General features: G+C 39.9%; 7 protein-coding genes across 8 annotated transcripts; 3 read left to right on the top strand and 4 right to left on the bottom strand.

The window, feature by feature from the left end:
* Positions 1 to 5,587: 5,587 nt before the first annotated feature.
* LOC124285359 lies at positions 5,588 to 16,424 on the top strand. Of its 2 annotated transcripts, none has more exons than XM_046721572.1 (6): positions 5,588 to 6,028; positions 7,154 to 7,223; positions 9,126 to 9,189; positions 14,760 to 14,876; positions 15,821 to 15,847; positions 16,035 to 16,424. In XM_046721572.1, exons 1-6 carry the CDS (start codon positions 5,920 to 5,922, stop codon positions 16,104 to 16,106), a joined length of 459 nt encoding a protein of 152 aa, XP_046577528.1. In that variant the 5' UTR covers positions 5,588 to 5,919; the 3' UTR covers positions 16,107 to 16,424. The 2 variants fall into 2 exon arrangements, with proteins under 2 accessions (XP_046577528.1, XP_046577527.1); XM_046721571.1 differs by having other exon boundaries at positions 5,591 to 6,028; positions 14,760 to 14,881; positions 15,823 to 15,847.
* A 2,578-nt stretch (positions 16,425 to 19,002) lies between these two features.
* On the bottom strand, positions 19,003 to 27,622 carry LOC124285439 (angiopoietin-1-like). The gene is made up of 2 exons (XM_046721663.1): positions 27,463 to 27,622; positions 19,003 to 19,655 (listed from the first exon to the last, which is right to left on the bottom strand). The coding sequence occupies exons 1-2, from the start codon at positions 27,620 to 27,622 to the stop codon at positions 19,003 to 19,005; spliced, it is 813 nt and encodes a 270-aa protein (XP_046577619.1).
* A 4,429-nt stretch (positions 27,623 to 32,051) lies between these two features.
* Positions 32,052 to 37,033, top strand: LOC124285357 (BPTI/Kunitz domain-containing protein-like). Its single transcript, XM_046721569.1, has 5 exons — positions 32,052 to 32,182; positions 32,988 to 33,062; positions 33,666 to 33,808; positions 35,596 to 35,713; positions 36,004 to 37,033. The coding sequence occupies exons 2-5, from the start codon at positions 32,996 to 32,998 to the stop codon at positions 36,186 to 36,188; spliced, it is 513 nt and encodes a 170-aa protein (XP_046577525.1). The 5' UTR covers positions 32,052 to 32,182; positions 32,988 to 32,995; the 3' UTR covers positions 36,189 to 37,033.
* Positions 37,034 to 40,105: 3,072 nt separating this feature from the next.
* On the top strand, positions 40,106 to 41,253 carry LOC124285355 (aldo-keto reductase family 1 member B1-like). The gene has a single exon (XM_046721566.1). It carries the CDS (start codon positions 40,240 to 40,242, stop codon positions 41,197 to 41,199), a length of 960 nt encoding a protein of 319 aa, XP_046577522.1. The 5' UTR covers positions 40,106 to 40,239; the 3' UTR covers positions 41,200 to 41,253.
* A 6,449-nt stretch (positions 41,254 to 47,702) lies between these two features.
* Positions 47,703 to 55,445, bottom strand: LOC124285438 (carboxypeptidase inhibitor SmCI-like). The gene is made up of 6 exons (XM_046721662.1): positions 55,317 to 55,445; positions 54,602 to 54,760; positions 53,947 to 54,120; positions 52,113 to 52,272; positions 48,466 to 48,624; positions 47,703 to 47,980 (listed from the first exon to the last, which is right to left on the bottom strand). Exons 1-6 carry the CDS (start codon positions 55,320 to 55,322, stop codon positions 47,796 to 47,798), a joined length of 843 nt encoding a protein of 280 aa, XP_046577618.1. The 5' UTR covers positions 55,323 to 55,445; the 3' UTR covers positions 47,703 to 47,795.
* Positions 55,446 to 57,675: 2,230 nt separating this feature from the next.
* LOC124285360 (BPTI/Kunitz domain-containing protein-like) lies at positions 57,676 to 66,373 on the bottom strand. The gene is made up of 3 exons (XM_046721573.1): positions 66,198 to 66,373; positions 59,335 to 59,493; positions 57,676 to 57,956 (listed from the first exon to the last, which is right to left on the bottom strand). Exons 1-3 carry the CDS (start codon positions 66,223 to 66,225, stop codon positions 57,772 to 57,774), a joined length of 372 nt encoding a protein of 123 aa, XP_046577529.1. The 5' UTR covers positions 66,226 to 66,373; the 3' UTR covers positions 57,676 to 57,771.
* A 1,599-nt stretch (positions 66,374 to 67,972) lies between these two features.
* LOC124285436 (BPTI/Kunitz domain-containing protein-like) lies at positions 67,973 to 69,475 on the bottom strand. The gene is made up of 2 exons (XM_046721661.1): positions 69,184 to 69,475; positions 67,973 to 68,142 (listed from the first exon to the last, which is right to left on the bottom strand). The coding sequence occupies exons 1-2, from the start codon at positions 69,473 to 69,475 to the stop codon at positions 67,973 to 67,975; spliced, it is 462 nt and encodes a 153-aa protein (XP_046577617.1).
* Between the last annotated feature and the right edge of the window lie 53,695 nt (positions 69,476 to 123,170).

Below are 123,170 nucleotides of genomic sequence, written 5' to 3'. Positions count from 1 at the left end.
TATCAGTACTGATTGGTACAGTCTGTCGTGCTGTTTCGGATGCCTGCATGAAGGAATTCTGTACATGCTGTCGCACAACATGGCGGTCTTGTCGTCTTGTGGTCACCCTTGGTCTGCCAGTAAGGGGGCGATCATTTGTGGTGTTGGTGGCCCGGAAACGTTGCTGCAGCCTGTAGATGGTCCGAACGTTGACCTGGAAGTGATTGGCAACGGCTTGTGCAGTGTGGCCAGCTTCAAGTCTTCCTAGCGCCTGGTTCCTTTGAACTGTCGTGAGTCGCGGCATCCTGCTGACGTTGTAATGTGAATGTTTCAACCAGGTTTGGGGGTGCATTTTATAGGGCTGGTCCTTGTGAACAGCACGTGAAGCTTGAGTTGCATGAAAAACATGGAGAACACCGTACCATCTCCGAGATCAGGTTGCGTTTTTGAGACCATTTCCTGGGTTCCATTCTGAGTTTGGGAAGAAATGTCTTTGCTCAGGTAAAGTTGGAGATGTTGACAGTTGTCAACAATATACAATCAAAATATTAAATGAGTTTACAGTTAACCGTTTCTGCGAAGGAATTCCAAACTGACGTTTCTTTTGCTGCTTAGTATATGTACAGCCTGACACAAGGTGACGTTCATCTTTGGGAAATTATAGACACACATTTAGGATGCAAAATCAGATAAGATGTACTGTTTGGTGTCTAACCATTCAGAATAAGTAAACGTTACTCAAAGAATCTTCTGCGATGAAACGAAAACAATGGAACCTTATTAAAAAGGAAGGTACCATTGAAATCGCCCGGATTAACAATTTTCCAGATTAAAGGTGGACCTTAATCCATGAACTGTTGGTCCAACATTCGGTGTATGTCAAGACGATGTATTACATGGCATGATTCACACCGTGGCTTTGTATCTGGCTTGTCTGGACGCCCGAGGAGGTCACACAAGATACTGGCGCCATTACCGAGCTGTCTTGGAAGCATTCAGAAGCTTGGTTAAGCGACTTTCGTTGTTTTTTAAAAGGAAAAGTGACATTAATATCTTCAGATGAGTGTGAATGTTGATTTTTTCATTCGTCGCAAATGCTATGAAATTGTCTTATGGCGTATACACTGTTCAATAAATGAAACGCATAAGCCATTTTTAGAAGAATGTAATGCGTCAGTTTAAGGGCAATCATTTCATGTAATTTCAATGGTAAAAAGGTGAAAATTCACAGAGAAAGAGTTCGCCAACACAACAGCAGCCTTTTTGTTTCTGTTTACTTGAGTCCACAAGATGGCGTCAAAGTCCGTAGCCACTATTGGCAGCAATTACTGCTCGGCACCGTTTCGGCACAGACTGGATAAGTCGACGAAGTAATTATTCCCCACTCTTCCTGGCCAGTTGTAGAAGTGTCTGAGGCGTGTTTTGACTAGTTCAACCCATATGTGTTCTATCGGGTTTAGATCTGTCGGTCGGGAAGGGCATGACAAGACACTGACGTTAGAATTGGCAAGGTACCGTCCGTGACGCATGCTGTATGTGAAGTAGCGTTTTGCTGTCAAATTCCCCTGAACCACCACTAAATCAGATATGTGTGTGCTGGATATGGCACCCCACACCATGACACTGCTTACGCCGAATCTGTCGACCTGTCGAATGCATTTAGGGGCAAAACGTTCATTTCTCCGACGGCAAAAACGCTGTCTTTCATCTCGCCGGTGAAGAAGAAATCGTTATTCATCACTGAACCAGACTCGCCTCGAGTTCCGGACTCAACGACACCACCGCAAGCGATTGCGCCGATGGAGGTCTCTCAAAACAGGGGCGCCAACTGGTCTTCTTGGTCGAATCCCCACTTCACGCAATCGATTCCTGACAGTTTGGCCGGAAATTCTTTTGAAACCAGGGATGCGTTGTGCAGTCTCCTCGGCTGTGGCAAGACGATGACGCAAGTGAGCAGCCCGTATATACATAGCGGTCCTGGGCTTGGGTGGTAACTCTTGGATGGACGCTTATCGTGCGATCTTGGGCGGAATTGGTCTGCAGGAAACGATCCCAAAGGCGAGATATGGTGCTCTGATGAACGTTGAAATGTCGGGCAACTGCAGACTGCGACTCCCCAGCTTCAAGGCGGCCTATCGCGATGTTTCGATTGGCGGCACTCAGTCGTGGCATGGTGGTTTCCTCTTTTCCAGGCAAACGCGAATGGCAAAATCAAACACAACATGTGCCTTTTTAGAGTGATCGATACCGCTTACTTGCACGTGCAATTTGCTTTGCATGTTTTCTTGGTGACGTTTTAGCGAATATTTCTTCAAACGCTTCTAAAACAAGGGGAAAAGTTAAAATTGCCGCGTTTTAGGCGTCGAAACTGTTTACAATCACACAAAGATGACGTTTTGGAAAGAAATAGTATATTTGTATTGTTTTTGCCTCAGCTACATGAGTCCAAAATTCTTTTGTATTGGATAATTTTGGACTGCGATTTTTGTGTATGTTTTATTATTTTTGAATAGCTGAACCGGATGGCCCAGTCGTCGAACGCGCCGCGATTCACAATGCGGATCCGTACGGCAGAGACTTGTGATTATGGGTTCGAATCCCGCTGAGGCCTGATTTTGTTTCTAGGTTCGTCGGCAACAAATGGTAAAGGTCTGTGATCTGCATTACTTCGGGTTTTTCCTCCCACATTAAACTTACACACCATGTTAAAACTGGAATGATATGAGAAGGAGTTAAACCCAGCTCATTCAGCAACATAGAAATTGGTAGCTGAATGTCAATAATCTTAATCAGATCTGTGGATTATGTTTTGCTGTGTTGTACCTGCGTTATTGTGCTCCTTGAATTGTGAAAGGGACAAGTCCTGTGGGACGAACTGTAATCACCGAGGACAGAAGAAAACCGCCCCGCAGTTAATTCGCTTTGACGGCGTGTCAGTAAACCACACCGCCTGTTTTCTCAGGACACAATGTATACAACTTGGACTTGGTACCTACCGTCTGACAACAGTAAACAATGACAGACATATTGAAGGACGTATGAGTGACACAGTTAGAAGTGAGGTCCAGGTGCGCTTATTGTTGTCTTATGTTACAGTGCAAACGTATTGGACAATCTGTGGCTGAAATACACGATATTCGTGTTGAGAGTGAGTGATTGAGTGAGTGAGTGAGTATGCAATATTCCAGCATTATCAATGCGGGGGACATCAGAAATGGGCTTCACACATTGTACCCATGTGTGGAATCGCCACCCGGGTCTTCAGCGTGACGTGCAGATGCTTTATAATTACCCATTAGGCTACCCCACTGCTCCTATTGAGGGGAATCTAAAATCACAATGTAAAGACGCACCAAACGAAACCAGCTATTTGACCTTTTTAACATGTACACTTTATTAGGAAAATAGAAAATTGTGTTTTCACCGAAATACACATCTTAAACCTGCCCAAGGGAATCCTAGTAGATAAACCGTTGGTGCCGAAGACCCGGGTTCGATTCCACAATGTGTTCAGTTCCGTTCAGTTTATTACGGTTTTATAGGCCGTTGACCCATAAATACCTAAACAGCCCAAACTTGCTTTGGTGTACAGCTGGACGAATGGACGACTAGCATTTAGCAATCTTCATTCAATGTGTGAAGCTCCCTTGTGTCCCTCCCTATATTGTAGCTCGAATATTGACTTGCTTTATGTTGACCTACTCTCAAGTCTCAGGTGGAAGACGTGTTGTCACACTCCATGGTTTGCCACATAATATGTCCTCGATCAAGGCCAAGCGTGCACGAGTCCATGCCCTCCACAGACTCGTAATGGAGCTTTGTATATTTCATTGTTCCCTTGCATGATCACACATTTTAACACATTTCAACAACATCAGTGAATGCTCTGAGGTTCGACGGGAAGATCCTGAAATATACCCAATGTCTAGAATATGTCGCCAGTCTGAATTACCACTGTTTCAGTCTAATAATGAAGAAAGTCATTTTGTTAACTTTTATGAGTATCATATGGGAACTGTGTTTTCATATAACATTTTCGGACTAAATATCAGTCTATACTATACGGTGTCAGGCTACAAACACTTCTTGTGTCAGTTGTGTCAGTACGCTGCTCACCCTGGGAAAGGACATGCTTATCCTTTTCCAAAAACACCGTATGTCATCACTAAATGTAAGGTCCCTATACAAATGTATATATTTTGAACCGCTATCTTGCCTTTTGCGATGGTTGCAGTCAGTTTCGGAAGATAATAGAGACTGGTTACTTGCTGGCATTGACGTCTTGTCTTTACACGTAATTAAGAGCATAGACTGTCCCTGCATATTACTTCAAGTTATCTAAGTAATACTAGGAATTGGTTCCTCTGTAAAGTTTCGGATAGAAATTGCACAATTATTGAAAAGCTAAGTACATATATTTAAGGCTTTAATGACATGGCCTCGTAGCATTATTCTATCATTATTCATGTATGGGTGTACTGTGTGCCACTGTGAGTGGTTTTGGTTTTGGTGAATAAAATGAAAAAATAGGACTTAATCTAAGTGGTGTGAGAAGATGTATTTAATTAGAAAAAAAGACACAAGAGCATCTATTTAACTTGCAAACTGACACCGAACCCTCGTACACTAATCCTGAAGTACATTGACAGTAGTCTGTTATTTAATGTTGAATTATAATGAAGAATAGACTTGAAAATGTGTAAATAACTTTAAAGAGTGTTCGTTCAAGTTTTCCTTGTAATTTGGGTGAGCCGTGCTATTCATTCAGCCATAACATTGCATAACAAGTACCGCCAAGGCTACGCTCATTTAACCTCTTAATATTGAAATTGGATGTTACAGCAAACCCCCCACACCCATAAATAAAAGATTATGCCCCTTTTGTGATTCTGTAGAGTCTGAAGCCCATTTTCTTTTAAATTGTGCATTTTGCCATGATCTTACATGTAACTTTATAGATGAATTTAGTTTTAGCCCAGATGATAGTGATCATTTGAAATTTATTATGGTAATGAATACTACTGAAATCAAGGTTCTAAAACTTTTAGCTGATGCTATTAACGATATGTTCCGTAGAAGGCAGTTACATTCTTAATATATTTGGCCTATGTACTATTTTATGTATGTCATGAACACAACCGTCCAGATTGTATATTGTACATTTTTTAGTTAATTTGTTTTGGTAGTGTCTCATAAGCCAATGTTATGGCTGGGTGATATGTTTTATCTTGGCATTTGAAATGTTGTTTTACCTGTAACATATCATGTTACACTATAATAAAATATTTCTGTCGTTCTGTCTTTAACCGAGAAACGTCGCGATTTTGGCGTTCCCGGTCATGAACCTCCCCAATCGCACATTAATCAAAAAAACTGTATTCAGTACTTGTTAGTGCTACAAACGATGTTGCAGTCTCCATTGAAAATGTGGCGGGTTTTGAGGAGCTATACCGGTAGGGTGTCAGCTTACAAAATATATTGCGTTTCTTTTATTGAGAAGGGGAATCTAAGGAAAGAAGGCACACATTTCATTGTTTTAATACGAACATGGATACCTGTCGTCAGTATGACTTTAGGGACTATATCGTACTGAACTACATGTACTAGTACACAATCAGCTCTACGAGCTCTACACCCGAAAGACTCGTCCAAAGGTCATAATAAGCGACCTCGGGTTAGAATAAGATTACGCAACCACATCTAAAGTTTCCTAATTCGGATGAAGTGAACTTGTTGGAATTTCACGACATTTGAGTCTACTCGGTATATCGATTTATAGGCCAAGTTTCACTGAATGAGCTTAACCTGTCAAGAGTTACCTCCCCTTAACCACAAGGTGGCAGTTTTCGTTTACAAACAAAGTTGAGCCATGTGACAAGGAGTTGGGTTACAGGATATATATAAGTTCAAGTCGCCTGCTTCTCCCCTGACTCCACCGACATGACGAAGTGTGTGTTGTATCTGTTTGCTTGTGTGGCGGTGGCTACAGCCCATGTATGCATGATAAGTCCCCCACAGAGAGGGTCCATGCTCGGCATCAACAAGATGGGTGAGTTACATGAAGCATTTATGTGACAGTGTCTTTCTCACTGGCCATGCAGGTGATACTATTTAGCACTACTGTTGATATATTACAACAATCATTATATTATTTATACAAACTCTTACGGAAACTCCTATGTACGTGTGAGTGTGTTCCATTTTGATTAATTTATCAATAATATTGCAACACTGACTGACTGACTGAGTTTGGTTTTACGCCGCTTTTAGCAATATTCCAGCAACATCACGGCGGGGGACACCAGAAATGGGCTTCACACATTGTACCCATGTGGGGATTCGAACCCGGGTCTTCGGCGTGACGAGCGAACGCTTTGACCACTAGGCTACCCCACCGCCCCAATATTGCAACAAGAAAGACAACTTTGTGACACATCGTAATCCATGCGTGAAATGGAATATTTCACGATAACAGTTCTTCAGGCTATTTCATAAGTTGTTCAAATAATGGAGATAGTATTTTTAATTCAAGTGGGAACTGAATGAAAATGAGGTATATAGTGCCATGGATCTCTCACATTTTCTGCTTCATCTGAAGTTAGAACAATGACATGCCGAACATGTTCCGTTTTCCTCATCAACATTTGACAAGCACATATAATATCTGCGGAAGTCGAAGTTTACTATACCTTAATACTGGAGTAATCACCACAGCACTTTTACAATATTTCCAGTAGCACATCTGAATGTCATTATCGTGTGTAATCCATTTTTTCATGGGAAAATGTATTTCAATCGAACACACATTTCAAGAAAGCATTGAACCTCAAAATAGAAAATAAGATTCACTTCTGTATGGGTTTTCAATATATGCTAACTAAGTATTATGGAGATTACACGCCCATTGACTAGTCTAGGTATTATACTTGCATTGATGTATTTATTATTCACCTATATGTAGATAGATATGACATGTCTTTGAATCTCTGACTCACAATGTCACTAGTCTTGTTACATATTTGTTTTCTTTAGTCTAAAAAAATGATAGATGAACTTTAATCTTTCTGACATTTTGTTCATATACGCGTCTACGGAAACAGTATTAATTTAGACTGCGGACTTGACTTAAGTGATATCTTCCAGCCTTGCCTTGCATGTATTGTCTGTGTTGCAGGAGCTGTTGACTGCATGTTGGTTGCTGGACCGTGCGGGAAACGGGCAGTGGGTCCTGCAGTGGCTCTCACGTAAGGGACATCTTGTATATATCACCTTTTTCACTCATTATTATGATGATAATATATGAGAACATTTTGAAGTTCTTGCCAGTGGTACAAAATGTTAGGACTGAAAAAAAGAAGAAGTCAATGTACGTCTATATATTTTTGTCTTATGTTCTTAATTAATTTATTATAATATTTGTATGCATTTTGGAAATTCATAAAAAGTACACAGTCTGTTTTTAGTGAATTTAAAAGATGACTACAAATTATAGACATTTTATAGATTGCCTATGTAAATCATATTTCACACACATGCCCATTAGTGTGACCTAGTGTATATATGCTGTCTGTCTCACCAAATTGTTGAATTCTACAACAAATGAATAAAAACAAAATATTTTAAAAATATTAAAACCGATTGAAGATATAGCAATTATATCAGGGTATTACCATGCTCAAAGATCAATATCCACATAAAGTAAGGATATTACTTTTTTAAAGAATGGTGGACATCATGCAAACAGTTGTCAGGTGTGCTATCCTGGGTGACCAATGAAGTTTAGCATACATCAATGTGAAAAACCTGAAACAGTCACGTGACCAGTTGAGAAACTATCACCAGTTATAATGTTATATATATTTCTTGCAAATTACCAGCAGACTGTTAAATGACACAGAACAGGTGTCTTTGTCAGCAGAAGATGAAAGGTGCGGTGAAATTGGGTTTAACGTCGTGCATGAGAATATTTCGCACATGACGATGTGCATGCGTGTGTTTGTATAGCTGCTTGTACTAGCCCAGACTTAAGTTGGTTTTATAGCGCTAGCCCACTGAGATACCATGACGCAGTGAAGCATGAATACCCCACTCAGACACATTATACTGACTCCGAGCCGACCAGTCCTTGTTGTACCCATTAATGCCAAGCACCAGGCAGGGACCAACAAGAACCATATTTTAACGTCTTTTGGTATGACGCGGTCGGGGATGGAACCCGCAACCTTCCGCTCTCTGGGCGGACGCTCTAACCAGTACACCACAGAGGCGGTAAGGAAGATGAAAGGCATATCATTAGGTCAATAGACATCACATTGTTACATGACATGATTAAATATCGAGGTAAAAAACACAGGGGGCAGATCTAAAATTTGATGCCGAACACCAGTCATCATGGGTACCATGAAGCCATTTCTGGTATCCCCGCATCAGAAAATCCGACTCAGTCAGTCAGTCCAGCTTACAGCTGCTGCTGAGATACTTTATTACAATCAGACAAGAACTAACAGGGATATTTTCAAATAACTTCATCTGATGGGCACCAACCTTTCTTCTTATTGTCCCATCGTGTATGTTGAAGAAATTGGTGTCTTCCCATCCTGCCAACACATTAAAACAACATGATACGGTCCAGTGATCAGGAAGTAAGGTTAATGCTGCGAAACTTTAATTTGCCATTCATCAATGTTCATTATCGCCAATATCATCATGTCATTTAATTTAAGTGAAACTGCATTAATAACTCATTCTCCAAACCCAGCAAATTACCCTTCAGTGACTTGTAAATGGGTTGTTCCATTATTTTATAGGTCAAAAATCATTTCCCATTCTGCCTACGGTCATTTTAGGCAAACTGGGATGTAGGCAAATTCGGATTGTAGGCAGAATGGGTTGTAACCAAACATTCTGCCAAGGTGGACAGCTGCTGAGAGGGAGTATGGTAGAGGGAGTAGTGACTGACCATTTCACGTACATGTAATTAGATTGTTGGCACGAAACATTAACTGCTCTGAATCAGTAATAAGCATCTTGATTACTTTATACCAGAACAAGGTAAATATTATATTCCTGACAAATGTTTTTATTCCAGTGTTCAAGTTGGGATTTTCTGATATTTTGTTTTCTGATAAGGTCCAACTTACTTTCAGTGGAGGCCAAAACTTCACAGTGACCTTTCAAAAGAACCTTGACCACTGGGTTAAAGCAACACCAGTAAGTACTAATGACAGGTGCCCTTTCACCTTGACCACTGGGTTAAAGCAACACCAGTAAGTATTAATGACAGGTGCCCTTCCACCTTGACCACTGGGTTAAAGCAACACCAGTAAGTACTAATGACAGGTGCCCTTTCACCTTGACCACTGGGTTAAAGCAACACCAGTAAGTATTAATGACAGGTGCCCTTCCACCTTGACCACTGGGTTAAAGCAACACCAGTAAGTATTAATGACAGGTGCCCTTCCACCTTGACCACTGGGTTAAAAGCAACACCAGTAAGTATTAATGACAGGTGCCCTTCCACCTTGATCACTGGGTTAAAGCAACACCAGTAAGTACTAATGACAGGTGCCCTTCCACCTTGACCACTGGGTTAAAGCAACACCAGTAAGTACTAATGACAGGTGCCCTTCCACCTTGACCACTGGGTTAAAGCAACACCAGTAAGTACTACTGACAGGTGCCCTTCCACCTTGACCACTGGGTTAAAGCAACACCAGTAAGTACTAATGACAGGTGCCCTTTCACCTTGACCACTGGGTTAAAGCAACACCAGTAAGCATTAATGACAGGTGCCCTTCTACCTTGACCACTGGGTTAAAGCAACACCAGTAAGTATTAATGACAGGTGCCCTTCCACCTTGACCACTGGGTTAAAGCAACACCAGTTAGTATTAATGACAGGTGCCCTTCCACCTGGACCACTGGGTTAAAGCAACACCAGTAAGTATTAATGACAGGTGCCCTTCCACCTTGACCACTGGGTTAAAGCAACACCAGTTAGTACTAATGACAGGTGCCCTTTCACCTTGACCACTGGGTTAAAGCAACACCAGTAAGTATTAATGACAGGTGCCCTTCCACCTTGACCACTGGGTTAAAGCAACACCAGTAAGTATTAATGACAGGTGCCCTTCCACCTTGACCACTGGGTTAAAGCAACACCAGTAAGTATTAATGACAGGTGCCCTTCCACCTGGACCACTGGGTTAAAGCAACACCAGTAAGTATTAATGACAGGTGCCCTTCCACCTGGACCACTGGGTTAAAGCAACACCAGTAATTATTAATGACAGGTGCCCTTCCACCTTGACCACTGGGTTAAAGCAACACCAGTAAGTACTACTGACAGGTGCCCTTCCACCTTGACCACTGGGTTAAAGCAAGACCAGTAAGTATTAATGACAGGTGCCCTTCCATCTTGACCACTGGGTTAAAGCAACACCAGTAAGTACTAATGACAGGTGCCCTTCCACCCTGACCACTGGGTTAAAGCAACACCAGTAAGTATTAATGACAGGTGCCCTTCCACCTTGACCACTGGGTTAAAGCAACACCAGTAAGTATTAATGACAGGTGCCCTTCCACCTTGACCACTTGGTTAAAGCAACACCAGTAAGTACTAATGACAGGTGCCCTTCCACCTTGACCACTGGGTTAAAGCAACACCAGTTAGTATTAATGACAGGTGCCCTTCCACCTTGACCACTTGGTTAAAGCAACAGCAGTAAGTACTACTGACAGGTGCCCTTCCACCTTGACCACTGGGTTAAAGCAAGACCAGTAAGTATTAATGACAGGTGCCCTTCCATCTTGACCACTGGGTTAAAGCAACACCAGTAAGTACTAATGACAGGTGCCCTTCCACCCTGACCACTGGGTTAAAGCAACACCAGTAAGTATTAATGACAGGTGCCCTTCCACCTTGACCACTGGGTTAAAGCAACACCAGTAAGTATTAATGACAGGTGCCCTTCCACCTTGACCACTTGGTTAAAGCAACACCAGTAAGTACTAATGACAGGTGCCCTTCCACCTTGACCACTGGGTTAAAGCAACACCAGTTAGTATTAATGACAGGTGCCCTTCCACCTTGACCACTGGGTTAAAGCAACACCAGTAAGTACTAATGACAGGTGCCCTTCCACCTGGACCACTGGGTTAAAGCAACACCAGTAAGTACTAATGACAGGTGCCCTTCCACCTTGACCACTGGGTTAAAGCAACACCAGTAAGTATTAATGACAGGTGCCCTTCCACCTCAAACTGTGTGGGCCTTGTCTTCTTCACATTCATGTATTTTGGAGAAACTCTTCCCTATACATTTATTGTATAGTATATTGATGTATTGTTGTATGGTATACAGGTGTGTGGTTGTATGGTATACAGATGTGTGGTTGTATGGTATACAGGTGTGTGGTTGTATGGTATACAGATGTGTGGTTGTATGGTATACAGATGTGTGGTTGTATGGTATACAGATGTGTGGTTGTATGGTATACAGATGTGTGGTTTCATGGTATACAGTTGTGTGGTTGTATGGTATACAGATGTGTGGTTGTATGGTATACAGATGTGTGGTTGTATGGTATACAGATGTGTGGTTGTATGGTATACAGGTGTGTGGTTGTATGGTATACAGGTGTGTGGTTGTATGTATACAGATTGTATGGTATACAGTATACAGATGTGTGGTTGTATGGTATACAGATGTGTGGTTGTATGGTATACAGATGTGTGGTTGTATGGTATACAGATGTGTGGTTGTATGGTATACAGGTGTGTGGTTGTATGGTATACAGATGTGTGGTTGTATGGTATACAGATGTGTGGTTGTATGGTATACAGATGTGTGGTTGTATGGTATACAGATGTGTGGTTGTATGGTATACAGATGTGTGGTTGTATGGTATACAGATGTGTGGTTGTATGGTATACAGATGTGTAGTTGTAGTATACATGTGTGGTTGTATGGTATACAGATGTGTGTGGTTGTATGTGGTATACAGATGTGTGGTTGTATGGTATACAGATGTGTGGTTGTATGGTATACAGATGTGTGGTTGTATAGTATACAGATGTGTGGTTGTATGGTATACAGATGTGTGGTTGTATGGTATACAGGTGTGTGGTTGTATAATATACAGATGTGTGGTTGTATGGTATACAGATGTGTGGTTGTATAGTATACAGATGTGTGGTTGTATAGTATACAGATGTGTGGTTGTATGGTATACAGATGTGTGGTTGTATGGTATACAGATGTGTGTGTGGTATGTATGGTGGTATAATATTGTATGTAGTATACAGGTGTGTGGTTGTATGGTATACAGGTGTGTGTTGATGTATAGTATACAGTATGTGTGGTTGTATAGTATACAGATGTAGTTGTACATGTGTGTGGTTGTATGGTATACAGATGTGTGGTTATTATAGTGTATGGTTGTATAGTATACAGATGTGTGGTGTGTATAGTATACAGGTGTGTGGTTGTATGGTATACAGGTATTAGGTGTATAATATACAGATGTGGTTGTATGGTATACAGATGTGTGGTTGTGGTATACAGATGTGTGGTTGTATGGTATACAGATGTGTGGTAGTATGGTATACAGATGTGTGGTTGTATGTATACAGATGTGTGGTTGTATAGTATACAGTGTGTGTGGTTGTATGGTATACAGTATGTGTGTTGTATGGTTTACAGATGTGTGGTTGTATACAGATGTGTGGTTGTATAGTATATACATGGTCTAGATGTGTGGTTGTATGTAGTATACAGATGTGTGGTTGTATGGTATACAGTATACAGGTGTGTGGTTGTATGTATACATGGAGTATACAGATGTGTGGTTGTATGGTATACAATTGTGTGGTTGTATAGTATACAGATGTGTGTGGTTGTATAGTATACAGTTGTGTGGTTGTATGATCTAGATGTGTGGTTGTATGATATATACAGTGTGTGTGGTTGTATGGTATACAGATGTGTGGTTGTATGGTATACAGTGTGGTTGTATGGTATATACAGATGTGTATACAGATTGTATGGTATACAGATGTGTGGTTGTATGGTATACAGATATGGTATACAGATGTGTGGTTGTATGGTATACAGGTGTGTGGTTGTATAATTGTATGGTATACAGATGTGTGGGTGTGTGGTTGTATGGTATACAGATGTGTGTGGTTTTATGGTATACAGATGTGTGGTTGTATGGTCTACAGATGTGTGGTTGTATGGTATACAGATGTGTGGTTGTATAGTATACAGATGTGTGGTTGTATAGTATACAGGTGTGTGGTTGTATGGTATACAGATGTGTGTGTGGATTGTTGTATGGTATACAGTTGTGTGGTTGTATAGTATACAGATTTGTGGTTGTATAGTATACAGTTGTGTGGTTGTATGGTCTACAGATGTGTGGTTGTATGATATACAGGTGTGTGGTTGTATGGTATACAGATGTGTGGTTGTATGGTATACAGATGTGTGGTTGTATGGTATACAGATGTGTGGTTGTATAGTATACAGATGTGTGGTTGTATAGTATACGGATGTGTGGTTGTATGGTATAGAGATGTGTGGTTGTATGGTATATTGATGTATTGTATAGTAAACTGATGTGGGGTTATGTAGTTTATAGATGTATGGTTGTATGGTATGGTTGTATAGCATATTGATGTATGGTTTTGGTTTGGTTTATTGTTTAACACCACACTCAGCAATATTCAAGCGATATGGCGTCAGTCGGCAAATAATCAAGTCTAGACCAGACAATCCAGTAAACAACAGCCTGAGCATCAACCTACGAAATTGGGATATACGCTGACGTATGGCTGTCTAGCATATTGATGTATAGGTTTATGGTATATTGATGTGTGGTTGTATATCATGTTAATGTATGGCTGTATAGTAAATTGATGTATAGGTATAGGGTAAATTGGTATATTGTTGTATATCATGTTAATGTATGGCTATATAGCATATTGATGTATAGGTATAGGGTATATTGGTATATGGTTGTATATCATGTTAATGTATGGCATATTGATGTATAGGTATAGGGTACATTGATATGTGGTTGAATATCATGTTAATGTATGGCTGTATAGCATATTGATGTATAAGTGTAGGTAGTGGTTATAAAGATATTGGTTCGTATATCCGTTAAGATAGGCATTGATTAGGTGTACATGGATATATTGCACAATGTGTTAATGTTAATGTATGGTGTATTGATGTATTGATGGATAGGTATTGGTATATTGCTGTATTGCTGTATAGGTGATGTAAAACTAAAACTCAGTCAGTCAGTTAATGTATGGCTGTATAGCATATTGGTGTATAGGTATAGGGTATATTGGTATGTGGTTGTATATCATGTTAATGTATGGCTGTATAGCATATTGATGTATAGGTATAGGATATATTGGTATATGGTTGTATATCATGTTAATGTATGGCTGTATAGCATATTGGTGTATAGGTATAGGGTATATTGGTATGTGGTTGAATATCATATTAATGGATGGCTGTATGGCATAAGTATATGGTATATGATTATATGGTTGTATATCATGTTAATGTATGGCTGTATAGCATATTGGTGGGGGCAGTGATGGCCAACATACGCACATCTTTTGTGCAAATTGTGTGAGAAGAAAGCATGTTTACCTAAATTGCGAACACCTGGTGTCGTCACTGATCCATTCTGTTAGTGTCCGTCACTGGTTCTCCCACCGGTATCTATTCCTGCAATAATGATGTTGTGATGTTCCAGGGCTACTTCTCCATCATGTGGGGCCTGGAGACAATGCCCCTAAAGGAGCTAGTGAGGATACCGGACATGGGCCAGCCCTCACTCTCACTTTTCTCTGTGAACGTCACCATACCAACTGACAAGTATGTACACCCTAGTCAACCCTGGCCAAGGTCCACTGTAGACCAGCAAGTACACCAGTGTCTGGGATTATACCGTCTCAAGTAGAATATTGTCAGTACTGAACTCTGTATATGATTCAGAAATGTTTCTATGATGACAAAGCGATAGTGATGTTTGACTGGAATCCTATGTATTCCTCAAACATATGTAACTGGCACTGTGTGAAATGCACACTAGGTTGTAACAGCACCATCTGTGTCTTTGATGTCTGTGCATAACCAAGTGTATGGTGGGTAGGTATAGTTTTATTTGCAATATATATGATTAGCAGAGTTTTATTTGCAATATATATGATTAGCAGAGGTTTTTTTTGGATTTCAAAACTATTATATCAGGAATAAGTAAAATATTTTGCGACCGTAATCCATATTTTTTTTATCCGAATTGTGAATTTTACGATACAGAACTTTATCATAAAAAGTTTTTGACCCATTGCTGTTCACTAGTCTAAGCTATAAGAACAGCGGAGGAATATCGCATGGAAGTGAATCGACCCACCAATTAAGGTCGGGGTTAGAATATTGATCTTCAGTAACCCATGCTTGTCGTAAGAGGCGACTAACGGGATCGGGTTGACACATGTCATCGGTTCCCAATTGCGCAGATCAATGCTCATGCTGTTAGTCACTGGATTGTCTGGTCCAAACTCGATTATTTACAGACCGCCGCCATAAAGCTGGAATATTGCTGAGTGTGGCGTAAAACTAAACTCACTCACTCACTTTACAAATGCTCGGGAGACCACCATATACTCATTATATATCGTACTGTATTCGTTAAATACAGATGAATGATCTCTGAAGAAACAAAAACTGTAGGTTACAAGCCTCTATATTGTGTACGGGAGTGTTGTTACCGTCCTCTAAATATCCTCTGATTACTTTCATTTCACACATTTCAGGCCCGGTAAAGGATATATTCTTCAGGTAAGTATCATCCTTGTGTCAAGTGTTATTTCACGTATTTACCGTTGTATATATGTTAACACATATAGCCCCCAGGGGGGTGAAAAACCCAAACCCAGCATCGGTTAACCACACCTTGTCACCAACTGTGTATATATGTACATACTCATCACGTAGATACAGTGATAACTATATACCTGTATTTCAGACGCAGTACATGACGAACAACCCGAAGGCCCCTCCAACATTCTACCAGTGTGGCGATATCATTGTCATGTAGACCCGGATTCTCCTTGTTCAGCATTTGCCCAAGGAATGATCAGGCACTACTTCGTTGCTTGATATGAGATACATTCTCCACATCTGTGTTATATATTGTTACGTTATATGTAGATATTGAAAATCTAAAAATGTCGAAAGCACTCGATCATGATACACTTACCGAACATTCTTGATGGTTTCAAATGGATACTACCTCGTTACAAACGCACAATAAGTCTTTTCATTCATGTATGTATATATAGTATATCAACATGTTTTCTACAATTGTTTTTATAAATCTATAATGAATCTTTAAATAATATATATATTTCTAAAATTGTGAGTTGTTATCATTCGGGCCGTAAGTTTGGTTGCAGTTAAGGTCGTACTCTGTAATATTACTCAGTACTGGTGAATGACGCAGGTGTGTAGATAGTCTAGTTTGGACCAGACAATCCAGTGACAAACATCACACAACACCCATCTACGATCATCTGAGATGCGATGAAAAGGCAGCAAGCTTAACGCACAACTCTTTGTATCGTTCCTTAAATATTTGCCAGAAATATGACGACGGTATAAATAGATACTTCTAGACTGACAAACTGGTCTAGAGTACGTTGTTCGTGTAATGTCAATCCGTTTTCTTTCCGAGGGGACCTCAAAATGCCACCCTTCTCTGAATCTGTTTTACGCCGCTTTTCAATATTCCAGCAACATCACGGCGGGGACACCAGAAAGGAGCTCATTGTGCCCAAAACGGGTCTCGGCGTGACGAGCCAACCTTTAACCATTAGGCTAAACGTCGTTTAAATAAATGTGTAGGCGATATTGAGTCAGTTTATTCAAAGTGTTTGTAACGTTTGCTTTTATACAATATGTTGCGTACACGAAGTCTGATTATGATATCCATATCCAGTACATTCTGCACAACGCCTTGAACTCCTAGATATAAGACATTTTCCCGTTTAAAAACTTTAAACCAGAAAAATTCTTAAAATCTTTACGTCCGCTTCGACGGGGTTTGAAGACAAGTCCGAAGGGGCTGTCTAATGCATTCCTGAAATATTGAACGGATATTCAGGTGAGTGTTTGAAGAGTATTCATTATATGAGTGAGTGACCGAGCTTATAGTTTTACAATATCACGGTTGGGGATTCCAGAAACGGGCTTCGCACCTTGTGCATGTCTCGGGAGTAGAACTTGAGCTTTAGACGCCTTCAGTGCGACCGCTTTACCGTTTGGCCATTTAACCACCCCGATTTGTGTGACGACAGTCAGGAGGGGACCATTTTTCACCAGTGTATTACATTTCCGCAGTACCTCACAGATGATTGTATGCAATTTATTGACACTAGATGTTCACAAGGTTATTGGTGCGTCATTGAGTTCAACTTCTATTGAAGTCGTTTTCATTTTCTGCTGTCCTTCTTCGATCAGTATATGTGCTCGGGTCATGTTTTACCTGATGTGAACAACTACAGCATGTTTGCACACTTCAAATACAGATTTCTGAAGAGACGCCGCCGTATAAATCATTAACATCTATTTTCTTTAGGGGAATAGTTTTGCGCTTCACGCCTAGAAAATTGTCTCCGTATATTTATTGATGCCATTGATTTTCCCACTGAGTCAGTACATAGATTTTTGCACATTTAAAGGAAATTCCTTTTTGATACTTGCATCAAACAGTTTTCAGGCCAGGTATAGTTAAGCAGTGTAAGAAACTAGATAATGTTTTGTGAGAAGATCGATGAGATTGGTGGTGAATATTGAAAAAATATTAATATCCCATCTATTTCAGAAGGTACATAAAATACACTTTGTATAAACACTAATTTCATTAAACCACATCTTAGGTCTCGCTTCCGCTAAAGTTCTGAGGACACCCCGACATGGGTCAGACCGATCTTTCAGCCGCCAAATCAGATATTCAGGAAACCAGATCAGAAAATGGTAGTCAGAATGTTTTTTCATGCAATCAGAAAAAGTTAAAACGGCGTAGAAATCAAAATATTTTCCTAAGTGGACTGGGAGTCGCCAGTTTGAAACTAGTGACGTATAGCTTGAGAGAGCTGCTTTCTAATTAGCTAATATCGGAATCTTTTTAGCCATTTCATTGCTTGATCAAAGTGTGAAAACGGTTGTTCTTACGTGAGCCGTAACTGGATGTACTCGGATCTTGTTTAGCGGTATAGCGAGAACTAGGATCTGTTTATAATGCGACAGGCCGAAACCCGAGGCGGCCATGCGACATATAAATAACTTTGGGGATATTCCTGGGGAAAAAGATATGTTTGATAGATCGCGTATTTTTAGGCTGGGGCTTCAGTAGAGGACCAATATGCAGAGCTGGAGACCGTTCCACACAATGGTGAGGCACTGCCTATGTCAACGTTTTAAAGGAGAACTGGAGGTGAATGGTTTCTAAGTTCCATGTTGCATAAATCCATGCAACCTTCTTCATTCAATGCCGTCATTTCGTGTAAACATTAGGGATTATTATAGCAGAGGATGTCTCTGATTATATAAAAAAAAGTGGAACACGACAAGTGAAAGTTAAGATGCCGCCATCTTTGAATTCAGGATGGCAGGTGCCATTGCCTTGGTCTGGCAGCTGTAAATTTGATGGGCTTTGAGGGAGAAGACATTGAACAATTTTCGATCTCATTAAAAGATTTATTTCGATACTACATTTATTCTGCCTGCGTTGAGATCAGCTGCGGATACTATTAACAGGCCTTGTCACCTATAGGAATGACAAAGGATAGTGGATTTTGAGGCCCCCAAAGTCAACCCAGGCTGGACACATATATTTCTTTGATGGTATTCCCTTCGCTATTCAGCTTTCGGGTGTTGCTGTTAGCAGTTTGTAAGGCACAGCTATTAAGAATCTCGTATGTATTCGTCTGAAATCAGACCGTCAGCCACATTTGCATTCTGTAGGGTACCTTGTCCCCAAGGTCATGTGTCCAGAACACCTCTGACGAAACATTTGTTCGTTTCTCGTCCAGTGGACGAAGCAGACGACCATTGGGATTACACTCTGCGCATGCGTCAAACCAAAATCCGCTTCCGTATTTGACGGCACAACTTCCGGCATCATTGTCGTTATCCCTGTCGTATGTGCTGAATGCAGAACCTTTTAGCGGAGTTAAACAGTCTCCTATTGGTCTCATTCTGTTGCCACGTGACTCCGAAAAGTACATACGATAACCATCTGCCTCGTCTGAAAGGTAAAAGTTGTAGTAGTACTGTTGCTTGAAAGAATTATCACCAAATTTCATTTCAATCTTCAGTGTAAAGGTCCGAGGTTTACAAATGTGGTACAACTTCTCCAGTCCCAGCCAGTGATCTTTGTCGGTCAACCCGAAACCGTCACGATATTCTGCCCAACTCCGGTTGAAGTCGACAGTGGCAATTGGTGTTTCCATACGGTACTGGATAAATGTTCTTCCATTAAATCCCATGATACATCTCACCGGAAACGGCGTAGATGTAGACGTTGGCTGGATGCTGTAGTAGCCGTCGGGATAGCCGAAACCAGAATAATATCCTTCACTGCAATCTGAAACAACAACAACAACAATAACAACAACGACAACAACACAAACACAGGAGGAGGGAAGAAGTACGTATGTTACAATATGTCCTGGTATTTATGACGGCACGATCAAGTCAAACATGATTAATATACTTTAGAATTTAAAATATATGAAAAATTGATGAATGCAATTAAATACTTTGGGGAAGCATTATCTATTGAAATAATTCCTATAATGTCTTTACATTTCAATGGTTCAATGTCTCAGAACAAAGGAGTGGTGGGGGCATATGGTTCCGGGGTCAGAAGAAATGGGCAGTTGATATATTTGATAACCGATAGGGCGGTGGGTTAGCCTAGTGGTTAAGTCTTTGCTCGTCAGTTCGATCACTCAACATGAAAAAAACGTGAGGTACAATGTAAGAAGCCCATTTCTGGTGTCCCCCACCGTGATATTGCTAGAATATTGCTAAAAGCGGCGTAAAACCATACACACTGACTGATAACGAGGCCACGGAACTACGGACACATTACGTCAACATTACGTGCAAGACACCTACACTTGTTCCACAAAGGATTCGTCCTGTTCTTTACCCATAACTAACGATTGTCATAGCGAACGTGGTTTTCTGCTTCCTTTGTTTAAAAGACCACTGTAAGATTGTATCTATATCCTGGGGTCTGTACCAAGCAATCTAGTGATTCATATCCCGCGCATTGATCCACGCAACTGGGATATGATGAGGGGCGGTGGGGTAGCCTAGTGGTTAAAGCGTTGGCTCGTCACGCCGAAGGCCCGGGTTCGATTCCCCACATGGGCACAATGTGTTAAGCCCATTTCTGGTGTCCCCCGCCGTGATATTGCTGGAATATTGCTAAAAGCGGCGTAAAACTAAACTCAGTCAGTCAGTCAGTCAGTGGATATGATGACAAGCATATCAACCAAGTCCGAGAGTCTGACCATCCGATCCTGTTAGTCACCTCTTGCAAGCATAGGTTCCTGAAAATCAGTTCAGGGTTAGTCATTGCGAATGTCCCTTTAAGGAACGATTCCCATTAACGTATGAAAACACTTCGCGAGAATTCGGCCTTTGTGTCTTCTGGATGTCGGACTGTTTTTTTAAAGACACATTCTGTATTTCGTATTTTGAAAATATAACATTAATGTATATTTTCTTAGCATGGGGATTATTTCTAAAGCGTTCAACTTTCCTTCAGTTGATTAAGGATTCAAAAGTATGTAGAAAACTCATGGTATTTTACAAATGGTTGTTTTTCTTTGTGACTAGCATGAGTGAGTGAGTTTAGTTTTACGCCGTTTTAGCGTTATTCACGGCGGGGGACACCAGAAATGGGCTCACACATTGTGCACATGTGGGGAATCGAACCCGGGTATTAGGTATGACGAGAGAACGCTTTAACCACTAGGCTACCCTATGACTGGCATGACTCACACTGGTTGAGGAATCCCATTGGCCTCCATGAATTCAATGTTCCTGGCGCACAATCATACAGCACACACCCCAAGAGGCATCATAAGCTCAGGCAACAGTACGAACTACTAAGTACTAGTTACTTTGCAATGGGGGCGGTGGGGTAGCCCAGTGGTTAAAGCGTTGGCTCGTCACGCCGAAGACCCGGGTTCGAATCCCCACATGGGTACAAATTGTGAAGCCCATTTCTGGTGTCCCCCGCCGTGATGTTGCTAGAATATTGCTAAAAGCGGCGTAAAACCAAATTCAGTCAGTACTTTGCAATGGCAGTTAACGAAACAATACGAATGTTATACTTTTCCCCCATTACAAATGTGTGTAGAGATTGCATGAATAATACATTCTCTAGGTTACAATAATTTCCATTAAATATGTAAATGAATTCATGTATGATTTCGTTTTGATTGACAAGAATGGTTTCACCATCCTTATAGTATAACGCCCAAATCTAACAGCAGTCCACCCAAAGGGATACCTATACACGTGTATATCGTTATCTACAGCATCGCAGGGGCGGTGGGGTAGCCTAGTGGCAGTCGTCACGCCGAAAGGGATACATGGGCACAATGTGTTAAGCCCATTTCGTGTCCCCGCCGTGATATTGCTGGAATATTGCTAAAGCGGCGTAAAACTAAACTCAGTCAGTCGTAATCTACAGCATCGCCACGGGTTTGTAAACAATATGTTCCTCCGCCACCCGTGAATACACATGCGTATCTCTGTTAACAGGAACGATATTTTATGGACAGACAAGTTCTTTATAGCAATGGATGCGACGGTTAGCTGTAGATGCTGACACCTTTATCAAGCAAGTCATCATACTTTCTTCTAAATGCCACCCAAAGAAGTTGCTCTGTAAAAGTCTACTTTAATTTTCTAATCACCACACATAGTGGCTCTAACTATTCCGAGGGGAACAATTGCATATCTTCGAATCAAGTGACGACTGGTTCCAGCGATTTCTTCGACCAATCAGCGCTAAAAGATGCTTCAATATATCGGGCAGTGGTACAGTTTGCAAAATGTTTAAACCCTATAGTATACGACACGAAGGTTATAAAAGGCCCTATTCAAGTATGTAGAGGGAACGTAGTGCATATATACATCTACAGTATACCTTCAATACAATATCAATGCTCTGATAAATACATCGTTATCGGAGTTTGATCGGCCACCTTGACAACATCAATGTAGAGATACGAACATTTCTTTAGAATATATAATTATTATATCTGAGCCAATACTAAGTTCAATAACCGATTTACAGAACGTCAGTACACAAAGGAGTAACACTTGGTCGATATACCCAGTTTATGTGACTGAGAGTTCATGGAACCTTAAACAGAGTTGAGTCTCTAAGGCACGCATGGGGGTCATACTATGGCCTGGAGCCAAGGGGGGAAACAGTTCCGTACATTTTAAGTAGGGCGAGGCGATTGTTTGTCATGTGTTGTAGGCTGATGTTATATATGAGTGTAGCAAAATGTTCAAGTTAAAAACGTCTTGGAATCTTGATACTTTTGAATAAGTTCCTTCCTTAGCACCCGTCATCCGCCAATGTGCATGAAATAAACAGGTTTGTTCGTTACTTGCATGGGCGCAACTAGGTTATTTTCAAGAGTAAGCAAAACCAATTGTCCAAAGGCGTGAAGAGCCCGAACATGCTGTTAGATTTTATTTGTAACAAATAGTGGAAATGTATTTATCATTTTTAAATTAAATATATTCGTATTTCACGGACACATTTTCGACTTTCATTCAAGAAACATGTGATGAAAATTGACGTTTGAACATTAACACGAAATTATTAATTGTATGTTTTTTCACATGTTATATATTTTTTTTCATTTTTAAAACGAGACGACCTATCATTATAATGACAATATTTGTGAGAGCGCGGTTTGCTTACTTTGTAAAACACTCACTATGAAGGGCTACCTGCTAGCCTGAATGAAATAACAATAAGTATACATGGAGTTATATATACTTATTTCCTTATCTCATTACTTCATTACTGATATCTCAAAGCAAGATGATCTTAAAATACAGCAAATGTTGTATTTGTATTTTTTAATTCAACTTTGAAATGAACACTGAAGACACCAGAAGCTTCATCAGCTATCAAAGAGAAACACTTGACCCATGTCATCGCATCCTAATTGCGTAGATCGCTGCCCATGCTGTTGATCACTGGATTGTCTGGTCCAGACGTGATTATTTTCAGACAGCCCACATATAGCCGGACCATTGCTATGGGCGGCGGTAACCCGCCAACCAACCAACCTTATGCACGATACCAATGTATGAGACGGGCTTGATTTCTAGTCGTGTGAAAAGTGAGCACATGCATAACATATTACACCATCTTTTGATGGAGGGTGTCTGAGCCATTGGTGTCCCCGGAATACCTTTGGAGTAAGAGTCAGTTAGACGCCTAAAATATGTCTTTGTGGAAATTGAAAATTGCTATCAAATGATATTGCCGCATTGCTCCGAATAATTTTCGAGTGATCTTCCGAAGTCTGTAGCACATGTATGGCACAGCAGTCTATAAATACCTATGTGGGTTCCTTTACAAGATTCCTTTCCTTCATAAACTTTAATAGTATCTGCCATTGTAGGCTCTGAAGCTGATTCTATGGGTGAGTCTGTTATGTTGGAATCGCTCGGCATGGTGGTTTTGGTTTTTAACACTTTCTCCCTTGCCCAAAGAATCGATTGTTCTATAATGCACCACTTAATTCGCTTTGCTGCTAATTTTAGTGCTGGTCATTGCTCGATAATAGGAGCTCAGCAATCGATCAAAAATCTATTGTAATCGTAAACCCCACCAATAAACTCATCTAGGCAATTAACGCAACACTATCATAAAACTGTACAAACGAAACAAAAATAAGAAACACGCTCTCTGAAGTTTGATTTGATGTTTCATATTTTATGAATATCGATAAGAACACAGGGGCTTGTAACTCTAAAAACTGCCATCAAGTTATACACAGCTATCACAAACGGGGTCTTTGGTATAGTACTAAGACCCCGTCTGTGACAGTAAATAACTTGATTGACCGACCATTCGATCAATCGCACCAGCACTACTCATTTTAGGATAATTAATTCAGAATATCATGTTAAAAAGACTTAAGTTACTTCCAGAGCACTCATCGGTTTGTCATATATCTGCAATGGAATGTCACGATGATTTAAACCAGCCTTTCTGACGATCTGTATTTAGAACTATTTACAACGTGCGCCGCGCCAACAAAGGGACACCACTCTTGAAACATCATAAAGCATTTACCAAATCCTTTAAAGCCGAAATATTCCAATTTTCAAATTAAACCAAAAAAATTATGTTCGACCGTGGAGAGCTTAAATTAGTAATATACTGCATAGATGGTAAAGTGGCTTTATTTTAACATATTATTGTGCCCTTTTTACGAGTAAACACAACTTTTGCTCTTTTTGAGATGTGAGCAAATGCTTTTCATGTTACAATGGTAGTTTCACCCCTGGCTTGACGCCGCGTGGTCAACACGTGATGACGGCAAGTCAGACAATCAAGATATGAAAAAAGCTCAAAAGGGGAAAGTGTTTGTTGTGAGCGTGGTATAAAGCTTTTTAGAATCAAGACAATCTTTGAAAGCTTCTTGATTTTAGTTATTTATGACAGAAGTGAACACATGTTGATTTAATTTAGTTCTTTAAATGGTGGTCTGATGTATACCATGCTACGAACACCAGTTGTAATTAGTTATTTCACTGATTCTTTGTCAGTGTTTCTCCTTCCTGCTGTCAAACACAGGTTTCCAGCAACTTTAACAGTATTTTAGATACATTTTTCGAAATCATAGAAATATTTGAGGAGACAGGTCCGTTACCATATTTCGATGGCATCGTACCTATAGACCATGGATCATAAGTAGGGTATTTCTAACGGATCATAGCACAACTCAGCGCAGGAAGCCGTACCGACACACGCGGATGAATAACATATTCCGGGATAAAGTAAACTTTTCATGTTCTGAAGTAACTTCAACATGATGGTCTATTTAATGTTATTAATGATTAAATTTATACGCTGTTAAAGAGAGAAGAATAGTGGCAAGACTGTTACACTTACCTGTCATCAAACGTTCGCACTTCGTACCCACGTAACCATTGACGCACTGGCAGGTAGAGTCGGGTTGTAGAATACCGCCATTTTCACATTCTTGAGCCTAAAATATAGATAATACACAGCAAATGACCGAGCTTACCAATGAAAAGATATTACACCTACAAGTAATTAAAGTAATATTCAATAGATGTTGACCCATCACAAGTGGAATGCGGTTTGCTGTTCAAGACGATGTTCTTTTATGTTTATGCATTATGGGCATCCATATATAATGTATACATTCATTTTTCTCTCTGTTGCGCAGCCTTATTTGCGCTACAGTTTGCCTGTGCACGACGGGAAGCCCCTGCGCCGCAGGGAGCTTGAACATTGAGATGGGCAAAATATCCACGCGATCACTGGGATATATTTCCAGTTTTTAACCACTTCAGCGGGATTCTGGACATTTATCGAAACGTCGCCAACCATTGAAATTCAGGTTTTGTTCATACATTTAGCTCCTTACGATTGAATGCATCATTTTCTAAATGTATGCATGAAAAAATGAAAAACGTATCGCAACACCTATATTTAGTAGTTCGCATTTCGCCATTTATGTTCATATCATACATATGTTTGTTTGTATGATTATTTTGTCCCTTCGCACGTACCATACATTGATTATAGATGTGCACGTGTGGCGATCAAAGGCGAGCATCACGTGCAATACATGTACTCGTTATTAAGCAGGTATTAAGTTTCAGTAAACTGTTTTCACTGCTCGATAATCAATTGATTTCTTTGCTTGTGGGGTCTCCTCGGGTGACAACTGCTCAAAGATTGCAAGTCTTTGGTATGCGGAATTTTGGCATCTCACTGTTCGAAGAGATGATGGTTGTCATCCATCGACTATCAGCCTATTGGTCAGATTATATACCTCAAAATCTTGAAAATCATCGCATTTGTTACCGTCATACGACCATAGTTGTCAGCTCTACGAAATGAGTCAGTTTGTTGCCATGAATACTTCTCTGAATAAACTGCAGTTTTTCATTCTTTTTGTGTTAATATTTGCCATTTAATTATTACTTGAGGGTCAATTTATCCAGATAGTAAGTCAAACTGAGGTTGGTTATGTTCTTTGCTATAGTAAATGGTAACATACTGATACTATGAAAACAGGTGGGGTGTTGCAATACGTTTTTCCAACTGTATATATTAAATGAAGTTAATTTACAATATTTTTAGTAGTTTATTCTATGAAATTAGTTTTGCAATCAAATATATTTCTAAAGTTTTCAAGGGGCCGTGGGGTAGCTCAGTGGTTAAAGCGTTTCCTCTTCACGCCGAAGGCCCGTGTTCAATTCCCCACATGGTTACAATGTATGAAGCCCATTTCTGGTGTCTGCCGTCGTGATATTGCTGGAATATTGCTAAAAGCGGCGTAAAACCCAAATCACTCACTCTAAAGTTTGCAAAGGTTTGCAATCAACTTTTGCATAATGCGGGTAATATATAGGTTTGTTTTCGATGTAATTTTGATTCACTATTTAACATTTATAACATTAAGTGTTCGCGCAAACATATAGCGTAGAACCTGTCGCAAACAAAGGCGTAGTTCACCGGAAATTGCACCAGACACAATTTTTGTCATTGATTTGGATATTTGGAAATGTGTATCGCAAATGTCATGTTTAAAATATTTTGGAAACTTTACCATGGGCTTGACTGAATTATTTGTTGTTCAACGCGACACTTAGCAATATTCAAGGTACATGGAGGCGGTCTGTAAACAATCGAGTCTGGGCCAGGAATCTACACGATAAATTTCTGTTTCTAAAAATACTTTAAATTCATAATATACTAACGGAAAAAGTAACTGTACATGACATAAAATTGCATAAAATACAAGTTAATTGAAAAGTTTTAAACATATCATATCGATAAACGAATCATCCATGATTATGTTTACATTAAGTTTTAATCGAGTGCATGCGATGGTAGCGTAGCGATCGGCAAAGCAGTCGGCCGGCGTGCACCGAAGTGTCCGGCCTCGTCATATTACTGTGAAGCATTTCGAGTCGGGGGTCATCTCAAAAATAATATTTTTTAAATCATTAATCCTCGCAAAGACACGAGGGCCTGTGATTGTCAGTGGCATTCTTACAGGTCAGATGAGATTATTGGGCCTCGCGTGAAGCCGTCCATTCAAGGACAGAGACGTAACTTTACGCTTCAGTACGATAATGCCCGTCCACATGTCGCCCGTGCTGTGACACATTTCCTGAGACAGCAGAACATCCCAACAGTCCCCTGGCCAGCTGTTTCTCCGGACCTCTCTCCCATGGATCACGCTTGGGGTGAAATGGAGCGACCTTCACGTCAAGCCTAGGATCAGCCATTGGTGTTAGCTGAATTGGGACACACGTTGGTTCAGACATGAAACAACATCCCCAAAGCTTTCTTCAATCGCTTTATGTGTGTCGTCTATGCGTCGTCGTTGTCAAACTTGCATCAACGCCATTGGTGGACACACTCGATTACTGAATTTGTGAACTGACTTTTGACACCACATCTCATCAAGGGCGTGTCACGACGCCTAGTGTCAAATCATACAGATTTCGATATCATTCTGTCAACACTTAAAACACCACAAATCATGTTATTATATTTTTGCATTTAGAATGGCATGGCATCAACTACTTTATGCCAGTAGTATAGGTATCATGTTTGGCTGTTTGCCGAGTTTGGGCTGTAAGTGATGGTCATACTTGCTTAAAAACTTTAATAAACATATCTGTAGAACCAACCCCTTGATGTTCCCAAACACAGCCCTGAACTGTACAACAACTATTTAACATCTTAACACCAAGAATGTCTTCCTACTTTATCTAAAGTTTACAGTGAGTGAATTCAGTTTTACACGCTTTTAGCAATATTCCAGCAATATCACGGCGGGAGACACCAGAAATGGGCTTCATACATTGTAACCATGTGGGGAATCGAACCCGGGCCTTCAGCGTCACGAGTGCATGCTTTAACCACTCGGCTACCCTACGGCCCCTTGAAAACTTAAGAAATATATTTGATTGCAAAACTAATTTCATAGAATAAACTACTAAGAAATATTGTAAATTACTTCATTTAATATATACAGTTGGAAAAATGTATCGCAACACTCCACGTATTGGAAATATAGATTCTGCAATTGAGATGCTACATAGTAATACAGGAAATGTGAAAGACTAAATCTAAATTACAGGACTGCATCCAGAACATTCCATTTTCTGTAAAAGTGTTTCATATTGTCGTCATTTTTATCAATAAATTTCTCAATATCATAAACGTCCTTTCATTGGCTTTTGTCCGAAAATATGGCGCTTTGCCAGAAATATCATGTGGTTAATTAAATGGTTACCACTACAACAGTTGTTAAAATATGCCAAGAACATTTTGATGGTTGGACAATCAAGGTATACATGGTAAATATCCTCACTTACTGAACAACATAATGCACATAGGTCATTATCTATCAATTTCATTTTTAGTAGTTCTCGTTTAGTGTAAATGACTCTATGAAAAACTTCTTATATTGAATATCTAAGAGTTTCCTGTCTCCAGTGGATTGTGACAGGGATTTGGCTTTCCATCTGTCGGAACCATCAATAATATTTATCCCTTTGTACGGATATTGTGGAGCTTTGGAGTCCAGTACAATACAGAAAAATGGACACAGCGTCAGACGCAAAGAGTCTGATGCAGACCCTATAAACGATACCGGGGGCTATTCTGACCGGGAAAACTATGTAAGGCAACATAAACATTGACAGTACACATATGTGTAGTGCATAAGTCAGGAAGTACACCCGTACCTTTACGTAGTACATCATTTCCGTACTGGGTTCCATCTTTGAGCAATCCCCTTGATCAGAATCTGTGTTGAGATGGCAAATCCTCAAAGTGGAACCGTGTTGAAACGACTTGCAGGAATCGTCCTCAGAACATCTTCTTCCGCAGTCCAACTTACTTACATCACGAATTACGAATAATATGAACTGACTCTTCATGATCTGTCCAGGACACGAGTCCAGAAGAAGGTAATTGTCTGTGTGTATCATATACACTGGTGCCAGGAGAATAACTAGGATATAGCACGAAATATACATCGCTTGTAGTTATCCACGTTTCACCTGTAGAATAAACCTTATGCTTATCAACCAGAGAGGTCTACAGCGCGCGCTGTCTTGTGTACAGGCAATTTCAGTTTAACTAAATGTTTCTGCGCCGTGTGCATTTGTGTCGTCGGTAGTAAGTCTTCCAGTTTCCTTCAATTCTACAGTAATTATCTTGCACCGTATACGTCTTCGACAAATTCGAGATCCAGCTACATTAACGAGTGCAACAGCTGATTTCCAAGAGGAACTTGCAATGATTCGATGGCGAACCGTTATAAGTATCTAACAAGTTCTTTGATGCCAGATACGAGTATTTGTTGCCTTGAAAGCACAGGATGTTTCTTTTTGTCAGATCCGGCCGGTGGAAATTACATACACACATTGATGTTGATGCTATTAAGCTGTCACCTAGCATATACTGAGAATTTTCGCTATTGATTGGTAATCCACAAGAATCGATTCGGGGATGGGGTGGTGGGAGGCATTTTGCATGGAGACTTGTAAATATTTTCAACCTATGTGATAGCGAACTGTCCAATCGCATTAACCAACCAGGGCTGGGCTTGTGTCTGTAGGATAGTGTCTGTCTAGTGACATAATGAGTGAGTGAGTGAGTTTAGTGTTACGCCGCACTCAGCAATATTCCAGCTATATGGCGGTGGTCTGTAAACAATCGAGTCTGGACCAGACAATCTAGTGATCAGCAATATGAGCATCGATCTACGCAATTGGGATACGATGACATGTGTCAACCAAGTCAGCGGGCCTGACCACCCGATCCCGTTAGTCGCCCCTTAGTGGGCTTACGACAAGCATAGGTTACTGACGATCAGTTCTAACCCGGATCTTCACGGGTGCCATGATAGGGCTGAAATATGTTCAAGGTATATGACACGCATTGTGACTGACCAAGTCTGACCACCTGGCCACCGGTTCTGTTTGTCTATCGACAAGCGAATCCTAAGGACCTATTATCATCCAGGTCTCTGGCTAGATTAAATAAATGTACTTAACCCTACTTAAATGCTATACATTTTGCTTGAATAACATATTTCAGAAACGAAGGAAAGTTTACATAATGTTGGTTTCAGCAGATATAGTGAGGATAACGCGTATATCCACACTGTTTAGAAACCGGAGCAATTATAGCTACCTGATTCCCAGCTTTCATCGACCTGATGTAGCTACTCTACTCCAAAACGTCGTGTTCCTCATGTTTCAGAAGTTGACATCCATAAACGTCCCCCATTATGGGCATGACTTCTAAATAACAGTCAAAGAGTTACGAACAGTTGGCACTATAACTAACAATCAGCTAAAGGATAAATGAGCGAATAAAAAATTTATACGCCGCCTTTTAAGAGTCCAAATTAGATATTTTCTTGCAAATAAAACCCGACGGTTAAAACAATCTATCCCTTTCAACAAGACCCTCTTGCTTGATAACAGCATATTATAGGGCTTGGGCGAGTAGGAAAACATGGAATTGAGTACCCGTATGTACTTACCCGAATCGGAATCGTGTACCCGGAATTGTAAGGAATACATTCGGGTCAACTTTCTGGATATTCAATCACGATTTTACAGAGATTATTATAGAAAACTTGAAAAGGTGGTAATAAGACATTAAAACTGACTTCAAGCTATTTAATTTACGCCTGTTTAACCAATATAGAGGGTAACACCATTACTTACATTCCTCGTTATAACAACGAACGTTTTGTTCCTGCTGCTACTGTAACTTAACTACTCACAACTCATGTACAGATAAATTAGTCATTAAAACTATGCTCCATTAATTGGACAATACCAATGATGTAAAAAACCCGTGAAGGTCCGGGTTAGAATATTAACCCATGCTTGTCGTAAGAGGCGACTAACGGGATCGGGTGGTCATGCTCGCTGACTTGGTTGACACGTCATCGGTTCCCAATTGCGCACATCGATGCTCATGCTGTTGATCACTGGGTTGTCTGGTCCAGACTCGATTATTTATATTGAGTGCCACGTAAAACTAAACTCACTCAGTCACTCAATGATGTAAATGTGTGTTACGTCAAAAATGAAAAAGACAAACTATTCTCTGCCCTTGTCATTACAGAACTCTTTCCCTTTCCGGGTACCCGATTCCTAGAAATAGGTACCCGACCCGGATTCGAGTACCCGTCCCAGCCTTACATCATAAGGATCTAAATAGAGCTATATAGGTCTATGAGCTGTTTCTCGGTTTATATAGGTCTCAGGGGCGTTTCAATGGTCATTTAACAGACTTTCAGCACATAAGGGGGGTGCGCACCCCCCCACCCCCCTCTGGATCCGCCTATGCGGTCTTCTAAAGAAACGTCGCGTCATAAGGAGACCTAAGACTACCTATGACGATGTGCAGCGCTGTATACAGGAGACAGGGGCTGACGAGTGTTGACATAATTAAGCGACTTCGGATGCGGAAGTGTGTCGGTGTCACGTTGTGCTGGTGGATGCGAAAATGATTGATGCCAACTTTCATTCAAGTGAATAACAACAGCCTGATGGTATGGTGTTTACGTTGCAACTGACGCATGCAGGAGACAACTCACTTGAAGAATGACATGTCAGACATGGACAGCTGACGTCACATCTCTTCAACCAATCAGAATTCAGAAAACGTTTACTTGTCGTGACACTCTGTGTATAGTTTCCCAAGTTATTACCTATCTGGTGTATATAAAGACGCTGACAGCGACTTGATTCTCATAACAAGACCTTTCTGCCGAATCTCGCACGGTGTCGACATATTACAACGACCAGGTATGATTTAAATATAATATTTCAATTATTTAAGTACACATGTATAATGAATTAGACCCATCTGTACGTTATGATAAATCTCATTTCAGTTTTGCGGTTTACGTTGTCCATATTTGTTTTGAGTAACCCGCCTCCTGCCCACCCTGAATTTCATTCCGATGTGAATTAAAATATGGTTTTCTATCTCAATTGTTCTCGGTACTGCGAATATTAATGCCCCGATATGATGAAACAATACCCTTACTCTTGCACTCTCATACCCCCTCGCTAGCTCAGCTTGATCATCATTGAACTATATTTATTTCAAATAAAATTCCGAGGGAACATAAATTTAAACATTATTAGCATTATCATAAAACAAGTAACAAGACTTGTGAAAACGTGATATATTGTCTTTGGTTCGCCGGCCCGTCCGGTTTCCTTCTTGAAGATGATAAACACATAAAGACACACAGGTCGCCTTATACAATTATACCTTTAACTATATTTTAGTTAGATTCAACTAACTTATTCAAAGTCACAAACTAGTAAATTCTTCAATCTCATCTATATTTCTAAAATAATATATCTGACCGATTTTCGTACAGAAGAATTTTTTATTATAAGCTCAAAGAATGCAAGAGTAAGTGCAAGTACATATTTACCTGAGGGTGTTACTGACAAACGTTCCCCTAGCACGCTAAGCCACACTTACCTCACAGTCGGAGACACCTGTACCGTTGTGACTGACAGGTGACACATGGTCTAAGGCGTTGTGTCAGATGAAACGAAAGGTCATAAACTATCCCAACGTTTGTTGTTGCAGATAACAATATGGACATCAAAACAGTCCTGTGTGCCATTGCTGTTCTCGCCGCAGTTGAAGCGAGTTCGTTTATAGGTACGTACATTGACCATTTCAATTTCGTTTCCAAAGACCATTCTTTTCTCAAAGCGGTTGCATTTCATTGTGGCTTACAATTTTTTAATTCCTAAACTTTCAACAAAGTTTGCGGTCGATTAAATAACAATCATTCCTAGCGCTAATGCCAAGTGGACATTGTTACAATTTTCCGGGTAAACGAAAGTACACAAATACGCCCCATTCTGACCAAATGAACAGTTGGCCCTGAACCGGTATACGGATGCAGTACGACAGGAAAAATCATAAATTTGTAATGCATGAGACTGACCTGCCTTTCTCATACTGACACTTTTCGGCATACCTATTTCAAACTATTGGTTAATTGGTATTTACTTTTGGCATCTTATGATCCTGTGGACAGGTGCGCTTATGACTGATATTCATTCCATGAACATCTCCATCACTGTGCGATCAGTCTTATAAAGACATTAGTAACTCGATTTCACCGTAGTTGGAGACATATTGAACGACGATAATAATCGGTAATGTCAAGGATATAAAGTTTGGAATCACATCTTCATCTAAAGAATCCGTAGTCGAATCGTAGTGTTACTTCACAGAAATCACTCGTGTTTTCAGAACCGGTTCCAAGATGCTTGTTGTTTTGCCTCAATGGTATGGTCCCCGGAGAGTGTAAGTGTAACACGTGGCCCAGCCTTGGTGGCAGCCTGCTGGACAACCCCAGCGACAGGACACACCCCAAAGTCTCACCACGCTGCTTGGTAAGGAAGTAGCAAATGATTAATCAGTATTTTCCTATATACCCATCAAATGTTTAGACTCACTAGTGTAGATGTAGCCACTTACTTCAGTCAACTGTTCTAAACTAGATATGCAAAATATTCCATACTGTTTAAAAGTACTGTTTACACATGAATATATGTTATGTGTATATATATATATATATAGTGAGTGCTTTAAGTGAGTCTAAACTTTTGATGGGTAGTATTTTCAGCGGTGTCCTCCCATTTGTGAGAACTCCCAGTTGTGAGACACATTAATTAATGGTTCAGTGCACATAGGTGGTGTTTCCACATCCCTACAATGAAAGTGGGATCAGCCCAGCCCAGTACCCACAGGAGGCATAGTTCATTGAGTATTTTATTTATTCAGAAGAATATGTAATTATGATAACACATTTTTATTTTATACATATAAATATATACAGATTACATCAAATACAACTATTCTCTAAGTAACAATCTATTGTAATAATTAATATAAATCAATCACGAGAAGATTGAGTTAATTTCAGTATTTCCCTGTGAAACATGAAGGTTGTGTCTTGATGATATAATCGTGGACGGATTCAACTATTTTCTGGTTTACACAAGGAGTAAATTCTTTGTTTCCGTTCAAAAATATATAAGATCAATATAAATCTTGTTTTCGTTTTTTTGTAATTAGGTTTTAAAATTCTTTGAGACTGCATGACTCTTTGGAATTTGGTAGGGCATTCACTAAATGTATTGTGTCGGGTAGAAAGGGTTTGGCATAAGGGGCATTTCGACTGTAAATTTCAGAGTAATTTCAGAGTTATTTCTCAAACTATAGCTTGTAGTTTCGGAGACGGAGTAAATCTGAGTAGGTAAATTAATTTCTCTTTGATCACGAAGTTACCTACACAAAGTGTTTAATTATTAAAGACATTTACCTGAGTATGTTAATCAATTTATCCTATAAAGTTTCATTAAGTTACCTCCACAAGATTCAGTTACATAGCAAATCAGTAATTAGCTAGGGTGAATCCATTCTATCAGACAGGGGAGCATGGTGTGTTTTCGTTGTTAATTACCTACTCCACTGTCTCATAACTGGGAGTCTCACAACTGGGAGTTCTCACAAATGGGAGTAGACCTTTTCAGCAGAAATGATTGATTGTTGTGGCATGGCCACGGGCAAGGGCATTAGGCACGGCGATATATTGTCGTAATTTCAATAATGTTATCAATAATATTAGCTTTGTTTGTGATTATTGGTTTGTAAAACAGTGATCATTATTTTCTTATCATTTTTCTGAAACATCTGCGGGCTATTCTTCAACATTTGTTTTCTAGTTGAAAAAAAAAAATGAAATACAGTTCGCTCACTATTTTCAGATATGTTTATAATTGCATACAAAGATAACGCGTATGTTATATTGCATCTTCGGGTAAAGTTCTAAATTAATACTAAACAGTATACGTTCTTTAACGCTTGCTTGTGTATTACGCTGAACATTGTGTAAACAATGTGAGTAAATGAGTGTTTTTCGCGACACCTGTTTTAGAACTGGTCTTCAGAAACCCATGCTTTTCGTAAGAGGTGACTAACGGGTAGTGACGAGCCTGGGTGTAATATCTGATGCATGTTGCAGTATCCCAGCGGAGTAGATCGATGCTCATGATATCAGTCACTGGATTGTCTGGTCCAGACTCATTTTGTTACAGCTGAAAAATTGCAAGCACGGCGTTAAACAAGAAACAAACATAGAGGCAAACAAACATAATGTATGCATCAAATATTACAGTTCACGCGATGTGGAAAGAATTCCCGGTGCGTGGAGCGCTATGGAAGAACTGTGTGTGTTCCTGCATTCCACACATACGGTGGTGTCCGCCCTACACGCAGACCCGTCATGGTTGATGGTAGGTATACCAACGCTATTTACAGATGTGTTTCTTACGAGTGCGATATCAGCAAGGGTGGATAACAACATTTAGTTTTGTCACATTAAAAAGAGAGTTACTGCTCTTTTGAAAGTTTTGGGAAATATCCATCAGCACTCGCCTCTTTCCGCAACCCGCAATAAGATCCCTATTCGGCTTGTACGATAACACGATAACACGATGTTGGTCACGAAATAAATACATCGTTCAAATACCGAAGAGAGTTATCACCTAACCTCCAAATCATGTCTTTGATACGTCTGTTCCAGACAATTGCAGTCTTCCGATGGTGATCGGACGTTGTCGGGCTGCCTTCCGTCGCTACTTCTTCAACCCTGCCAGCGGCCAGTGTGAGCAGTTTCTATACGGCGGCTGTGGTGGCAACGCCAACAACTTCAAAACTCTGCAAGAGTGCCATCGCGTGTGTCGGCGTGTTCAACAGCCTGTATATTGAGAACAATTCCTGGTCAGTTAGCTCCATGCAGTTACAGTGCTGTTAATTCTATCATTAGGCTCAAGAATATGACATCAATACCTCAGGCTATATTAACATAGAAACCTGTAACAGGTAACCTCCCATCGGTGAAAGTAGGTGTAGACTTCTGTACCAAACACAACCGGATTTACACTGTTTACTTATTTAATTGATATTCTTCATTAATATGTACATCTGAATGGCACAGATAGAGGAATTAATCACACAAAAACATGCCTACATGTTTAGGCCAAGTGTTACATAAGTCTTCCAGTCGTTCAAGTTTGACTTGATGAGTTCATTGTATGTTGTTACACATTTCACTGGTACTCGTAAACATATAACACCATTAACGTTAGGTGTACATCTTTATCATAGCGATTTACCTTATTGATATTAGGTCTAATTAGGTAGACTGGAGCATAATATAATTTGGAACACCTTAAAAAGTTTTCAGCTAGTAAACACTGGTTGTCAAACAAGCAAGGATTGTACATGTGTAATACGGACGCTGTTGAGATATTTGGTAGACATATTGGACATGTCCTAAAGTCCATGTAAGAAATCCACCACCATCATTTACTGGTATTCCTTATTCCTCTTATCCCTCATCTGATTCCAATACAAATATTTTACAACACGAAAGTAAAAAAGGCTTCTACTATGTGTCGGGTCTTACAGAAAAATGCTCATTAGGGTTTGGGTCATTAACTGAGGAACTAAGGTATGCGTATTTGTGATATGTACGAATGTGTATATTTCTGGACGAAATTGGCTTTTTGAACGATTTACACAATATGTAATAAATGATTTTTATACTGCAACAAGTGTATTTTTTTTAAATGACGAGTTCGCCAGATTGCTGCCGCTTATCACCGCCTCCGTGTTCTACTCGGTAGACAGTCTGCCCGAAAAACAAAGTCGAGGGCTCGATCCAAAATGGAAGAGGCCACACCCAAAGACGTTAAAAACGTGTGATTACCCAGCCTGGCGCTATACCGGAGTTGAAGCCAGGGCTGGTCGGGCGCATAGTGGGGGACTATGTCTAGCTAAGATACATAGCGTTCACTGACATGAACGCTGTTTATGTCAGTGAATGCTATGTATCTTAGCTAGACTATGTCTAGACACGTTATAGTGAGGCGTGGTATCTCAGTGGCCTAGCACCCACAAACGTAGACACGCACGCATCCACATATTAATCTGGAAAGGAGTGAGAGGGATAAGGGCCTTTTACTTTCAAATAGCGGATGACTTACCCCTTCTGTTTTCACACTTATATACTTCTTGTCAAATACACAAGTATAGCTGAAGTAAGTGAAAAATACCAGAACAGTATGTTCCAGATGAACAGTCTTCCACGAGATATAAAACTGTTTAACTACAATCAGCAATCTGGATCGTTGTTGGTATATGGTTATACAATCGAAAACGTTGCACATGACGTATGTAAGGAAATGCGCTAATATTCTTAAACTGGGACACAACTGTCTTGCCTTCATTAGGCGAATGAATGAGTGATTTGTGTTTTACGCTGCGTGTAGCAATATCATGTAGCAAAACATATCTGTAGAACCAACCCCTTGATATTCCCAAGCACAGCCCTGAACTGTACAACAACTATTTAACATCTTAACACCAAGAATGTCTTCCTACTTTATCTAAAGTTTACAGTGAGTGCATTTAGTTTTACACGCTTTTAGCAATATTCCAGCAATATCACGGCGGGGGACACCAGAAATGGGCTTCACACATTGTACACCTGTGGGGAATCGAACGCGGGTCCACGGCGTGTCGAACACTTTAACCACTAGGCTACCTCACCGCCCCTACCTGCGTGAGACACAGAGCAGTCAAAGTAAACTTAGGCTCAGTATTATTCGTTACACTGCTATACTGAGTCTCAGTATAGCAGTGTAACGAATAATACTGAGCCTAAGTTTACTTAGACTGGACACAGAGTAAGCTGGCACAGTGGTGAAGCTGTATTGGTGAAGCTTATCATGAGGAAGACCATTATTCGAACATGGATACACCGATATTGGTTTTACTTGATGTGATCTAGCCTTGGCATCTAAATCATTAGTTCATTGTGGAGGCAAGGACAATACATGAATCTTACACGTTGGAGGTGAAATATTAAAGGAATTGTTTTTAGTAGTCCTCTCTTAACGTTTGCTTTATGCTGATTTAGGTAGAGTTCATACACACTATCCATTCATAATTTCCGGAGGGACACACAGAAACCGACGTCAGACTCAAGAATTGAACATGGCCTCGTTTGTTTTTTATATTGATTATGGATGATCTGTCCCCTTGAAACAATGCTGAAAGAACTTGGGGAAAACTCGGAACTTAAAAAAATTAACTCCCTATACATTCCTATGTATTTCGGAAATTACTCAAGTTAGGCTGTTATCGAAATACAACATTGTCTAAGATTGTCTCCCCTTACCTACAGTTTACATTATGCCGACGTCTGAATCAGTAATTTAATCTTTTAATCCTCTGATTTAAATAAACAAGGACACTTTATTCATTTTACTTGGTACTTGCCTTGCTGACACCGACAATAGTTCAGTAGTTTACGAATAATACTCTTCGAGTTGACAGAATTAATTAGGATAATATGTATATTTATATCAAAAACTTTAGTGATACAGAATATTTTAAAATGGCGACTGGATCTTCCATATTGTATGGTCATTCCAAAATCTCAAAAGGTATTATTTCCAGTAGTACGATGATCATTCAGTCTCTCACTAGGTTTTCAGCTACAACTGAACAGCTAAACAGTGGCTTAAAATAATATTAAATACCATTCACGAATGATCGGGTGATTCTAAACTGTACTTGTCAGAATATCTACTAAATATGCTAGTGGTATTGTATATGCAAATATGAATATAAACACTGAGCACATCTACACGTAGAGTATACGATATTTAGCCAGATAAAACTACATTGTGTAATTGACATTCATACAGACTCGCACCCACAACACACTTACATAAATGTTTACATAAATATGTATCTACTCACTAATAACACCAATTACGTAGATCAGTTCCCATGGTGTTGATCACTGGATTGTCTGGTTCCATTATTTACAAATAATCGTCACATAACTGGATGATTGCTGAGAATGGCGTTAAACAACAAATAAACAAACATACTCTAATAACATGCACAAATACATTGTATCCATAAATGCGGTCATATGGAATTCACAGAAAGCGTTCAAAATTTACGTAACACGCATAATTAACATAGATATGAACTTTTGCATGTACTCGTGAATATAATTTTAAAAGGAATGTTCGACAAAATGGAGATGTCAAGTGCCCTGATGATTATAAGTACATACACACGAAACAGAGCACCCTGTCTAACCATAGACCACAAAATAAATTATTTTTATTATATGGTCTCTGGCCTCACAGTCCCTGAACCATATAATATGCATATTATTTTCCGTTCCAGCCAGTACTTTCTATAATGCAAAACCCATGAATGAAGCATGCCTAGATATTCTTCTGGCTCTGATTTGGGCACATTTCCAATTTAAATACAGTTGTGTGTTTCTGTAGAAATCATGTATTTCCATGCATTAACCGTCTATCTACAAACATAAACATAAAGGTGGCTAAATGTATCCGAAGATACACGAAAATGCAACTAGCGGAATTTGCCGACTGGGTCCGAATGCTTGACGTGCGTGTATGTTTGTCGCAAACATTATACATGTATATGCGCTAACATAAAGCAAATCACTTGCATTTTGGCCACCCGGAGTTAGTTAAACACAGAACTAGGCACATTGGTTACAGGAGCCAGTCTACACTAAGTTGAAGGATTCCCCGACAGTCGTCTACGACAACCGTATTTCGATTTCCCACTTCCGGTTTGTTTTCACGTGTGTGTGTTTGTAAACAAATGCTTGCATGTGGATGTCGTTGTTGCGTGATTCCAAGCACTGTGTGATTATCTATCCCTGATACACTAGAAGTTAATCTGCGAAGACCATAAAATGGCGTCTATTATGAGCTATTTGTCTATGAATAATGGCCTACGTATGCCCGCTGTCGGGCTTGGAACCTATCTTATGAAAGGTGACGCATTGAAAAGGGCGGTCGATTACGCTCTGTTCCTGGGGTACAGACATATCGACACAGCGCTAAGCTATGGTAACGAAGTTGAAGTGGGCGAGGTCATTAAAGATAGGATTAGGGCTGGGAAAAATAAAAGGAAAGATTTGTTTATCACAACAAAAGTACCATGTGCTTATTTGGAAAGAGATGCAGCGATCAAAAGTGCCGAAATGTCGCTAGAAAGTCTCAAACAAACACATGTCGACTTGTTGTTAATTCACCAACCTTGGGGTAATGTCAACAGAGGGGTTGGAACGCTCAAACCTCTCAATTCGAAAGGAGAACGTGAGTTGAAGCATCACGACCTTCTGGAAACATGGTCTGCCTTTGAACAGATGCATGGTCAGAATTGGGCCAAAAGCATTGGAGTATCTAACTTCAACCCAGAACAGATTCAGAGGATATGGGACAAAGCTAAAATCAAGCCTGCAAATCTTCAACTCGAGGCACATGCTTACTGGCAGCAGAAGAAGCTTGTTGAGTTTTGTGGAGAGAAAAACATTATACTTACTGCATATTCACCACTAGGTGCACCATCTAAGCCTGATAAAAAGCCAGAAGATCTGGTGCTGCTTGAAGATCCACAAGTGAAACAATTATCGTTTGAGTACAAAAAGACTCCAGGACAGATATTGTTAAACTTCTTATTGCTTAAGGGTATGGGTGTTTTACCTAAGAGTCAAAATTTCGAGAGAATTAAAGACAATCTGGATATATTTGACTGGAAGTTGTCATCAAGTGATTTTGAGAAGCTGCTTAAGCTAGACAACACTGTAAAATATTTTACAAATGAATGGGCACACAGGCATCCTGAATTCGACAAGAGTGAACCTTTCTGATAATATTGAACGACATCCTTACTACATTTTTACTACTAGTAGTATATTGTGTCATTTGCTTTATTCATTATTGTTTGTTATTCAGGACTTTACCATTTGCCGTGATTTGGATAATGAATTTACATTAAGCTTGACCTTGTTCATCTGTGCTTAAAGCATATGGATGTTACTCTACATATGCAGGGTATTAATTTCAATCTGTCAATACATAATTCATGTCCAGTTCTGTGTGTTTTACATCATGTCCATGTTAGAGACTTTCAAAAGCAATAGTTACAAACCTTTCACAACAACCTAGTCTGATAATGTTGAATTGCTAGCAGAGGCGATAGTGTTACCTCGCAGTCTATCAGTAGTAAATTGTAATTGTGTAAAGTGTGGTTGCATAATATTCATGAATACTATAAGTCATGTAGTATTGTAATGACAAAACATGACCCATCATGTGATATACATGTATTAACTGGGAGAGAGCAAAAACGTTTTGTCACCTGGGCTGGATTGAAATTGAGAATTTCTTTCATAATCATATGCATTGCAAATTACATGAATTATGTATCCTCATGTGTATTGTAATGGGACTTAAGTATTATGCTGTGTACCGATACATGAGCATGTGTACGGAAAATTGAATCTGGACCATTACAAGAGCGAGATTTCAGAATATTAATTACATCTATTATCTGGAGTTATATAGGGCGACAAGCACATGAGCACATATTTGAAATCTCATGATATCTTACATATTTTGATATTCCGCTATAACATGGTGTAAACATGATATAGGTAGAGGAGACAAATAACACCAAATTATATCAAGGTTGCCTACTTCATTTAAGATGAAAAATCTGCAGGTGAAAATGGCGGTAAATGATATGAGTGACATGTGCTGCTAGATTTTACGAGCTTGAACACCAAAATACTGAAGGTCAGGGGTGAATAGGACCATTCAGCTCATGAAATCATGTACACCCCGCTAGCAGATGACTAGTGATTTATCATCGCGACTATATACCAGACTGCTTTTTTGTTATCAAATTCCTGTGTGTGACTTGATCAATATTCTGACCACCATAAAACCATCATGGAAACAGTAAAGATGTAGACAGGATCAGTTGTGACACGATATCAAACACGTAGTAGAGTTGCATTGGCTTTGCATCACAGCACCTGGCTGATCTGATAGCTCAATTTTTAAAACAATTTTGACCGAGTGCTTGCTGGTTTGCAGGTTTGAAAACAGTTAAAGTTAAGAGTTTGTTTCAGATTTAGCAGATCACAATGCATAGTGTTTATGCTGACACTTGTGTATTGCAGATCATTAAGATATTTCACATGATGAAGTGACATGATTCAAGTTTGATGACTGGACTGTGACTTGGTCCACCTTTAGCATGTTAACATTGTGAACAGAAATGAACGGATTTTAGATGAAGGTAACCCATACTCTTGTATGTGAAGAGGATGCAGGTTGTTGTACATTGTGCCATATTTGATACCTTGTTGATTTATGTTTTATATATTCAGATGACAGTAATATTTATATTTTACCTGTGTGAGCCTGAATTTTAAAATAAAACAGCAATTTATTCAGTTTATGTCTATTCATTTTTCTAACTCTAAGGTCTTGGCATAATCAGTTGGATGCAGTGAAAATTGTGATATTATCATTTCATTTTAAGGGACCGTTTATAATGTATGGGGGTTGGGGGTGATTTTTATGGAGAAGCATGTACAATGTGAATGACCCCCCCATAAAATTTATGTACAAAGTAAGTGACATGTACAAAGTAAGTGCATGTTAAGTACAAAATTGCTGACCCACCCTAGTACATGCGTACAAAATTGATGATGGGGTGCCTTAAAATGAAATGATGCTACTGATATATTATTAATAATATGTACATTTATGGTACATGTGCATGATTATTAGGAATAAGTGAGTATTGCTTAGTGTATGTTTTATGCATATTCTGCTCTGCACAGTATTCAAGGAGTCAAGGGTGGGCCACTTGTCTTAGACACTGACATTCTCTATGCAGACTTTCTTCCCTTGAGTATGGGTGACAAATAGGATTGTGGGTTCAAATTCCAGTTCATCCCAGGTTTGTTCAGGGTTTGTTGGTACCATGCCCATGCTGTTGGTAAACACCTGAGACATGCACCACCCCAGGCGTCCCTCCAACATGACAGTGACACTTTGTCATGGGGGGTGTGGCTGGGCAAGAGAATGTTTGTATATAATGGCGGCACTGCCAAGAGGACAATGACTCTTTGAGTTAATGTTGTTTCTTACCTGTCAGTATTTTCCTCGCTGTATCTTGGGGTTTTGGCTTCAAACCAGTGGTTGATAGCATGAGCAATACTCAATGACATTTGGGCCATGTTTCTGGCACATCATTGTACCCAAGATATACCACCTGGAACATGAATCCCATGGCTGACAGAATCATTAATACATAACAGTGACATGTAATTAGCCCAGTAACAGAACTGTATGATTGGCCCTGTTACTAGGGCTTGGACCGGTCCAAATTTTCTACCCGGGTACCCCACCCCGTATTACCCTACCCTACTGAGATACTGGTTATGTGTTAATTCCTGACATAAAATTTGCAAGAAATGGCAATATATTCTTCAGCTCGGAGGTTAAAATTTCAAGTTTTTTAATATCTTAACCATGTATTATATTAAAAAAAGTGACTGTAAATTATGTCTAAATCTTCAAAGACAATACAATCTTTTAATCAAGAAAGAATAACATAATAAAAATTGTTTCATCTATTAGTCACATGATCATAACGGGTCCGGGTATTGAGACGGGTACCTGGGTCCAACTCATTACCTACCCGTCCCAGCCCTACCTGTTACCCAGTGGTTGACAGCAGGAGCAATGGTCAATGGCATGAACAGTTACCCGTTACTAAGTTCCCGACATTGTGACAATAAAATCTGTATTTCAGTCAGCTCCAAGGCCAGGAACACAAGAATAAAAACAAATAAATTCTATCTATTTCAACCCACCATGCCAGCCAATTCTGAGATCGGACAAGACTGCTGAAACAAATATTGAAATCTTGTATTGTAAGGTAATGTCCAGTGCACACAGTACTGAGTGTGATGTGTCAGACTGTGAACACTGCAATTTAACACATCCTGGGACTTTGTTCCTTAGATGTTCAATCTTATAAGGCAGTACTTGAATCGAAGTGTTCACATCACATTCCGACTCGTATTTTCTCACATGACGCAAAGATTTAGTGACTGAAGCGGACATAAACTCATCAAAACTCTCTCGGCCGTCGGCGGAGATAATAAACGGATTTTGTTCAGGGGCAGATACAGCGCATCCCCGCACCCTCTCTGGATCCGCCTGTGTAGTTACTGGATCATGTATAACTCGGTCAAATGTTATCAGACAAACTTGTGTAGTGAAACCTTAGTATAGTAATTCTTCGTGAATGGTGTCGATTCAGCTGCCACTTCTTGGACCTAAGTGCGCACCATGGCCGTCACACTGCGATAAAGTGACATGTATGGCCTCTAGTGTCGACAGCTCCGTCACCAGTGCAGGATTTTAAAGTCTCCGTAACGATTCAGAATCGAGAGAAGGGCCCAGCAACTTATGATGGTCGTTAGAGGCGATGAAACTGATCGGGATTTTAGACATACATACAGGTTGATTCCAAACCGAAACACAGAGTTTAAGCTAGAAATCTGTTCGAGCAGGTTAGAATTGTGAATGATCGTACAGTTAGTTCATGATAGTTGATTTTTCCACCTTTTCATATCTACGCTGCATTTAGTAGTCGTTGTTTAATTAATAACAAATCAAATAAAATTCATTTGCGTGTCCGTTCCATATGTATAAAAAATCATATCTACATCGCGTCCCTCAACAGAGGTAGACAGGTTTCACTTTATACAGCGGAAACATTCGTCGACGTAGTAACGATCACATATCTGGATTTTATCCAACACTTTCCCACAAGTCAACATACGGTCAACAGGTACACCCCCATTCCCCGTAAACAACCGTAGATTGTGGATACTGATTGCAAAATACATTTCATAATTTGCAGCTGTCCGTCACTTACACATGCATAACAGATGCTGTTCACCCATTTACGCAAATAGACCTCGGTCTGGTTCTCGATGTATGCGGCGCTGGCGACTCACTGACCCAGGCAATGCCTGCACCATGGCCGCCCAGTGGTTTCTGGTAAATTGAAACACGTCTACCGGAGGTATAGCAAGATTTGATTGATATGGTCCGAAAGTCTGGAATCTGTAGTTTCCAATGTCTAAAACCAATGTCGCCATATTTGAAAGTGTCAGCCCTCCTGCCGTTTTTAACGTTTCCATGGTAACCTTGCTTTTTTAGATAGAACACTGCTATATATGAAGGGACAATTCTTCACTGTGAATAGACATTTAATCAGTCTTAAGCTTGCTTGTGTTGCTCGAAGCACTGGTCACAGTAATCTGATTTGTTGCTTTTTTTGCTTGAAATTCAATGTTTTACTTTGCATCTTTGTTAACTGCTGAGTAATTATAGGTATAGCGCCATGTATTTGGTATTAGAAGACACCTAACAGATTCGCCATTATGCAAATAATACATTTACGGATGTAACTCTTGTGATTTTGGTCGTTTTCAAGGTTGCCAAGCATTTTCAATTGTATCCCAAAACTGCATTACATCATGCCGTTTTGTAACCAGATATTGCTTTTCAATGAGGTTATTCCTGCATCGTAAATACATGTGGGTAAACATCTTCAGGTGCAAGATCAATGTCATATCCTTCAATTCTGGAGCAAATCTGGAAAAAGCAAATATTTTCTTATATGTTTTTGTTGTGACAACCAAATAGAGGACTCGCTGCTTTATAAACCCTAAATGTTGCCCAAAGTGTTTTACAGCATGATTTGTGGGGGTCTCTAAGGGATAACAAGGACTTTCAGTGACATTCTGTCTGGTAATAAATCAAGGATAACGTTAGAATTTCGCTTCGTGTATATATTTTTGTGATCGCTTTAATGACATACATGTCAGCTGTTTACAAACAAGGACTTGGAAATTTGTTTGAAGTCAAATGCCAAGTGTTTTAAGTCAAGTGTTTTGTACAGCAATTTCATTATCATTTTAGGTAATAATGTACACTTACAGACTGTACTTAATAATGATTTCAAAACAGATGACTATACAGTACTCTATATGATATATTATACATCTGGGGGCGGTGGGGTAGCCTAATGGTTAAAGGGTTGGCTCGTCACGCCGAAGACCCGGGTTCGAATCCCCACATGGGTACAATGTGTAAAGCCCATTTCCGGTGTCCCCCGCCGTGATGTTGCTGGAATATTGCTAAAAGCGGCGTAAAACCAAACTCAGCCAGTCAGTATTATACATCTTCCGTAAATATACATCAGTTATGTATAATTACTTTTAGGCGTGTTCTTTACAGATGTAATGATCCCTCATGACAAATGCGTTGGGGTACCCTAGTGGTAAAAGCGTTCCCACGCCTCTCATTATATTTGTGTCTCATATGATCGTACAATAAACAAAGTTCTGTTGACATTCATGTACAGTATACATATAAACGTCATGTATTTCGCTAAAGAGTGAGTGAGTGAGTTTGGTTTTACGCCACTTTTAGCAATATTCCAGCAATATCACGGCGGGATCACCAGAAATGGGCTTTACACAGTTTGCCCATGTGGTGAAGAGAACCGGGTCGTCAGCGTGACGAGCGACACTTTAACCACGAGCCTACCCCACCGTCCCCATTTGGCTAAAGAAAGGTATTTGATGCTTATCTCAAAGTATTTGTTTGTTGTTTAACGTTGAACTCAGCACTGTTCCATCTGCACTATGTGGTTTTGGCTCCATCCATGCTACGACCCAACATGTATAAAGGAAACGTGACAATTATGAAACACATTTGGAATAGTCCTGCACACAGCCATGTCCTTTTACATGTATATAAAACAAATGAAATCAGTAATATCATGACACTGTCTGTCCCCTATGACAGATATACGGACCTCAACTGCGATATGCAGTTTGCATCCCAAGTACGGAATTCTTAATACTGTTTGTTTGTTTGTTATTTAACGCCGACATTAGCAAGTTTCCAGCAACATGACGGCTGTCTGTATTCGAGTCTGGACCAGACAATACAATGATCGACATCATGAGCATCCATTATTGAAACTGGGATACGATGACCTGCTTCAACCACCCGATCCCGTTAGTCGCCCTGTGCACTAATAGATTCCGATTGGACTACACAGTAATACCTGTGATATTTATGTCGCGGGAGCAGTGAGTATTATCAGTGAGTATCATTGGAGTAACCTTCATCAAGAGCATATTTCTGTCATGTATCATAGTATCGGTTGCAAAGGCCAAATTATAAGTAAAGCACCAAGACAAAGAAATATTCGACATAATAAAGAACCGGTTGACTTTGGGTACTCAGCATAACACACTTGTAATTACTTCAAACAGGTTTTATTGGTTACAACGTACAATTCTTCCTGGACAGACGCCGGTGTTACGACTGTATATAGTGTAAGGATATGTAAGTTTTAATATGTCGATCTTCTCTGACACTGGAAACGACATTCGTAAAGTGTTTGAAAGTTGTTGGCGTTCCCCGGACAGCCTCCATAGATGAATCTCTGACATTTGTTTGTACGTTTGTTGTACCACCATCTGCGGATAGCGGCCGCACACTGACCCGGATCTTTGGGGAGGCTGCAGAGGTCGCCGCCTGGAGGGGAGAGAAACATGTATGCAACCTGTTGAAGAGCCACCAAGATTAACACCAGCACCACCCTCCTCATACAATAACTAACCCATACTTTTACAAACACACGCACGCACACACGTATCCAGGACTGACTGAGTTTGGTTTTACGCCGCTTTTAGCAATATTCCAGCACTATCACGGCGTTGGACAGCAGAAATGGGCTTTACACATTGTACCCATGTGGGGAATCGAACAAGCGTGAGCAAAGCAAACGCTTTAACCACTGGACTATCCCACCGCCCCACGTATCCAGGAATATCAAGGCGGGGACACCTGGCTCAACACGTTATACCCATGTGAGGAATCAATAACCCAAACTAACGAACAAACACAAAATTTCCACACACACGCGCACGCACACACACAGAGACATATCCAGGAATATTAAGGCTCAATACGGTATACCCACGTAAGGAATAGACATATATTACTACACATTACTCTACCTCCACATCTACGCCTGCAGTCCTCCAGAGTTTCGAATCTGTTGGCATTCCCCCCACACCCTCCGTACACGAACTTCTCACAGAGACACGTCTTGCTGTTGAAGTAGTACTGTGGGATGTACGCTCTGCATGGACCGGTGTCTTTGGGCAGCTGGCACACTGAAATCACGGTGTGTATATTAATTTCCAGCAGTGCATGAAGCACTAATCATCCTGTAATTAAAGACGGAGGCTGGTAAATTTTTTCCCAAAGATAAATATTCCACTTGTTACCGGGTGTAAAAATCTTGGAATGAACTATGTGTGCTGACTCTTTCGGTGTTGTCACAACCCCTAGTGTACAGTACACAACACTGTGCACTGAAAAAGAACCCACGAATTCGTTGGTAAATGACCAGATGGTGGCCACATAAATACGAGCAAACACCTAGTTTCGGGTACAGCAACGTGTAGTAAAACGTGGACAAAGTTATGTGGCTATGTGTCCCAGTCCACCCAGCTGTGAATGGATACCCTGTAGGGATGGGAAAGCTACATTAACTTGGTGCGCCTAGTGGCTGCATGAGTACTATAATCCCCAGGGAGTTGGGATTGCAAATACAATTGACATCCAGTGATAGAGGGAAACACAAAGCGCTTTGAGCAGCTGAGCTGGATATTGGCGCTATACAAATATTAGTATGAATGAATAGGTAACTAGGAAAGGTGTACTTACCATCATGATATTTAGCTGAGGTCAGACCAACCAATACCAACACCAAACCCAGCTGGCAGAAGGACAAGGGTGGCATTGTCGTTTGAGGCGAGGCACTGCACTGTCAAGAGTTGCGTCCCTTGGAAATGACGAGATGTGTGACTGGGGAATACGGATGTGTACAGATATACAAGAGCGTATCTATTCCAGTCAGTGGCAAGACATGAAAGTAGACACGTCAAAACCCTTTCCATAATCACAAGAACGTCCACTACAACTTCAACTATATCATAAGAAAACTGTCGAATAATGAGGGGTAAAAACGTGTACCCTGCCCGACCGGTGACCTCATCATTAACAAGCCAAGATACATTAGGATACAAGTTATGTATACATAATTGTATCGTACGTCATGTCGGCTTTTGACACGTCAATCATGTTATGGACATGATTACTTGAAAACTTAAGAAGTACTGAGGCTGAATGCTGAATACTGTAGAGTAACGAAAAGGAACGTGAATCAGTATGAGGCCGATGGCCACTTGCATGAGAGAAATAGAAATATTTTTCAAACCTACCGGCAAACGTCGGGCAACAGAATGCACATAGGTATAGGGAGGACATTTATATAGGGTCTGCTTTCATTGCGTGCCACATGCCACAATTATAAATGATATATAATTATTTTTTCCCATGACAGTGGACGCACTTCCGTGTTACATCTCAGCACGCTGGCGTGGAAGATAGGAGTGCACTTTATGAATAATGAATATCAATATTTGGACTGTGGCAACCCCACCCCACCCAAACAGATAAGAAAGATAAATATAGCAACAACAAAAAAAAGAAAGAAAAAGAAATGCCACATGCTTGCCTTAGGTGATGCCATTCGAGCAAAACAGTCCTGCATTTCAAGTTATGCCTTTGAAAGTGTTTGCCTGCATGTGTGTGTGTTCAGTAACCATTATGCATACAATGCCCACGAAACATGGTTTGCTGAAGGTTGTCCTAGATCACGCCATCAAAGCCAAGCCCAAACACTTCAGGAATCGTTTCATGTCATCCTGTAATTAGTGAGTAGTCAGGTGTCCTGTGATAAACGTGTAGAGGTGCGTCCTTCATATTTCTGGAAGCGTCAGACTTGGGTTCGAATCCCGATTCAGTCATCCAGTGACTCTTTGTCCGTGTAAATCCTCTTCTCCCCGTGGTGGTGGGTTCTCTCCCACAGTAGACAGAACTTCTTTAACATAACTGGCTTACTTTTCCAAAACAACCATAACACAGAGAAACACACTGAAAAATACTTTCTTTTTGTTCTTGTATCCGCCATCAGTGAGAATTTCTAAGAATAAACCGCGCGTGGGTCACCTGTCTCCAAAACATCATGTTTGTCTTTCAGGGTGTAACTGAAATATGGGCTAAAGGCAGTTGCTTACAAATTACTTCTTACAAAAAAGCATAATACATTTTGTAACTGTCCAAAATTGTTAAGGAAAATGCTTTGAAATTAGTTTATCAACAATTGGCTATCGCGCGAATCGATCGTTAGTAAAAATATATACTTTAATGTAAAAATTACATTTCTGTCACATAAGCTGCATAATGATCATTACATCTTTGGAGTAGGCCCCTTTGATACGATTGACAAGATTCATGAAACATTTGCTATCTGCATGCCTTTATAGACCTGATTTATGGAAACAGCGGCATAAAACAACACTTTATCACTCGCTTCAACACTGAAGTTGTTTATTTCGCGGTAAGGTCATTATAAACTTATATGTTATTGGAATTAGGGAGACTTTTTCTAACGCACGCACGCACGGGCACACACACACACATGCGATTTTGTTTTTAATGCATTAAGTGAATGAACGAGTGGCGTAGGCGAGTATGGGTTTATGACGTTTTAGCCGTGTTTGGCGGTATTCCAGCAATATCACGGCAGAGGACACCTGGCATGGAGTTGACACATTGTACCCATATGGTCAATAGAACCCGGTTTTGGGGCGTGAAGAGAGAACATTTCAACCACTCGGCTACTCCACCGACCCCATCCAAATTGTGACTCTTTAACTAGAAATATTACAAAGGCGATATTCATATCATGACACATAACCAGCCTGTTCCATAATAAGGGAAGGTAATTCTGATGCTTGTTGAAAATGTATGACCATTATACAGAATGGATATAACATAACTGTTTAAATGTGGCGGGTTAGACCGAGTGGAAATGCTTCACGTTGTTCATAGTCTTGATTATCCATATGGCTGTGTACCCTCAACTGGACTGAACAGAATCAAACCTGGTGTTACGATCATTCTTATATGCCTGGACGTCCGTGTATGAATGTCTATGAAATAAATTGAAGCTACAGCTGAACCGTTTGGGGAAGTCTTCGTCCCTAAAGTAAGCACTACGAAAACAAGGTTTCGGTAGCAAGGACATCTTTATACCGGTAGTGTGTGCTGTTGAACGCCGCAGACAGCAATTTTCCAGCAACATGGTGGAGGTCTGTAATCGAGTCTGGACAGGGGACTACAGTTACTGACATTTGGAATACGATGACATGCTTCAACAAACCGATCCCGTTAATCGCCCTGTGCGCTTAAATAAATTCCGATTGGACTACCTGTGATATTTATATCCCGGGAACAGTGTTTATTTTCAGTATTAGTATGTATCATTGCAGGAACCTTCACCCAGGGCATATTTATGTGTATGTTCATTGTATCGGTCGCAAAGGTATATTATAACAGGCAAATTATAAGTGAAGCACCAACACAAAGAAATATTTGACTTTGGGTTCTCAACATATCACAAAACACACTGGGAATTACACCAATTGAGTTTTATTGGTTACAACGTCCAAATCTTTCTGGACAGACGCTCTCGTTACAGCTGCACATTGTTTAAGGATATGTAAGCCTTAATATGCCCATCCTCTCCGACACTGGAAGCGACACTCGTAAAGTGTTTCAAAGTTGTTGGCGTTCCCCTCACAGCCTCCATAGCTGAATCTCTGACATCTGTTTGTACGTTTGTTGTGCCACCATCGGGATGTCATCGTCACAACGACCCGGATCTCTGGGGAGGCTGCAGAGGACACCGCCTGGACACGAAAGGAATATTCTGGAGCAAATCTGGAAAAAGCCAATATTTTCTTATATGTTTTTGTTATGTCAATCCAAATAGAGGACTCGCTGCTTTATAAACCCTAAATGTTGCCCAAAGTGTTTTACAGCATGATTTGTGGGGGTCTCTAAGGGTAACAAGGACTTTCAGTGACATTCTGTCTAGTAATAAATCAAGGATAACGTTAGAATTTCGCTTCGTGTATATATTTTTGTGATCGCTTTAATGACATACATGTCAGCTGTTTACAAACAAGGACTTGGAAATTTGTTTGAAGTCAAATGCCAAGTGTTTTAAGTCAAGTGTTTTGTACAGTAATTTCATTATCATTTTAGGTAATAATGTACACTTACAGACTGTACTTAATAATGATTTCAAAACAGATGACTATACAGTACTCTATATGATATATTATACATCTTCCGTAAAAATACATCAGTTATGTATAATTACTTTTTGGTGTGTTCTTTACAGATGTAATGATCCCTCATGACAAGTGCGTTGGGGTACCCTAGTGGTAAAAGCGTTCCTACGCCTCTCATTATTTTTGTGTCTCATATGATCGTACAATAAAAAAAAGTTCTTAAAAATGAATCACCTCTTATTCTGTTGACATTCATGTACAGTATACATATAAACGTCATGTATTTCGCTAAAGAGTGAGTGAGTGAGTGAGTTTGGTTCTACGCCACTTTTAGCAATGTTCCAGCAATATCACGGCGGGGTCACCAGAAATGGGCTTTACACAGTTTGTCCATGTGGTGAAGAGAACCGGGTCGTCAGCGTGACGAGCGAACGCTTTAACCACGAGCCTACCCCACCGTCCCCATTTGGCTAAAGAAAGGTATTTGATGCTTATCTCTTAGTGTTTGTTTGTTGTTTAACGTTGAACTCAGCACTGTTCCATCTGCACTATGTGGTTTTGGCGCCATCCATGCTACGACCCAATATGTATAAAGGAAACATGACAATTATGAAACGTATTTGGAATAGTCCTGCACACAGCCATGTCCTTTTACATGTATATAAAACAAATGAAATCAGTAATATCATGACATTGTCTGTCCCCTATGACAGATGTGCGGACCTCAACTGCGAAATGCAGTTTGCATCCCAAGTACAGAATTGTCCGACTGCCCGGTGGAATTCTTAATACTGTTTGTTGTTTAACGCCGTCATCAGCAATTTTCCAGCCACATGACGGCTGCATGTATTCGAGTCTGGACCAGACAGTTCAATGATCGACATCATGAGCATCCATTATTGAAACTGGGATACGATGACCTGCTTCAACCACCCGATCCCGTTAGTCGCCCTGTGCACTGTAATAGATTCCGATTGGACTACACAGTAATACCTGTGATATTCATGTCGCGGGAGCAGTGAGTATTATCAGTGTGTATCATTGGATTAACCTTCATCAAGAGCATATTTCTGTCATGCATCATCGTATCGGTTGCAAAGGCCAAATTATAAGTAAAGCACCAAGACAAAGAAATATTCGACTTAATAAAGAACCGGTTGACTTTGGGTACTCAGCATAACACACTTGTAATTACTTCAAACAGGTTTTATTGGTTACAACGTACAATTCTTCCTGGACAGACGCCGGTGTTACGACTGTATATAGTTTAAGGATATGTAAGTTTTAATATGTCGATCTTCTCCGACACTGGAAACGACATTCGTAAAGTGTTTGAAAGTTGTTGGCGTTCCCCTCACAGCCTCCATAGATGAATCTCTGACATTTGTTTGTACGTTTGTTGTACCACCATCTGGGGAAGTCACCGTCACGGATCTTACGGGAGGCTGCAGAGGTAGCCGCCTAGAGGGGAGAGAAACATGTATGCAACCTGTTGAAGAGCCACCAAGATTAACACCACCACCACCCTCCTCATACAATAACTAACCCATACTTTCACAAACACACACACACACGTATCCAGGACTGACTGAGTTTGGTTTTACGCCGCTTTTAGCAATATTACAGCACTATCACGGCGTTGGACAGCAGAAATGGGCTTCACACATTGTACCCATGTGGGGAATCGAGCAAGCGTGAGCAAAGCAAACGCTTTAACCACTGGGCTACCCCACCGCCCCACGTATCCAGGAATATCAAGGCGGGGACACCTGGCTCAACACGTTATACCCATGTGAGGAATCAATAACCCAAACTAACGAACTAACCCAAAATTTCCACACACACGCGCACGCACACACACAGAGACATATCCAGGAATATTAAGGCTCAACACGGTATACCCACGTAAGGAATAGACATATATTACTACACATTACTCTACCACCACATCTACGCCTGCAGTCCTCCAGAGTTTCGAATCTGTTGGCATTCCCCCCACACCCTCCGTACACGAACTTCTCACAGAGACACGTCCTGCTGTTGAAGTAGTACTTTTGGAAGTACGCTCTGCATGGACCGGGGTCTTTGGGCAGCTGGCACACTGAAATCACGGTGTGTATATTAATTTCCAACAGTGCATGAAGCACTAATCATCCTGTAATTAAAGACGGAGGCTGGTAAATTCTTTCCCAAAGATAAATATTCCACTTGTTACCGGGTGTAAAAATCTTGGAATGAACTATGTGTGCTGACTCTTTCGGTGTTGTCACAACCGCTAGTGTACAGTACACAACACTGTGCACTGAAAAAGAACCCACGGATTCGTTGGTAATTGACCAGATGGTGGCCACATAAATACGAGCAAACACCTAGTTTCGGTTTCGGCAACGTGTAGTAAAACGTGGACAAAGTTATGTGGCTATGTGTCCCAGTCCACCCAGCTGTGAATGGGTACCCTGTAGGGATGGGAAAGCTACATTAACTTGGTGTGCCTAGTGGCTGCATGAGTTCTATAATCCCCAGGGAGTTGGGATTGCAAATACAATTGACATCCAGTGATAGAGGGAAACACAAAGCGCTTTGAGCAGCTGAGCTGGATATTGGCGCTATACAAATATTAGTATAAATGAATAGGTAACTAGGAAAGGTGTACTTACCATCATGATATTTAGCTGAGGTCAGACCAACCAATACCAACACCAAACCCAGCTGGCAGAAGGACAAGGGTGGCATTGTCGTTTGAAGCGAGGCACTGCACTGTCAAGAGTTGCGTCCCTTGGAAATGACGAGATGTGTGACTGTTGAATACGGATGTGTACAGATATACAAGAGTGTATATATTCCAGTCAGTGGCATGACATACAAGTAGACACGTCAAAACCCTTTCCATAATCACAAGAAAGTCCACTACAAATTCAACTATATCATAAGAAAACTGTCGAATAATGAGGGGTGAAAACGTGTACCCTGCCCGACCGGTGACCTCATCATTAACAAGCCAAGATACATTAGGATACAAGTTATGTATACATAACTGTATCGTACGTCATGTTCTGGACATGATTACTTGAAAACTTAAGAAGTACTGAGGCTGAATGCTGAATACTGTAGAGTAACGAAACGAAACGTGAATCAGTATGAGGCCGATGGCCACTTGCATGAGAGAAACAGAAATATATTTCAAACCTACCGGCAAACGTCGGGCAACAGGATGCACATAGGTATAGTGAGGACATTTATATAGGGTCTGCTTTCATTGCGTGCCACATGCAACAATTATAAATGATATATTATTATTTTTTCCCATGACAGTGGACGCATTTCCGTGTTACATCTCAGCACGCTGGCGTGGAAGATAGGAGTGCACTTTATGAATAATGAATATCAATATTTGGACTGTGGCAAAAAAATGTCTCCAAAACATCCTGTTTGTCTTTCAGGGTGTAACTGAAATATGGGCTAAAGGCAGTTGCTTACAAATTACTTCTTACAAAATAGCATAATACATTTTGTAACTGTCCAAAATTGTTAAGGAAAATGCATTGAATTTAGTTTATCAACAATTGGCTATCGCGCGAATCGATCGTTAGTAAAAATATATACTTTAATGTAAAAAATTACATTTCTGTCACATAAGCTGCATAATGATCATTACATCTTTGGAGTAGGCCCCTTTGATACGATTGACAAGATTCATGAAAAATTTGCTATCTACATGCCGTTGTAGACCTGATTTATGGAAACAACGGCATAAAACAACACTGTATCTTTCGCCTCAACACTGAAGTTGTATATTTCGCGGTGAGGTCATTATAAACTTATGTGTTATTGGAATTGGGGAGACTTTTTCTAATGCACGCACGCACGGGCACACACACACATGTGATTTTGTTTTTAATGCATTAAGTGAATGAATGAGTGCGTAGGCGAGTATGGGTTTATGACGTTTTAGCCGTGTTTGGCGGTATTCCAGCAATATCACGGCAGAGGACACCTGGCATGGAGTGGGGCGGTGGGGTAGCCTAGTGGTTAAAGCGTTCGCTCGTCACGCCGAAGGCCCGGGTTCGATTCCCCACATGGGTACAACTTGTGAAGCCCATTTCTGGTGTCCCCCCGCCGTGATATTGCTGGAATATTGTTGACACATGGTCAATAGAACCCGGTTTTGGGGCGTGAAGAGAGAACATTTCAACCACTCGGCTACTCCACCGACCCCATCCAAATTATGACTCTTTAACTAGAAATATTACAAAGGCGATATTCATATCATGACACATAACCAGCCTGTTCCATAATAAGGGAAGGTAATTCTGATGCTTGTTTGAAAATGTATGACCATTATACAGAATGGATATAACATAACTGTTTAAATGTGGAGGGTTAGACCGAGTGGAAATGCTTCACGTTGTTCATAGTCTTGATTATCCATATGGCTGTGTACCCTCAACTTGACTGAACAGAATCAAACCTGGTTTTACGATAATGTTTATATGCCTGGACGTACGTGCATGAATGTCTATGAAATAAATTGAAGCTACAGCTGAACCGTTTGGGGAAGTCTTCGTCCCTAAAGTAAGCACTACGAAAACAAGGTTTCGGTAGCAAGGACATCTTTATACCGGTAGTGTGTGCTGTTGAACGCCGCAGACAGCAATTTTCCAGCAACATGGTGGAGGTCTGTAATCGAGTCTGGACAGGGGACTACAGTTACTGACATTTGGAATACGATGACATGCTTCAACAAACCGATCCCGTTAATCGCCCTGTGCGCTTAAATAAATTCCGATTGGACTACCTGTGATATTTATATCCCGGGAACAGTGTTTATTTTCAGTATTAGTATGTATCATTGCAGGAACCTTCACCCAGGGCATATTTATGTGTATGTTCATTGTATCGGTCGCAAAGGTATATTATAACAGGCAAATTATAAGTGAAGCACCAACACAAAGAAATATTTGACTCATTAAACAACCGGTTGACTTTGGGTTCTCAACATATCACAAAACACACTGGGAATTACACCAATTGAGTTTTATTGGTTACAACGTCCAAATCTTTCTGGACAGACGCTCTCGTTACAGCTGCACATTGTTTAAGGATATGTAAGCCTTAATATGCCCATCCTCTCCGACACTGGAAGCGACACTCGTAAAGTGTTTTAAAGTTGTTGGCGTTCCCCTCACAGCCTCCATAGCTGAATCTCTGACATCTGTTTGTACGTTTGTTGTACCACCATCTGGGGATGTCATCGTCACAAGGACCCGGATCTCTGGGGAGGCTGCAGAGGACACCGCCTGGACACGAAAGGGAGAGGAATATGTTGTATTAAAACGTGTTGAAGAGCTACCAAGATTAACGCCACCCACACCACCATGACGACGACCACCACCACAACAACAACCACCATGACGAGCACACCAACACTATGACGACCACACCACCACCATCACAACTACAACCACGCACGCGCACACAAAACAGCAACATAAAACACAAGAAAGCGCCAGGGAAACATAAATTTATAAATAATGATATTGTTCTATTGTTATATCGTACATCTAAACAGGGAGAATAGAAGACGCTGTAGATTATCCCCGATCTAAACAAAGAATATTATGAATAGAATAATGAGAAACACTGTAACCATAAAATGAATTATACTAAAGAGAGGTTTAGAAAGAAGTAACTTGTAAGTTGTCTTTCCTTGCATGTATTTTTCTATATTTTCAATATCATTATCATTTGTCTTCTTATATTAATTCATTTTTGTATTTCCATGGTGTAATCCCCTTTTAGATGTGCTGAAGTAGTAGACACTAAAGAATTCTATCATTCTCATTATGTCCAACTAATTATAATCAAGAGGGATGTGTATGTACCTCAACACAAACAGACCTATGGTTTCGGGAAACTTAAAACGTCTATCATTACGGACATAATGTGTTTGAGTAATTATACAATCACTGGAAGTACCTCTGTCATTTTAATACAATTTGCCGAAAATTAGTAATATAGTGAGTGAGTGCGTGCTAAACGCAATATTCCACGTTATAAACACGTTATCGAACCCAGGCTTTCGGCGTGACGAGCGAACGCTTTAAAGATGTGGTTACCCCCATTGCTATTTGTAAGTAACAACCTTTACGTATTTCACACAATACAATGTATCATATTACTTAAAGAATAACCAGCGAGGTACATATAGGACATATTTCCCGTAATCACTCGTACCGAGTTGGTTATTCTATTTATTACCCATAATGTAATTTAAAAAAAAGAACCACGAAATAAAAAACACCCGGTGACAGGACTTGTGACCTCTAATAGCTGATTCGTATTCATGTGCGTATTAAAGCTAACTTCTCTAGCGGTAATAACATAACTTCGCTATGATAATAGTACCTCATAAAATAAAATCACTTTAACATACAACAAAACTATCTTTTATGGAACAGTGTATTAAAATTAGTTAACATGATAACAATGATCTTTAAAATGCAATATCATTGAACTTAATAACAGTTAAAACGATATTTGATCAAGACAGTGCGCCGGAACATCGTTCAATCACGACTGACGTGTGTCTAGTGACGGGTGACGGTGTAGTGTTGAAACACACTTTGGCAAAAACCTGTCAATTTTTGGGAAAGTCAACGGTTTAAAGTACTCTACCTCCACATCTACGCCTGCAGTCCTCTAGAGTGTCGAAATTGTTGGCATTCCCCGGACACCCTCCGTACACGAACTTCTCACAGAGACACGTCCTGCTGTTGAAGTAGTACTTAAGGAAGTAACCATAACAATTTCCAGGGTCTTTGGGCAGAAGGCACACTGAAATAACAGTTGGGGTATAGTATGAATTACAAGCAGTGCTGAACACACTAATCAATCTGTAATTATAAACGGAGGCGGGTAAATCTTTTTTCAACGCAAAATATACTGTATATATATCTATCAGATTCAGGTTATATCATAAGCGTGTTTATAAATTAATGTAAAATAATGATGATACCACGTGTTTGCGGTAGGGCTGGGACGTGTAGGAAAAAATGGAATCGAGTATCCGCATGTACTTACCCGAATCGGAATCGAGTACCCGGAAATGTAAGGAATAAAGCGCTTCTGTCAACTTTCTGAATATTCAATCACGAGTTGACAGACATTTTTGAAGAAAACTTGAAATGATAGCAATAAGACACTGAAACTGAACTTAGGCTATATAATTTGCGTTTGTTTAAACAATATAGAGAGTAACACCATTACTTACATTCCTCCTTAAAACACAGATTGAACTTTTCGCTCCTGCTGTTACTGTAACTTGACTACTCACTGCTCATGCGCAGATATATTATAGTCGTTAATAATAACCTCTTAATCGGACAATACCAATGCTGCAAATGTTTGCTTCGTCAATCATGAAAAAAACAAGGTATTATCTGCCCTTGCCATTACAGAATTCTCTCCTTTTCCGGGTGCTTGATTCCAGCTGTACCCGACCCGGATTCGAGTACCCGAGTACCCGTCCCAGCCCTAGTTTGCGGTGAGCGTATCCTGACCAACCGATACAAACAGGTGGAAATGGAAGTAAAGTGTTCATCATATGGCACATCTCAACATAGGGAATCGATTTGTCACCTTGGTAACCGTCAATATCTGAACGTAGAGTCTAATTGTGAGAGTGGCCACGGACATGATAAACAGGATTTTGTTTAGTTGGTTATGGAGCCCAAAGTTTGAATTAGCTAAGAATACTGAAATTCATTAGAAACGCATCGCCCTATTACCATTGATCTTGCAAAAGGAATTTTGACCACAAACTCTGCTCTAAGTAATCTGACTATGACAGATGAACGTGATGCAAACGGAGAAGCACGTGCTTCCCTATGTGACCCACCATTTGCTGAAAATCAGCGTTTCACTGCAAATCACGAGAAAATGCATAAAGCGTGGCGGTTACATAACACATTCACAGATCATTCAACAATCACATCCTAATTTTGAACAGCATTCAATTGTTGACTTTATATAATGCCACGTTTATCAGTTGTTTGGAGAGAAAGAGCTGTCCCGTTACACGGTTACTCCGGGGTTGTCCATAGGTCAAGTGGCCAGAAGGTTTAATTGTCACATTTCAACAATAATCAGGTTATCACTGGCAGAAGACGTGATTTACCACGGCTATGACCACCATGAGCAACGGTCCCGGCCCAAGATCGTCACATCATCCATACACATTTCAGGAACAGGTTGAAACCAGCGTCCAGAACACCCCTACAAGTCTTTGACGAAGGGGTATCATCAGTCCGTAGACGGTAAACCGGCGATGACGTCATCGGGGACTGCGTGCGCGTAGACCCCATATTTGTCCGATACTCACTCAGAAACACCGACAGCAACGGGCACTGTTATGCAGAGTGCTCAAAGCCAAAAAATAGTCTGAAAAGGTGTGTTTTAATTTTTTTCTGGAATGAATCCTTTGATTTTGCAATTTCCAGTTCAGCTGGAAGTTCATTCTACAACACTGGGACTGTAAAACACATTTCCTCCATTTTAGTGGTGGTTCTGGGGACGGCAAGATCATTTAAAGCGCTGCTGGATCGAAGTTTTGTATGAAATGAGGCGTCTTAGATACTCGGGAGCAGTGGGATCATTCAGGACTGAATGTGTGAAAGAAAGCAGCTTATAGGTGACTCGTTGCTGTACAGGAAGACAATGTAACTCGCGCAGGATTGGTGTGATTCGACCCCCTACTAATACACACAGCATGAATCTTCTTCAGAAAAACAACATTTCTGTGGATCTAGCGCCTACTGAACATTAGTGGGACGAGATGGGGCGAAGACTTTCTGCTGGGGCTCAACCGAATAACGTCCATGATTTTGAACTCGCTTTGTAACAAATATACCGTCAGATACCATAGTCAAGCTTTCATGAGGAGGATGATCTTATCTGTGAAAAGATCAAGTGTATCTGTTTTCTCCGCAAATGGTGGCCTGTGATGCGTTTCTAATGTGTTTCAGTAATAGTATAAGTGATAATCTAGCATCAGGTACTGGGTGGAAAGGTCCGCTGACTTGGTTGATGCATGTCACCGTATCCCAGTTGCGAAAATCGATGCTTATGACGCCAGTTACTGGAATGTCCTGACTCAATTGCTTACAGACCACCGTTTGACCGCCGATGGAATGCGCTTTTGAACAACAATCAAAAGACAACTATAGATTTACAAAAAGTGATCTAGCCTCACTGGTTACTGTTAAGCCACCATGACACTTGCACAAATTTTGTCCCCGCACTGCCGCGCAATTCGTCGTGGCAATGCGTGTAATTTAAATGGTAAGCATGAACGCGTGAAACCGAATTTGCGCACTGTTCGCGTCCTGTTTACGCACAAGTTGCACACTTAGCACGCAATGCGTGACGGAAAATGGTGCGCATTGGCACGCATTGGTACGCGTTGACTTGTTTCAAGACATGGTGGAGATGTTAACCCCTCGTCTTGAGAAGAAGACCACATTCATGAGAGAACCGCTGCGACTCAAGCTGGCAACCATTCTTCGCTTCCTAGCCACTGGTAATTCCTATGCAAGTCTACAATACAGCTTCAGAGTTGAAGCTAAACAAACGGCAAGTTCTGAACAGAGGTTTGCAAATCCATCATTGAGGTTTACAAGGACGAAGTATTCAGATACCCCAAAACTGAAGAGGAGTGGAAGGAGGTTGCTGAAGGTTTTAGTTCCAGATGGAACTACCACAACTGCCTGGGGGCTGTGGACGGCAAGAACGTTGCTATGAAGAAGCCACCCAAAGCTGGATCATATTGCTAAAATTATAAGGGCTTCCACAGCATTGTGCTCATGGCCCATGTAGATGTTTGATACAAGTTCTTGTATGTTGATATTGGGGCAGAAGGTGGTGCTTCAGATGGAGGGACATGAAGAACTGTACTTTGCACAAAGCTGTCGAGGACAACCGAGCCGGACTGCCTGGACCAGCTCCACTCCCTAATGATGACAAGCCTGAGCCATATCATTTCGATGTCCATAATTGGGTCTCTGCAGTGACATTCAGCCAATGCTTCTGTTTCTTGTCGAACAGCTGGCGGCGCTGCTTAACAAATTCGGCCGGCTTCATAGTTCCCTCATCCATTCATTTGTAGTCCGGTATTTCTTATTGCTAACTCTGATCCCTGTTTCTGCTGTGTTTGGGACTCTTCTTGGGGCTCTACTTGGTGCAAAAACATCAGCACTCGAGTGGGAGGGGAAGAAATATCCCTCTCACTCTCTGTCTGTTTCTTGTCCGGTATCTTCTTCCAGTATTCTATCCACCATTTCTGCTCTTCCTCCGGTTGTCTACTTCTTCTTGGCTGGCATCTTGTTGACTGATCGCTGTCGAGTTGATGAATGTAGGGGCTGGCGAATGGCACGCTTTTATGTCGTCGCTGATTCGTACGCCAACAATGCGTGAAGTAGGCGTGCCCAATGCGTATCAATTTCGTGACTAGCGCAAGTATTCGTGTCGTGTGCAAACTATGTGGGAACTCGTCGTGCCATGACCACGTGAACAAGTCGGGACAATACAGTCCCGCCCGCCCGCTTCACGACAAGTGAGAAGGCATGAACTGTGCGCAATCTGTCGCGACCATGTCGCACACAATGCGTGATCGAAGCAGGCCAATGCGTGACACTGCGTGTCAATGCGCGCAGGGCTGGAAAAAACGACTAGTTCACGCGAGTGGCAGGAAGATTATGCGTACCAGAATTTTTGAACGTTTCAAAATTTTCTTTGCACAATAGTACGCAGCCCCGCACAGTTTATGCACACTTCACAACAGTTTACGCCGAATTTACTCATTGGCGCGCAAAATTGCGTACCAGTGCGGGGACAAAATTCGTGCAAGTGTCAGGGTGGCTTTAGTCATTACGATGCACGTACACGTATACCAGGAGCGGCTGTTGTTGTGTTCCTCTTCACCATATTATGATTACAAGAAACAACACATGAGTTTTCGTGACTTTTTTCTGAGCATACTATACCTTTTCCAAGTCTAATGTTTCAGGTTTCCGTGGCAACATGTGTGTAACGTATGTAATATTGGGGATTACGCTGACTTAGTAAAGTACAGATTTTATTACCTTTTGGGGGTTGAGTCAGGCTCCTAATCGCCGAATGGGACTCAACTAAAAGCATTTATAGCTTTTTTACATTTTATCATTTTCCCAAACCACTATGCGTACTCAAGACATGTGTGTTCCTTACACTAAAAACAATGAAAAGATTGGTGGGTATTACTGACTTAGTATGGTGATGTGTGGTAAGTAGGTGACAGAAAATTAAACTTTCATTAACGTAACAGTTCATGTCTAGTATGTCGAGTAGATGAGTGAGTGTTGGGTATTACGCCGCTTTTAGCAATATTCTAGCAATATCACGGCACGGGACACCAGAAATGGGCTTCACACATTGTGCCCATGTAGGCATTCGAACCCGGGTCTTCAGCGTGACAAGACGACCCTTTAACCATTAGGCTACCGCTCCGTCCCTAAGGATATATGAGTAGTTAATTGGCTGGATTGTTGTTTAACGCCGCACTCAGCAATATTCCAGCTATATGGCGGCGGGTCTGTAAATAATCGTGTCTGGAACAGACAATCCAGTGATCAACAGCATGAGCATCATGCTACACAATTGGGATACGATTTGGGAAATATCGTGCATAGATTATATTGTCGTATACCATATTGTCATATAATGTATAATTTAGACACATTTATTCTCCTGTCAAACAGTCGTTATCATTCTCTGGACCTGTATAATGGCGTGTACATGAATGCAAATTAACTGTATTAACTGGGATACGATGACATGTGACAACCAAGTCAGACCACATGACCACCCGATCCCGTTACTTGCCTTTTACGACAAGCATGGATTACTGAAGACCATTTCTACCCTGGATCCTCACGGGTTGTAGATGAGTGGCACATCTACAAGTCAGACCACATGACCACCCGATCCCGTTACTTGCCTTTTACGACAAGCATGGATTACTGAAGACCATTTCTACCCTGGATCCTCACGGGTTGTAGATGAGTGGCACATCTACAAGTCAGACCTCATGACCACCCGATCCCGTTACTTGCCTTTTACGACAAGCATGGATTACTGAAGACCATTTCTACCCTGGATCTTCACGGGTTGTAGATGAGTGGCACATCTACAAGTCAGACCACATGACCACCCGATCCCGTTACTTGCCTTTTACGACAAGCATGGATTACTGAAGACCATTTCTACCCTGGATCCTCACGGGTTGTAGATGAGTGGCACATCTACAAGTCAGACCACATGACCACCCGATCCCGTTACTTGCCTTTTACGACAAGCATGGATTACTGAAGACCATTTCTACCCTGGATCCTCACGGGTTGTAGATGAGTGGCACATCTATTTAACCGTTTAGCTGATATGATAATATTACGTATGTATTGTATACGTTTTGAAGTACTGTTTTGTGATTCTAGTTGTTATCGCATTTGAGAGTTAGGGTTTTCAAATAGACATTAAAGTAATATTTCTCTTGGCTAAACTTTGTTTCTTTTGGTTTTTGAATTTTTTAATAACAGCGACCCCAATTTTTGAGCTAATGCACCGCATTGAGATCACGGGTCAGGAAGAAGGGTATTGGTTCAGCTGTTTTCAGTATGTGTTTACAGACAGAATAGGTAACTAGAACGCTACGCGTTCGGTTCCAATTGAAATTTAGTCGCCATCAATTCAGTAAAGCATATCTCTGATTTTCAAACACACTAGGGTTATCTCCTAATTGTAGTATACCAACAATCCTCCTCCAGCGTGCTGTAGGGTTTATTCAGACAGGGTTGTCGTATTGTGAGCCTGGTCCTATGGACTCCGAGAAGGGACATTGTCGCGTTGTGGCATTGTCGCCCTCTCAAGAACAAGTAAAATGAGGCAATATAAACCAAAACGCGACACGCGACATCGCGACAACGCGACATTTCGCCCATTTGTCGCGTTGTCGCGTGTCGCGTGTCGCGTTTTGGTTACTTTGCCTTATTTTGCTTGTATTTGAGAGGGCGACAATGCGACAATGCGACAACGCGACAATGTCCCTTCCAGGATTCCATATGGTCCTGACCTTAAGATGATGCTAAAAGTTTAAACAATACGCAAAAGGAGGGTGACAGGATGAAAACTGTGAATAAATAGTAATTCTTAATGGATTCTTTTCTTTACTAACTACCCTATGTACAGGTGGCTTGTTCGTCTGTAGTTCGGAGGGAGCTCCGTCCTCAATATATCCACTTGCATATTGCTGATCACTGGATTGTCTGGTCCAGACTGGATTATTTACTGACCGCCGCCATATAGCTGGGATGTTAAACAACAACTGTTTTACAAACAAAACTACAAGATGAAGCCAAACCGACGAGTAAGATCATCAACCTGAATCTATAGGTGCATCATCCAAACCATGTCACTGCTAAACACATTGACTAGTCTCCAACAGTTACCGTCATTGACGCCTTCCAGTTCATCCATCGTCCGCAGCAACCACTACATCTATTACTGCATCCGACGTGTGTGTGTGTGTTAAACTGTGATGCCATAGACAGCAGCGACGACGACATCCCCCCTGTCTCATGTGTTGGTGACACACCTTGTCGCCATGAACAGTTCCTGACACCAAATGAAACCAAACACCACAATACGAAACTTTTTCATCCACGACAGTATAAACGTCAAGAATGTCATATATAAAGTTATGGCACTAGTGCACCCTTTGCCTCAAGCACATTAGTAATGACACGGTTACTCAACGTATAAGTATGTTTAATTGCGAAAACTAACGCAAAAACAATATTTTGCATAATGGTCAAACTGTTTTCGCGATTAAAATATAAATATAAATACTTTTGGAATTAAAATTGGGGTCCGCGTTTCTGATGACTTTATCTTTCACCCAGCCACTTATTGCATTTTTATAGTATTCTGAGAAACTCTTGTCGTTTACTGTGTGACTGTCAATACTTCATATATCATACACACTGATTGTGTATGTCATGGTAATAAATGATATATCATTGTCGTTAAGTACAACAGTCATTAAACACCTTATAACCGTGAAATATACATGTCGTCTTTGTTCTGAGAGGTTCGAATGCAAGGTTAAAAACGATTATGTTTTAGCTTTGTCGGTATCAAACTCGCTAGTTTCACTGAAAGGCTAAAGGTCTAAGATTTTTGAAATTTCCTCCTAACATTTTACACATACCATTTTAATATGCGGTTTCGGATTTCAAAGCATATGAAACATCATGTAGTGTTTTCTCACAAAAAAGAAGGTGGGTGGTGCTTGATTAATGCTCATGTGCATGTATTACAGCTTCTAAGCCAGTGCTTGACAAGAGTGTCACATCGATGACTTGTTGCGCCCCTAAACAGCCTTAAGCTACAATCTACGTCATCAGGTAATAACAGGACATGTTTTCCTTGTGCAAGGGCATCACAAATGACAATCGATCATCATTCCTTCATAATGACCTAAATGTGTCAGGGCGTGATTCAATGCGCTATTGTGACGTAGCACTCTCATTTGTAATCGTCTTCGAACTGCAACCTTATTCAGGTTGAACACAAATTAGGTGTTTGAACATTTAGCCTCGTTTTGGTGCAGCTCCAGAACATGAAATATGTCCAAACAGTAATCAACGTTTTGCCCTAGATTGACGCAACGTGTATAACTTTTCGAATGTGTGCTACTTCCACATTTAGCCCATCTGGTCCATATCTGGCTAACTCAAACTGAGGTAGCTGTCCAAATAATAAACAGCGTCTTACCCTAGATTGACGTCACGCGTATATCGTTTCAATGTGTGTCGTGAAATGAATGTTGCTAATATGTCAACATAACGTCTCTTTGCAACTGCGACGACATAAAGAAACGCCATTTTGTACAAATGAAAGACGTTTGTGCCGTTTGAGCTGATGAGCACATTACAGTATTTAGGGAGTAAATCCTCGAGGACATCGCACCCTAACATAAAAGGGATAGACTGAACAAATTCCAGACTCTCAGTCCATTCGACCAAGGAGGCGCTGTACATATATGACAAGTACGGATATAACTTATAACATTTATTATAGAAAATATTTGAGTAGTGTTCCAACCAAGTGTCGTAGTAAGAGTATATCTATCTGAATATGCAATGGCGACTCCACGTTAAAGTTGGCTCGCCGGAAACACCAGGAACTTCCGCAACCCATTCTGATTGGTGCTTCCTCCAGTTTAGCAGCACTGGAACTGACAGTCCTGAAGAGTGTGGAAGTTGTTGCAGTTGCCCCCTCTCCCTCCGTACACAAATCTTCGGCAGGTGCCAGATTGATAGTCATAGAAGTACCGAGGGTAGTAGCCCTGGCCAATACCTTGAAGAACAGGTTGCAAACAAAGGTTTTCTCCTGAAAAAAAATCAGACAAAGTATAATTACAAATAACATGTGAAATGTGAAGGGTGGTGCAAAGGTGCTAGTTTGATGAAAACGTTCGCCGGGTTCTATTCTGCGCATGTGCGTCACAGTAAATGATGACGTCACAATCTATATTTTGGCAGTCACAATTTTCTTAGTTTAGGCTGCTAAATTTACTTATATATTAATACAATGTCTGTCGTCATAAAGCACCAGCAATATATCTATTTTATGCAGTTGAATTTTGACGGCATGCTTTAATTATCCAGGCATAACAGATCGCTAAACACTTCCTTCTTTAATTCAGTTGAAATGGGCAAAATCATGCGATGATCACTGAAAATGAATGATGACAAAAGGTGTTCGCGAAATGGGTCACCGTGCCCTGGTGGACAGGTAGGCAAATAATAAGGGTTTGTAGCCTGAAGCTGCACAACAGTATTGGCACCATATGGCAGGCCAGTCCTGACCTTAATCCACGGACGAGAGATACTGACTTATATACAAACAAGAAAAATCGATAATTATGATTTTGAATTAGGTCTGTCCTGTACATGTGAAGAGTCCCTGAAAACAAAAATCCCAGGTATGTATTCACATATTCGGAATATGATAGTGTGAATAACTTGCTACACTCCATGTCATGATTCAGTGACACGACCCGGGAAGACCTTCAGTAACCCATGCTTGTCGTAAGAGGGTACTAACGGGATAGGGTGGACAGGCTCGCTGACCTGGTTGACAATTGTCATCGTATCCAAACTGCTTAGGTTAGGACGATACTCATGCTGTTGATCAGTGGATTGTCTTCTCCAGACTCGATGGTTTACAGACCGCTGACTTATAGGCCTCCACATAGCTGGGGTGCGGCGTAAAATTAAATTCAACCATACACTCATCATTACACATGCAGAAATAGATGAATTTGAGCTGAGCGAATCCCAATGAATAATTTAGTCACAGTTGATATTGACTGATGGGTAAGAAGAACCCCAGAAGAACTATACAACCATGTACTGTATCATCACGTACCTCCACAGACAGCGCGGCATTCAGTCAGAGTGTGGAAGTTGTTCGAGTTGCCAGCACAGCCTCCGTAGATGAACTTCTCGCATATACCAAGTCGGTAGTTGAAGTAGTACCGGGGCATCGAGGTTAAACAATGACCTGGGTCCTTGGGAAGCTGGCAGCTGTACTGGTCCCGGTACTGGTCCCGGTACTGGTCCCGGTACTGGTCCCGGTACGGGTACCGGTGGTACTGGGCTGAGGTGAGAAGAACAAGCCCAGCAAGGACAGCAACCAGAGTTATACCGTGAAGCGCCATCTCGCTGTGGAGAGACAGTTTATATACTGATAATGTACATTCATATCTTATACATATCTTAATTAAGTATAAAATATGTAAGTATATCTGTGCCTTTCCATCACCAAGCGTAATGGATATTTTGTAATTTTAAAAACCATCATCAGGTGGTTGAAGGAATTAATTGTTAAATACATATTTTAAATGTGTACAAGGCGTTGCCACAACAGAACTTAATGAGTAAACGTTGTGAAAGGGTTAATATTTTGAGCTGAGAATATTCATTGACCGTAACAATTACCTCATGTGAAAAAGGAAATAATAATTAAAAACATTCAGAAATATCTAGAGGAAATGCTACTTACTAGTTTCTTTCTCAGGTCTCTTGTGAAGCTGTTCTTTATGAAGAGAACATATATAGTCGACCTTGATGGGCCTGATTGATTGACGTAGAAGATTGTGATTGAACACAGCCCCACTTATCTTCTTCTGTCTGTACAAACATAGTTGATGATAGATGGGACAGCAGGAAACCGTGACGGCATCACCTGTCAGCAGGATAACTATTTATCATACATACAGGCATTTTCTAGTTGCTTATTTTTGTGTAAACCTTTTGCACCCCGGACCCTCTCATTTACCCCAAATCAAATCGGGTGTCCCCCAACTTGCTGTCGGTAATATCGCCGATGAAGATATGTTTCAGTGTCAATGTTTCTGAGAGAGTAAGCTTAATGTCTACTCAAGGTTGTACCCAGGTTGAATAGAATATGGCATTGTAAACTTGACGTAAATGGTGACTGTGAAGACTGACAAGATAGTGACAGATGTTGCTTTTTTATTATCAGGATATATCAGTATGAAACGTCAAGGTTAGAGAGTTAGCAGTTTGGTTATACCTTGAAGCAATTCTCACTGGAAAAGGGCAAAAAAAAGGATTGAAATATCATAACTGATAATTAAAATACATTTCACGACGCTGGGTGCTTGCGAAAACAGCTTAAAGACTCAGTAGCAGGACAGACTCACCTGTGGAATTGTGTGCCTGCCTCTCCATACAAGACTGTAATGGTTATGCAAATGTATTTGATCTGATACAATTAAACTATGACAACTATAAAGATTGCTCCTGAATGGTTGAAATTAATTTTGAATTACATACATGTGACATGGTCTATGTCTTTAACATGAGGTGAGGTGAAATTGGGTTTAATGTCGTGCTTGAGAATATTTCGCTCATATGACGACGTGCATGTGTGTGTATGTGTATGTGCGTCTGCGTGTACTAGCCCAGACGGAAGCTGGTTTTATAGTGCTAGCCCACTGAGATATCATGCCGCAGTGAAGCATGAATACCCCACTCAGACACATTATACTGACTCCGAGCCGACCAGTCCTTATTGTACCCATTAATGCCGAGCGCCAGGCAGGGACCAACAAGTACCATATTTTAACGTCATTTGGTATGACGGGGCCGGGGATCGAACCCGCGACCTTCCGCTCTCCGGGCGGACGCTCTAACCACTACCCCACGGAGGCGGTCGTCTTCAACATGAAATGACCCTTAAACACCTACGTAAAGCTACGACATATGTTAGAATCGAAATAGTTGTTTTAGAAATTATGGTTGTCTACCATCACCATATCAGGTCGTATAATACATCGAAAAAAGAAATATATACAATGCCGACCGGGAATTCCGCGCAACTAAGCACATCGATCTCAACACGGCAACTAACGTCTCTTATTTTTTTGTGGTTTACGTGACTAAATATGCTGGTATGCATCATATTTACCTAGAAATATAAGTTTTATTGACGACTATAAGATTCTAACGTTGCATTATGCCATACAGTTGACCTTACCGGCGTTCTCACGACATCGCTTGCTGTCCGGTAATTCTGCTCAGCAACTTATGCGCATAACATCCAGATGGAGATCCGAAGTATGGAAGCGTATTAGGGCTAGATTATTTTCAAAAATCACTTCATCAATGTAAGGAAGAGTGTTTCATATTAAATCCATTTTTGAATAATGAAGAAAACGGTTTAAAAGTCCGATGAAAACGAATTTTCATAAAACTGTCAAATTTATCTGTCAGTTACTGTTATTTACTTACCTTTAGTGATTTAAAGCCAGTCCCTTGTAGAAATGTCCCGATTTCAAGCGTAAATGTCATAGCAGACGATGTTTACCTGGAAACAGAAGTACGTTATTGTAGCTGCGCAGAGTTATCGGACGCGCGTAATTACAGGACTCGATTGTAAATAAAATCATTTTCAAAATATCAAATCTCCTCTAAAATCTCCATTTCTACTAACATGAGCATTCACTCAATGCCTACTATCAGATAACACTGATCAAACAAGATTTGAACAAGAGAGTCGTATGATGCTCTATCAGATAACACTGATCGAACAAGATTAGAACAAGAGAGTCGTATGATGCTCTATCAGATAACACTGATCGAACAAGATTTGAACAAGAGAGTCGTATGATGCTCTATCAGATAACACTGATCGAACAAGATTAGAACAAGAGAGTCGTATGATGCTCTATCAGATAACACTGATCGAACAAGATTAGAACAAGAGAGTCGTATGATGCTCTATCATGATCAGATAACACTGATCGAACAGATCAAGAACAAGAGAGTCGTATGATGCTCTATCAGATAACACTGACACTGATCGTATGAAGCAGATTAAGATCTGAACAAGAGAGTCGTATGATGCTCTATCAGATAACACTGATCGAACAAGATTAGAACAAGAGAGTCGTATGATGCTCTATCAGATAACACTGATCGAACAAGATTTGAACAAGAGAGTCGTATGATGCTCTATCAGATAACACTGATCGAACAAGATTAGAACAAAGAGAGAGTCGTATGATGCTCTATCAGATAACACTGATCGAACCAGATTAGAACAAGAGAGTCGTATATAATGCTCACATCAGATAACACTGATCCAACAAGATTAGAACAAGAGAGTCGTATGATGCTCTATTAAAACTTCGTAGAACAAGAAGCATGCTCGTATGATGTATTGTGATTTGTTCATTGTTGAACACCGCAATATTCCAGTTAGACACGCCGGTCTGTGAATACTCTTGTCTGGACCAGAGAATCCCATGATTGACATCAACACTACGGAGCCACAGTGACGTGCATCAACCAAGCTGTCGGAATAGAGCTCGACATAAAGGGAAGTCTGACTGTTGGAATAGAGCTCGACATAAAGGGAAGTCTGACTGTTGGAATAGAGCTCGACATAAAGGGAAGTCTGACTGTTGGAATAGAGCTCGACATAAAGGGAAGTCTGACTGTTGGAATAGAGCTCGACATAAAGGGAAGTCTGACTGTTGGAAAGTGATTCATCTCATCATACAGTCTTGTGAAACGTTTTTTGTTAGTGTTCATCTTTTTATATAATTCACGTGTTTCTTTTGTTTCAATTTCTACTGGTTAAATAGTGGACAGGAACTGGATCATTATTGAATTACATTACATGGTAAAGTACTTGGCGAAATCTCCCTGTTTTGCCTTCTTCCTGCCTAAACGCCACAAAAATAATGCGCTTTAAATCACCCTCAATGTGTATGTCAACGCGTTCCATAAGTGTATGCATCTATTGGTAGTCTTTTTGTAAGATGTGAGTCTTGAACTGCAACTTAAAGAATACAAGGATGGAGAGAATGTGATCAGAAGAGGAAGGTCAACTCATTCCACAACTGTGGAGCAGTGGAGCAGTGGAGCTTAATGATTTCCGTCCACATGGACAGATTGTGCTGAGGAACAGTCTCTGAACAGATAAAGCGTTTTTAATTTAAAGGTCACATGCAACCAAAAAATCAAACATAATTAAAACACAATTATCACTTCTTCATGACATATAATATGCATTGCTGATTATGAAAAAACAAATAAACAAAATTATAAGCGTATAATCGCAAATCAAAAGTGCAATATTTTGTTCTTGGGTTTACCTCCCTCGAAACGAAGCAGCCGGGATACCGAACCCAGTCAGAGCGGGTGGGTGTGCACTCAAGTGTAACGGCTGGTTCATTAGCAGATGCCGCCTTCATGGCTCATTGTGTGTGTATATATAGAGATGTTGGGTTTTGTAAATACATGCTCATTTTTTGTGTATAACATTTTGCAATCAACAGACATCATAACATGTCATGTGTTCAAGTATCACACCTGCCTGTCTGTGTAATTACATAATGTGACAGAGACCGAACTCGGGCCATAAATCAATGCGTTTTGTTTAAGGTGTATAGCCTGATTGGTGTTAAGTTCGAATTGCATGTGGTCAGTGATAGCAGCTGTGTATTGAATATTGTCATTAGCAGACAGGCAGGCAATAAACACAGGTGTCAATAAAACAAGACATTGAGTCTTGTCTGTGACAACGACATATCTATATCACAGTTAGAAATTCTGTCAACGCTAAATAATGACATTGCTTTTAAGTATCGAACTGAGAAAGTGACTCGGTAAGAAGAACGTGTGGTGAAATAGACAAATGAAATTATATAAACAGTTAATTTACTGTCATAACATATAAAAAGCTCGCGCCTGTGAGATATCAACAAAACATTAGAAAAATAGCTCACACCAAAGCCTTCACCGAGTATTCACCCGACAACCCGCTTCCAAGCTGCGCGAACCTATTTACTTGCGCACGTGCTATGAGCGCAGCCCAGCTGTTGAAACCCGTTTTCCCCAGAAAAGTCTGGGGAAAATTAGTGAAACGTTTGAACTCCGATTTCGCGCGTTCTTTTTCATTGCGTTATTTTTCAACTTTATAAGTTGAATTTGCATTTTTGACGATTTGTTTCGGTATGTCTATACCGAAAGGACTCAGAATCTGCAAAGTTGTGTTTTACGTTGCATGTGACCTTTAAGGGTTCTTTCGTGTAATTGAAGTGAAGGGCTCTCGTTTGACGATTTGTGTCGGTAACGAAACGATACGCTGACTGGTACCAGTCTGGAACACGCATAGACTGAAGACGTTTTTCATGCTGCTTACATCCCGCTGTTAAATTGACGTCTATACCAGTGTAAAATACACTCATTATACTTCCATTATTGCCTATAAATATTTGAGGTTCTCTGATATAATTATTAACTAAACCTAAATGGAATCGAAGTATTCATAACATTTCTATTAGAATATTGCTACAAGCAAATCTAACAGTAGATGTGTATGTGGCAGATTGAACACTGACAGCTACATAGCAGGCTATAGTGATGTAAGATGGACACATCCATCAACGCCATCGCGCACGCTGACGGTCTACTGTATGGCGACCGCAGTTGCATCGCCGTACAGGATATAGTTACGTAACAATACAGCAGCGACGTATCATCGGTCTCGATTAACATTCAAGACAATGTACAATTCATTCAGTAAGGTATCACTCAAAGTCAAAACATAGGAGGGCGATTACTATAAAGCCAAGCGTCTTCACTGGTCAGTACAGACAGACAGGTTTTATTCAGTAATGTAGGCACAGTGGCCCATAGTACAGTTGAATTTTCATTTTAACAAATAAATATTGGTCACGTGACACGAAATTATGGTTTTACATGTGATTTAAGGATGGACATCAAATGTTTTATGAAAATGGCAGCTGATTTAATAGTGTCATCGTTATTAGAATTAAATTATTTTATATATCGTTTGTGGGGCATCATTAAAGCATTTTAAATACTTCTTTCGGCCAGCAGAGAATGCCTCACAGTCTAATAATAAGTGACGTTCGTCTTCAGTTTTACCAGAAGAACAATAAGAACATGATAAATCTTCCAGTGTATTTTTATCTTTCTATAACGCTGTATTTTTAAGGCATGTAGAGATTCTAAATTTACAAAAATTTCTTAAAAGGGACTTTCATTTTTCAGGTCCGAACATCGATTTACATTGTGAATAATGACTTAGAAAACTCGATGAATTTACTGATGCGTGCCAATTCTGAATATATATATCTTTTATTCGTTGCTTAAATGTTGACAGAAACATTTTTATATCACCAACATCTTGCTTAAACCAAACATAAGAAAACCCGCTTGAAAATAACACATTTCGGACACCAGAAGCCCAAGAATACTTTCCACGTTTGTCTAGGGATAATAATAATTGATAGCTTTGATAGGGGTAGCGATAATCAGGCATTCTTATAAGTTTAATCCAGTATCTGATAACTCTCATTTGACTCTCAATATGCATGCTATAGCGTCCTGTATCGCCAAGTACGGCTTTGTTGGAAGCAAATTTACCTACAGTAAGAAATCTTTTAAAATATGATGCATGCACATTTTCTATAGCTTCGAAATAGTTTACTCCCCAAATTTCAGATCCATATAACAATATTGGTGCTATTTTAGTGTCAAAAAGTAAGCAAGCTGAGTCAAATGAAATAAACTTATTAGCCTTAAACAGTTTAAAAAATAATAAGTACACACCACCACTGACAGTAAACTGCTTGACTGTAATCGTTCCTCTTCTTCTTATTAAGGTAAGAAACATTTACGCCTTGTTATTTGATACTGTTGTCTTATATATGTATGGAATAATCTAGACAGTTTATGATTGTATTGGTTGCTCACCTTCTAATATATACCCACTTAGACACGTGCACTGTTATGCGTAATTATCCCTTGTTGTATATGGGTAATAAGTATTAACTATTTCTTTTATGAATGATCATGCACGATACGTTGTGTGTTTTAAGATATGTATATTCCTTATTTTGTATGTATATGTTGTGTACATGTATATATATATCATCATGTCATGAATTACGCATCATAGTTTAGAGGTATTAATCCAAGCATATATGTATTCATTTTCACTTACATGTCGTAATGCTCCCTCTCTCTAGACATGAACGTGTGCTTAGCTCTACCTACAGCTATAGCCCCTATCTATCTAGCTTCCCCTTAAGTAATAGAAATATTAACATTTCATATCGAAGTTGTTTGTATTTATTTCATGTATTCATATTATTGTCAATCCATATGTCACGTATTTCTGTTTATCAATTGTATCCAATTCTGTAACACACAACACCACTGACAGTAAACTGCTTGACTGTAATCGTTCCTCTTCTTCTTATTAAGGGTATAATCAAGTTCCCAAACACGGGTCAAAAGCTTGATTATACGTCTATGATGAAGTGTGATGAAATACTAGTAAACATGTGTGTGATTTAAACATTAATGACATTCACTTAGGTAAACTTTGTTTTTTGTTACTCTTTTAACCATTACATATGAAAGATTTGTGGTTAGTCTTATGCGGAACACCAAATTTATTCTTTAAAAACTTGTGGTTAATTAATACCGAGCGATTAAAAGTGGCCAAAAGTCGCCTGTCTCCCTCTCGCCCGCCAACGAAACCACAGACAGGTTACGTAACTCCGTCGCCAGAGCACTGCAGTGACGTCATATGAGGAACGATTTTCAGTTAGTTGTATAGAAAATGTGTAGCACGCTCATCATTTTGATGATTTCTCGACATCAACGACGACATGCCGAATCGTTGCTTTCTCGTGAATTGCTCCTAGGGTCGGGCGATGGTGTCCCCATGCACAGATTTCCACAGGACCCACAGTTCGTGCTAAATGGGTTATGTTTGTGAGTGCGAAGCGAGCGTTGTGGAAGCCAGTACAAAACAGTATTTGAGCATGTAAAGAGTATTTTCTTACCAAGCTCCAAGGTCATTACTGGTTAAAATTTCATCTAAAACATTGGAATCGCCCCTTTCAGCTTCATGCCATACCTTCTCTAACCCCACAAACTTTGTAGTAATTGTAGTGATGATTTCACTGAATGATCGAGACTGTTTATTCTCTTCGTTGAAGTTAAACTGCCTGTGTGGGAGGATACGAATTCTAGAATATCTGACTGTGTTACCGACACTTGGAATACATAGTGAACAAATGGTTTGAGAACAAGTAAAATAAATATAAGCAGTTAAACTGGGATTATTAATCACGAAATGCCTTTATCGATTTTTGCAGATACTGAGCAGGAGGATTTCCAGCTCGAATTTGGCGTTCACGATAGTCCCACAGATGTTTATGGGGCGCCTTGCTGGCCATGATAATATTTCGATGGCGTTGTTCTGCAAATGGGCATTGACGGTTCGAGAACGGTGAGGAAGACCGTTGTCAACCATGAGTATCGGACGACTGACAAAGGAACGGTTATCAAAATGTGGCACGACGACGGTATCCAGTACGTTCATTTGATCACGTTGGTTATTGCATGACCAAGGTAATGCGATCCAACTTGCAGTCAAACAAAACGCAACCCAACACCATCACTGAGCCAGCACCAAAGGGTTCAGCTACCTGGATAATCCTCTGGTGATATACCTCGTTACCACGTCACAATACCCGACAACGGGCGTCGCCAACATGTAGAAGATATCGTCTGTCATCAGACCAGTGAACCCAACGTCATATCCTCAATTTCACATTTCTCGGAGCATGAACCACGCCAGAATTTCCTGTCTGTGGCTATCTGTGAGAAAGGGACACCTGATTGGACCACGTTCCCACTGACTAGCAGTCCACAGCCTCCTTCTGATGGTATCGAGGAGAGTCGTCCTCGGCATCGGTAATGGGATTGAACAAGACGAACTTGGACTCACGCCGTCAGTATCTAATAACCGTGCACATAATGTTCAAGTTAGCGCCGATGTCCAACAGGACATTATTGGTCATGTATGCAGATAACTTGCCATCGTGTGTTTCCTGAAAGTCTGTGTCTTGACATTTCAAGATAAGTTCATTTGTGTAGTGCAAATACTGCAATGATGAAATTTATACCTTAATGTGCTTGGTGCCTTCTAAGCACGTAAGCATGCGACCAATAGCTTTTGAGATATTGATGGTAGCGCGTGCTTTACATGTGTATTCCATGTGCTCAGTGTAAGGCCTCTTAAGACCCTGCTCTAATACGTTAATAGGTATAATGGTTGTAGTAAGACTTACCTCCACATGTAGCTCGGCATTCATGCAGGGTTTGGAAGTTGTTGGCATTACCATGACAACCTCCATATACGAACTTCCTGCAGACACCTTTCTTGTAGTCGAAGTAGAAGCGAGGAATGTAAGCTCTACACGGTCCTGAGTCTTTAGGAAGTGTGCATACTTGTCGGTAAGAAGCAGAGGCAAGGACAGCGAGTCCAAGAAAGAGGATCACCAGACTTGTAACGCGGAGTGACATGTTGCTGAGGAGAAATGGATGAATTAGTGAGTGAGTGAGTTGGGTTTAACGCAGCTTTGACCATCAGTTAGGAATCATCACATCACATGTTGAATTAACATCACTTGTTAGGAAATCCCACAGGGATGCAGGTCTTCAATATTTAGATATTACATTTCACTCTGAACTGTATTTAAATTATAGTATTGAAGTGGCAAAGTAAAGTTACACCAAATCTACTCCACTACAGCTTAGTTCTTTATATCATAAAAAACCTGGCATTGGTACTCTTCCGATCTGTTGTTTCCATCAAACCTCGCTTGACATATGTTGGTTAATATACATTGCAAAACAAAAGAATTTGAAACTTCGTACAACCCGCTTCATTAACTAATGGCTCAGGACTAGATATATTCGCTAAGGTGCGGCGCTTTAGCATTTTTCGGTTTTCTCATATACCAAGTTAATAGTGAATGAGTGAGTTGGGGTTAAAGCCACTTGGAACGGTTTGAAGTAGGGGCAGCTTAATTATACAAATCTGAGACATATACTAGTTGGTGAAAATCTCGAGTACAGGCATGGTGCTGACAAACCAAGAAACATAATGGGGCAGAACCGGGATTCGAACCAACAATCATAGGTTCCTGCTGTTCCTGTGGGATGATGAGAAAAGAAGCATAGTGGTTGTTCAGTATTTACTGTAGCTTGTGTCAGCGCCGTCAGTATTTACTGTAGCTTGCATCAGTGCCGTCAGTATTTACTGTAGCTTGTATCGGCGCCGTCAGTATTTACTGTAGCTTGCATCAGCGCCGTCAGTATTTACTGTAGCTTGTATCGGCGCCGTCAGTATTTACTGTAGATTGTATCAGCGCTGTCAGTATTTACTGCAGCTTGTACAGACAGACAGACAGACAATATTTATGCCAATTATACTTTTCAGATAACATCAGGAATAACAGTGAGTTGAAAATGCATTATTTTACAAATACTTACAGTCTTTCTCTCAAGTGCCGTGTGAATCATCTGTATATGAAGTCACCATATATAATGGTCCCTAATTAAACAACGCATGATTGATTGCTAATGTTGAAGAGTGTGAAATTCCACTAAATTACAGATACACCATGCCGAGCTGATGATGTATCGGGCAGATCAAAGAATGAAAAGAAGAGAAAATACATGACATGTCACGTTACCTGGAAGGGCATCAGCAACTTATAGCGAACTTTAGCTTCATTTACCTTCTTAAAAGCGTATCAAACGGGCGAGAGGAACACGAGTAAATGTAGGCCAGGTGTGGTGAGTAGTCTTTCGTATATTGTATATTACTCCAGAACCCACAATATCATAATGGATGTATTTCCCCCAGTGCCTGAAAACCAAGAACGATTCAAGCTATATCAGTACGTCCTGTGGATAACATAAACAACGTTCCTGTGAGCCTTAAATCAAAGCATGCAAATAACTCAAGGAAGAGAGTTTTATGGATGTCAACTTCATTATGAGGAACACAACGTTTCGGAGTATATACCTACTCCTTCATCAGGTGAATAAAGGAATAAGTATATATACGTCGTGTTCCTCAGAACAAAGAAGTTGACATCTATAAAACGCTCTTATGTGTATCACTTCTCAATGCAATTCAAAGGGCTGATGCAAATAACTGTTTTCAATATATCCATTTTGTGAATAGTTATTCGGTCTAAAAACACCACCAGCACAATATATGCCCAAGAAACATGCAATTCCACATTGGTCTTGCTCCGCTTGACATGTTCCAGGAAGCAGCAGCAGCCCCATGCTCAGTGTCCATGTCGCCCAAACCTGTCCGGTGTCAACATTACATGTATATTAAATGATCCATTTCTGACTTTGGATGAAACAGAAGGGGCTTGTTCGTTTTGTGAATTCTATCCAAAAGTGTTTTTGAACGACGTTTCGGAGTATATTGTTATTCCTTCACCAGGTGAATGATTCGTTCACCTGATGAAGAAGTAAGAATATACTCCAGAACGTCGTGTCCATCATAACAAAGGAGTTGACATCCATAAATATTTGCCTCTATGCAAAAGGTCTGTTAAAAGCTTTTCTTATGATGGCAGCAGCATTCTTGTAATGATACAAACATCTACGCTGTCATACGAAATCTCTTAAAACAGACCCCACTGTACGATTCACCCTGTAATATGAGAGAAACTATCCTGCCATATGATCACCAATCTGCAATAATATGAATATATGAATATATATCTGCGCCTCCAGGGTATGTGGGAGACTTAATCTCTTAAACTATTTGAGTCTCTTGAATGAACATAATTCGCATCGATATTAACCCCTATGATACTCCCGACAAGTCCTACCAAAGGACGCGATCAGTTGGCAGTGTGTAGCACACAATCGCCCACAGGGAACGTGGAGTAAAGCGGCCGACTCATAAGATAACTACAAGACAGTACAAAATTGAATTATCAATTCAATCGGTCTTTCCCGTGGTGGTTAAAGATATGCAAATAAGTAGTCAATGTTTACATAGTTATTGCTAACACAAATTGAATTTATGTGAGTAATATGATTGCAGATGTCAAACCGGTGTATTGCTGTATGTGAAGTAAAGCAAACTAGATATACTTGAGTTGATACAACAAAAATAATTAGTTGTATTCAGTGCATTCTTAATGATGTACATTGTGATTTTAATACGGTGATGTTATATAACGTCGTATGTTACTGACACTCTCAACCATAGATACTTCCTACCTTAGGTCGAGTTGACGATACTTACGGTCGGTGATGCGAAATGGAGTGTGTGAGTATTGCTGAAAGCCGCAACAGCAATTTTGAAACTATTCTTGGCGAGAAGCGAAATGGGGTTAAGGTCGGATTCATGACTGCGCTTATAATGAGTAAGTTTAGCAATCGACGTTTCACGTCGCTTTTAGCAATATTCCAGCAATATGTCAGCGGGGAACACCAGAAATGGGCCTCATTCACACATTGTACCCATGTGGGGAATCGAACCCGGGTCTTCAGCGTGACGAGTGGAAGTTTTAACAACTGGCCTGGGCTACCCAACCACCCCACTGCGCTTATAAAGAGAGGTGCATGTGGAGAGAGAGAGAGAGAGAGAGAGAGAGAGAGAGAGAGAGAGAGAGAGAGAGAGAGAGAGAGAGAGAGAGAGAGAGAGAGAGAGAGAGAGAGAGAGAGAGAGAGAGAGAGAGAGAGAGAGAGAGAGAGAGAGAGAGAGAGAGACTGAAGTTATTTCTGAGTTTCCGGTTTGTTCATAAATTCTATGACATGTTATATCTGTTTTACGTTATTATGCCGCGACAATCATAGGAAGAACAGTGGTGCAAGACCAATAATTGAGACCAAGGTTTTGTGCTTGTTGTTATATACAGTATGGGGCTATACACCTTCACAGTGTCCACGAACTGTCTCATCAATGCAGAAATATACCATGCTTTGGTCAATACAATTTCACAATAAATGTTCCAGCTGATGATGGTGGATAACTGTTCACGTGTTAGAGATTATGAATATCTTCATTATGAGGAACACAACGTTTCGGAGTATATATCTACTCCTTCATCAGGTGAATAAAGTTAGTATATACGTCGTGCTCCTCGTAATAAAGACTTTTACATCCATACCAGAGTTTATGAATATCACTTCATTAAATGCCACACAACGTTTCTGATGTATATAAATATTTTCAATAATACCCATTTTGTGAATAGACATTTGGACTTAAAAACTAGCAGCACAATATATGTCCAAGAAACATGAAATACCACAATGGTCTTGCTCCGCTAGACGTGAGTCAGTGTCAGTGTCCATGTCGCCTGTCCATGTTGCCTGTCCGGTGTCAACATTACATGTTAAATTATCCATTTCTTGTTTATGAATATCCAGATGTATAGTTTTAGAGAAGAGGAAACAAAATCATCACAAAATCTCTCAAAATAGGATTTCACTGAGTTGGTTCAGAGGTATGCCTAATGTTACAATAAAAATGAATGAATTCCTACATACCAACAAACAGAAAATAATTTTATCTAAACTGATTTCGGCTGATGCTTCCACTTCTTTTACGTGCAGACATGAACACTTTAAGTATACAATGATATACTCACTCACTAGTCCAACTCTGTTTCATCATTCTGTCTTTTAATAAGATATATCATATTAGTAGAATTATGTCATGATATCAAGTACCCTTATTTGCCCTGTAAGCAGGCGTGAGTTGCCCAATACAAATCGGTGATATGAACTCATGTTGGTCTGTCATGATAGTCGCTATATGGCTGAAATAATGCCGATGCGACTTCATGATATGAATATCCGTGACCCTGACAGCACCTGGTTAGAATATGAGTTGGTCTGTTAGCACATCAATCTACGTTTGCCTCTTAGATGTGTATAGTTGTTCATCATCCAATACTGGTTCACTTAGATGTATCCATATGCACGTCTCCAAATGAGCTTGTTACAGGTGAGGTTTCGTTTTTAATTAATCTTGATCGACAAATTAAGTATGATATTAGATAATAAATAGAATTCTCATCAAAAGACACTCGGGTGAGATTCTCTATATACGTGTTTAAATATACGCAGGTGAGTATTCATGTCATAATAACACGTTCTCTCACGTGTGTATATTTACACCTGGAGCAAATGTGCTCAGTAAATATTATAATGTGAACGCAAAGCAAAATATGCATACACGTGCAAAGATGGCAATCCAAAGCTTAATGTAGACACATTGGTATACAATTTCTACATTACATAGGAAACGGTCTGAACATACATTTCATCCAAATCAGTCTTTCATTTGACAGACCAAATAAATAAAGATACACTCAATTTTAAGGCATTTCTCTACTCATACGTCTTCGATAACAAAACACACTTTACACGTTGAGGCTCATGGCTTGAAAGAACCTGTGGGTTAAAATTGCATATTCGAAAGAATAAACAAGAGAACCCTTTAGCAAGTATAGTACAGTACCACGTGCCAAGCACCCATCGCTTGCTATAGGAGCTAGCTGATGTGTGATCTGGGGGATTGTGTCAATGTGCCCTTGGGCAGTTGTATACCTTTTCAGCGATGTTGTGTTTGCGAAAGAATAGATGTCATATTAGCTGTTGCATAAACACATGCCTATAGGCGGAAACGTACAATGAGTAGAGAGTTTATTTTTATGGAAGTTGTTTTTATTTTTGCATATTTTTACGAACGACGTGGGTGATACATAGCTCAGGCTCGAAGACTACTTTGAAAAAACGGTTAGGCTTCCCATGACCTTTGAATGTCTTCGTTAACTAACTCACTTGCTAAGATATCGATTTACAAAACGTTTAGTTTTTATTTTGACTCTGAAACTGAAGAGTTCTTCAGACATTAAAACAATTACCTCAAGGCGTTGAGTCCAGGTTCTCTTGGTCTTGGGACCAGCCATTTTACCTTCTTTTCTCTTAGGGAATGTTTTTCAGTCACCCACTTATTTTAAAATAGATAGGTTTCAAGTTTTATTCCTACAACCACATTTTTATGAAACACAACAAACCAATCGTTCTACATTTGCAACATTTAGACTTCCTATCGAAGCAGTGTATATGAATTTCTGATAAGTGCTGATTTTTTGCTTAATCTGTGTTATTTGATGTGTTGAAGCGATGTTGATTGTCGCGATGAAAGAGTGGTTGATGTCTTGAAGCGTATTTGTGAACCTGTGTTTTGTGTTGAAGCAGTGTGGTTTGTTGTAGCATTGAAAAGGTATCGAGGAATATGGCAATGAATTAAACACACAATGCTAGAAATGTCAGTTTTTAAAGAAGTACATAGGAAAAAAGAAATCACGTTTTCTTCAGCTGTAATAAATATTGACATTCAAAATTCATATTTGCACCTGTACATGTATTCGATCCCGAGCATCAGTTATTTGTCAATTTTCTCAATTCAAACAATGAAAACATCCAACACAATCTTCCTCACACTGATAGCAATCGATATTTCAAGAAGCAATGTCTTTTAGTATATTCCCAATTCCCATATGTCTATGATTAAGAAGGTCGATAACAAAACTGTTGACATCATTAATTTGTGTAACTCTTTGTGTAGAGTACGAATGTTTGAATGTACATTTTTTTATCTTGAAATATGTCCAGTTTAGTGTCTTGAACGGGTGAGCATCGTGTCCATTTGGAAAATACGTTTCGTTTTATTTTATATTTGCACATGGTAGTGAACGAGTTATTTACACCGCCAGCTTGATCATTTCCCATGCCCTGATCAAGGAGGTGGATATCGAAAATTGGCTTCGTTCATTGCAACCATGTAGGAAATCGAACCATGATCTTCAGCGATAGTCCAGACCGCCTCCGTGGTGTAGTGGTTAGAGCGTCCGCCCGGAGAGCGGAAGGTCGCGGGTTCGATCCCCGACCGCGTCATACCAAAATACGTTAAAATATGGTACTTGTTGGCCCCTGCCTGGCGCTCGGCATTAATGGGTACAATAAGGACTGGTCGGCTCGGAGTATAATGTGTCTGAGTGGGGTATTCATGCTTCACTGCGGCATGGTATCTCAGTGGGCTAGCACTATAAAACCAGCTTCCGTCTGGGCTAGTACAAGCAGCCGCACATACACATACACACACATGCACGTCGTCATATGAGCGAAATATTATCAAGCACGACGTAAAACCCACTTTCACCTCATCTCAGCGATAGTCCAACGCTTCAATCATAACCCATTGCTCCTTTGAAATAATTTTTAAAAAAGCATTGCGTTTTCCTGTCAACTTATTTAATCCTATTACACGATCTGTTTCTAAATAGAGACAAGGGTAAATAGTGATCACGATAGCGCTTTTGGGGACTCGGTACATATTTGTTGTTTTCAATATGAACCCCCTCCAAAACAAACTCAAACCAACTAGAAATAACCCCATTATACCAAAAAGTATAAGCTGTTTATTGTATGCATAAAACATCTAAAATAAATTGACCCATTTTATTCTTTTCAAACATTTTGAAATTTACGAATACTTTTCCCCGTGGTGTTTCCAAGCTGTTTCAATTATTTAAAAATGCGAGAAATAGATGACGAATACATTCCGCGATATAAAAACTAAAATGAGATTCTGTGGCCCCGTTTCTCAAAGCACCTGAAGGGTATAAATGACACATGATGACGACACCTAATGTGTTATTCTGCCCCAAACCGTCAAGATATGAATGCCGTTGACATGAATATTAAAACAGTTTTCTGTGCATTTATCAATTATGCTGAATCAACTACAAAACAGAATATCTGGGCTGGAACATTGAAACTAATGGCCGCCCCTGGGGGTAGTAAAACATACACATTTCTTCATAAAAGACATGCCTATGAAATGTTCGGATATGTCTCCTTTAGCGGTTTTCTTCATTTATAAGCAACGGAATCCCTTGTACGTAGAAGAAGGACATTTCTCTGAAAACTACATATTTTTTAAGCTACCACTGAAAAGCAAGAACAGTCAGATAGTTTTTAATCAGAACCGCTGGCATAATTGTATTTTTAACAAAACCTTTTGTTTCCTTTTTGTGGCTGACCATTGCTTTTTTGACACATTTTGAAGCATACTTACTTTTTAAAGTTTATCAGGGAATAGTGTTTTTGTCGAAAACATATAATGCAATTATCTTCCCGATTTGGATCACTAATCTGTCTAAGACCTGCAGCAGTCCTGGACGCTTGCGGCAGCGGAAAGTGGCTAAGGAAACGGTTTTGTGGCTTTGAATATTATGAAACTGTTTAGAGTTTTGTCGATCCCAACAGCAACCTTTTGACTATAGAATTGTTTGAATTTTATATCAGTTTGTACATAGAATCATGCAAACACGCAGATAGGTTTAAGTCTATCACCAAGATCACACTACATACACGTGTCATGTCTGAATATTGTTGATTATTCATATGACAACCATATACACCCTTGTCAAATTTTGAATAGTTTGGGCAAAAATAGAATCAGTGGCTCGCCATACGGGAGAAATAATGGTCTTGTCATGTGCCACCACATTACAACAGGCTTCTTGAATAAAATTAACAAAGATACAAAACATGTGACAATATTACTTGCAAGAAGGCGATTTACGTTTCAAACAATATTTTGCGAAAATGTATCATAATTATAATTTCCCTAGATACAGTGCCGGACTATCCAAATTGTCATGAGGTAATGCATGTCCCTTCCGGTGTGTACGTGTACGTGTACGTGTACGTGTACGTCTACGCTTGTACGTGTTACCGCATACAACAAGAACAATTATTCTCTACACAGATGTCTCCATAACAATGGGTCATCATACACCTTCCAAACAGCAGTAAGATCCGGTGTCAGTGTTACACGGGGTCCGCACTAACGGGTGTGCAACTTAACAAAATCCAATGCTCATGAAGGCACCACGTGAAGGAGCTGTGTGTGATTATATGACATTAAAAATATAGGACATCATAAAGCGTTACTTGTCCAGCTTTTTAATTCAATTTATCAAATCGGATATAACGTCAAATGTATGTGTCAAAGGGTAATGCAAACACGTGATTTGGAGTGTCATTTTATGCGCTGTGGTTGTAAACACGCAAGAAACACATATAACTCTCTCAGATATCTGACGCATGCGCTACATCCACCCTATAAAAACGTCCTTAACAGTATTCCATAAAGGATTGTTTGTTGACATTTGCGGAATTTCCATAAAAATACAGTCATTTTCGACCGAGGTGTTCTCCTCAACTGGAAGATTCAGTTCAGTTCTTTTTCAAGACTTTTAACAGACAGGCTTTTAAATGACAGTAATATGAATTTAATGTACACATGACCTTTCTTTGATAAAACTTTCGAATCACTTCGATATAACACTCATGAGGCAATTGACATTCTCCTTATATAAGAACATGTTTTGAAGATCTGAGATATGATATAAAAATGTAAATTATTATTTACATAAAAGTTTAAAGCTTTGACAGCACGATGTTATAAAAATAACGACATTATTCCTATTTTAAACATGTCTGGAAAAAGTTACAACATACTTTATAACTTCAGAGGTCATCGTGATAATAGAACTTGTGAATTATTCGTGGGCAAAAATATACATTATACTCCATGTTGATTCCATGTTACAATTCTTCTTCTTCAGCAATCCATTTTTATAGTAAGAGGCAACGACTGGGATAGAGTGGTCAGACTTCAAGACGTGGACGAAGGATGTCATCGTATCTCAAATGATGAAGTAGATGGGTGTTCATGATGTCAATCACTGGATTATCTGGTCCAGACTCGATTATTAACAAACCGCTGTTTTATTGTTGGAATATTGCTGAGTAAGATGCATGACATGCTTACCCTTTTCACTTGACGTCATTGCTGATTTTTTAATGATCCATTGAAAATCTTTCCACAGTTATTTTCCCGCTTACACCATAAATAATCTGTTTCTAGATATATTTAAGACTTGGTATTCTTTTGCACTGACGTTTCATGTTTAAACAACATGCATACAAACAAACAAACAAACAAACAAACAAACAAACAAACAGCAGCAACAACAACGAAAGATAAAACAAAACCAAAAATATCACTGGGGGTATTCACTAGTGATGTTCTTTGCTGGATGACATCTTCCACTTTTCTCCCACGTGAAATAAATCACAAGACCACAACAGATACAGAATCTAAATGGAACAGTTTCAGTGATATTGCCGTGTGCATACAATTATGCTTTTCACTAAGTCTTCACATCAGTCAGATATTCAAACATGTGATACCATGAATAAATATACCACATAGAGAGCACGTGTAATCTTGAGTCTTCGGAACTTGACCAGAAACTGTTTCAGAAACGTTTTATTGCAATCCATTTGAACCACAGATCCGATCAGGACAAGACGCAAAAACGATCAGTTGTGTATTCAATATCCTTTTGGCAAGAAAACACTGAAGTCCTCTTCATCTAACGGTCATTAGGCCATTGGAATTGATTAACTCGTCGAAGATGAAGCTACCGCTATTCTGATATTTACATGTATGTGTCTTTGAAGGCCAAGTATCACTATCATTTACGCTGTAAGTGTATTCTTCTGTTGATGAGGTATTGGCACCGATTGTTTTGTTTGATTAAATAACTTCATTTCTATAATAGACCTGACAAACAAGACTGTTTAGCCATCGTTTTGGAACATTTTACGCACGCTTACAACAATTGTTGCACACACAATATTGTTTCGTTTCAGAACGTTTGCAATCGTGTGGGTCAACGTGGCTTGTATTTGTTGATTGGAAATTGGAACACATATGGCACAGTACAACTTACACAACACAGAATTGACACAACGACATGTGGTACGCCATATTAAAGAGAGCATCATACAACGCAGGCCACAGTGTAGAAAGGAACACACATAAAACACCATATGCTGCAACATCTCAAAGTACATACAATACATACTCCGATAAATCACCGTCTACAATGTATAAGGAAACACCCATGAAACACTCAATGCAACACATGCTGCACCATAATGTACAACATGTGGTACAATAACTGGTACTATACATGAAATAACATACGATACGACACATGATGCAACACATGACTCAACATATCAAAGGGAACATAACAACACAACACGATACAGCTCAACATTCAACAATGACATAACACATGACACAACAATGATACAACACATGACACAAAACATGATACAACAATGATAAACACATAATACAACACATGTCACAGCACATGATACAACACATGACACAACACATGGTACACACACGACACAATACATGACACAACAATTATACAGCAGATGGCACAACGCATGACACAATACATGATACAACAATGATACAACACATGGTGTAACACATGACACTACACATGATACAAGAAATGTCACAACATATGTCACAAAACATGAACCAACACAGGGAACAAGAGATGGCACTACATATGACACATCGTTTGATATAACAAATGATAAAACATATGAAACAGATGGCACAACACATTATAAGTAAGGCACGTGATATGGCATATGACACCATACATAATACAACATATGGCACCATACATGGTATAACAGATGGCACATCACACCATAACACACGACACGACACGACACGAAACATGATACAGCACTTGACACAACGTATCATAAGGCACATGAAAGAACATATGCTACGACACAAGATACGACACCTGATGAAACGCGTGCCACAACAAATGCAATACTGGTATAGAAAGCATATCCATGTGGGTGCCATGCGTTTCGACCTGTTCTGACACATTGCCTCGTGTGCATCTGAGCTGTATTGTTAATGCCACGAATGTACAGTCACAGTGATACCTGTTGCCTCTATTCTGAACGTATAGTTAGTAGCCTCAGGAAACGATGGGATAGCCTAGTGGTTAAAGCCTTCGCTCGTCACGCCAAAGCCCCGGGTTCGATTCCCCATATGGGCACAATGTGTGGAGCCCATTTCTGGTGTCCCACGCCATGATATTGCTGGAATATTGCTAAAAGCGGCGTAAAACTAAACCCACTCACTCACTCATTTGACCTATTTGCATATATCCGTCAGAATCTCCTTATTGTCATATATAACACTTTGTTGTCATCAGGGGCAGTGGGATTGCCTAGTGTTTAAAGCATTCGCTCGTCACGCCGAAGACCTGGGTTCGATTCTCCACATAGGTACAATGTGCGAAGCTCATTTCTGATGTCCCTCGCTGTGATATTGCTGGAATAGTGAGGCGTAAAATCACCAGAGACAACGCTATGTTCTTAAATACCAACTACATTTGTACATTTAGGTGTAGGGTTACACTAAAGTCTTCTCAATCCGCGAGAAAGGGACAAAATAACAAACTCCCTTTTAGTTGCCCTTCATGTAATTTACATGAGCCGAAAAAACAATACTTTGAAGAAATAATCTAGTGAAGTTATTTCTGTGGCCAACGAGGACATGAGAAATCTTCGACTTGTTGGCGCTCGCAGTTGGAATTGTCACACAAACAAAATATTCTGCAGATCGATAAATGGAAGAAGACCGCTTCCGTGAATGGCATTTGGATTGACCTAGTGTTCGATGTTTTGTTCAGGCAATCATACTGTGTAAGTAAGGTGACAGCAATTATAACGTATCTACTGGTACAGTAGCGCCTGCATTTAACAGGTGCTCACTCTAGTATGCCACCATACACACATCTCACCTGCATGCCAAACAGTTATCTGTCGAGGCTTAGGTGCTTGACGATGGCAACAATTCCTGCTCTATTTCTGCACCTGTACGCGCCAGACAAAACATTCAAAGTTAACATATGGTTTTCAGTTTGAATCAAGTCAGTAAACATGCTATTGTGTTACAGTATTGTCTGGTCCAGACTTGCTATCAATATTTTGTCTCCATTGTCACCCGATCGTTTCCAATCAGCTCTCGTATGGTAGCAGGTTTTGTTTCTGGCTTCGGTTCTGGGCAAGAAACATTTACATGTTTGTTCAAATAGAGTGAGTAGCGTGTGCTTCATGCTTTTCATTAACACCCGGTGTCATCCCTGATTTTCACTGATCCATTCTAATTTTCAACGATATTTTGCCTCTTGCGCGCAATACAATCTGTTTCCTTGTGTAATCCAGAAGGTATTCTCTGGCCTTTTATATTTATATGGTGCAGGTCGATGTTTTGCTGATGGGTTGAAGTCCCTAGGTTTTATTGTAAGCTCGGTAGCATTATTTATTATGTCAACTCCATAACAATTGTTTCGGCCGAAACAACAGCACTGCTCCCTGCACTCTTTTGCAAAACATTCATATTTCTCATACGTTTTTTCTTCACGTGCAACATCTGTGCAGTTTTAAATACCAGATGTAATTTTGAGTCATGTATTAGTTTAAGCAATTCAGCAAGTGTGGTCCACGAAGTGATTGTCTGGTTTGTTGTTTCAACTGATTGTCTGGTTTGTTGTTTCAACTGATTGTCTGGTTTGTTTGTTCAACTGATTGTCTGGTTTGTTGTTTCAACTGATTGTCTGGTTTGTTGTTTCAACTGGTTGTCTGGTTTGTTTGTTCAACTGATTGTCTGGTTTGTTTGTTCAACTGAATGTCTGGTTTGTTTGTTTAACTGATTGTCTGGTTTGTTTGTTCAACTGAATGTCTGGTTTGTTTGTTCAACTGAATGTCTGGTTTGTTTGTTCAACTGAATGTCTGGTTTGTTTGTTCAACTGAATGTCTGGTTTGTTTATTCAACTGAATGTCTGGTTTGTTTGTTCAACTTGTTGTCTGGTTTGTTCATTCAACTGATTGTCTGGTTTGTTTGTTCAACTGAATGTCTGGTTTGTTTGTTCAACTGAATGTCTGGTTTGTTGTTTCAACTGATTGTCTGGTTGTTTGTTCAACTGATTGTCTGGTTTGTTTATTCAACTGATTGTCTGGTTTGTTTACTGTTGTGCAGTACAGCACCAGTAAACAACCAATTATTTTGTTTGTATGATATTTATTTGAGCATGTTTATTCTCCTTGTGAACACCCGGTGTCATCGATGATTTCCAGGGATCAATTTAATAGTTTGCCCTTTGCGCCGAATGGAATCTGTTACTCTGAAATCGAGATTCTCTGGCCTTGGAGCAGTTTCTTGTGAGTCTATACAGAGGATAAAATTCGATATCCTTCTCAAGTATATTTACTGGAATGGGTGTTTATATTTTGAATATCATGTTCACAGCTATGCAAGAAAATACTGACATTTTGCAATCTAAGCGTTCTGTTAACATGTACAATTTAAAAAGCACAACCAGTTTATTGAGTTTATATAGTCATAAACTCAAAACAAAAAAATCGTATCTGTAAAATGATAAGAGAATAGAGAAGATCCACCATGGCGTCATACTCCCACAACTGTGTTGCCATGGGAACACGTCACAAATGTCTACCTAGACGAGTATTTAGGGCGCAAAACATAAAGGTTTGTTTTGCAGTATTGTTGGAATATACTTAAAGAATTTCATTGTGAAAGGTTGTGTAAAACAGAGTGGCAATGGGGTAACCTGTCTGTAAACGCGTTCTCTTGTAACGCTCAGTGCCTGGGTTCGCATCTGGGTTCAAGGGTACATCGTTCAAAACCCATACCTAGTGTTCCTGAAGATTGTTACAAGAGGACAATTCCATAATTACTCGTTACGCAAATGTTAATCAACTTATCGATGGTGAAGATATATATCGAGCAAGCAGCTAATCAAAACGATATATATATGAGTTGGGAAGTAAAAATGTTTCTTCCGGCCCTCTGGCTACCCTCTTATATCCACAATAAATTACCATATAATTTGTAGCTCTTTGACATGAAAGCTTTTTTGTCATTTAATCGTTCCTCATTTTAATGAAGGTATCCTCAGGAGTATTCTGTTTGTACGATTTGAAAATGTCATCTGATAGGTTCAATGTTTGGGAAATGTCTGTAAGCCATACACAACAAGTTTTATATATGTAGTGCAACAGTGTATATAGTGTAACATACGCCAATGCATTGTACATTTGTCCTTTTCAGGAAAGAAACACAGCTTTTATGTCAATCACAATGTGAAATCCGAATGTCCGAATCAAGTGGGCGTTTTGCCTGTTTTCTCTGAATCGTAATGGTCAGTCACACATGGCTTCACTCCTCAATGTGTAGAGTTACTTCCCATAGCTGGAGGGGTGAGCTTGTCACAGCTCGATTAAGTTCCCTGGGCTTGAGCATCTCAAAATGTTGTAAACGTTTTCCTCCTGCGCCGGCGACAGTTTCTGGGACCATGAGGTGCCTTAGAGGTTAATGCGTTTGATCATGGCACCTAAGACCCTGGTTCGAGTCCCCACATGGGTACAATGTCTGAAACCTATTTTTGAACAGTCCCCAGTAGAAGTGTTCCCCAGTTAACTCTACTGGTCACGGCTGCTTGGGTCGGGTAGTCATGCTCGTTATAGAGTGTCATCGTACCACGACTGAGTGTAAAATTTATATCACTGGAAAGTCAGGTCCAGACTCAATATTTACATACAGGAGACCGTTGATGGAGTTCAAGAACAAACACACACAACAGATTTATTGTACGTTTAAACTGTTAGAAAGAACATCAGTGTGAGAAATCGACAATGAGACCATTCGTAATCTTACAAAAGTATTTTGACTACGTTGATAAGCATACTTATTTTCAAACTAGGTACCATAAGCATTGCAACAGTGTCACATACTAACTATTTTCAAAATTTCAATTTCGAAAGGATTAACATGAAAAATGCATATCGGTTTAATATTCAGAAGTAGTTCACCAATTTCGACTTTTACTTAAACAGTAATTATATAATTAGTTAGCACAAGCAAAAATAAATGTCTTTGTTCATTACATTTATTTTTCAACAACTCGTACAACTACAGTAATCTTTAAGGATGCAGACTGTTTTCTTCTTAGTTACTGGTTCATCGCTGACTATGTAAAACTTCGCGAGATTCGAAATTAACATCATGTGATTATGTTTCAACCTCGTTACTGTGATGAGAGAAGTAATATTTTCTGTGTAATGTTTGTAGCAAAGGACATTATTTTTGTGCCGAATGAGGCTTCACAAATTCAATTTGAGACGACATCGACGATAAAAGTGACAAATGTTTTTATGATCCTCATCGGGAGTATTCTGTTTTGTACGATTTGAAAATGTCATCTGATAGGTTCAATGTGTGGGAAATGTCTGTAAGAAAGCCATACGACGACTAGTGTTATATATGTAGTGCAACGGTGTATATATTGTAACATACGCCAATGCATTTTTACATTTGTCCTTGTCAGGAAAGAAACACAGCTTTTATGTCAATCACAATGTGAAATCCGAATGTCCGAATCAAGTGGGCGTTTTGCCTGTTTTCTCTGAATCGTAATGGTCAGTCACACATGGTTTCACTCCTCAATGTGTAGAGTTACTTCCCATAGCTGGAGGGGTGAGCTTGTCACAGCTCGATTAAGTTCCCTGGGCTTGAGCATCTCAAAATGTTGTAAACGTTTTCCTCCTGCGCCGGCGACAGTTTCTGGGACCATGAGGTGCCCTAGAGGTTAATGCGTTTGATCATGGCACCTAAGACCCTGGTTCGAGTCCCCACATGGGTACAATGTCTGAAACCTATTTTGAACAGTCCCCAGTAGAAGTGTTCCCCAGTTAACTCTACTGGTCACGGCTGCTAAGCAGGTCGGGTAGTCATGCTCGTTATAGAGTGTCATCGTACCACGACTGAGTGTAAAATTTATATCACTGGGAATGTCAGGTCCAGACTCAATATTTACATACAGGAGACCGTTGATGGAGTTCAAGAACAAACACACACTACAGATTTATTGTACGTTTAAACTGTTAGAAAGAACATCAGTGTGAGAAATCGACAATGAGACCATTCGTAATCTTACAAAAAGTAGTTTGACTACGTTGATAAGCATACTTATTTTCAAACTAGGTACCATAAGCATTGCAACAGTGTCACATACTAACTATTTTCAAAATTTCAATTTCGAAAGGATTAACATGAAAAATGCATATCGGTTTAATATTCAGAAGTAGTTCACCAATTTCGACTTTTCACTTAAACAGTAATTATATAATTAGTTATACACAAGCAAAAATAAATGTCTTTGTTCATTACATTTATTTTTCAACAACTCGTACAACTACAGTAATCTTTAAGGATGCAGACTGTTTTCTTCTTAGTTACTGGTTCATCGCTGACTATGTAAAACTTCGCGAGATTCGAAATTAACATCATGTGATTATGTTTCAACCTCGTTACTGTGATGAGAGAAGTAATATTTTCTGTGTAATGTTTGTAGCAAAGGACATTATTTTTGTGCCGAATGAGGCTTCACAAATTCAATTTGAGACGACATCGACGATAAAGTGACAAATGTTTTTTATGACAATGATTACCTTCAAAATGAATCAACAAGAACAAACTATTACATCGACTGAAGGACTGTTATATCCAATACAGACATACACTATTTTAGTTTATGGGATATCGCCACAGTCAGCCTTGTTGTAGCCGACATTCTCATATCAATCTTCTTTATAGCCAACTTGGTAGTGAATCATCCCTGCTTTCATAGAGGCATCACTGTAGCAGAGGCACTGCTACAGTGAAATATCACCACATCTTTTCCGAACAATGTGACGTCACAATAAAATGACATCACTAATCTCTTTGCTTCTGAAGCTGATTTGCTTTCACGTTTACATTTGTTATAACGATGAAAAATATTGTGTGTGATTAATAGAATATCCAACCTGTGTCTCATCCAAAAACACGCTTCAAAATATATAATTTCCGTTTCAGCCTCGGAGGTTAATATTTTATCGGCTGGTGGTGATGTATTTGATATAAAAAGACATTCAGGTGAGATTCTTAATGTAGCCAACAATTTGTCTCCTATCATCGTAGCACCCGACAGTGCTTATCCAACAGCATGTTGGAATGACTGAATCCGACAGTGCTTATCCAACAGTGTGTTGGAATGAGTGAGTGAGTGAGTTTAGCTTTACGCCGCACTCAGCAATATTCCAGCCATATGGTGGCGGTCTGTCCAACAGCGTGTTGGAATGACTGAATCCGACCGTTATATCCAACGGCGTGTTGGAATGACTGAATCCGACCGTTATATCCAATACCGTATTGGAATGACTGAATCCGACCGTTATATCCAATACGGTGTTGGAATGACTAAATCCGACCGTTATATCCAATACGGTTGGAATGACTGAATCCGACCGTTATATCCAACAGCATGTTGGAATGACTGAATCCGACCGTTATATCCAATACGATGTTGGAATGACTGAATCCGACCGTTATATCCAATACCGTGTTGGAATGACTGAATCCGACCGTTATATCCAACAGCATGTTGGAATGACTGAATCCGACCGTTATGTCCAACGGCGTGTTGGAATGACTGAATCCGACCGTTATATCCAATACGGTATTGGAATGACTGAATCCGACCGTTATATCCAATACGGTGTTGGAATGACTGAATCCGACCGTTATATCCAATACGGTGTTGGAATGACTGAATCCGACCGTTATATCCAACAGCATGTTGGAATGACTAAATCCGACCGTTATATCCAATACGATGTTGGAATGACTGAATCCGACCGTTATATCCAATACGGTATTGGAATGACTGAATCCGACCGTTATATCCAACAGCGTGTTGGAATGACTAAATCCGACCGTTATATCCAACACTGTTGGAATGACTGAATCCGACCGTTATATCCAACAGCATGTTGGAATGACTGAATCCGACCGTTATATCCAACAGCAGTTGGAATGACTGAATCCGACCGTTATATCCAACAGCATGTTGGAATGACTGAATCCGACCGTTATATCCAATACGATGTTGGAATGACTGAATCCGACCGTTATATCCAATACGGTGTTGGAATGACTGAATCCGACCGTTATATCCTATACGGTGTTGGAATGACTGAATCCGACCGTTATATCCAACAGCGTGTTGGAATGACTGAATCCGACCGTTATATCCAATACGGTGTTGGAATGACTAAATCCGACCGTTATATCCAATACGGTGTTGGAATGACTGAATCCGACCGTTATATCCAACAGCGTGTTGGAATGACTGAATCCGACCGTTATATCCAATACGATGTTGGAATGACTGAATCCGACCGTTATATCCAATACGGTGTTGGAATGACTGAATCCGACCGTTATATCCAATACCGTATTGGAATGACTGAATCCGACCGTTATATCCAACAGCATGTTGGAATGACTGAATCCGACCGTTATATCCAACAGCATGTTGGAATGACTGAATCCGACCGTTATATCCAATACGGTGTTGGAATGACTGAATCCGACCGTTATATCCTATACGATGTTGGAATGACTGAATCCGACCGTTATATCCAACACTGGTTGGAATGACTAAATCCGACCGTTATATCCGACAATACGATGTTGGAATGACTGAATCCGACTGTTATATGGGAATTTTCTGTATGGGAATTTTCTGCATCCTATTTGCTGTATTCGACGTTTTATACAGGACTCTCCAGTATGGAAGATATTTTTGTCCAAGACCACTTGTATTCAGCATCGTTATGTCCAGCTGCGTAGTATCCAACATTGCTTACATCCAGAGTTCTTGTATCCGTTTTCATGACGTTCAATTTATTTTGCATTCAGTAATATTGTAGTATCATTGTATTGGATTTCGCAGCATTCTTCATGGTTGAGTCCTACTTTGTTGAACTCGACATCGGTATACCTGTTTCAACAATCCGCGTCGTTATGTCTGATTTGTCCAGTCCGACATTGTCGTATCCACCTCTTACAGATAAAATCCAATTGAATGACAATTTGAGATAATTGATGATAAACATTCATATTTAAACACAATGTTTAGCTACACAATACCCAGACTGATATGTATCAATTCCGTATGACACGTACTTAAACGACTCACCGAAATACAATTAGCTGAGAAAATAATCACTTTTCTTTTTCTAAAACAAATTAATTGATTTCATGCCACACAATTATTAACCAGTGGTTATTCCTGGCTCCTGTCGCCAACCCATGTGTAAGATACAGTACAAGAGAATCATTCAAATACCTCCAGTAATTAATAGTAAACCTACAAATCTGTCACGCCATTAACTCATTGTGTGCAGCGCTCAATAAACGGCCCCAATTTGCCTGCATAACATCCGTGTGTGTCAACTCTTGTCGGGTAAACATACAATCTTCATTAGGTTTCGTCTGTAATTATTTCTTCATAGGAAGTGTTCCTAATAATTTGGGGTGGATTTCGGAAATGCGAGAGTAGATTTTGGAAAATTAAACATCGTCATAGTTCTTCTTGATCGATAATTCGATGTATTTGTAGTGCTCAATATCCTGTCGCCACGTCCGCGTTTATAAACCGGGCATCACGCAAGCTCGGCGAAGCGAAATGCTGCATTGGAGCCGCGAAAACGAAACTTGAGTCAAATGTCGATTACAGCTTTATTGCTGTATAAGGTCAATCGAAATCTGCTAACAGGTTGACAAGACTGTCGACTTGTGTTTAAAAGCTGCTGCTGGCACGACGACAAAGAAATGGCGCTTCCACACACATGTTAGGACTTCAAATGGTAGCGCTTTAACCAAATCAAGCATATATTTGATAAACTCCGGCAAAGGAAGCACCAAATCATAGAGCGAGGGAGATAAGACCGTTATAACGTCACGGCGATGAAGGCACCCTGCTAGGACGGAACTGTTGTCGGGGATGTAGTTCGATCCGTCTTCCCCGTATTGCTTCATTCGTCTTCTGGATGATGATGACTTGTAGGAGCTACCATGTAATAGCGGAACATTTCAAGTCAGTTTTAATCCTATAAAGGACCTTATCAACCACAGGCAATAAATATGAATTTTTCCAAATTTATCTGAAAGAGTTATGTATTATAGTTTGGAAATAATGAGTCTGATTTGTAACGGAATTAGAGACTCACTGCACTCCGTTTTCTTGAACGAAGTAGGAATGAATGGGTATATTGGTTTACATTTGCGCATACGCATGGAACAGTGTCAAAGGACATCGACTGTAGACCATATTTTTAAACGTTTACCAGATCCGTAACTGAAATAGTGAAACAATATGACGTGACAACAAATCAATAATGTCATTTTAATTTATAAAGCCTCATATTTGTTAAGAACTCGTTATGAAGACCATTAATAAGCACGCCGATCCATCTTTTGATAACAAGAATGTGAAACTTAGTAAATGTCCTCCTTTGAAGCTCCGACAGTCGTTCATATAATAATTTGGTGCTTGAACTAAATCTGACGGCTAATTGTTACCCTTTCTACTGGGAAAATATTCCAATCTAATAATAATCTATGGCCTTGTGGTTAGGCAACACTGAGTAAAGCAGTACTGCATTTGTTAAATCAAGGCTTACCATGTTCATGTGCCAGGCAGTTCAAAGTGATGCAGATTTTACGTGTAACGTTTACCATTTGGGGCAAGTATGGCCGTTCGTTGACGTCAGTGTAAAACAATACTCGAGCGGTCCAACAGGGTCACTACTAATCTTGGCAATTTGTGTGTGAGTATTAAACGTCAACGACAGAGAATAACCAGTTACCTGCTGAAACAGATTTCTCTTTGCGTAAATGATAAAAAAGGTGAAAATAATAGTAATGAATCACCGAAAATTAGTGATGACGCCAAGTGTTTGCGAAAATGGCGAGTATGCTCAACCCTACCGGCCGGTTATTTCTAAAACCCACTTCTCAAACTTGGTCTCTCCAAATCACGACAATCTCGGCCTTAACAAGTCTTATCCGTTCATGTCAGCGCTTGGAATGTTCCCGTTCGGTTTCCAAACCTACAATGGCTTATTTTTCTCTAAACGACCAATCAACGAGAAACGCATTCTCCAAGCTGATGTATGTGACGTATCGGCCTAGGTCTATGGTCCGATATCGGGAGGACGGGTTCCCATTTAGGTGTCTACATGTTGTATTAGTGGCCTGCGTGAACTGATGCATTGTCTGTGTGGAATTGGAAATAAAAGCTTTGTATGATTTGAGTCTAACTTACTTGGCCTGCCATTTTGCCAAAACCCAGTTCTCATCTGAATTTTCATTTGCGGGTGTTCTGACACAAATACGTCTGTAGCACAGAGATTTGTACACCTTGTCTTGAGGTCGTGACCTCATCCTTAAGGTCCCTTTGTTTGTTTGTAGTTTTACGCCGCACTCAGCAATATTCCAGCTATATGGCGGCGGTCTGTAAATAATCGAGTCTCGGTCAGACAATCCAGTGATCAACAGCATGAGCATCGATATACGCAATTGGGATACGATGAAATGTGTCAATCAATCCAGCGAGTCTGACCACCCGATCCCGTGGTCGCCTCTTACGACAAGCATGGGTAGCTGAAGACCAATTCTTACCCGGATGTTCACAGGTCCTTGCTCAAAGGCCTCAGCGTGGATTTCACGTGGAGGCCATTTCCAAAAGCGTGGCGTCAGTGACGAAATTGTGTCCTGCGCAGTTTCCTGTACCATGTGAACTAATGCAAGAGAACAGTTGTCTTGTCATCACTATTTGAAAGTCGCCCTTTGCGACAAGGTTGGGTAGCTGAAGACCAATTCTAACCCGGATCTCCACGGGTTCCAGTCCTTTTGTGGACGTTGACGTGAACGTGTTAGTAACGTCGTTTGTAACAGTATGCCACAGACATTAAAAATGGCTTTACATACTGTAGTATACCTATGTAGAAAATCGAACTCAGACTTTTGGTGTAAAGTTTTCACCTCGAATCTACCTCTTTGTCCGTAAATACCGGTAAAATCTGATACATATGGAAAGCATCTGGTTATGTGATGTGTTCACGTCTTTTGGAGTTTCGGTATCTGCAGACAGTGCTGTGGAAGTCTCAGCTCTTTGTCTTCAATATGATATCGACAACTTCAAATACTTACATCATCATGAAGGATTTACTGTTATTGCTACCAGGCCTCCCAGTCACTGTATCGGTACTGCACGGATAAAAGGATTGCACAGAGTAGCGCTCACCACTGAACTGCTCGTTAACCTACAATACTCGAAAGAATCCATTTTACTTAATGATATCCCGGTTCCATTCAGCTAAGAGCAATTTTGCCCATCAACACGGCCCATCCACGACTGGACACACACATATTTGAGATAACAATGACAATAACACAAAGCCTGACCTTCTGGTGATGATATCAGAATGTTTAGGCCCAGACCTGGCAAAATCTTGCTCTTCGGTTGTCTAGGTTTAACAGCTAATTTTCCTCTGATTCATGCTTCGTAAGAACTTCAGTCCTTACGACAGTAATCTAATTTACAAGATCAAGGAACTGGCGAGTACAGATCTTGTAGCAACACGTCTCCTCTACGAGAGAATTGGAGCTTTACAGCTTGATGTTGTCTCGTGGATTCAGCAAGCTTCGGCGTATGTCTCAGCGGTGGCGGGAAATGTTAAACTTATTACTGACCCGCGGTCCTGTATGTATATTCGTTACACTGACGAGATCCGTGTAAATGGTTTACGTATCATCAGCTTCCTTTGACTTTTTGCGAGAGATTCTTATGGGTTTATCTCGAAAATGACATCAAAGACCGCATCTTAGGAGGCAGGTTGCATATCTCTTCCAAATAACCCCATCCTTTGGGATGGGGGTTGGTGCTGTCCATGGGTTTGGCATGCTCGATCTGTGCACAAGGGCCTGGTGTTGTCGCTGGTTTGCGGTGATCCAATCGTGTGTTTTATGCCGCTTGTTATACCCTTTGCGTCCGGCGGGGTCTAGTTCGGCGCCAGGTTGGTGCTTTTTGTTCTCATGAGATGGCGTTGTTTTATATACTGCTGTGGGAAGTCCACCACCCATAATACACATCTTGCGAAAACCAGCAATCTTCTGTATTCCTCAGTCGGTAGTTCATCATATACTGTTTTAGCGACTGAAGCGTTACTTTGCCAGTTATTCCAACCACCCAAGAAGCTTCTGATATAATATACGAGGTGAGGGGAGGTGAAATTGGGTTTAACGTCGTGCTTGAGAATATTTCGCTCATATGACGACGTGCATGCGTGTGTATGTGTATGTGCGGCTGCTTGTACTTGCCCAGACTTAAGCTGGTTTTATAGTGCTAGCCCACTGAGATACCATGCCGCAGTGAAGCATGAATACCCCCTCAGACACATTATACTGACTCCGAGCCGACCAGTCCTTGTTGTACCCATTAATGCCGAGCGCCAGGCAGGGACCAACAAGTACCATATTTTAACGTCTTTTGGTATGACGCGGTCGGGGATATAATATACGAAGGTGGCTGTAGCCTTATATTTCGGGCGTTGGTTGGCCACATGGAAGATCTGACTTGGATTCCGCAAGTTTACTCCTTGTAAGCGCATCCGTATTATCCCGTCTTAATATGCATATAATGTCACTCACCCACCGCTACAACAGCTGCATTGTTATTTCCACTTAACAGATATGCTCCTAGTGATGTTCGTGAAGCCATTAATTAATTCTATCTAAGAACCAAGGATCTTAATCTGGAAAAAGAACAATTCAAACAGAGTATCATACAAACTTCAATGTTCCAAGCTTTACAAGCAATGGGTTTCCATGTTCTTAAGAAAACAATGAATGCTGGGTAATTTAACAGACTTCCACTTTGTCTCTGTAGGAAGATGATAAATTACCATATCCCCTGCTGAGTGTAATCAGTGACGGAAGTACAAAGGCAAACAGACTCATGTGTGCGAGCAAATATCAGTCCATGGATGTTAATATTGATGTCTCAGACCTCGTGGACAAACGCATTGTGCTCTATATATCGTCGAAACCCTATTAAGGCTGACAAGAAGGCTATTGTTTGACCTGTAATACACCACAAAGGTTAACCTATCTCTGACAATTATAAGATAGTCAGATACAGGCATACTCGACAAAACAGAACACTTTGGATATATACTACCATGTTATGGTGGGCTTCGGCCTTCTAGACACGAGACATTTGCCGATGTTTCTATAATACTATTGGTATTTGTGTTGCTGTGTTACTAAAGAAATCCGATAGATTGCGTGACCTTGAACCTGGTGATGCAAATGAGTCACTGGTTAAAAGAGCAGATATTGAGAGATAAGTTTTTTTTGGATGTCTCAGAGAAGCAGCCTGGTGACCATGCGAGTAAGGCTTTGTCAGATGTTGCATCAATGTTGTCTCACTACCTTGTTTTTTCAAACCAACATTTCGTTGTTTTTTTCTTGAAGTTCGTAGTTTGTTGTTCTATCTGTCAAACATAGAGTGAAGTCATTCCAAGGACAAAGAGTTCACTCATTGTTTGCCTGAAATGTCAAGTTGGTGCTGACATTGTTCTTGTAATATACTTGCAATGGTTAACTCATAAACCATTCACTTGATGTACTGAAATCTGCTGATAATACAATATAATTATCAGCAAATTGTATTGAACGGTCGAACGAACTCTCCATCAGTGTCAGGATCCAAGGAGTACTATTAATCAACTTGATATTGGTGTAGTGTTCGGAGACGCGGAATATGATCAACGACTCTACTTTTTCTGAAGTTCAAACTATTAAGTTATTATCATTGCACTGCCTCTTTGGAGCATTGGCATATAATCCGCCAGTTCTTCGCGTAAAATATAATCCACGACGAAGGTAAAGAGAAAGTGTACCTCATTCAGGATACATAAACAACCATTGTATAAGCATTTTGCAAAGAATAAACCTAATATGAAGACAGGCAGATATATGTTACATAATCTTCATGACAGTGTTTCTGAGTTTTGAAAGTTCCATTCTGTAAATGAATTAAGAAGCACCCTGTGAATATCTATGTCAGAATTGATTAGACAATGTCTCTACCACAGATAATTAAGACAAGAAGAACCCATCGTCTTGTTATCGTTTTCATTCTTCAACGATGTATGATAGACTTGATGCTAAAACCTTCATTCGTCACGTAGATTTTGTTTGAAACAACTCCGTCTGCCCCAATAGTTGAGTAGGTGGAATATTGCTTGAAGCACGAAAGCACAATGCACCAACATCTAATCAAGAAATTGTAGCCCAGGATCATAAGATACTAGCACCACAAAGGGTCGCAACTCTGCATAACTCACTCTCCAACTCACCTCGCGTTTCTTTTGTAGGACATTCCTAAGCCGTTTTTCCGTGTAATGATGATACGCGATAAACCTCGCGGTCGAGAGAAATTCCGAACACACATTGTACAGTTAGCTTTCAAGTGTATGATACATTGAGTGTCATCAAACACATTATTTATATCATATACTAGAAACGTAACATTGATACATAACTTGCTTCTATCTGTTTTAACACATATTGTGAAACACTTTTAAAACGCTTACTAATCAAGTCAGTGCACCCATGCTTATTTCATTTGAGCGTGGGTTTGTTGTGTGCGACCTAATCTAATAGCGTGTCCGTCGTCGGTCGATACCAGTCGTACCTTCGGCGAGAGTCGAACCGATTAATTAGACAGTGCTTAAATTACAAATATCATGACCCCCGTCAAACTGTCTGTCACATAACAGCAGTTAAAGCCACACTGACTGTCCTTTATAAAAACGTGAGTTAGTTAACTGTTTCAGAGGCATTCTAGTTGTAACAGGAATGGCAAGTCTTTATCGATGAACAACTTCTTTAGATATTCCTCATGCTTGAAAACGGTATAAGAACCTGTATCGATACCTCGCTATTATACAGTAAAGAAGTTGATCATCCATAAAGTCTTGTCATTCCGTGAGTTAGTTCACACTACGTACAAAAAGGCATAATTCTTCGGTTTCCTTTAAAGTAATAACGACTCATGTAGGTGTACAGTTTTAACAATTTCTATAATTATTGAAAGCTCTTTAATAACTTTATTTTAATGTTTAAAACGTAATCCAATTTCATATACAGTAACTCCCTGTTTTATATCCTAACATTTTCTGCCCCCAAATCTAGGCCATAATCATCCAGAATTTTCCTGGGATTTCGGGATCAATAGGTTTCTAATTAACAAGTTTTCTTAATAACGAGGTTTTCTTATTGACGAGGTTTCTTTTTAACGAGGTTTCAATGCACATGTACATTGAACGTCATGCCAATATGAGCTATATAGACCGAAATAGAATACCCTCCCACGCAGTAGAACATCGACGGCGAGTGTATAACAATCTTGCTATTCTACAGGTGCAGAGTGGCTGCAGAAAGCACTGCATCTTCGTACAGTGACGGTCATATAACACACTGCCTTCCAATATCCTAATCAATCTTTATCTTGTGTTTACCTCTAAGCCTGGAACTGTTCCGGTGAACGGATGATGTAAGAGCTCCAAGCGTATCAGGATTAGGGTATGATTACACATGTCCATGAGATCCTGTGAATGCAAGACCGTGGACAATTCTTCCCACAGCAGCATGTGAAGATAGGGGATAAGTTTTCTGTGGCGGATTTTCGAATTTGTTATATATAGTTCTAATGAATATATGTTGCATATGGTATCTCCTTAGACTTGGACAAAATATGCCTCTATTCACAAAGTGCATGCAGTGAATGGGTATCCGATAGAATCAGAATGTGTGTGTAAATCGTCCAGCGCCTTTTAAAACAGCTTGGGTGGAGATTCTACCCGTGTAGATAATTATGTAATTTGAGTACATACTGACTTAGGTTTGCCACGATCGCAAGGAACATGTTTAGGTTTATCATCCGTTCTGTTTTCAATCCATTCCTGAGTGTATAAATGATCCAACACGCTGCTGTCAATTGAATGAATTTCTGAAGCTTTTCAGAAGAGATTCAATGGCCAATGACAGGGAAATTGATAAAGAACCCAATAAAGCTCACATTTGTTGCATCTGTCAAATGGAATAATAATCGATCTCAAAAATCAAGAAAAAACAGGAGTAGAAACAGCGAAAACTCGATGAATGATCACCACGATGCGACGTTCAATTGGTGACAATTTCATCTGGTTTGTCCAACCACGCTGCGCAACGCTCGTCCATGCTATTTCCCGCATGGAGGAGCTTGGCGTGCTCCTTTTTCTGTCGTAGATTGAGTTGAGCTTAAGAAGAATCCATGTAATTGCTAGATCTTGGTTTTAGCTTTTTTCTAATTTATTGGATGTTCGGGTCATTTTTGGCTACTGATCACGTGTCTTTGAATAATTCCAAGTATTATGATGGTTTGTGTGAATTGCAATGGAAAAGCAATGTTACTATGAAGTCTAAGTTCATTGCCCTATCATTTTTGTTTAAATACATCCTGGGATTTAAACGAGATACACTGGAATCATTTCAAAACTTCTTTTTTTCATAGATGCCAAGTGTCTAAATACGTTTGTCATTTGTTTTATATCCATGTTCATTTTATTACTATTCATAGACGGATAGCTCTAACAATTATCCACTTTAAAAAGGTGTTCATATTGATTTAACTGAAATCTCATTGGGCTACATACATAATCACCACTGTCGGCTTGAAGGAGGAGATACAAGGCTTTGTGCCTCGTCCCCTGTATTCACGAAACGTCCATGACAGTCTGTCTGTTGTACATTACAATACATGTCAGCCACAGACTCATCTCGTGTGTCCACTCAGTGAGTCCTCCACTCACAGTGGCTACCTTCCAAAAGGAATTCTGTAGATGGTATGAGAGTTTTACTAGAAATTCGTGTACATGTAACTTGCAGGATGGTAAGTCCAGTTTAACACCACTTTTAGCAATATCCTCCACAATATAAAAACGAATGTGTGAGAAACACACCCGAGTGCCTTTGACATCAAAACAAGAAGATTAAATTGACAAAATTAATAGACTTGCCGAAGTGATTTTCTACTTTTATTAAAGTCTGTGTTTGATATTTAAGGTCACGAAGTGATGTTTCTTTATAGTATCAATACCATTGGGAACCAATATTAGTGTATTTACGTGAAGACGACGTATACAAACACCTGAAAATTACCTCGATAAAGTGTCAAAATGCGCATTATTAACTGGACAGTACCTATTATTATACCTGTAGTAGCTGTATACCAAATTAACAATCAATCAATCATTTATTCTCACATAACCACGGTTGTTGCTACAAGAGCGTATACAAATAATTTATATACAAAAACAAATGGAAAGATTAATAATAATATATTATATAGTATATATAAATAGAAAAGTATAATACAAGATGTTTGTAACTAGTCTCAGTTTATGTGTCTTATAATGGCTGATACTTTTCATACAAATTTTGATAAATAGATAATTTCTTTATTGTATTTAGTTGTGAATAATTCAACAAAATTTTGCAGACTTGGATATTTGGTTTTGGGGGATGATGAATACATTTTCCTAGCATCACAAAGATTTTGACATTCAAAAATATAATGAAATTCATCAGCAATAGATTGGTTGACAGAGTTTAAAGTTCTATCACAGCGTGATATATTCTCCCAGCGGCCAGTTTCTATTGGTAGATTGTGATTCGATGTAATAAATCTTAGTAATGGATTGATATACTCTTTGGGAAAGATAGGTATATGTAAAACAGTGGATACTGTATTGATAATCAAATCCTTTTGAGCTTGAAACAACAACATTTCTCCACTTTTGAATAAATTGGTCTTTAAGTCTTTAACACTCTTTTGTTCAGAGCTGCATAATAGATACTGCGAGCGACGACAATTGTTAAGCTTGTTATAATGCCTTGGCGTACATTGTATAATTCAAGCATCACGTGTTTTCGGAAGTCCCTGTTGTGCATATTCTGCACTATTGAAAATTGGTATATTTTAATCGGCGTCAATGAAAAATAATGAGCCATCTCTATTATGCACCGAAACAGAATCATATTAGAACAAATGGCAAAATATTGTTGCAAGTAAACAAAATAATCCCCAATGAAAGATCAGGAACGACACCAGGTGTCAACTAAACACGGTTTGCGATTTGTACTTCTTCAAAGTATTGTTTTGTCTTATTAGAAATGTGCTTGTGTGCTTACGTACTTTCGTATTTTTGAATATGTGTGCATAATGAAGAGACATTTAGTTTTTGTATAATTCAACCCATTGTCTTTAATATAATTCACGTGCCATTAATATGATTAGCGGAACTCTGTGTGACACAGTGTAGTTCAGTTTATCTAATCCATGTCTTCGAAAGAATCCTACTAAATATCTCAAGCAAAAGAACATCTGGGAAGTTCAGCTACATCCCACCACAAACTAGGTGCCTTGCTTAGGATGCCATGTAATCGAGAGCATAGTACTAATCGGGTTTACGGCATATTTTACAATGGGGCTTTGTTTCTACCTTGACAAAATCATGATTATTCAAAGAGACGCAGTCCATTTTAAGAACTAACAAATGACTGCAGCTAAATATCAACAGGTCAGAACGAAGGGACGCTATACATCAACTCATATTTGCGACTAGTTAACCCTTCTTTCATTATGCCTTTAGAGAATATGATATTAAAAAGAATGTCGATCTGCAATACTGGTAATGAGCGTGTAAAAATGCAATGAAAACGAAGCTATTTGAATCCTTATGAATCCATAAAGAGGTGCATCAAGGGTCTTCATCTTCTTTTGACTTACATTAAATAGTTATTCACATAAATAGAACATCATAGTTATTATGTAAACAGCCTTTGACGCGAATAAAAATATTCCAAACGGTTATAAAGGAGACATACTGTGATAGAGTAGGCGGAGATATTAAAACACCACTGAAACAGCCTAAATGAAATGGCAAAGTTAGAAGAAAAATAAAGAATGAGATCATATTCGTTAGACTGGATTCATTGCGTTGAAAGGTTGGATGGAAAAGATTTCAGGAAGACCCATAGTGGATCATTCATACGAAACTGAAATGTTAAAGATCAGGGTATGGGGTAATGACTATTGTACAAACCGATCCAAAAAATGCTTTCTGTGGCTCACAATAATCACTCCCTGACTATCATTCACAAGAAGTGTCGAAGGGTTTCAGAAGGGAAGACCTGTCACACCGTAAATAATATATATTTTTGCATTTTTTTTAAAGGAAAACAACGACAATGATCAAATTCTGGTGCCTTCAGCAAGTTTGAGACGTGGTATGGTTTCACATTCACAAAATATTTTTAAATCCATCTAGCAGTTCTTGAGATCGAGTCGGGAAAGCAGAAGGGCGGCGAAGACTTGGCACGTGTTGTGAACCAGATGAATGTAAGTGCTCGCTGAAATGTCTATCCGTCAAAACAAGTGTAGAACATTGCATGTGCAACTTTACCTCCATCAGAAAACCACTCACCAGCATGACTTAAATATTGTGCTTGTGTTTGTAGTTTCTAGTTACATGGATCCTGTGATCTGTAGTAAAAAGGGGTATCTATATTTAAGATTTCATTTTACTAGAAATATAGTCATATTGCTTGTCTGTTTGATGAAGAGCGATGACATATATGATACGTTGAAGAATTTCACATAAATTCTATGACTGACGTAGAAATGGTAAACATTGGCGGTTAAATGTGCCTGAAATGGCACCACAGACTGGGCAACACTTAACCTCGCAGAACCATCGTTTATGTCCCATTGATCCCATTCAAGACTATACGTCTGGCACATTGTCCAAACAATGGACGGTACCATTAGACCAAAGTCTGACAACAGCACCGGTCAATGTTAAACACATATAAACCACTGGTGCTGGATCAGTGACAGTTGTCCTGTGACCTCCTGGTCATTTGCTTGCTGTGTATAACCCATTGAAACAGGCTACCGTCACCGCGCGGTGGTGCAAGATAATTTCTACTCCTGATTGAAGCACCGCTATCCTTGGTCCAGCGTCTTCGTAGGCTGTGTTGAACACCCTCAGAAGAATACCAAGAGAATGCATGTCGATATTTAATCTCTCGCGCCATTTTGAAACAAAATTACTGGAACGACAAAAACGGTGGTCGATTTCGTTTGCACGCCAGCAGGCAAAAGAAGAACAGAGATCCCTCCAGCGGGCGACGAATAAGTCCTCCAAATTTTACAAGTAAATCTATAACCGTAGAGGATGTCATTGATTTTCCAAGTCTCAGACTCTTCAAAATCTGCCCTAGGGTTTCACAACACCGCTCCCATCAAAGAGCACACTGACGAAAACTGGACGGCATCTGTTGCAAGTGATAAAATGTTCCAGTTTCCATGTTGAGCACTTGGTGATTGCTTTTGCCATAAGCGTGTACCATGCTTAGATAAACGAGCGCCGTTTGCCTTCCCAGTCCGCTGGGATTCCTAGTGTGAATTTCAAAACTTGCCCTGAATAGGCCAGGACCAAAAATCAGTATTGGACCCCGTCATCAAATCTAGACTTTATTGCGGGGTGAATGCTAGTCAATAGAGTAATCAGTTTATTTTCGAAGTGTTAGTGCAAAAATGACATCCCTCTGAATTTCAGATTTGTCAGGGATAAGAAAAACACTTAAGAGCGTTTCCGTCGTCAGGTTTCCCTGTTCTGAAACCATTATCCATCTGGAAATCACCGTGTCACAATTTTGAAACCTTTTTAACACAGCCCCATACACCACTCACGAGCTGATAAGTTGCAGATGACATTTATTACTGTAATATTGAACATGCCGATTAACCAACGATGAATTAATATCGCGATACCATGTCGCACTACAAGAGAGCCATTTGTCATGGAAACGTCTGTTAAAAGGTTTTTAGCATCAACCATACATCGTATTTATAATTTGTTCATTATCCTTTGATTTCACAAACTATAATTAAACATCGTAGCTATATGTTTAGATCAATGCGTAAATATTAGTGGTGATCCGATTAATTGAAATAATCGAAGATTGGTCGCTGTGACTAAACGACCAAGGAATCGATCATGTTTTCTCATAATCGAACACAAACAATTCTGGAACACTTGTTTTCATCAACAATATTTTTCACAAGGTTGGTTTTGTCTGTTACATTTCATAAGCACTACAAGCGTCTTAAGTCATGATTGAATTTATCTTAAAGACACCAAGAAATTTATGTTCCTAACATACTAGTCATCCTTTAAAGATGTGAAATATTGCCAAAACCCCCAAAATAACTACAAGTTTTTTTCCTTATTTTTTGTGCATTAACAAATTTCATAAACGACGCTAACCAATTATTTTCGATGACTGATCGGTGGTAATGAACCAATCATCAATTATGAGATTTTAACCAATTCCCAACACTAGTATATATTCAGAGTGACAAGAAACGTTGCACAATATTATATGACAAAAGGGGTGATTTCAACTTTCAACTTTAAGTTGAACACTACTTTTTGTGTGTGTTTGTGTCGGTCGTCTTGTCGCCAAGACATCATATCATCAACTTGTATAGGTACTATTCATAAACGACCGCTTTTAGCAGAGATTTCCTAGCATATACATGTATTTGAGATCATGCTCTCGATGCTTTTGGCAAAGGTTTCATGTGAATATGAAAAAAGTGTCTGTCGCTTATATTTATCATGAATGTCTGCGCTGCTAAAACATTGTTTTGACCCGTGAATATCCGGGTTACTGCTGCTGTTACAGGTCATTGGCTCCCTCCCTCTGCAAGCCTTCTGCCTTCTGCTGTTTATTTTGTTGACAGTTACATAGACAGATTCTTTAATACAAATACATTAAATCGGTGATTTACAATGTGATTAGGTTGTCTGACAAAACATCCACTTGCACAGTTTGAGATCGATTGGGTCATTGGATGAAGAGATATTTACAAAAAACCGGGTCCACATGCATTTCATGCCAAACTATAGATGATGTTTACCTCACTCTACTATTAAGACAAACAATGATTGATATTCCACTGGTATATAGCGGTAACCCCACTCTACTATTAAGATAAACAGTATTTGATATTCCTCTGGTATTAGTGGTAACCCCACTCTACTATTAAGACAAACAGTGTTTGATATTCCACTGGTAGATAGTGGTAACCCCACCCTACTATTAAGATAAACAGTATTTGATATTGCTCTGGTAGATAGTGGTTACCCCACTCTACTATTAAGACAAACAGTATTTGATAGTGCTCTGGTAGATAGTGGTTACCCCACTCTACTATTAAGATAAACAGTATTTGATATTGCTCTGGTAGATAGTGGTTACCCCACTCTACTATTAAGATAAACAGTATTTGATATTGCTCTGGTAGTTGGTGGTTACCCCACTCTACTATTAAGACAAACAGTGTTTGATATTGCTCTGGTTGATGGTGGTTACCTCTGGTTGATGGTGGTTACCCCACTCTACTATTAAGACTAACAGTGTTTGATATTGCTCTGGTAGTTGGTGGTTACCTCACTCTACTATTAAGACAAACAGTGTTTGATATTGCTCTGGTAGTTGGTGGTTACCTCACTCTACTATTAAGACTAACAGTGTTTGATATTCCTCTGGTAGTTGGTGGTTACCTCACTCTACTATTAAGACAAACAGTGTTTGATATTCCTCTGGTAGATGGTGATTTTTTATCCCACTCTACTATTCAGACAAACAGTGTTTGATATTGCTCTGGTTGATGGTGATTACCCCACTCTACTATTAAGACAAACAGCGTTTGATATTCCTCTGGTAGATGATGTTTATCCAGATCTACTTTTGAGACAGACGGTGTTTGATATTACAAAATGCCGTTCAAAGATTGTAAACAGTAAGTGTTTGATATAATTCCTTTCCTTGATTCTGGTTACTTCCCTCAGATGAAGTTTTAAGATAAAAAGTAACTAGCGTTTGTTATTCCACTGGTAGATAAAGGTGTCATTACTATAGCGTTGTAATAAGACAAAATGTAACTAGCGTCTAATATTCATCTTGAAAATACAGGTTTCGTTATGACAAAATATTAAAAGAAAAAATCAAGCATCCTTTGTTAGATGTAGTCCATTCGTATATTTTTTACCGCAATGTATGTTTTTACATCCAATGGTATTGCCGGATAATCGAGATTATTCTTTGTAGTTGAAGTGTTGTGTTCAGCATGAGAGACTGTTGTATTTAACTCAGATATGCTGTATCCTACTGAAGCAAGGCTATACGATACAAGATCGGTCACCTAAATGTATACAATTTCTGCTTTGATATTTACCGTTTCTCTGCACATAGTGAGTAACTTTCTGTTTCTCAGAATAAAAAATACAGATAATTTCATGGTTTTACAAAACTGACGCGTGCTTTACATAAGAGGCCCGTTGTTTGAGAATCATTAGATAAATCCGAATCATATTTACCTTATTAACGTTATTATTGAACCAGAGTTTGGAAATACAATTGCAAAACAGACCATGCGCCATATTTTTTGAGTGAGCTGTATTGCATTCCAATTTAATTGAATAAATATGTGTATTTTATCAACAAATGGCCTTTATATTGAAATATAGAGTTAGGATATGGGAACAATGCGTATTATTTGATAGCAAATATATTCATTACCAACGATTTCCAACAACTATTAACATGGCGAGTCTGTCTGTAGGAGGAGAATCATGAGTATTGTACTACAAGTGCCGTACCGTAAGACTGGTGGCATCTGCGCCATGTGTTGTTAGTTCAGTTACTTCAGCCAAATTCTTTATTAAATCCCGAACCAACCGATCATGTAAATTAGAGTACGCAAGACGATAATTTACCTTAAGCCAATAACGCTTGGTTAGCCCTCTCGATCAGTAGCGAAGAGCCGAAGAAGGCATTACTAATGATTACTCCAACTGCTGGTAATCAATAACACACACGTTTGCACGTGCTGCTACTTTTTCTTCTTTCAGTGCCGTACTTGAACAGTGCAATATTTGACTTGTCTTTTTTCAGACCAGGGAAAAGGCGCTGAATGATTCTGGGCATAAAACACCGTGAAAATTTGAAGATGAAACTGAACCTGTTGAATTATGCACTCGGTTCTTTTAGCCCATCCATATGATCCCCTGAGATGTATTGTGTCAGAAAGCAATATCATTTGACTGACGTATGTCAATTCTTGTTATATGGCATCATGTACTGTCGTTTTATTCAAAGAAACCGAGTCGGTGGATCAGTTGGAGTTCTAGACAAGAAATTCACAAGAATTCTATCAAAGGAATTGAAAAAGAAATAATCGAGGGCAGAGAATGCCACATAAGAATATATGGTTCTTCAAAGGGTTAATATGAAATGTCAGACGGTCCTAGGAGACATCCGATTGGCTAATCCTCGGTTAGACGATTCCTACCAGAATTTCCCTAAAGATATTCGCTGCTTAGTCTTGAAATCAAAGACCATAAAACCAGCGCCACAAGGCAGAGGTAAAATTGACCACGGCTGTGTCAAGTAGCACAAGATATTGTGGATGATACTTCGTATGAGCGTGCGAGCACGGTGTTTTTATTATCATACACACCTTCTAAGAGAAGCCATTAACTGGCACACTTTGCCGAACCATTGTCTTCCTGTTGATATTTCGATATGATTAGCTCAAGATTCACTTTCACTTTAAGAGGAGCTCGTAAATGCACCTGAAGGCAGTTCAAGAAACAGACCTGAAATATTGTCTTGAAAAACAGTATTATTCATTTAAAAAAGTTCGTGACATCTTGATCCGAACTCTGTGTCAGATAACTCGACAGAGGAAATACTCTTTTTTGATTTGCAAAAAATCTCAGCAGTTTCCTGCTGCTAATGAACTTTAGATTGTAATGATGTAGGACACGGTAAACCTAATGAACTCAGCCACAGCCTACATTTCTTGATCACTTTAGGAACTAACCATCAATGTAGAATCTTTGTGTCAATGACAAATTATATCCCTGTATTTGTAACGAACAGAATTAGAAGTTTCATATAGAATTATATTTCAATGTGATAGACATTCAAAAAGCGTTTAACAAACTGATAATGCTGAGGGTTAGCGCTCTTTAACTGAACCGATTTGATTCCATCAAATTTTCAAAATTGGTATTTGTTCCCATTGAGGTCATTCGGAAGAATCTCTGCGTCTTGTTGCAACTCGGACAGCGTGAGCTTATTGGCAAATATATTTTTAAATAAATTTTCATATAAAAACAGCTAAACATTTTTTCAGATGGCCACACATTTGAAGATCTTTCATTTTGGCACCCGGAAATAACACAAAGAGATAAGAGATCCCCGGTGGCAAAAACTCTTCCCGTGACTGCTGGGTCGGTCCCCACTCGCCATCTTTCATGGTGATGGAGAGTATAGATCTATACCAACTGACGGCAACGGCAGATCTGAAAAGTCCCCATGACACAAGCTTAGGGAAAAAGTTGGGTGGCCAGGTAAATCTAATTTCCTGCCGCTTGGAGTTGAGATCTTTCAAATCCTGAGGGATGCCAATTACCCATTTACATCAATCTCTCCCCGTTAACCGTCGCCAATGTTTGACGATAGCAGAAAATGGTTATTAAATCCTCCACTGTTTACAGCCTTAAACTGTCATGAGTTCGGGGCCCCCGATGGGCTTCGCCTCGGTACAGTGCCCATGTCTCCAGCTCTGATAGGCCCGCCTAACATTAAGATAAGGGACGGGACATCATAAAGTGTACGTGGACTTGTTTGTTTAAGATTGAACTTGTGCACATAGTGTAAATGTAAACGTTAGCCGGCTATGTTCTAACGTTTCAAATCTCAATACACCTGAACAATAGAACAGGTTTAGATCAATCAAGGCTTTAATGGAAGTAGAAGACTATGGGGTGGTACTTTTACATTTCTGGCTAGTTTTGGTAAACGGTACATGGGTTTTAGTCAGTGTGTGTATTCCCTTAACATATCTTTTGTTCCAGTAAAATTGTTTTCCAATGTATGAACAGGTATGGACTGGTTTCCGAGACCTTTCATTTAAAGAAATGCATTTTGGAAGATTTGTCAAGTTATCAATTAGCAAAAGAATTTCTGGCATAGAGAGGGCACAACGAAGTTCCATGAAGTATTATCACAACACCAATGTAGGTACCTGGTGTCTCCACAAGACACAAACATACACATGTACATTATGCATCAACAAGACACATGCGTATAATATCACAGGTATCTAATGTACCAATACGACACATACGTACACATGAACTGATGTATCAAAGCAACACATACATATAAATGTACCTTGTGCATCAAAACGACACATGCGAATGTAGAGAATTTGTCCAAACATGTACTAATCGGTTTTGGCCATACCTGTTTTCAGCAAAGCCATGGAGCCAAGACGAAGCCATTGTCGTCGTGATATATGAATGTTTATGAGAACCCAATAGGTACGCAATACGTCCGGGCTGTCCACAGGCAAAAACTGCTTAAACAGTTATCATACTCCAAACAAACATTCAAATTGTGCGGCATTCACTAACACGCACTTGTAAATTGTGAATATGTTGAGGTGACGTTTCTATGACTATGTATTGAAAGATACATTAGTTCATTCAGAATAACATCATAATTATTTAACTTTATATGAAACACAGTTACTTTCTGCCGCTAGTATACAACCTCCACAGCGCGGCTCACACAACGGGTTTTTACGTGCAGGTAACCGCTGGAGCGTCCATAAATTCGATTGACGCGCTGAGCCTGTTGAGCGTAAACATTTTCTTCGGGATGCGTACTCTCTGACAAATGTTTTCTCTCCAAGGTAAATTAGACAGAGAAAAACCATTGCACTAATTGAACAGCATCTAGAAGTTTCCAACCCTGGCTCATTCGTACAGAAAAAGTCGTTCCTTGAAACCTGGACGACGAATGAAGATATCGCCATACCAAGTTGGAGATGCATGTCAAACATGCAGTGATTCAGTGGGAATGTAACAAGGGACATCAGCAATATATGATGTAAACCGATTGTCTTCCAAATACACAGGAGAGTAGATATAAAAACACGTTTCTTAAGTAACTGCTACAGTGTCTGTTACCAGTCTCTTTTCTTGAAGTCCCGACCACGCATATATGTCTTCAAAACAGGACTGACTGCCCGAAGCAATGTTCGAAAAAGCGTGACAAACTGACTTACGTGTGAGTAATGGAAGCGTGGAAGAATGACTATGTGACTCCCACTGTAAATTGGACTTGTTTTGACTACAACTAAAACACAAGTGCAACCTGTGAAACATTGGCAAGACACCCCCTCGAATTAACATACATACATATCATGCATTACGCTGCAACTGTTTCCCTGCAGCTGCAAACTGGGTACCTCTCCCTATGGATTGCAGCTGGCACACTGGGTACCTCTACTTATGGATTTGCAGCTGGCACACTGGTACCTCTCCTTATGCATTTGCAGCTGGCACACTGGGCGCCTCCCCTTATGGATTTGCAGCTGGCACACTGGGTTACCTCTCCTTATGGATTTGCAGCTGGCACACATGTACCTCTCCTTATGGATTTGCAGCTGGCACACTGGGTGCCTCCCCTTATGGATTGCAGCTGGCACACTGGGTACCTCTCCTTATGGATTTGCAGCTGGCACACTGGTACCTCTCCTTATGGATTTGCAGCTGGCACACATGTACCTCTCCTTATGGATTTGCAGCTGGCACACTGGGTGCCTCCCCTTATGGATTGCAGCTGGCACACAGGTACCTCTCCTTATGGATTTGCAGCTGGCACACTGGGTGTCCCCCCTTATGGATTGCAGCCGGCACACAGGTACCTCTCCTTATGGATTTGCAGCTGGCACACTGGGTACCTCTCCTTATGCATTTGCAGCTGGCTTACTGGGTGCCTCCCTTATGGATTTGTAGCTGGCACACGGTATACCTCTCCTTATAGATTTGCAGCTGGCACACTGGGTACCTTTCCTTATAGATTTGCAGCTGGCAAACTGGGTACCTCTCCTTATGGATTTGCAGCTTGCACACTGGGTACCTCTCCTTATATATTTGCGGCTGACACACTGGGTACCTTTCCTTATTAATTTGTAGCTGGCACACTGGGTACCTCACCTTATATATTTGCAGCTGGCACACTGGGTACCTCTCCTTATGGATTTACAGCTGGCACACTGGGTACCTCTCCTTATAGATTTGCAGCTGGCACACTGGGTACCTTTCCTTATAGATTTGCAGCTGGCAAACTGGGTACCTCTCCTTATGGATTTGCAGCTTGCACACTGGGTACCTCTCCTTATATATTTGCGGCTGGCACACTGGGTACCTTTCCTTATTAATTTGTAGCTGGCACACTGGGTACCTCACCTTATATATTTGCAGCTGGCACACTGGGTACCTCTCCTTATGGATTTACAGCTGGCACACTGGGTACCTCTCCTTATATATTTGCAGCTGGCACACTGGTACCTCTCCTTATAGATTTGCAGCTGGCACACTGGGTACCTTTCCTTATATATTTGCAGCTGACACACTGGGTACCTCTCCTTATGGATTTGCAGCTGGCACACTGGGTACCTCACCTTATATATTTGCAGCTGACACACTGGGTACCTCTCCTTATAGATTTGCAGCTGGCACACTGGGTACCTCACCTCATGTTTTTGTAGTTGGTACCCTTGGTATGTCTCCTGTATTTCCCGGTAACTCCTTCTCTGTGTATCTCCCGTGTATTTACCTCCAGCTTGAACTAAGGGACTATCACCTACATTTCCTTTTATGTTTTACCTTAGAGGTTTCACTTGTATTTATCTGCGTTTTGGAAGCCAAATTATCTCACATGTTATTACCTACAGCTTGAACCAGAGGTATCTCCTTGGCATGTACCTGTATTGTGTAACAGGGAATCTTCCCAGTATATCCCCGTATATTGTAGCCCGAGTCTCTCCCCTGTATTTACCAACAGCTTGACCCCGGGGATTCTCAGATGGTTTTGCCAACAGCGTGAACAGGGGGAATCTAAACTGTATGCTCCATCATTGAGTAACCGTGAATCTCACCTATGTTTCCCTGTATTTTGTAGCCCGAGGCTCTCATCTTTACTTACAGCCTGGCCCGGGGGGATCTCCATTCTATGTACCTGCATTGTGCCCCTGCATCGTCACACCTGTACGTACCTGCAGCAGTACCCCGGGTTCCGCACCTGACGACCCGACGCTGGTACTGTGGGTGCCAAACCTACATTCACGCGAATTATTTGCTCAATAATGTATCCCATTATTCAGGAAATTTGTCTTGAGAAACCGGATGTTTCTATTAGGGAACTAATTTGCTAAAACATGACAAACTTGTTTCACAATCGCGACAATTACACTTGCCAGACGGATGAGTCGTAATCCAAATAATCTGGCCGCTCGCCATTTGGATTCAGGGATTTGCGTGTTCACAGTTGACGTGTCTCTGCGCAATGCTCTCTATTCGCTGTGGGATATATTTGTGAAGTGGAATATTCTGTTCCACATGTCATATTTATTGTGGACATATTTCATGACATATTTTCAAAAAGGAAATTCGAATATGCGTAATAATTTTATCTCTTTCAACAGAAAGACAGGCAGTGAGTCAGTTGAGTTTAATGCTGTTTAGAATAGCATTTCCGTTATATCATGGCCAGCCAAATACTGACGAAAACACACATAACACTGCTATTTGATAATCGAAAAGATCATGTTATTTTCGATAAATTCGCAATGTATGTTTGTCAGAAACATTATCTGTTTACGGAGAGAACTGTTCAAGTCGTATATCTAAACTGTGGATTATGGATTAACCCTAGTGTGTAATGAGAGTAATCAATTTGTAACCAAATAATAAATAGGTCGGGGATCGTATTCAGATGGTACATGGCTCGACAGTCTTAATTTGATTAAATCGATCAAATGCCATGTATTAAATACCTCTTCAAACATCTGCTTACTCAAATTTTAATGTTTGTATTAATCAAAGTCAAGTCCAAGATGTTTATTGTACAAAAGGCCTCCGGCCCATATACATTGGAGTTATACATATACATTATACATATGGTGCAATAAGTAGTAATTAGTAATCTAACGAGTAGTAAAAAGACATACCCCAACTAGACAGAGACAACGGCTCAGTTTCACACACTAATTATGACGTCTAGACGCCAATTGAAAATCGCCCCAGTGGATCATGGAGCCTCTTTTAGTATTGAGTAGTCTAAAGAAAGCGTCCACAATCGTAACAGTTCAGCATCCATGCTATTCTCACATTTTAAAATATGTTTTCACAAAATTTGCATTAAATGTTCATTTCCAAGAAGCCGTGGAACTATATATACGTTAGTGTGATATTTCTGTTGGATATCGTTAAAAACATCGAATTTATGCATTTCTTCCACTTGCTGACTGGGAGTAATACAGTGCTATGACGTCATGCAAAGATATAACAGTACGGTGATGTGAAGTTTTAGAACGTTGCTGGGTTACACGCAGTTTCTGTTATCGTGAGAAATGTAACACCTGTCATAAAATTGGAGTTACTTGTCTCATTCATTGAATACAGGTATTTCAGTTGTAAGTTTTACGACTTAACCGTTACAGTTCTATCCTGGACTGCATCAGTTCATAGAGGTGTCATATTGATTAAACATATTTCACTGATGGAGTTGAGCTTGGAACACCAAATAAAACAGTTCACAACCTGCCTGAAGTGGTCTATTTCATCTTGAACTTGTGTTATCTGTCCTGACAATGAGTAGCTATTTCAAAAGGTTGTTTCAGCAACTAAGGTAAATTGACCAGTTGAATGGTCATGTCCACGGTAATCGTTCATGACACAACACAGGGCACCATCTTGTGATGTCATAACACAGTAATAATCTACTAACATTATTTCGAGTAAATACCTAAAGTTTAGACATCGTACTCATTTGGAGAATCTTTAATAGGTTTCTGAAAAACAATAGCTCTGGTACACCGGTTTCGTCCCAGACAATTCCGCGATTACAAACAAACAAACAAACAAACAAACAAACAAACAAACATACAAACATTTGTATAGCGCCGATATCCAGTACAACTGCTCAAAGGCGCTTTGTTTTCCCTCGATCATTGGATGTCCATCACAACGGCACATCGTATTTTCAATCTCAACTCCCTGGGGATCATACAACTCTTGCTGCCTACTAGGCGCACCGAGTTACTGTGGCATTCCCATCCTTACGAGGTACCCATTCACAGCTAGGTGGACTGGGACACATAGTCACAGTACTTTTGTCCAAGTTTACTGCACGTTGCTGTACCCGCAACTAGGTGTTTGCACGTATTCATGTGGCCACAAGGAATCTTAGGACCAAAGAACACGCATATTTGGCTATATAGTTTCATGAAGTTACTTCTGACTTTCTTTCCTTTTTTCCTTTCATATCTCGACAAAATCGTAAGATCGGGTTTTGACATTTTGTTCGTGTATTTTGTCTTGGCAATATCAGTTTCTCAGTTTGTTAAATGTCGAGCCATGAATGTTATGCCTTGTAAGTTACCAAAGAACATTGGGATGAGTATATAACGAAACTATTGATTATTTTAGAAATGATGTTTTTACGTACATGTATAATACGTAGCTATAATGATGACAATGTTTGTCTTGAAAAATATTCTTTGTACTATTCATTATATATCGATTCTGATATGATATGATGTTATGTTAATTACGCCGCTCTCGGCAATATTCCAGCTGTATGACAGCGACCGGTAAATCTACTGATAGATATTTTGAACAACGGTCGGCGCAGACTGACCATCCGATCCGTTTGGTTGCCTTTAAAGCCATCTTTGGTTGCTTGGGATGAATTCTAACAAAGAATCCATAAGGGACTATTGTATCATCAATTTGATGATAGAGTACGGTAGACATTTAGGTCTTAAAAGGGAGGATCGCCTGTGCCCGCTTTGTATAATATCTAATATAGAAAATGTATATCACTTTTGCCTGGAATGCCCTTTTTATGGGAAATTAAGAAATGATATCCTCCCTAAATATTATCACATATATCCATCTGAAGTGAAATTAGCTCAGTTGTTTACATCAAAGAATACTTTTATTATAAATTGTCTTGCAAAATATCTATTTTTGCCATGGAAAAACGAAATAAATTTCTTTCAGTCTTCGTACCCACAAATGAATAATTGTGCAGCTCTCATGATGTTGTATGGTGCTCTAATGACTGTATATTCTGTACACCTGATGTATAATGGGCCTGTGGCCCCTTTACTGAATAAAACTTTCTCTCTCTCTCAGTAATGCATTGTCAATTTTTCAAGAATATATATGCTTCAATTCTTTGAAGAAAATATCTTAATGTTCAACCTGTTAACATATGGCTTTGTGTAGGTTTTCGAGATACCTTTACTGGACGAATTAGCTGTAATATGATTGAAGAGTAAAATATGTATTCACTCACTTTTTCCCGAATTCTGACCAGTATTGTTCTAATAATGAAGAAAGAAATTTGAATAATAATCTGGAGGTTAATGTTGTAAAATCCAACGCCAAATGAATGTTCTTTGTGTGTATTGTTGGGGCTGGCAGAGAGCAATACGACCTGAACTGTGCAAACGTATATACAATAGCCACAATGTATTTCCAACGCTTTAGCGAAGACTTGAAAGAACCTTGTCTGCATTTAATACAACAATAACGTTTACATAAGTCAACCAATTACATGATGGATGTGTGAGGTGGTTCGTGTGTCAGAGTATATACGTCCCCGTGGAACGTCTTCCGTATGTTTGAAATGGTGTCAGGTTGATGTGATGATTAAAACCAAAGGACCAACCTGTCATGTAAAACAACGTATTGTCAAAGAATAAATATTGGCTTTCTGTACGTGTTTTATCACGTTTATTTGCAATTATTAAAGACTGGTTCGTGTAACACTGATGC

This window comes from Haliotis rubra, unplaced genomic scaffold (genome assembly GCF_003918875.1).
Source record: "Haliotis rubra isolate DU_JTF1 unplaced genomic scaffold, ASM391887v1 Scf36, whole genome shotgun sequence".
Lineage (NCBI taxonomy): Eukaryota > Metazoa > Mollusca > Gastropoda > Lepetellida > Haliotidae > Haliotis > Haliotis rubra.
Note: the sequence above shows the minus strand (reverse complement) of the source record. Positions and strands in the feature narration are given on the sequence as shown.

Bases quoted from the DNA above. Each gene is read 5' to 3' on its own strand.
- LOC124285359 (XM_046721571.1), top strand. From the start codon at position 5,920: ATGACGAAGTGTGTGTTGTATCTGTTTGCTTGTGTGGCGGTGGCTACA. The intron at 14,882-15,822 runs GTATGTACACCC...CACACATTTCAG, and splicing joins GTCACCATACCAACTGACAA to GCCCGGTAAAGGATATATTC. The intron at 15,848-16,034 runs GTAAGTATCATC...CCTGTATTTCAG, and splicing joins GTAAAGGATATATTCTTCAG to ACGCAGTACATGACGAACAA.
- LOC124285439 (XM_046721663.1), bottom strand. From the start codon at position 27,622: ATGGCTGATCCTAGGCTTGACGTGAAGGTCGCTCCATTTCACCCCAAG. The intron at 19,656-27,462 runs GTACTGAAGCGT...TTGTTGTTTCAG, and splicing joins ACATGTGGACGGGCATTATC to ATTGCAGTGAAGGATATTAT.
- LOC124285357 (XM_046721569.1), top strand. From the start codon at position 32,996: ATGGACATCAAAACAGTCCTGTGTGCCATTGCTGTTCTCGCCGCAGTT. The intron at 33,063-33,665 runs GTACGTACATTG...TCGTGTTTTCAG, and splicing joins TGAAGCGAGTTCGTTTATAG to AACCGGTTCCAAGATGCTTG. The intron at 35,714-36,003 runs GTAGGTATACCA...CGTCTGTTCCAG, and splicing joins CAGACCCGTCATGGTTGATG to ACAATTGCAGTCTTCCGATG.
- LOC124285355 (XM_046721566.1), top strand. From the start codon at position 40,240: ATGGCGTCTATTATGAGCTATTTGTCTATGAATAATGGCCTACGTATG.
- LOC124285438 (XM_046721662.1), bottom strand. The intron at 54,121-54,601 runs GTAGAGTAATGT...TCTCCCCTCTAG, and splicing joins CTGCAGGCGTAGATGTGGTG to GCGGCTACCTCTGCAGCCTC. The intron at 52,273-53,946 runs TAAAACTTACAT...TTTCGTGTCCAG, and splicing joins GTCGGAGAAGATCGACATAT to GCGGTGTCCTCTGCAGCCTC.
- LOC124285360 (XM_046721573.1), bottom strand. From the start codon at position 66,225: ATGGATGAACTGGAAGGCGTCAATGACG. The intron at 59,494-66,197 runs GTAACTGTTGGA...CTGTTATTTCAG, and splicing joins ACTGGAAGGCGTCAATGACG to TGTGCCTTCTGCCCAAAGAC. The intron at 57,957-59,334 runs GTAGAGTACTTT...TTTCGTGTCCAG, and splicing joins CTGCAGGCGTAGATGTGGAG to GCGGTGTCCTCTGCAGCCTC.
- LOC124285436 (XM_046721661.1), bottom strand. From the start codon at position 69,475: ATGGCGCTTCACGGTATAACTCTGGTTGCTGTCCTTGCTGGGCTTGTT. The intron at 68,143-69,183 runs GTACGTGATGAT...ATTTTTTTTCAG, and splicing joins ATGCCGCGCTGTCTGTGGAG to GAGAAAACCTTTGTTTGCAA.